The 144,179-nt window shown below is 34.4% G+C and overlaps 1 protein-coding gene across 1 annotated transcript; it reads right to left on the bottom strand.

Annotated features, from left to right (window-relative positions):
- Positions 1-44,803: 44,803 nt before the first annotated feature.
- Positions 44,804-107,519, bottom strand: LOC129228241 (uncharacterized). The gene is made up of 7 exons (XM_054862912.1): positions 107,320-107,519; positions 91,784-91,867; positions 85,948-85,994; positions 74,281-74,382; positions 71,602-71,652; positions 61,339-61,416; positions 44,804-45,149 (listed from the first exon to the last, which is right to left on the bottom strand). The coding sequence occupies exons 1-7, from the start codon at positions 107,372-107,374 to the stop codon at positions 45,096-45,098; spliced, it is 471 nt and encodes a 156-aa protein (XP_054718887.1). The 5' UTR covers positions 107,375-107,519; the 3' UTR covers positions 44,804-45,095.
- Positions 107,520-144,179: the final 36,660 nt, after the last annotated feature.

The raw sequence follows: 144,179 nt of genomic DNA, 5'->3' as shown, positions 1-144,179 counted from the left end.
TTCCAGGAAAAGCAAGGGGGGAGGAGAGGATTTTTTTTTTTTTTTTTTGTGAGCAGCATTAGTTGTAATCAGGGCTAGACTTAGACTTAAAGGGGTCCACAGGGTTACCGACCTTGGAGAAACAATTTGAGGAGATATCTGTGCTGATTTTGGGGAGCAATTTCAAGTTTTGCGGAGAAATTCGGAATTTTGTATAAAAGTCAATAAAATTAACTAGAACCACTTATTTGATTTTTTTAGAGCTTTAATAATTATTTTAAGCACTAGTATGAAAATAATTATTTCTAAATTAATAAAACAGCTTTATACACAATTTCAATCTTTGAGTATGAGCATCTTTAATTTCCCATATTTACATGTTTGTTATGAGGAAATAGCAAAATTTAAGCTGGAAAACTTCGGTAGGGAAATGCGGAGCAAAAGAACTTCTTTGGGGAGCCGCGGAGTTTCGCCAGTTTTGCGCAGGAATTCCGCAAAATGCGTAGCAGTTGGCAACCCTGGGTCTCTATGGTATTTAGGTATGAAGTCCCATTGTAGTCCTAAAGTCACGATTGTATTTAGTCTACAATTGAGGACTTTGATGCAGGAACGAGTTAAGTTCAAACTTTTCCTTTTTTAAAAATAAATTTTTGCGTGTGGAGAGTTGGTTGTTCCGATTGGTGCAACAACGGGTCACAAATGTTAGACCTCTGCTTTGTAGTAAATAATGTGGGAAAGATATTAGCTTTTCGATCGGACACTAATGTTATTTATTGGTCTTACCAAAAATGAGCGAGTCTGGACTTACCTGGTTCTTGGTTTTTGCATCAAGGCCCAAGAAGGAAATTGTGTATTACAGATTTAAGGTGGTCCGGGACATATTTTGAAAAAAAAAAAAAATGTCATTAAACAATTTAGAGTTTTGAAATTTTTTGTACTGATTTACTATCAGTTTGATTCGCAAAATCGTAACATAAATATTAAAAATTTTTTTTAAATTTAGTTACTGTTTTCTAAAAAAAATAGGGTTGCTTTAAATTGCTAAAACTCGAAATATTCTTGGTCAATTTTCAAATTTTTTTCAAAAAAATATGCACAAATATCTAAGTTTTAATTTTTATTCGACGATTTAAAAAACATTAATTCAATAAAAATAGAAAATATTTGCAGGAAAATTGCGAAAAATTCAAAGTTACTTAAAAAAAAATCATATTTTTTGAAGTAATGTTTTTTTTTTAAACTTTACCGTATAAAAATCAATGTAAACTGATTGAAAAAGATATGCTCCGAACTTCATTGCTTTATATTTATCAGTTCTTGACTTAAGAGTTTGAATGCGAAAATTTGGGAAAAATTTCATCATGGAGAGAATCGCGTTTGAAGTTTTAAAGTTAAATATAATATTAGTTAAAAGAATGCAACAAAAATAATTATATCTTTCGTTCTAATTAAGATAGAAACAAGATTCAAACGTCCTTTTAAGCAGAGAAAGACGGAGAAGTTTTTTTTAAAATAATTTAAAAAAAAAAAATGCAAAATCTGAAAGTTTTCCGGACCTCCTTAAGTATCAAAAAATTGCCGCACAAAGTCTTCAAACCTTAGGCATTCCCTTAAAGTCGCTAAAGATAGCTTAGAATTTCACTTATAGAAATTTTCATGGGGGAGCTTCGTAAGGGGCAGTGCGCTTTCAGATAAAAGGAATAAAAGGGTAGAGAAGTTTTGTTGAATAAAAAAGGTGCTTCTATTACTTTTTGGTACGCTAGGTACATACAAAGTTTAAGTTTTCGATAATAAATATTTTGAAATATTAAAAAACTTTTTGATACTTAATTTTAAAAGTACAGTAAAACCCCTCCTAACGGACACCCCTCAAAGGCGGACATCCCTCTTATGCGGACAATTTTTAATTCTCCAGTTCCAATGCAAATAACATTATTAAACCCCTGGTCTGCAGACACCTCCCTATTGCGGACAAAAAAATTTGTCCCATTAGTCTCCTCATTAGAGGGATTTTACTGTAATGCAAAAAACATTCAGATATATTCTAATCAGATTCTTGTGGATAAATGATTGAAACGAAAGAATGACGTTTCAAGGATAGGGGTCGAAGGTTAGCTTAATTGCGGAAGGGCAAGGTGCCCTTCCAAAAAATCTTGGGGGAAACCTTTCTCATTTCCTTTCAATGTTTCTAAACATATTAAAAGATTATATTTTTAAAATTTCAATGTCGGAAAATTTCGAAGGAGAGTCGCCAGATTCCCTATAGTAACGAAATGTAGTTTAAATTTGGGTCAAGTATACTTCAGTTTTTAAATGCTTCCAAATGAGATCACTGACCCTCCTATTCTCTCAAACGTGACCAAAGTTAGTTTTGCGTTTTTTAATTGTTCAAACTCTAAATGTTTTTGTAGAGAGCTCCCTATGCTGTTCCATTAATTTTACTAAGGAGCCTAGAATTGCATTTCTAAAACTTCCCATTTCGGAGAATTTCTGGGAAGAGCACCCGACATTCTATTGTAAACAAAGATAGACTGAAATGGATTTCAATTTTGAAAAAAAAAAAAAAAGTTAAGAAAACAAAATTGTGGGGGAACCTCTAGTTTTCCCTCTCTTTTAACGCTATCAAAAATTGTAAAATTGCGTTTTTTGACAGCAACTTTGAAAATATCGCTTGGAAGGGAACTAGAACCCTGTGTCCCGATTCTTTTCTTAGGCCTATATAGATTAACCAATTTAAAAAAATTTCCGGGGTTATTTACCTGGTTCCTCATCTCTTTCCTCGTGTCCTTCCTATGTTGTCAGTACAGAAGCCTAAAGAAGTGCCTTTTCAGGCTAATAACCATAAGTATCCTTTCAAGGCACATAAAATGTCAGTGTTAGATATATTTTACGTTCCACAATTTTGTATTTTAGAACTTTAAATCTTGATTTAGGATCTTAGAGAAAAATAGGAACTAATGGTAGTTTAATGTCTTTGCTCGACTAATTTACAGAAGTGGGCTAAAATATTATTTTGCCGACTGGGCCAAAGTCAGCCAGTTCGCCCCTGCTTATGTCAATAGATGTTTCCGATCTTTTTGTTTTGATTTGCAAAGAAAAATACTTCTCGCGCAGGCGCTGGAGCCAAAAATTGGCGCCAATGAAGAAAGATCGCCAGATTCCCAACTATCGAAGTATCCCCACTCTCTCACCCCCCTTCCAATTAAAATTTTATCAGCGTAGTCTGCGACATGGACACCCTTGACGGGCTGGAGGGCACCCCAGTAAGATCAAACTTGATTACGGAAAACTAAGGAAGTCTAGATACTGGCCGAGAACTATCGACTCAAACGTCTCGAGATCTCGATTTAAAACATCTCGAGATCTCGATTTAAAACATCTCGAGATCTCGATTTAAAACATCTCGAGATGTCGATTTAAAACATCTCGAGATCTCGATTTAAAACGTCTCGAGATCTCAATTCAAAAGATCTCGAGAAGTCAATCGCTCGAATTCTCGATTATCAATCGCTCGAGTTCTCGCGTTCAAAAGATCTCGATAATCAAACATTTGATCATCAGAAATACTCGATTACCGAGATCCGCATAATGCGAACGTAACCGTTGTGGATTATTCAAACCTATCGGCAGGGACGTAACTAGGTCATTTTCAAGCAGGGGCAAAACCTCGTTTCGGCGCCCCTCCCCCCTCCCCATAAAAAAATATGAAAAAGTTATTATTTTAAAAATGTAAATTTAAATTAGGCAGTGATAAGGAGGCCGCATGTGTTGATAAGCCTATAAATGCGACTTTTACGTAGTTATAAGTTTTTATGCTGTTTTATCACTGGATTCCATTTTTTAAAATTTCGACAGTGGGTAAAAATCATTAAATATTTCATTTATTATTTTACACACGAAGTTTTTCAAGGAAAATATTTTGTATTTCCCCAAGAGAGTAATTAACAACTTGTTGCATTATTTTTTTTTTTATCAGGTGGCTCTGCCCCCTGCTCGCTGACGCATAACCCACGAAGATTGCTTCGCAACCTTATTTGATTCGCGAAGATTTAAATCGTCTATCAAAAAAAAATCCTATTGAAAAACACGTTACGAGTTTTGTTTCGAACAAAATGAAAATTCCTCTCTCCCTCCCATAGAAAATAGAGTTTAAGTGAAGAGCTAAATTTTTGAACATAATCCCACTCCTACCCGAAAATATGAAAATAATTTGATTGAAATATGCATAAATGAGATGATATTTGAAAAAAAAAATAATAGCTTTGAAGGTCATTTTCCCTCGTTCCAAACTAACTTGAATCAACTTCCACAGCTATAGGGGCTCTTGGTAAAGGGGCTCCTGAGCATTGCAAAATAGCAGTTTTGTACTTTTGAAAAACTGCTTTTAAGTTCGTGTTCTCTAATAATATATTTTGCTCTTTAGCTCCGGACTGAACATAGGACTTTTCGCTAAAATAGAAACCCTTATACCTGCTGTTCTAATTTGTTGATAAAATTATTATTTGATGCAGAAAAAATCTTTTTCGAACAACATGAAATATTAAGGGATGTGAGAAATCTTTCATCCCTTGAAAGGCAATTTATGTGAAATTTTAGCTTAAAAAATTAGTTACAGAAAAAAACTAATTAGAAATTTAAAGTAAACAACCCCAGGTTCAAATCCTTGGGGCTCGAAGTAATTTTGTACAAAATTTTAAGGCTAGGTGCTCTAAGGTCTCCTGCACGTAGGCCCCCGCAGGCATCTTTTCACAATTTCTTTGACGTTACTTTTTTTTTTTTAAATGTATCGAGATGAGAATTCAAAATTAACCACTTTAAATGAAAACAATTAAACATAAATTTTTTCAATTATTTATTTTTAAGTATTTATATTATACTACTATGAAGAAATTTGTAAGAAAAATAACAGTATTCAACAATATGTTGCAATAACGTGTGAAATAATTTTTACTCCGATGAAAAATTTAGTGGGCTATTTGTTTTTGTTTCTCACTGTGAAATTATTGAATATTGCTACTACTTAGTACATAGATTTTAATCTGACAACTTACAATAGCTCGAGTTGAACAGATTGTCTTATTTAAACATTACCTTGAAAATTTTATATGCAACACATTTTAAATTGTCGCAATCTGTATAATTAAATATTAATTATTACAAGAGCAAATTTCATAAAGGACGCACGTTCCCCATCTCTGGTATTTAGTTATACATCTGAAAAACATTTTTTAGAAAAGCAGATACCTAATGTGCTTCATATCAGTACTCTTTCTATTAACCTTTTAAAAAAAAAAAACGCACAAATCTTAAACATATTAACATTACATGTTTTCAGTGAGTTTCTTTTCAGATTATTTCTATTTACAGTACAACCTTATTTATCTGGAATAACTTGGACCGAAGGCAATTTGAATAAACGAAAATCCGCATAATATGGATAATATGCAGCAATTAATTCGCAAAAGAGAAGACTTACCTTTTATTAGCAGGGAAAAACGATCTTTTGCAGCAAAATTACATAGAATTGTTGCTTGCAAATACTTGGTCACTAATAATTTAGCTGGCAGTGGTGTCAGACTGACACTGCAAATACGTCACGTAGTTCATTAGATAACTATAATTTATTGCACGACCTATATATGTAGCAGTTGTGTATTTAATCAAAATAAGCGAATATTTGGCACATTTATAGTTTCGTTCTTACTATTATTAATTTAAAATTATCATTTTAGTGAATATATTTTTTAACTCTACAAATTTGATCCGGATAAGCCAGACGTCTGGATAAACAGGAGCCAGATAAATGAGGTTCTACTGTAAATATAAATATGCATCAAAAGTACCAAAGTAAAATTTGAGAGGTGTAAAAAATAGTTGATTTCTAACACATTAATTGAAGTAAATGATTTGAGCATACTTAAAATATTGTATGGGTGGCAAAAATATGTCGAAACTAAGTCTAAAATTTCTCATTTTAGCTGAATTTATCACTAAAAACCTTAGTATTTTCTAAACAAAAATGGGCAGCCTCTCGCACTTTAAATTGAATCTCCATTATTATAGTGCGAGATTTTCCCCCAAGAATGAGAAAAATTGAAAACTAAACTAGGCCAATGAAACAGTGTAACGATTTTCCCTTAGGCCAATGGGGTAGACAAGCTCTCGTCAATGTAAATGAGAGGAAGACATCATGTTGGCATCTTTATGACGTTTAATTGTATAAAAAGGACATTTGAGCATTTCCGCTGTTTTGTACTTCTCAAAGCTTTGCTCCTATATTCCTCCTCCGAGAGGGAGGTTCTTTAATTAAGATATAACAAGTACTAGTCACTCTAAGAAAATACTTTCATGCTATTTACTTCGCCATCCTCGCTCTCTTTCGGTCTATCTTTACCACTCTTTATCCCATTAAACCATGCAAGCTTTCTGCCTGCCCCCGCACTGAGTTTTTTTTTGACTTCTAATAATTTGTTTTCTTTTTTACAAAAATTAATTTGAGCATTTACTTTGTCAGTTTAGTGCCCCTAAAATCTGGCACCCGGGGCACAAGCCCCTGCCTATCGGCTATGCTCTCTTTGCTTGCGTTCGACGAACCTCACCGGTCGACCGGTGAGTAACCGGTTGCTTCCGATGTCGTTTTGTGAGCCTCACCGGTTGATCTACCGGTCGACCGCAACTCTAATTGGTTGATGGAAACACGTGATATTTTAGACCAATTATATGTATTTTTCACCTACGTGTTATTTGTCTGCGTCATGTCTGCGCAAGTAACCGGTGATTAACGGAAAGCGTTAGATAAAGAATTGGTTCGTGAACAGCCGGTTAGTAACCGCTGTCGTCATTGCTGTCACGTGTTTAACTAACCGATCGCTACCGGTCGTGCTCGTCGAACGTAAGCTATCAAGCGAAACTTAAAGGAGAATATTTTTAACTGTAACCAATTCAAAATGTTTACGCTTGCGCGTAGCGCGAAGCTTATGCGGTGTGCGGCACATCGATCGAATGCTTTCGGCCTGCGCGACCTCGTCTGGTTGTATTCTTCGTTTCTGTTAGTACTAGAATTTCTAACACTTGTCACTGGCGTAGTGTTTGTGTTTTGAAATAATCACTTCGTTGGTATGGTTTAGTGTTCCGTGTTAAATGTTTCTGGAAAATGGAACACTCAAACTATCATTCCAATTTTGATCATATAAAATAAAACTTGATATGACCATATAAAATTTCAACTTTTTAAAAAAATCCATGCTTGCTTTAAAATTTCTTACAATACGATGTACCTCTCGATACATCGCGCCACATCATATCGCTCTTTAGGATGTATCCCGCTTTTCCTTTGTCTGTTGTAATGTGTTTTACAATTGACGTCACTGAAAAAAAAGTTACATTTCTTTTTTTCTAAGTCAGAAAAGATGTTTTCTTCTTTTTTAATCAATAAATAAAACTGATACATTTTACATAGACTTAAATGGTTGCAGTTTATGTTGCAACTTTTTATTCCTACTCCACCATAAAACATAACAAATTATTTTAGTTTATTTTTCTCAATTTAAGAGAAAAACTTGTAGACTCATTTTCAGTTGTTTTTAAAAAGAAAATCGTCCTCATGTGATAGCAAACTAGTATCTTTGTAGATGCAATTATGTCATTCATTTTTGCATTAACTGAATTTTTACTTTTTATGACCTTTGTTATATTGTACTCCTCTGTTGTCTTCTGACAAGTGCAATATAGAAAGGGGTCACCGTATAATGTTTATAAAATAATTATGTTTTATTCATTTCGGCAAAAATTGGATTACGGGCAGTTCTCAAAAGGTGGGAGCAAACACAGACTTCAACTTTGAAGCTTCAACACCAAATAACTTTCATTTTAATTACTCTAAAATTTTTGAGGTAAATTATAATGCTGTATAGAGACAAGAATTGACATAAATTATGGAAAAAAAGCTCTTCAAATGCCCTTAAAAAATATTTTCTTTGCTAAATGGCACAATTTTGGACATACCAAAACGTTAACTGAGCAAATTTACCATTAAAATTTTTTTTTTTTAAATTATTTCCATACGTTTCAAAAAAAAAAAAAAATAAATAAAAAAATAAATAAATAAATAAATAAAATTAAGGCATGAATCTTACACTGAATAATTTTTTGTTAATACTAGGGGGCTATCGCCCCCTGCTCGCTATCGCTCGCCAACCCCCGGAACTGCTTACGCAGTTCCCTGTGGATCGCTTCGCGATCCATGCTCGCTTCGCTCGCTCGCTGTATGCCAATACATTAGCCTAGCTAAAATTTTCCGTAAAAATTAAAGTTGGTAATTGCATTTAGGTCACCATCCATTTAACCAATATGAAAATTACGTTCATAATGTTAATTTGTCTGCTTTAGCCAGATTTTCGACAGTTTAACTTTGCTGTATGTAAGATGACTGCCTTGGCAATGTGCACAACTTTACCATTATAGATACAAAAGTGTCTGTCATTGCTTTGGAGAGATTGCACTTCTACCTGTTGGTCCGCGGAAGGTATTTTATTTCCCTTCTACCACCCATTGGAAAACCAATGAAGGCATTCCCCTATCCGCCACCTGGGGACGCGCCCTCTAGGGGTTACAGGCTCCCCCGAGGGATGTATTTACATTACTTACACTCTTATATATTTACATATTTACACTCTTATATATTCTAATCTGAGAAAACTTCCTCATATACACAATTAAAAATGTCCCGTTTGGGAGCCACAACTGACACTGCTTCAAAAGATCTTGTTCTTGATAATGCCACATAGAGCTGGCCATGACTAAAAACAGGCTCAGAGAGCACCAAACATATTTTCTCAAACGTTTGTCCTTCTTGTTGTTATTCTGAATCCTTGCCACGTCACGAACAAAAAATGGTTTAACTAAAAACGCGAAAACTCGCCAAGGCTACTTTGCTTGCACAATACTAAAACTACTATAACCCTAAACAAATTTGGCGAAACCTTTCAGCTGAGAATAAAAGGAATAAAGTAAATTCTTTCTCGGTTATTCATTTTGAACTGAACTGTCGTACTGAAGCAGAGAATAGACGACGCTCAAAGCGCCTACGCGTTCAAAACAACATTGCCGATGAACATGATTGTGGAGCAATGTGTGAAGAATGCGAATTTTGTGGTGCTCTTTATTGGCAGAAAGAGCGTAATACTGCAAATAAATATACTAAATGTTGCCATAACGGAAAGGTGCGGTTACCGGCATTGTGTGACGCACCTGATCTGTTGAAGGAACTGCTGACTGAAAATTCCCCAGCCGCTAAAAATTATCGGCAGCGAATCAGAGAATACAACTCTGGAAATGGCTCGTCTTAAATTGGATTCAAGAACGGTTTCCTGCCTTCTTTGAGCTTTTCTTTGCTGATTAAGGTTGAAATGGGCCACAGCCCGACTCAAACTCATCTCAAAAAAAAAAAAAGTTCGTTGAGTATTCTGTGATTCAAGATTTCAAAACAACGTAGAAGTTTGTTTATATGATTTATCGGTGAAGTGTTGCCAACAGAGGTTTAGAAATTCACCCCTTCATTTGCCGGCACGTAAGAGAATTATATATATAGATTTTACACAAATAACAAAAGTAAAGACAGATTATTTACTTTGTAAATGATTTGAGAAAAAAGTAAGTTTGAAATTTGATGCATGTCCAAAAGTTGCGATCTTTACAATGCTATTATTTGAGAACTAAGTATATGATGTTTTCATTTTAAAGGTATTTATCGATCCTCAGAATCAGTTTTCAATTGTTTAAAAGTGTTTTCATAAGCTTTTATGCAGTATCTTAGAAGAAAAATAATTTTTCTTAAACATATATGTGAGATGTCCAAATCGCGTTACGATCTTGACGCCGATAATTCTGTCCGTTTATTTATAATTTTTTTATAATCCACTGTCTTCTAACATCAATAAAAAAGATTATTATGATGTTATCTTCTGTAATCCATTGGTATTTTGCATAATTAATACGTTACACATTGAACAATACATAAATTACAGTAGAAACATGGCTGGTTATGATCGAACGAAAGCCATTTTGCGCGAAAATCGCCAAGCAAACCTCCGTTGGCGACAACACGGTATACGAAAAGCTAAAGGTTACCAGAGGGGGATTATAGTTTGACAAATGTAGTTAATCGTCAGCTGCACCAGTTTTGGCGCCTTTATCACCTGCGCTAGCAATTTTTTTCCCGCCGCTTTAATTATTTTAGAATTTTTTTTTCTCTTCTTTCTTTTAAACATAATTTAACGATCTCCAAATAGAAATACGAATTTCTTTTTTCAATAATTTTTTTTAGACATCGTTTTAATTCTTATGACATTAGAAAAAATATTCATTATTAAAACTGATGTCATTCTTTACATTCTTTCTTAAAGCATATTTTGTTTATTTTTCCTTTAAAAATATATATGTCGTACTTATTTGTCGCTATTTTTATTCCTTATTTGTCCCAATAAATCAAACTACAAGTTTGTATAATTATTTCCATGAAGCTTTTTTCTACCTTTCATCAACTTCTTCAAAATCATTCCAAAACTTTATTATATGTAAAGAGCAGTATGTATAGCCATTCAAGTACTTCATTAATATCCTCTTTATCAATAAATTGCAAAATTCAAAAAGTAGTAAATAAAATTTTCATTGGAAAAGTTAAAAATCAGATTAACAGTTGTCAAAAATGGAGAAACTTACATTATGATGATGTCCAAAATCCGTTACCTACAGGACAACAATGTCCAAAATCTGTTACCTACAGACTGCTGATTTAATTTGCTAATTAACAATTTTTACAAATACCTGCTGTCTTTTCATGTTCATATATTGTGCTCTAGGTATGCATACTATAGAATAAAAGCAAAATTGATATCAAATTCGAAAAATTTTGAAATTGCTCAAAGTTAACTTTTTTGTTCCCACTTTTTGAGAACTGCCCTTATATGCCTTTCTCTCCTTGTTATTTTTTAATTTTTATAACTATTAAACATTGTCTGCTCTCAAAATTAACCTACAATATCCTAATTTACTCAGTTCTAAATGTCTGAAATTTAAAAGATCGTATTTTCTGAAAAGCGGATTCTGTTAGATTTGTGTCAACAAAATAAAGCAACAAACAAGCTCTTAGTCCAGATAAAGATGTTTTCAGTAGTATTGAGTAACATACTAAGCTGTTTTTGTCATATCTGTGCAGATACCACAAACATGACTTGTCATAAATTGTAATCAACAACGTTTTAACACACAAAATTAGCAGATTACTGCAGACAAGTGTTTCAGAGTTACAGGGAACCCCTTTTTCAATGCAGAGTAGTGAGCTTTTGGATGTAGACATCTGATAAAAACAAAGAGATTAAACAACAGACAGCTTGAATAATAATAACAGATTATTTTAAAAAATACCAAGCACTTTTCATAATGCACACTCAAACCGACAAAACAACTTTTCTGGGTCATAAAGAACAATTTAAGAATTCCTGTAGTTTTCCAAAATTCCAAGAAAATGACACCACAAACGAAGAAAAGTGCGGCTCAAGTCATGAAAAGAATTTCTTATCATTATCTAGCTTTCAATCATAACTTTGAGTGTTGAAACATGCTTATTTTTCTTATTGGGAAAGTTTGGTTTGAAATGACTAGAACCACTTTTCTTTGTTTGTGGTGTCATTTTCTGGGAATTTTCAAAAACTACAGGAATTCTTAAATTGTCCTTTCTGACCCAGAAAAGTTATTTTGTCTTTCAAGTGCATTATGAAAAGTGCTTGGTATTTTTCAAAAAATTCTGTTATGTTATTCTTTTTAGTGTAATTGTATTTTAGAAACAGAAAAATTTTACCCTCAAGAAACTTCACCTTATTTTTTCATACAAATTCTCGGTACTAAAAGGGAAAAAACCTATATACATGTCTAAAACTTTAAGCAGTTGACACTAAAATTTAATCCTTGTTCCTCTCTAGGATTTATGCTTGCTAATTTCATGTTTGCTTCAGAAAAGCCTTGATTCAAAATTTTCATTATGGATTGCTTTTAACATTACTGTTGGCAGCAAAATTTGTAACAATGAGTTTTTTATTTAAACATTTAATAGGGAAATTGCATGAAATTTGTTGTTAACCATTCTAACTGAAATAATAATTTTATCTTTGAATTTTAATTTTTCAGCGCTAAGTTGTACCTTAAGATTAAGCAAATCATTTAGTGAAATCCCAAAGTCTCTTATTGGTCTAGTTGCAGAGATAGATAAAAGCAAAACCAGGCCTCCGATTTCTCCATGACAATCAGGCCAAGAATAATAAAAGTGCTTAAAAATAGCAAATTAATGAAGCAAACTATAAAAATGGAACTGAAAATTTATTCCAACTACATTTATTAATTTTAAATAAAGAATTTTACAAAAATAAGTACTCATGTACGTTTGACCTCTGTTTTTCAAAACCACTACCATGGATTGAGCAATAAGTAAAGTGACACAATTCAAAGATACAAGTTGTGAAATTTTAATCATTAATTGATCAATATCAACTCCACTGCAGAAGATACCCACATTTGTGCGAAGCATAGCAGTATAACTCATGATAATTCAGATAATAATATAATTTAACTTGCTTTTGCTGTGAAGTCATTTAATGTTTTTACTATTGAAATTTAATTAGATTATTATTATCATTAATATTTCAAACCCAAACTTTATAGTGGAAGTGCTACTTTTGGTTTTTTATCAGTTTCGTTTCATCAGTGTATGATGCATTAAATCTATTTTGTTTTCTTAACTTCAGCTTAGCTCTGAAAATTCATAAAGTTATGATTCCGAATTCAAAATTGCTTAACAATCTGATGATGCTTTTGAACACTACTATTTAAAGACTCGGATTTTTACAAACATTTCTCTAAACTTTGGAGACTTAATTAAAAAAAAAAAAAGGAAATTAAAAAAGTATTCAACTAAATTTGTTTGTACATTCAGTTCAGATAAATCTTTAAAGCAATAGTGTGATGATCTTGGTCAGTTTTCAACATGCATATCCTCTACGTTTTGTTATACTTAATGAGAAAGCTTACATTTTTTTTTTAAACTCAAACTAGAAGATTAATCTAAAAATAGAAATTAAGGAATTCTGTCTGTCCACTAAAAACCTCTTTTTTTTAGCTGTCTCTAAGAAGCTCTTATTTTTAATTGTGTCTGAAATCAACTAAAAATCAACTTTCTAAAGATAAGATTTCAAAATTTCCCACAAGAAAGCCTCCCAAACTCCTGTCTATCCTGGGTCCTTCCTCCAGTCTCCCAGTTTTATTATGTCTGTATATTTGTGTCTGTATATGCATGTCTGATGTTGCAGATCAGAACCATTTTGATAAAAAATATATTTCAAGTAAAATTGTTTTCTTATGAATTTCAGGGGCTGTTGTAGTGCACCAGAAATGGTGGGAAGATAGCATTTCAACAAAGGTCAGCAAAACTATTGATAGATGTCTGAAAGGTTGAAGGTGTACAGGTAATTTGTGCTAAATTTTCATGCAAAATCAACAATAGTTTTTAGATAGGTGGTCAACTTACATTGAACATTATGTTCTTTTAACTGCAAATATATATCAAGCTCTGGATGAAAATGCATAATTATTTTTGTTGATCATATTTCCAAACACTGCTATAGTGGGACCTTGATACATCAATCTCGTATCTCTCATCTGTGATTGACCTGTGGCAACTGTGTTCCCTGTTGACCAGCATGCATCATTTTTCCATATTTATCCTTCAAAAGGAGAAAAAATGGTCCCATGAAAAGCAACCAATCAAGGTTCTACTATGTTTTTGCAGGGGTGCCCACTTAGGAGGGGTTATGGTGCCGACTGCAGCAGGGCATATTTTAATGGGGGTTTTTTGGGCAATTGCCCAAACAGTCAAATAAAATTGGCCCCACAGTGAAGTAAAATTGCCTACCTACATTTTCCTAAATTTTTCCATCAATTATGTGTTATGGCTACCCGTCATAAAATTTCTGCAAATTAAAAATCGAAGAGAAGGAAAACCAGAAGCCGAACTTTACAATGAGAGATTTTATATGAAATCTTTTTTTGAAAAAGACAATGTTATTTGAATTTGGTTGTATTAAAATGAAAATGAATGGTTGTATTATAATAAATGAAATTAAAAAAAATTCAAAAACTCAGTGACTGTTTGAACTATTTTAAACGCTGAGTCACAGCTTTTATGTTCTTTACAGTTTTTTCCTATCGAACAAAACGACCATTAGCAATAATTTCCCTATTCCAATTTTCACACCCCAACTCTTTTTTGACGATTAGTCAACTAACTTAAACTGCACATTTACAATCCCCCCCACCTACCCGATAAAGTTGGAGTTGCCCACACAGTCAAATTTCCTTAAAACATGCCCTGGACTGCAGCATTGAAATTTTTAGGGGGATGTTTTGAGGGGTATTTCTTACTTTTTAGGGGAGTCTTCATGATATTTATGGGGGTGCACCATTGATCTGGTGGGGGGGGGGAGGTTAGGGCACCCCTGGTGTTTGCGACTCACATTTTTAGAAATATTTTTATTAATTTTCAAATATCAGAGGTGTGGAAATAACAGATTTTATCATTCAATAATTCAAAATTCTTTTTATTTATTAAGAGGAAAAACTACAAATCTCAGAGATAAAGGAATAGGACATGTAAAAGATGAGTTTAATCTGCTAGAATACTTAACTGCACTCACTAGTGCTTGTACTGGACTGCCTGTTAGAAACTGGGATCGAATGTATCCACTTGTCTCACAGGCAGAGATGGGCAGATTCGTATTTGTAATTTTGAATCCAAATTTGATTCACAGCACCTCAGTGTCAATCCGAATACAAATAAATTTGTATTCACAATTGTGAATTCGAATAGATTCATATTTGCTAGTGTGAATCCAAATACAAAATTTGAATTTATACCTATGAATTTGTATCCTAATCTATTCGGATTCATACCTATGAATCCAAATCATTTCGAATTCACATCTATGAATACAAATCCATTTGGATTCACATGTGAATTCACTGAAAAATTCAATCCAAAAGGCCAATATAAATAAATAAATGTCTGTCTGCACCTCGCTACAGGTTGAGTTTTGGTGTTAGCGTATATATATAGGAGAAAGGGGGCTCATGTTTGAACATGGCGTGTTTTACTAAGATCGCTTCAAACAAAAAAACTGGAAAAATTCTCAGTTAAGGACAGTACCAGTTATACCTTTTGGACAAACATTTAGAGCAATGAGCTGTTTTATGTTTTTGTAGTGGCAACTTCTTTGTTTTCGCAGGCCAGGAAAATTTTTTATCTGTCTTCTTCATGTGATAACATTTTAAAAACTAACTGCTAATCTAAATCTAAACCGTTGTATGAACATTCAAGTAAATTTATGGCAATGTTTAAATTTTTTATTAAATTAAAAATTCTTTATTTTTGCGAATTAGCTCTAAAGTAAACGATGGAGCACTTATGAACACAGCATCTAGAGGCAAAAGTGAACAGTTCCCATAGCTGCTCTCCTTAATATTATTATTAGTGTAGAATATTGTAAGTGTTAAAAATGTGTAACTATTTATAATTATTATTTTCCTATAATCAGTTTGTAAGCTTATTGTCAATTGTTATTAATATTAATAAACATAAATAAATACATATTTAAGATTTTTATTTTTTAAATTTTTTGTTACTAAATATTTGATCCATAATTTAGTATTATATAATACTTAAAGGAAATAAAAAGACACAAAATGTTTTCATTTCATTAAAAACTGAAAAGTTCAAAATCATTTTAAAATACATTTTCAAACAATGTATGAAGCTCAAAAGCAAAATATATATGGAGTAACCCATACAAAAAAAATCTTTGTATTAACTGCAGATGTTTATAAATATACCATAAAGTAAAGAAAAAAGTTTTTAAGAAATCTGAAAAAAATCCATGACACAAAGAAAAGTGTATTCAACCATGAAGACACTTTTGCGTTGAGAAATTGATAATATTTTTTGAAAAATAAAAAAATGACAAAAGTTGTTCACATGTGCCCCCTTTTCCCCTACATATGAAAAAATGTTAAACTTTGAATTTTGCTTCAGAATGTTCTAGAGTGGATTTCCGCATAAATTCTTTTGCAAAATTCCACTTCTAAAATTTTTCGACCCATTGCAATACGGTCATTTATCTTCAGAAATTCGCTAGCACGAAAAACTCCACCTATAGCGAGGTACAAACAGACATTTATTTATTTATATTGGCCTTTTGAATGGAATTATTCAATGAATTTAAGTCTGAATCAAACTGGTTTCATATTCATAGATGTGAATGCAAAAGTATTTGGACTCATAGGTGTGAAGCTGAATAGATTCGGATTCAGATTCATAGGTGTAAATACAAATTTCGTATTCAGATTCACACTTGAAAATATGAATCTATTCAAATTCACACTTGTGAAAATGAATGTATTTGTATTCGGATTGACATGTTAAGATGCTGTGAATCAAATTCAGATTCAAATTTACGAATACGAATTTGCCCATCTCTGCTCACAGGCACAATAAATAGTATCCAAAATATACAGCACTATACACACTGCAAAGTCAAATATGTTATATATATGCAGGGCTGTCCAGTGTCCACCTATAGCGCAATTTGCGCCATTGAATTTTTTTTTGGGGGGGGGAGGCAGGGAGGGTTTGAGGGGTATTTTTTTTCTTTTTTGGGGGACAGGATCTTGCTTCGCGTTATTCAGGGGTGGTGTGTCCTTGCTCTTGGGGGCAGGGGAGTGCACCCCAGATATATGTGTCTATATGTATGCATAATGTTTCCAAATGAAAAGTTCTTCATTGAAACTATATTTTAAAAAATCACTTTTTAATTGTGTGTTTTTTCTTTTTATCAAACTGTAGGTACCACTATGCCGTAGACGAATTAAGGGACTTCGAATATTTCAACAGAAGCAAGGGACGCTCTCCATCAACATTTGAAACTTTGGAAGCATGCAGGTATCTAACATAAACCATATCTGCTACACATTTTTGTACAATATCAACTAAAATTATTTAGACCAAAAATGTTTTGTAATACATAAAATCTTAATTCTAAAAGACTTAAAATTCTAGGATTGTTTTATGTGATACTTCATTTAGACATTTGTTTTGTTTTGACTATGGAGTTTTTTGTTACTCTGATAATTTTAGTTTATCTTTTGTTTCAAATTCATTTCCTATTTGTAGAGTTTTTAGTGAATTTTGCGATACTACACTTACATTGTGCATTATGTATGGCCATAGAAGCTACATGTTTGAGATTTGTGTAATCTGCCCAGCATTCAGAATGATTGGTTGTCCACTGGTCAGGGACCAGTGAAAATTGCTTCAGACTACCATGTAATAGAATTCAGTAGTCCGTGGGACCAGTGGTTGACCAGTTCAATTACGAAATTTCATATTTTCATTTAAAAATATTTTTGAATTTCTAATTATTTTGTTTGAATGAACTTAGGTAAATTTTTCTCATATGAATTTTATATGAAAGCCAATTAGCTACATTATGACAATTTTGTCAAATAAAATGATTATACATTTTAGTAGAATTAATTATATATTTTAATTTATTAACTACATTTTGTATTGAGGTGACCTGTCGTTCTGTTGGTGGACTGGTATACTATATTCATAGTTTTGGAAAAAGAAAATATTTTAAGTATCAAAGTTAACACCGCTCTAATCATCTCTCTAATCTCTAATTGATAAATAATTATGATAAATAATTGATAAATAAGTTTTATGCCTATCAAAACGTAACAACAGAGAGTGCTGAATGGATTTCTAAATTGAAGTAGAGGATATTCCTCCTTAAAATCTGAAACTGAAGTAATTTCCAGTAAAATTAAAACTTCTAAATTACGGAACCATGATAAAATGCATTGAATAAAACTAATATATAGTCTCTACAAAGGTTTTTTTTTCTCCTTTTTTAATTAACATACACATAGTTAAATAAAAGGGGGGAAGGAAAATCGAGTAGTTATGGTCAAGTCGTTACTTTTGGGAACTAAAAAGTGAACCGAAATTATTGTCTACTTGTCTGCAATATATAAATATTACGCACATTGAAATAATATGCAAATAAATGTGCTTAACATATGTTTTATGCATGATAACACAAAGTAGTGGAATTACCACGAGCTAAAAATCACAAAAAGACTATAATTGCAGAAATTATAATGCAAGATGTTTCACCACAAGATTCAAAATGATTAATAGCAAATCTCTCGCACTCCTATGCTCAACCTTGTGTACTATAGAGATATTAAAATAGCATTCACGGCTTCACATTAAGAAAGAAAATACTAATGTATGCATTAATTCAAGTCCCTTGGTTTCAGTGTAAAAGATATCGTTTTTAGCCTACTTTCCCAGTAAAAGTCAGAAAAAGAAGAAAAAAGCATGAAAGAAGGTTTAATGCATCTTAAAAATATCGTGAAAAACAAAAAAAAAGTCAAAAATAAATAAAATAGTTAAATGAATATTGAAAAATTAAAAATTGGAAAGTAGGGTATTGAGATGGGGAAAAATGTCTGTCGGTCTGTCTGTCTGTCTGTCTGTCGGTCTGTCTGTCTGTCTGTCTGTCGGTCTGTCTGTCGGTCTGTCTGTCTGTCCCCCCCTAATAACTTTTGAATGAATAGTCCGATTCGAACAAACTTTTTTTTGTTCGAAAGATCTCGGCGAGGACACCTCATTCCCATATTTCACTTTTTGATTTGAACTATTTTTTGTTCAATTTTGAACAGTTCAAAAAAACTTAACATTAGCGCCTACGGGGAAATTCAAAGCAATTCCGAACTGTGAGGCGAATTTGCTTCAAACAAACTTTGTAGGAAAAAGCTTTTGATAAAAAACTTGTATATAAGATATCTTTTTGATTTGAACAATTTTCCGTTCAATTTTGAACAGTTCAAATCCCTTAACATTAGCGCCTACGGGGAAACTGAAAGTCAATGTAGATTCCGTACTTGAAGGCGGATTTACTTCAAACAAACTTTGTTGAAAATAGCTCTTGACGACCAACTCCCGACTCCGACTCCGAGAATTTAGGGGGACCTGACACTGACTCTGACTCCTGTTCCCGACAATTAATCGGACTCCGACTCCCCGACTTCGACTCTGACTTCGTAGCTTTGGCAAACATTTATACACGGAGGACAAATGACTGACTCCGATTCTTGGATATTCGACTCCGACTCTTTTATCCCAAAATGAGATTGACTCCGACTCCGACTCCGCTGCTGTGGTTTTAACTGTGAAATAATTATTGTTGATATGATTTGTTTTTATTTTCACGCTAAAGTTTTAATTTAGGTATTTAGTTTTCGGTGAATAAACTCGTAAAATATGCGCAGACGATTTTTTTTTTTTTTTTGACAATGAAAATTATTTCTTTAAGTTGACATTTTATTGTTTTTTTTTTATTTTGGTAAGTGCATTAATTCGTTTAAAAAATTATTTTCGGCAACAGGGGAAAAAGAAACGATTTTTTTTATATGATGTATTTATTTTAATGAACTTATTATTATTTTTTCGTTTTGAAAGCTGTTAAAAAATTTTTTTTAATGGAAAGAAGTGTATTAGCTGCTTTGTTTAAAAGGTGCTGCTATTTTATTTGTTCGTTTTTTTGAAGAAAAGTAAGGAATATTTTATTCCTAGAAATCAGCTTAAAATATTAAAAAATATATGTTTGAAAAAATTTGCGATTTTAGCTATTTTTGAGAATATTGATCAGGTACTAGAAAGTAGTATGGGTATACGGGAAAGTAGGCTCGTCTAGTTCTAGACGGAACTTCTTGTTGAATAGCATGTTTAGACACAACAAGTCAAAAATATTTCTTTTTAGATTCTGAGCCAGACAGATTGTTTCAATGAGCAGTATAATTTCACCGCTGCCATTAGATATAATAAAGAGCAATTTTACGTTTTTGGCAAGAGTTTTTTTCCCTTCATTTGGAGCATTTTTGATTGGTAGAGCTTGGACCCTTTTTGGCTCTAGCTCCGTCGTGCGACCTTGCACATAGGGATGGAGCGGTCCTGCCTGTGGGATTGTCTCCTTACAGACCCAAAATCCCGCTGGTCTGAATGAGGTCATTTCCAAAATTTTTAAAGTATTTTTTTCTGAAAGAGCATGCTTAAAAACGTAGGATCTGACTATTTTTTAAATAATTTGTTTAAGTTTAGTACTTTTAAAAAATTACTTAAATCAGCATGCTTTCAATGTTTATGTTTATGTCCGATGACATCACAAATGATGAAGTGCTAATCAGTGTTGCCATTCACAGTGCAGAATATTTAATTTGCATCTTTACTCACGTGTATTGGCAACGATATGGTTGATAGCAAGCATAGAATGCAATTTTAATTCGCTGCTTGATTATCAGAACGTGGAAACGTAGTAGAAAGTTGCAGCAAAGTGCATCATTTGTGACGTCATGAAGACCACACCTTGTTTGAAAAATCGAACATTTAAAAAAATTAATGTAAAAAAAAACTGTTGGGAAAATAAAAGTATTTTCTGGGCCCATGTTATTTTTTTTTTGCTCATTCTATCCGTTTCAATGACTAAAAGTAGTACTTTTGACTGAAGGAAACCACCCCATTCGGTACAGGATTAGAAACCCTAGTATGTACTTATGTATCTATATGCTTATCTCACAAACTTAAAGAAAAAAAGATATGCTAAAGAAGGTTGGCAATATGTATGTAGAGTCTGTATCATAGCACCTCTCTTTTTGGTTGCTACCCAAGGCTTAAAAGGTTACAACATTTACTTGCTTTTTGTGGCAAATCAATGTCTATTTCAGTAGTGTATATGGAAATTTATTATAGGAGGGACCTAAATTAATTATCATCAGAATTTTCCAAATTCAAGTAAAAAAATATAAAATTATTATTCATAATAAATGGCTTAAACTTATTTTGGGGGGGGGGGGGGGACCAGGGACTCTTCAACTCCCCCCTTAAATAGGACCTTAATTTCGTTGCAAACTGTAGTAACATCATAAATTACACTGTTAAAAAAAAAACTGAAAATTCAGGTAGTTTTCTGACTGATTTTAACAGAATATTTCCGTAATGCTTCAAAATGTATTTTTTCCTTACAGAAACGTAAACATCCCGACGAAAACGGAATTTTTCCATTTCTAGGGTTGCCGCTGTGCTGTACTTTGCTCCGATTAGTCTTCAAGTCATGATAAACATCACTTATTGATAGTGCTTATTTATCGCACTGTTACATTTTGCTAATTAAAAGCATATTTAGAAAAACAACTCAGATGCTGTAGACAAAATAGATAGCTTGCTATTTCATGTCTGGAGAGTAATATACTCATATGTCGAAATTGTTTATACGCCTTTGAGCTTTGTAGGTTTGGAAAAATGTTCGCGCCATTTTTAGACTGGCAGATGTGTTTTGATAGCTCTGGTGATTTGATGTGGGTTTTACTGAGTCAGAATATTTTTGTGGTTATAATATTTTGCTCAATACTTTGAACAATTCTATTCGTTAGTCATATTGTGTGCTCTAGCAGTGAGAATAGTTTAAGGATCTCGTGTTATCAATTTAAAATAAAGCCTATTGGATTAGCTGTATCCAGATGCATTTAGTACCGCTGGTCATATGTAAGTGTTGTTGAATATCTTTGTTCATGTTAATATACAAATGTATTTTCCTTGTTAATATGCATTTTATAGAATTCCGATGATAGTTTATTTAGAATTTATACAACTATTATAGAGTTATTTTTTATTGCTCTTACGCATTCTTGAAAGTCATTAATCGTGGTGTGCGAGCAAGATAGGAAAAATCACTCATTTTTTTCGGGGGGGGGGGATTCGCTTCACAGTTTGGAATACTGAAAGTAACTATTTTAAATCTCTAAATAAAGGTGTATTGTTGATCTTTGATATGTACAATGAAAGTTTTGGAAACAATAAGTACTTAATTTAATTTATTCAGATCTTATCCAACAACTTATTTGAGATTATTGCAAGTTTCTTGGAAAAACAGTTCGGGTAAAACGAACTGATTGATATTGATATATGCTTAAGTAATAATGATTATGTACTAAAAATCTATGTTGCGATTCCAATGAGTGAAAAATTTGGATATCATTGGGGGGGAGGGGTTGATGTAGCATCTGAACCAAAAATGCTTCACGTGCATGTCAATGATTCTGTTTTTAAACACAATAGATATGCGGTACTCTCTATCAGGTATATTATTATATGATAACGTCAACCTGTTTTTAATAGCATTTTATTTGACATATTCTGCAAATAAAAATATCATATTTTCATGTATGTTTTTCCATGCCACCCCAGACAATGTACGACGAAGGGAATATCGAACAGTATCAGCAGGGATAATTGGTGTCCTATTCAAATCCATCAATTTTTCTGCTTGTACTATTTGATTAATTTGACTCATCTGAAGTTGATATAAAACGTTTTGGTCAGCAAATGGATGCTTGATTTGTTAGGTAAGTTCTCTCTCCAGATGTTAATTTAAAAAATCTTTGAGTAACAAATGCAAATAAAAAAAAGTAATAATTTTAGAACAGTTAACTATATCTGTATTATATATATATCATTTTAAAGAACTAAATTTTTAATGAAACGAAAAGTCAATACTTGACATAACTTTTTAAATATTTTTTGAAAATAAAATCTTTTTACTTAAATACGGGAAAGTGAGAAATGGAAAAAATATCGCAATGAAAAAGTAAGGAACATAAATTCTGTTAAAACACAGAAAGATCGTAAATGAACGGAAAAATAAGAAATGGAATTTTCGTTTAGTCACGAGAAATTTATAAACGGAAAACTACAACTACGGAGAAATAAGAAATGGAACTTCTGTTAAATCACGGAAAGTCATTGAACGTAAACGTAATATTTACGGCAACTTTGCTGCCGGTACTTTCTCCGTTATTTTCAGGAAATTTTTTTAACAGTGTAGAAACCACTTAGTGATATATATATATCCAAGGATCCAAAAATGAGATACCAAATTTAGTGTCAGTTTTGAGATTGATTTCCATAGAGCAAGTGATAATAATTTTCATATCTCTTTATTGTGGATCTGAGTAAAACCCCTTCTTGCTTTGATTCACAGAATGGGGTTGTTTCCTTTAGTAAAAAAGTACTACTTTTAGTCACCAAAATTGATAGAATAAGCAAAAAAGAAAAAATAACATGGACCCAGAAAATACTTTCATTTTCCCAACAGTTATTTTTTCATTAATTTTTTAAAATGTCCATTTTTTCAAACAAGGTGTGATCTTGATGACGTCACAAATGATGCACTTTGCCGCGTTTTTTACCGTGTTTCCACATTATGATAATTAAGAAGCAAATTTAATACTGCGCTTTACGCTTGTTATCAACCATATCGTTGCCAATACACTTAAGTAAAGATGCGAATTAAATATTTTGCTGTGTGAAATGGCATCAGGGAATGGCATTTCATCATATGTGATGTCATCGGCAGAATGGTAAACAATGAATTCACACTGATTTAAGTAATTTTTTTTAAATATTAAACTTAAATTATTTAAAAAATGGTCAGATCCTATGTTTTTAATACTGTTTTAGAAAAAAATACTTTTAAAATTTTGACAGCAACCCCAGTTTATGAATTGATTTTTTTCCTTTACATTTTTCATTTCGTTATTGATTAAATTTAGTTTAGTTGTTTGTTCTTTCCATCCAAAATCAAAAAAAAAAAAAAAAAAAAAAAAAATGATTCAACTTGCACATTTTCATAAAACTTGGCATGATTACTCTTTTTATGTAATTAAGAAAGCATACAAAATATTTATAGCAAATTCCAAATGGTTTAGGTTTTACAGCCTGTTATTATTATTATTATTATTTGGAATTTTATGGTTATGATTAAAAGACTAAGTTGCAAGGTGTTCTTTTGATCCTGAAACAGTGTTATGAAAATCATTTAACTGAATCTAGAACACTCTAGCATTTCCCTTTAAGTGGAATATCAGTGAAATTGGAAAATCATAACCAATCATTTATTTATTATTTACTTTCAATTCTTGCTATAAAAGTGTTCTACTGCAGCATAAAAAAACTGCTAGATTTTTCACTCTGTTGTAATTCTTTGCTTTACAAACAAACCTAATTTTGAAACCCATGTTTTCATTCTCAACACCATTAAGTTAAATATATTTTTCTCAAACAATATTTAAAATCGGCATTGTGTGATGCAGCCTATAATATGCTATGGCTTTTTCATCCCTTTATTCCGGGGACGAAGGGGTAAGAAATTGATGCCTTTAAGTTCTTTTGCAAAATTTGAATTTTTACAAAAATCAACAAACAATGCATTGCAAGAAATAGAGGAATGCAACAAATTTGTACAAATTGGTATTTATTGATTGTATTAGATGACATAAGTACATTAAACTGTTATAAATACTTTGAAGACGACCTACTATTGTTAATAGCAGTATCCGAATGTAATGCAACCCTAGGTTCCTTAACAAATATCGCTTGTCTTGTTGAGCATAATTAGACAAATCTGATGTTAATAATTATGTTTCCTTTTAGAATTCTCTCAAGAAATGGAAGTACAGAAATCAAGCAGCAAAACGAGTTTGACCCCATCCTGCATTTCAGACCAGATATCTTTCAATAGTGCAGTAAAAATCTCCTGCAGAAACTCTGGAATTCATGAAAGTTTTCATCATAAGAATGCTATGATTTCTTCAAATCAGCAAAGACTTCCTGATCTTCTTTGGTCTTTCCCCACATTTCCACCACCAGAGGGTAAAAAAATATTTAACTGTCCCCATAATGAAAATCAAATTTCTCGTGTACGGAGGAGAAGTAGGAAGTTTTGGCTTGGATTGAGGAACGAAAAAAGGAAATCGTCTAAGAAACGATCCAACACACTTAAAAGTCCAAATTCTGCAGAGTGTGATAATTTTGAAATTTCCAATTTTAAAAAGTTAAGAAATGAACCTCGGAAGCAGAAACGTATTTCAAAGCAAAAAGTGGATGAAACTGTTAGCATTTGCCCTCTAGAAACATTATTCTCCAATAGTACTCCAAGAACAAATAAGGGGATCACTTTAAGTGTGGCTGGTTTCAAAAGAAGACCAAAATTTCCAAAAAAAGCAAATGTATCATGTACTGATAGACCCGTTGTGAGTGATTCGGAAGATAGTTCAACTGATAGCCTTATAGTGAATTCAGTAGCTCAGCTGCTGAATTTTTATTATGATGAAAGTAAACCTCATTCTTACAAATTGCCTCCCTTTTCAAAACTACTTTCTGGGACTAACATTTTAGATGAAGTAGATGAATCTGTGTTTAGTAAACTGGTAAATAGACATTATGTTGAGAAATCGCTTCTAAAACTGTATCTTGTGTCTAAGAGCATTTGTGATCCTTTAACTGAAGTGTTTTCAGCCTTAGTAAGTTGTAGCAAAAAAAAAGAAAGAAAATTCAAGAGTGCAGTCAGCAAAAAAATAATTCTATTTAAAAACCAAGATAAATTAAAAAAAAATTCTTTACATGTTAGTGAATGGGATGGAGAGACTGAAGAAAATGTAATTTCAGGAACACAAACATCTTTTGCAAACCAAGTCAGCCGCCAAACCAATTTGGAAAAGAATAGCACTAATGCTTCTGCCACTGAGATTAAAAATACAGCCAGAAAGACTAGAAGAGAAAGTCAAGCATCAGAAGAAAAAAGTTTCATTTTGTATTTAACTGAATGATGTAAGTGCCAATACACATGCAAAAGTTTTTAAATATGCATCAATATTTGTTTTGTATTTTTTTAATGTACCTTGTTACTTCTGGATAAAGAATAGTTTATTTTTTTATTTTTGTATTTGTTATTTAGGCATTATATAAAAGCAAATGTTTTCACTGAAAAGGGTATGCTTTATTCGTCCATGCCAACACTATAACTTATTTTTAATTACATTTCTAATTGTAATCAAATCTCTTCCATTGTCGAAAATCAAACTCTTCATCCATATTCGTTTTCTGCGAACATATTTACTGGAAAAATTGGAACGACTATTTATAAGAATGATGTCATAGTTTTTCAAATCAAACGATCTCAGTCACTGGAACCCATTGAATGTGTCCTTTGGGAAGAATAAAATATGCTTTTAGTTTTCTTTAAGTGAAAAAAATGAAAAAAAAAAAAACTAGTCAAACACTTAGTAGTAAGTACTTATTTTAAAAATTAGCTGTTTTTATTCAATTATATGCACTACCCTTAAAAGAAGAGGAAAATATGCATATGCACTTATGCATTTACATATAATCCAGGCTCTACTGATAAAGTAAAAAATCGAATGTTTGTGCAGAAACAAACCAAAAGTTATTGGTGTCCAGTGATCCAGTGACATTATTTAGCACTTTTGTCATGTATAGGGAATGCACCTTAATGATAATACTTAGCTAGCATTTTGAGACTTTTGTTCCCCTTTTCCTGTCAATTGATGACTAGATATTTTATTGAAATAAATTATTACTATGTAAACCTGCATTGATGTTTTTTCTTTTCATTTTTCTCTCTTAAAACGCAATGCATTCATACCGTCATTTAGGCGATCCTTTAACAAAACTGAGCAATTTTGTTTTTTGTTGCTTTTCCCCATTAAATGTATTGAACACAACCCTTTGCCCCTTCTTCCTGGAAAATTTTGAAATGATAGACCTGAATGTATTGCATAATCAATCAAGCATTGATCGTCGAATTTATAGTTTTTAAAATATTATAAAAGGAATTTGGTTATGAAAATACATAGACCTTTCTTAAATCTTTTTAAAGTAGTAATGTTTTTAAATTTTATATCATGACTATAATTAGTTATCAAAGTGTGCTTAGCAAAATTAATAAATGTAAGACACTATTTTTAAGTGAAATATAATTTTTAAAGTAATTTTCCTAGTCTGAGTGTTAGAAATTGACAAAAAGATTTTCAAAATAGGATATTAACGTAAATGGTTGAGGCAGCTAGGTTATTTCATATTTGAGACATATGCATTGTAAAATTTTTCCTATGTTAAAACAAACCTACATTTATTATGATTGCTACTAGATGTATTAAAACTAAATTTTAAAACATTCATATGTTCCATAAATGTGTACCCATAATAAAAAAATAAAAAAAAAGCTTTTAGAGCCAATCAATATTTCCCTTAACATTGTGTATGTATGTAATGGATTGATATAAAATTTTTCTTTCAGTGAGAAAAATCGATAAATTTATTTGTTATTGACAAGTTATTTAATTTTTAGTCTGAAATTTTTTAGTTATTAAGGTGGACAAAATGAAATTTTGTATGAGGCGGTTTTCCCCATTTTTTTTCCCTGGGTGGAAGAGAACAGACAACCGTGCTCCAAATGCAGTTTGAAATTCTAAAATCATTGTAAACAGTATTTTAGTTGCCCAACTTTAACATAACCTTATATTTATCTTTATAGTTATATGTGTGTTTATCAAGTGCAGATCCATGGGGTGGGGCAAATAGGCAGTGTTGCCAGATTGGGGGAAATTTCCCCATTTTGGGGAAATCTGGTGCTCTCTGGGAAAATTTTGGGGAAATGGGTTTTGAGGGGAATTCTTCGGGGAAAAATTTTTTCCTTGGGGAAAACCTGGGGAAAAAATATTTTTTTCGTATTTAAATTCGCGTCTTGACCTCTGGTAGTTACATTGTTTGTATCAAACAGCGTTGATTTAGCTTTGCTCAACTTTATGGAATTCGCATTTTGCATTATGTGGAATATTATGCTGCGGAATTCGCATTAATAGTTCTGCGTGAGTAACTAGTTGATACGTGAAACAGGCAAAAATAAGAGTGATGAAGAATGTTCTTAGATAAATATATACAAAAATCATAGTTTAAATGTACATACAGAAGCAGAGTAAGTAAATGCAAGTAGAAAAAAAAAATTGGTTATTTCTTATGTCTCGGTCAATTTATGACTAGTGGCACCCGCACGGCTTTGGCCGTAGTCGAAAATTAAAAGTTATTTTGATTCCTTTATATATTTACAAATAATGCATGATGAATTTCTCGCCAATTGGTTTGCCCACGTCACGGTTCCGCATTATGATAACTTGGTAATTTAGTCGTCCATCTTTTGATAATTTTGCTGGGGAAAATGTTCTTAAAATTGGAATAGAAAAAGAACAAAATCGAATTTTTGAAAAATCGCTTAAAGGTGTACACCCCCATGCTGCAAACTAATTCTTTGCCAAATTTCATGAAAATCGGTCGAACGGACTAGGTGATATGCGCGTCACAGAGATCCTGACAGAGAGACTTTCAGCTTTATTATTAGTAAAAAAAAAAAAGATAAAGAAGACAAAAAAAAAAAAAAAAAAAAAAAGCGAAAATGGGAAGAAAAAAAAGTTGGGGAATTTTATAAGGAAATTTGGCTATTTGGGGAAAATTTTTTTTTTCAAGAGACAAAAGTATCAGAGGAAGTCGACTCATTTTATGAAAATATTAGTGGAAAAATAATTTTTGAATTTGGGGAATTTTGATAGAAAACATCGCTTTTTGGGGAAAAGTTGGAAGGGAATTGGGGAAATCTGGATTTGACCATCTGGCAACATTGCAAATAGGTCATGACCTCTCCTGCCATAAAGTAGCCTAAAACCACATTCTGGGGCCTTCAACTCCAAAAACTTACCAGAAGAGAGATTCTCTGACAACTTGGGCTCCTATTTATACCTGTATTCTGCACTTTACGAACCCTTCTCCCCTTCCAATTTGTAAGCTATTATTTTAACTATCCCTTTCCAAAACTGAAAGCTTTGGACCACCTTTGATGACTATGTGGTCCACTGAAAGGAGAAATGACTACGCTAAAACTGATGCTTCCAGAGTTAGTAACCAATATTGATGCAATGTGCTGACATTACTGTTCTCTCAGCTCCCCCCCCCCCAATGATGAGACTAATATGTCAACTTAAAACAGAAGCAACGTCAATAAATTGGTGGAAAATTGGCGAGAGCTTGCCGAATTTAGTGCCCAAAATGAGAATCCTTCAAAACCCTATGTTAAATGATAGGCGATATTACGCCAATCACCATGAGGAGGCCTTCTAATTTACTCTTTTCTGGGTAGATTTCAATGTTTTTAATTGTTTTGTTGACCTTATTGGGTTCTTATTAAACCAGCTTAGAACATAAGTACAGCACCAATTATCTTCAGCTGCAAATAAATTTTAGTATATTTCTTTCTAAATTATAGCGGACCAGTCCAAAGAGTCGCCATGTTTTTTAAATTCGTCACTGGTGGCTGAAATGGAGGCACTGAGGTTAGTCCAAAACGAAAGTTTTGGACGTGGTGGAAAATTATTGAAATACCTTAAGTTATGCTTCAGGTATGTGAGAAATAGGTGATATAGAACTTCTTTAAGCATTTTGTTTCAGCAGAAGTGATTATTCATGTGGTACACATTCGCTATAAAAAAGAACATTTGTTGCAAATTAAACTTCATTAACTGACAGAATCAAATGTGGAAAAAATATATTTAAAATAGTTTTTTAAGCAAACAGTTTTTCTTATAACATAAAAACACACTTAATATTAAGATATTAATTCCACCTTTTTTTTTTTAAATTTTATTTTATGCTCAGTCAGATTTCTGATAGCGGGACTATTTCAATGAAAAACTGATAGGCAAAGTGGGCATCCGAACAGCAAGATTCGGCTCTGGTCATTCTTTTGGGGCTGAGGCCTTACGATGTAGATACTTACCCACAGGAGAGAGGGTTTAGTGTGACTCCCAACCACGGCCAGGGCCGATCCTAAAGTGTCGGCCGCCCCTCAAGAGCAATTTGCATATTTTGACTAATACTTAACGTTCGTATGAATCTTTCTTCAAATTCCTTTATCAAGTTCTAATTTAAAAGAGGAGGAAAAAAAACAGAAGGAGGATGAACCTATAAAAGGGAAGAGAAGTTTTATAGTAAGAAACTCCTTAGGTACAATTTATATCTTTGAAGAAATTAGATATCGAAATTTATACTAGTCGTAAAAACGCATTTTAACGTCTGTCTTCGGCAACATCAGAAGGACGGAGGAGAGGGAAAAATAGGGGGGATCACCCCCAGAAAAATTTTGAAATTGGCGTATGAAAAATAGTTTTAATTAATCTATTTTTCATACGCCAATTAATCTTTCGCCAATTAATTAATCTTTGGTTGTTCTTGGTTGCAAGGACAAAAGGGTTGTGTATATTCACGGTCCATGGAGAAATTCTCAAAATTGAAGTTGAAAATCGCAATTTTAGGAGAAAGAATTGTTGGAGTTCTTTACTAAAATTCTTTCAAAAATGAAGGCAATTTGAAGCTATTTTTTGTGACCGTAGCTTTGCTTAGGAAGAATCGGCGCTGTTCGCGAAAATTATCCGAAACTGAAGTTTTAAACACGCAATTTTAGGTTATCTTTGTTGACATTGCTGGAGGGAGGGAGATTCGGTCGTCTCCTATCGAAAGTTTTCGAAATTGAAGTTAAAAACTCAAATTTAGGTTGTCTTTGGCGATGTTAGGGGATCTGGCGACTTTCCTTCGGTAATTTATCTGCACTATTGTTTTGAAAACACATTTTTATCTATATTTGGAAACGATAGAGGAAACGTGAAAATATTCTGAACCGAAATATTTTTCGGGACTAAAATCAATTTTAGGGAAGGAAGGGTCTTGAGGCTCCCAAGCGGATATTTCAAAAAGCACAATTTCTATCTCTGGTGATGTTAAGGAAACGAGCAAGTTTCGGCGGATCTTTCTGGATATTTTTCGATATTAATACCTGAAAAATACAACTATAGATTTCTCTTCACCTCTCGACGATTGATGGGGGATGCCCTCGCCGTGAAAAGTTACATATAATAAGCCAAGTTCTCTTTCGGATTTTTTTAGAAATTGGAAATCCCAAAATCTTATTTTAGGCATTTTTCGATATTGATGAGACAAAGAGCGCACAGGTATTCAGCGTACCCTCACGAACTTTTTTTTGAAACAAGTCAATTCCAGGCTAGTTTAGGCAGGAAGGGGTTGGTGGCTCCGCGTAACCGCCTAAAAACGAAATTTTGATCTGTAGTGATTACATTAAAGAAAAAGGGGTAGTCCCCGAAAGTTCTTCGAAACTTATGTTTGAAAAACGCAATTTTATTTTGTTTTTGAATGAGAGGGGGTGGATTTAGGGGCCTCTCTAAAGACGCGAATTCATACTATCTTTGGTAGAAATGTTAGGGAATGGATTTCGGAGCCCTTCCAAAAATTTCGAAAAAAAAAAAAACCGAAAAATGCCATTGATCAATTTTTGATGACGTTAGGAAGGGCTTTCTTCAGAAAACACATTTTGGATTTTGGAGCCATATCATTTTTCGGCTATGTTTGATTAAGTTAAGGTAGATGGGGCGAATAAGAGACTTAATTGGGTCCTTAAGATCGGTGGTTTAACCAGCAAAGTTTCCCGAAATTAAAGTCCTAAAAACGCAATTTTAAGCCTTCTTTTGTCTCGTCAAGGAGGTCATTGCATCATTTTGGAGCTACACTTAAATTTGCTACCCTAGGCAAGGGCCCTGTCCTCCTACCTGATCTGAAACTGGGCAGTTCATTTGTGATTTTAATTAGAAAAAATTGCTGTAAAAGGAGAAAATTACAAAAACTTTAGTTCATTATTCATATTTGATTGGCTCTCAAAGGAGTCACAATTTGCCATTGTCTCCAGTGTTGCCAGATTGGGGGAAATTTCCCCATTTTGGGGAAATCTGGTGCTCTCTGGGGAAATTTTGGGGAAATGGGTTTTGTGGGGAATTTTTTGGGGAAAAAATTTTTTCTTGGGGAAAACCTGGGGAAACCTAAAACCTCGGGGGAAAAATTTTAATTAAATTTGCGTTACACTGTTTGTATCAAACAGCGTTGGTTTAGCTTTGCTCAACTTTATGGAATTCGCATTTCGTATTATGTAGAATTTTATGCTACGGAATTTGCATTAATAGTGTTGCGTGAGTTACTAGTTGATACGTGAAACAGGCAAAAATAAGTGTGATGAAGAATGTTCTTGGATAAATATATACAAAAATCATAGTTTAAATGTACATACAGAGTAGTAAACGCGAGTAGAAAAAAAAATATGTTTGGCTATTTCTTATTTCTCGTCAGACGCTTGTATTTATGACTAGTGGCACCCGCACGGCTTTGCCCGTAGTAGAAAATTAAAAGGTATTTTGGTTCCCTTGTATATTTACAAATAATGCAAGAGGAATTTCTCGCCAATTGGCTTGCCCACGTTACGGTTCCACGTTATGATAACTTGGTGATTTAGTTGTCCATTTTATGATAATTCTGCTTGGGAAAATGTTCTTAAAATTGGAATAGAAAAAGAACGAAATCGAATTTTCGAAAAATCGCTTAAAGGTGCACACCCCATGCTACAAACTAATTCTCTGCCAAATTTCAGGAAAGTCAGTGGAACGGTCTAGGTGCTATGCGCGTCACAGAGATCCTGACAGATAGACTTTCAGCTTTATTATTAGTAAAGAAAGGTAAAGATAAAGACAAGAAAAAAAAGAGAAAATGAGAAGAAAAAAAAAGTTGGGGAATTTGGTAAGAAAATTTGGCTATTTGGGGAAGAAAAAAAATTCCAAGAGACAAAAATATCAGAGGAAGTCGATTCATTTTATGAAAATATTGGTGGAAAAATAATTTTTGAATTTGGGGAATTTTGATAAAAAACATCGCTTTTTGGGGAAAAATGGAAGGGAATTGGGGAAATCTGGATTTGACCATCTGGCAACACTGATTGTCTCTCCAAGCATCCACGATTGTTGGTCACAGAATTTGTTGTTTGAAGTGCTTGCAAGATAATCTGATCAGCATATTTTTATTATTATTATTATTATTTTATGAAATATGTCTTCATTGATTAGGGTCTATAAAAGCTAGGGTGTAATCATTATTGGTCTCATTAGACCATTCAGTCTTTTTTTTTCTTCTATATTTTCATTTTACTATGAATTTAAATGAAACACCTAATATATAAAAATCTCCTTTCACGTGTTTAGTTATTAAACTCTCCAAAACGACTTGTTCGATTTTCATAAATTTTTTTATGTGTATTTGTTAAGTATGAGAATATGACATAAAGTATATTTCATATCGCTAGGTAATCAGCGTGTCCCTATCCAGAAATGTTTTTGAAAACCATTGTAAAATCCTTTGTTGAAAATCATTGAAAAAAACCTTGTTGAAAATCATTGTAAAAACTATTGCTGAAAATAATTGTAAAAGCCTTGCCTAAACTAATTACAAACATTTCATTTGTAGACAAACCGAAGATGGCAACAAAAATTTTTTAAATCTAAAATATAAAAATCTCATGCCACAGTGTTTGTGTTTGAACCGAAACGGCTCGACCGATTTTTATAAAATTCTTGGTAGGTATGAGAATAGGTAGTAAAATATATTTCATACTGTTAGGTAGTTAGGGTGTTGCTATCCGAAATTTGTTTGGTTACCAAATGTCAAAATTACCCCTGGTAAAACAATGAAAACCCTCAGTGATTTAAAATTTTTATTTGTTGCCATCCTCTATTTGTTAACAAAACAAATGTTTGAAATAATTTAAGCGAGGCTTTTACAATCGTTTTCATCTTTAATCTTTGTGAAGCATGATTAAAACATAGGAGAGTGCGGATAGGAGTGTAAAAAATTTGCGAATGCCAAATAAAAAGAAAGGGGGGGGGGGAGATTAAAAAAAAAAAAAAAAAAAAAACTGGATAGAGACATTGTAATTGAAACCCTGGCATATTCGGCAGGACAAAGCATATTCTTTTTTTTATTATTTATTTTTTTAATGTCCCTCCAGGTGGGACAAACAAATCATTTATCATTTCGCTAATTCTCGAGCATCTTTTGGCATTGCAGCAACGTTATTGTATGGCGGTTGAACTATTCATGCAGCATTTAACCTGGCATGACACTTAACATTTAAAACCAGACACAGTGTGCAACAGAAGAAAACATGGCCACAGTACTGAAAGAATGCAAAATTATCACCTGAGATGAATGCACTATAGCTCACAAACATCCTCTTAAAGAACATTGAACAGAAAACTGAAAGATATAAAAAACAGCGACAAACTATTCGGCGGCACTCTGTTACTTCTTTCAGGCGATTTCAGACTAATACTTCCCTTTATTCCATGTTCAACGTACTGTACCGATGCGATTCCTCCACTTGTTTGCTGTTGTGATTCAATGTGTGGGGTCGGTCTAGAAATTCTTTCCCAGACCACACTCATCGAGAGAAAAACATGTTACGCGGGTGTTTTATATCTGTCACCAGTACGGGAGCTGGATAAGTATAAGACCACACGTAAAGACGGTTTTTGCTCCCCTTTTCTGAGAAATGTTCGAAATTAGATCTTCAGAATAGCTGAATTCTATCCGAAGCTGGACATTTGTTGTGCACATAAACTTTCTCCGTTTGGTGTGATATGATGTCTGTGACACTATAGGGAACATTTTTCCACCACCTTGTCAACATCGTCTGACTGTTGTAAACAGGGGTGCATTCCCCGCCAAACGAATCCCCGTATATAAGAGAAAGTAAATAGGTCAAAGGGGGAAACACTCGTAGAGCAGAGATGCTGTTGAGTCGCGGAGTGGCTCACGCAGTTCAAAATATCTTTGTAACATTAAATAATCTGTAATTTGTAATATAGCTGTAAATATTGATGTCATTAAACGTCTCTAAAAGACCATGCATTTTCTTGTCGTCTTTACACAAGAGGTGGATCGGTACAGTACCGTGTTCAGAGAGGATGACTTTTTTTTCGATATTTTTGCGAAATGAAATAGTGAATAATTGTGTGTTTTGAGAAATTTCGAGTTATCATTCATAATGTTACAAACTTATTTCGAATTTTTGTCTTACATAAATGTTTCATATTATGGGTACTGTTTCCTGTGAATAAAAGTGTTTGTGCTATATGAAAAGTGCTTTTCTAATCAGAGTTTTATGGACTTGGAAAGAGCGGTATGAGGATCGAAAAGTGAATGCATAAGAAAAACAGGAGGGGTTGATCTTGGAAGATGATCACCTCAACACCAAAAGTTGAACAGTCTCCTTTTCCTCCCCTTTTCATTTCAGTCCGATTCAGTTCAATGCGCTGTCGTGGACATGCTGAATGAAAACAATAAAGGAATTTCTCATATTAAACCATCATCGGAATTTAGATGAGCGATTAAATCATCTTTTTTTTTTTCTTTTGCAATGCTTTAATGTACTTTTTTCTTGTTATTATTATTTTTTGGAAAAGAAAAAATTGTGTCTGAAACATAGTGAAGTTTTTTTTTTTTTTTTTTTTTCAAATATTTTGAAACATTTTTTTACGATATTGGATTTTTTCTACAGATTTTTTTCTACAAAAACTTATTCCTCATTTTCAATTCTATTTTTTAAAAGGAACGTACTTTTAAAACAGTTGTTGATAATTTTATTTAAAAATATTAAAAGTATCATTATTATGTGCTCAAATATGAAAAAAGAATAGGAATTAATTTTCAAATAAAAACTGTTCCATTAAACATAAAAGGTGTGTCTTGTATATATATATATGAATTAGGACACTGACTCCCAATTTTTTGGAGCCCATCGCCCCCCCCCCCTAGAGATTGTCAGACACACACATTGATTTGAAGGTAAATTTAAAAGAAAAAAATCCTTCGCAATTAATGTATAATCAAATAGGGCCAGTTTCATTCAGCAATGTTTATTCTTCAGAAAACAACTGCTGCTTTTAGATTATTGCTGTAAATGCTTCATATTCGACTACTCCTTGTACCTCAAAAGAGGATCATTTCTTGTAGTTGTACAGCGGTATTTGGCGCAGCTCCATGACACTGATATCTGCATTCCATTGCAAAGCTATCTTAGCTATCTTTATGAAACCTTTATCCATGTTCATTGCTTACAGCTCTATAGCTTTTAAACAAAATATCCTGGAGGAAGTGGAAGAAATAAAGTTTCAGAGACATAGTATAATGCATCAACACCCACATAACTTCTGTAGCAGTTTTTTCGACAACTGTTAATAGTTTTCGTTTCCTCCAGCTGCGTATAAATACTTGTAACACACCCTTAAAAGCTTCCAAAAACTGTTTTATCTCTATTCTTCCCATTTTTTAAAATAAAAAACTCATTTTCATAATTTGGCGTATTTGCAGGGCCGTTAAAATTTCTCCCCTTAACCTTTGCTTCAATATACCTTTAAGGTATTGGAAAACCACCCTTGTTTACAGTTCACACGAAGTTCTTCATTATTCTCCGCTGAATATGCTTTGGTGGAAACAGAAATGGGTGGATCTACTAGTGCTCATTTTGGTCAGTTCTCTCCCCGGAATTTAAATTTCTTGAAATCTATTTGTGTTTTATGTTGTGAGATTTTACATATCGACCAGGGGTCAAAGTTAAAAAGACAGTTAATTCCATTGGAGTTGTTTCTCTCTGCCGAAAAAAAAAGAACATTGGTGAGATTTAACTACCCCAGTTGGCCTCAGATTTAACTACCCATCTTGAAAACAAGATTTAGTCTTTTTTTTTCATGGTGATTTTCATGTTTAACAATTAAAAATCCCAACAAAACATAAATGTGAAAAAGAAGTCAAGTCCGGTTGAAATGAGGTGCGGGAAAGACGGTAGGTGTCACCGACAAAAAAAGTTCAGATCTAAACAGTTACCAAGTTCCATAGCAGTTCCTCATAGAAGTTGGATTTTCCCATGTTCTTCAATTCATTTTGAAAACAATTTTTTACTTGCTTTGATAATGGATTTTAAACTTGCGGCAAGTTTTAGTCATCACTTTTTTTTTTCAAACTTGCCAAGTTTTAAATCTAGTATCAAAGAAAGTAAAAAATTGTTTTCTAAATGAATTGAAGAACATGGGAAAATCCAAATTCTATGAGGAACTGCTATGGAACTTGGTAACTGTTTAGATCTGAACTTTTTATTGTCGATCACACCGACCGTCTTTCCCGCACCTCATTTCAACCGGACTTGGCTTCTTTTTCACATTTATGTTTTGTTGGGAAATCATTACTTTTTGAAAAGCTAAATCAAAGGTTATGTTCTAATTTAGACAGTTATAAATGCAAAAGCGTATATTACAAATATATAATTTCCTTTTTTTCTCCTGCTGTTACGGTGCACTGGTTTGCGGTTTCTTTTTATTAGAAGCTATGAAGATATTTTGATAACTGGGGACTTGGCGCGATCGTCAATTTTGGGCAATAATCATCTGTTTTCCCGTTTATCAGCAAGGCCAACGTACATTAGCTCTTGGTCTTTGGCTTCCTCAAATTTGTCGGCAATTAGGAAAATTGCTAAGACTCATCTCAAAAATCTGAGTTACTTTATTGCTCGGGTATTATAACGTAGATCGTAAAATATGCAAAATTTGCGAAAATATTTCTTAATTGTTGAAATTATTGCTGCCATTTTTGCTCCTCCTGTAAAATTTTGCACTTAATTGAGATCTAAAGTTTTTATAAAATTTTTAAGCCGGTTATTTTTATTTTAAAGGCTTAGCTCTAGATGTGCAATTTTAATTATTTGATGGATCATTTTTCATTTTAGCGGAACATAAAGTATTGTTTCAAGCCCCATTTTGGTTAGAAATTAAATTGCTAATTTAAAACTTCAACAACCTTGTTTTGGCAACGTTTGACGAACCCATTTGTTTTGATTTATTTGGCGAAATATTTTGCAATTGCACGGTGAAGTGATTACGCCGTGACACTCATAAAAAACAGCGTAGTTTTTTGCTATTTTAATGTAGTTTTTTGACTTTTTAGATTTTCCCCTTTACATATGCATGAAAATCTATCTTTATGCCAAATTTCAAGTATGTGAGACACTTGGAAGTTCGGAAACATTTTGATGAGTGAGTGAGTGAGTCAGTGTAAAAAATGACACTTTTCAGATAGTAATAACTCCATAACTATAAGAGGTACGTTCATGAAATTTAGGATTATAGGTCTGCTAGGCAGCTGTATTAGACACACAAAATTTCAAGCACGTAGAGTTAATAGTTTTTGAGAAATGAGTGAGTCAAAAGTAGATTGAAATGGTTCGTGTAAGATACACACTGGCAGATGTGTCGCCGGGGATATTTCGATAATTGGGAATCTGGTGCGGTCGTTTCATTTTTGGCGTAAATAATTTTATTTTGGTAACCCTGTTGATTTATAGTAACCCTATGTGAATAGATGTTTCTTTGTTTTGATTTGCAAAGAAAAATACCTCTCGCGCAGGCGCTGGAGCCAAAAATTGATGCTAATGAAGAAAGATCGCCAGATTCCCAATTATCGAAATATCCCCGTGTCGCCTGATTTCCGAACTTGGCTGACTCACTACCGTGTGTCTAAATGCGGAAATAACTAATTCGAGCCGGATGTAGTTTCAGCGTTGGGTACTGTAATATAAAAATGCATTTAATACTTATTAAGATCTTATTTTCACACTTTTTTAATGTTCAAATTTCTTATAATGGGGCTTTCTTAATGGAAAACTTTTTGCCAAAGCTCGTGTCAGGAGCAGTGGCGTACCTAGGGGTTGACCGGAGTGGCTTTCGCCAGGGTCGCAGCAGCCAGGGGGGCAGTATCATTTTAACTGATTTAGAAGAAAAAAAAAAAGATTTTTTTTGTTAAAATCGTCATGCAAGTAGAAAAATGTTAAAAAAAGCACTCTAAAGAAAAAGAGCTATTTAGAAGAAAATGATATAATCCTTTATTCGCAGGGACAGAAATGGGTGGGGGGGGGGGGGAAACTGTTATTTGAACAAAATATTGAGAGGCAATCACTAGCGAACATATAATACTTTTATTTTGCCTGTATGTAAATGATCGTGTTTTATAAACAAATTTCAGATTAGCAGTACTTTTTGTATTTGCTTTGCTTTTTTAATTATAATAGAATTTTTTTAATGCTTTGATTTTTATCTCTGTGATTTTTATCGCCAACATCCCTGAAATTTTGTACAAAATTACTTCGAGCCCCGGGGAGTGCTCCTGGGATTTTATTTTTTAAATTTTGAATTAGTTTTTTTCTAATTAATTTTTTAAACTAAAATTTCATATAAATTGTCTATTGAAGGAAGAAAAAATTTCCCTATCATTCAATGTCATTCAAAAGATTTTTTTTCTGACCCATATTATGCTTGTTCCAGTTTCCTCAATTAAAAATAGCAGGTATATAAGGGTTTCTATTCCAGCCAAAGTCCTTTAAGCTAAAAATTCAATTCAAGAGCTATAGAGTAAAATGTTTGCCAGTAGAGACTACGAATATACGACTTTTCAAACGTAAAAGCGGCCGTTTTGCTATGCTCCGTAATCCCTTAGCACATTTTGCTGTGAAATGTTGTATAAGTTCGTTTATATAACTTAAGGCCTAAGGCCCCTAATGGATGGGGTTTGATACACTCCTCCGCAATTTTGTAGAAAAGGAAGTCCCTCCCCTTCCCAAAATAACTGAAATGAGACGATCTTTCATGGTGTTTGGAAAGGGGGGGGGCGGAGGTTTGCGAATTTATAAAAGGGTAAGGGTGTGAAATCGATCGCCCCCTCCTTGAATAGTTTCTGTATCCGTCCTTGGCTCTGAATGTAAAATGCGTTATTTTTATCAAGAAACGTTGCTATAGTCAACCTATTCAGTTGTTCAACATATCACACACTGGCAAGGAAACTGACTCAACCACAAGAAAAAAAAAACAGCAATGGAGAAAATTAAGGTTTGACGCAATAGTAATTTTAAGTGATTTAGTCTCAAACATTACAATATGCGCAGTCAACTTATTATGTGATGTTTATTAATTAGTTTTTGAAGTATAGATACATAATGCATGCTTTAAGCTCGAAAAATATTCTTCCAAATTATGAAATTTTAATGATGTGTCATTATTGATGAAATCGTTTCTACGCCCCCCCCCCCCCGCACCATTTAGGTGAGCTAACTTTGCGGTTTTTGTGTCTAGAAAAAGCACTAAATTTAGATTTTAAATCAATGGCCGGTACGGTTTTCCCAGATTTTGAATTGTGTCTCTTTCCTTGCTGGAGTGCGATATGATTCTTTATTAAAAACATACATGATCATAAACAAATTGTGACGAGAGCTATCCAGGAAGGAGGGGGGGGGGGAGCCGGTCTTTTCCCTTAAAACAATTGTTACTGCGATTTTGGTGACTTAGAGCAAGAGCAAACCTAAGGAGTCGTTCACAAATGATATCACGCTTGAAAGGGGTAGGGAGAGAGGCTTCGGGGTTCATGAACTTCGGACAGTTAGTCTCAAGGGGGAAGGAGGGGATTATAAGAAATATGACTTCACATATTTTGGTCCAAATAAAAGCGTTCGTTATAGAAATATGTTCATCGAACATTGCGTGAGATGTGACGAGGGGAGAGGCTAAGGTGAAGTGTAACGTCCTTTATGGACAATCCGTGTTTACGTTAGGCTACTGTGTACTGAAGTGTTATAACTAACTTCGTTTCTGCCTCCCCCCCCCAGAAACGAAGTTGGTTACTTCCCCCCCCCCCCCGCCTTGAAAATACTCGCCCTGGGGGTAGTCGTCATCTCTTAAGCCGGACCCAACCGATGAACCTATAATTTTAAAACAGTATTCAAACCAAAGACACTTTTTATAACGCATCGCAAATTATTACATATTTCTAAACATTAATATTCATGCAATACTTAGAGAAATAGCCTTGACTTTAATAGTCAATTGCTTTAAATATTTCAGATTGATTTTTTATTGTTTTTTCATTTACTTTTATTTCTCACATGTAAATCCTTTCTGGAACAATTGCCCAGTCTCCGCCTTTGGTTCAACCAAGTTTTTTTTTTTTTTTTTTTTGGGGGGGGGGGGTCAACTTTTGTTCGAATAATGTTTTCATGATTTTTCAAAAATAACTGCTACTGTAGATCTACTGACTGTATATCCGCTCTATATGATCTGAAATTTTGTACAATCCATACAGATGCATCAAAAAGACCCAACCCATAAGAGCTACTGAGTCACCCCCCCCCTCAAGAAAAGGGAGAGGGAGATGGAGAGAAATATTAAGTCTTCAAAACGAACGCAACCCTTAAGCATTTCAATGCCACAGTCTGTGTCGGCAGAACAATATTTTGGCCCACCTCTGTAAATTAAAAAAGTTAAATTAAACAGTACCGGATCTCGATTCTTCCGAGACGAGCAAAGACATTAAACTACCGTTTTTTCCTATTTTTTTTAAGTTTCTAAATCAAGTTTTAAAGTTCAAAAAAAAAAAAAAAATGTGAAACGTAAAATAAAGCTAACACTGAAACAATTTTTATGTGCCTTGATAGAAGGATACGAATGTTTATAAGTCTGAAAAGGCACATCTTTAGGCTTCTATACTTGCAACATAGGAAGGACGCGAGGAAAGGGAGGAATCAGATAAATTCCCCCAGAAATTTTTCGAAATTGGTTGCCCTATATCGGCCTCAGGAGAAAAAGAATCGAGAGAAGGGGTTCTAGTTCCCTTCCAAGCGATATTTTTAAAGATGATTTCAAAACCGCAATTTTACAATTTTCGGAACGTTGGAAGAGAGGGAAACTCCACGATTTTGTTTTTTTAACTTATTTTTATCTGTTCAAAATTGAAGTCTATTTTTTGGAAGCATTTAAATACTGAAGTATACTCGACCCAATTTTAAACTACATTTAGTTACTACAGGGAATCCGGCGACTCTCCTTCGGAATTTTTCGACTTTGAAATTTTAAAAACGTAAGCTTATAATATTTGTGTAAACCTTAAAAGGAAAGGGGACAATTTTCCCGAGTATTTCCCCTAAGATTTTTTTAATAGGGCGCCGTGCCCTTCCGCTTTTAAGCTAACTTTTGACCCTAAACTTAATCAACCCTCCTTGTCCCTTTAATGTTGAAACGAAACTTCACAAAAGCGAATTTTTTTCCAAAAGGTAAAGATTCACACAAACCTGTCCTTGAAATGTCATTCTCTCGCATCAATAACTTATTCACAAGAATCTGATTAAAATATATATCTGAATGTTTTTTGCTTTATCTTTAAAACTAAACATCAAAATCTTTTGAATATCCTCATATAAATAACAGCCGATGATCGAGAAACCCGCGTGCTTCAGCAATGAAACTCGCGCCACGGCATGATAATTTGATAATATGTTTTGGTAATGTTTAACATGCAGGAAAAGGTTTTATTATGACAAGGCTGAGCTAGATCCGGTAACTTAACTATTTTACTGGTAACACTGTGTCATTTCAGGTGAATGAAGAAACGAAGAAATGGTCAGCAATGAACGCTTTCTAATGGAGTTTAGGGTTAATCCATTGGAGTTAAGGTTACAATTTCAACTCTCTAAGTATCACCAGATCGGCAATTGCTTCGTTCAAATGTAGAAGAGTAGAAGCAATTTTCACCTGTCATACCTTGACGGGCAACTTTCTAGTTTTAAAAATAATTACTATCGAAAACACTTGAACTTTGTATGTATCTAGAAAACCAAAAAGGAAAAGAGGCACCTTTTGTGTTTTACAAATTTCAACTCTCTAAGTATCACCAGATCGGCAATTGCTTCGTTCAAATGTAGAAGAGTAGAAGCAATTTTCACCTGTCATACCTTGACGGGCAACTTTCTAGTTTTAAAAATAATTACTATCGAAAACACTTGAACTTTGTATGTATCTAGAAAACCAAAAAGGAAAAGAGGCACCTTTTGTGTTTTACAAATCTGCTCTTAAGTCACTAAAGATAGCTTCAAATTTCCTTTTTTGAAATTTTCATGAGAGAGCTCCGTAACCCTTTTAATCTGCACTATAGCCTAAAATAGATTTCAGTTTCAGAAAAAAATGCCCAGAGGGACTAGTGTTACCCTTAGACCAAAAAAGGGGCAGTGCGCTTTCATGTAAAACGGTATTTTTTAAGGGAATGGTGAAGATTTGAAGACTTTGACAATTTTTCGATATTTAAATCAGAAAAACACAAATGAGGACTTTGATGTAAGATTCAAGAACCAGGTAAGTCTAGACTCACTCATTTTTGGTAAGACCTACAAATAACATCAGTGTCCGATAGAAAGGCTAATATCTTTCCCACATTATTTACTACAAAGCAGAGGTCTGATATTACATTTGTGTCTCGTTGTTGCACCAATCGGAACATCTATATTTTCCACACGCAAAAATGAATATTTAAGAAAAAAGGAGAAAGATTGGACGTAACTGGTTCTTGTATCAAAGCTCTCAAGTGTAGACTTAAGATTTGTTGGTGACTTTAGGACTACAAAAGGACCTCGTACCAAAAATGTCTTAGGGACCCCGCTAAGTCTAAATCAGACCCTGATTACAACTAATGTTGGTAAAAAAAAAAAAACCTTGCCGCTGCCCTCCCCCCCGCAGTTCTAAATCCGCCTATGTTCAGGAGCTCTCCCTTCTACGTAGAAATTTTGTCCTGTTTCAGATTCAGTTTATCGTAGTCCAGACTTGCTTTCCCGTATGCGATTCTGAGATGAAAGTATACAATAGATTAATGAAATCTCTTGCCACCTGACAGCACTTAGTTGAATCTGTCACAACCAGTGAATACCTGGGGCGTGCACAGAAATTTTGGGGCCCGTCACAAATGACTTTTACGAGGCCCCTCCATCTTGTTTACCCCTACGTCCCTACATATATTTCACCCCTCATTTAAAAAATCTCGGACCCCCTTCCTGCTCGACACCGGGCCAACAGGTGTCCCTTCTCTCCCCCCCCCCCGTGCTTGCCCCTGCTCATGTTTGTATCAACACCCCAAAGCATGGTCCACGCATTTATGGCAGGGCCAGGGCCGTTTCGTCTAATGGTGCAGGACCCTTCAAATTTTGTTAATAGATGTACAAATATAAGTTTTTAATCCTATATTTTTGAATCAGGCCCTTTTTCAGGCTTCATTCTACCAAAAAAAAAAAAAAAAAAAAAAAAAAAAAAATTCTTACTCTTAGTAAATGTATAAATTATGTTCATGTATATTCTCCTTGCGTTTTGAAACAAATTGTATTTAAATTTAAAGCTATTTTGAAACAAATAATAAATACATCGCTACGGAATCCGAAAAATTGATTCTCATTCGGTTCAAGAACGTACGTGATTTATATTTATTAATGAATTGCAAATATCATTGGTTTTATTGAATTTATGTGAAATGGGGGGGGGGGGGGGAAGGCAGAGATAACTAAACTTTATTGGAAAGGAGAAAATTCTTAATTTGCCGAATGAAATCCCAGCTCTACCGAATGCCTGCACACAATTGTACATACATTACATCCACTGGAAAGAACATTGAGCATCATTGAAAACATTTTAAGAAAAGAAAATAAGAACATTAAAGTTGCAATACTGTCTCCTAATATGTCGAATCAATTATTCAAAACGCCCTCCCCCCAAATGGGGGGGGGGAGGTCACATTGACCTTCAGTGGCTTCCCATCGGGTGGACCTTGGGGAGGGGAGCGCAATTTCTTAAGTTCGGCAGGGGCGCTAGTCCCCATAGGTAAGGTACTGATCAGGAGAGCAAGTTCCAAGAAATTTAAGAAGTATCGGAATATACGGGCTATAAGCACAGAGAGAGTGTTGCGGGGACCTTCTCTAGTCAAGTTGAGCTATTAGGGATAGTAACATAACACAAATTTCGCAAATTAATTTAAGAAATTTATTTTCAAGTTTTTTTTTCTTTTATACATTACTTAACAGAATTTAATTGTTGGTTCGAGCTACTCTCTGGTCTTGTTTTATTAGTTATTTCTTCACAGCAGGAAATGCTATACATAATCCTGTTCAGTAACTTAGTGCAAGTCGGTATTCATCCTGGAGCATGATGTCCTGTGTGTATGTACTTTAAAAACTGTTCAATGCGATTAAAATGGGCTTCTTTTTATAGATTCTACTAAATGTTTCAGTCCATCATTAGACGTGAAGAACCTTCCATTTTCAGCATTCATCGGGATAAACTACGCACCTCGTGAGAAGTTCTGCAATACAAACCTGAAATAAAAAGCATAGAAAATTTAGAGATGGTAAATGTGGCAGTTTGTGGAATAGTTTTGATTGGCACTTTAAGAGCATACAAAAAGATTTGGTACGGTACAATTTAAGCAAGGCTTTTTCAATGATTTTCATCTTCAATCTTAGTGAAATTCACGATTAAAGCATAGGAGAGACGATTAAAACATTGAGTGCGGGTAGGAGGGTAAAAATCTGCGTATGCCAAAAAAAAAAAAAAAAAAAAAAAAAAAAACTGGATTGGGAGATCGTAATTGAACTCCTAGCACTTTCAGTGAGACAAAGCAGATTCTTTTTTTTTTTTTAATGCACTCCAGGTGGAACAAACAAATCATTTATCATTTCGCTAATTCTCGAGCATCTTTTGGCATTACGGCAACTTTATTGCAAGGCGGTAAAACTATTTATGCAGCATTTAACCTGGCATGGCACTTAATATTCAAAACCAGACACAGTGTGCAACAGAAGAAAACATGGCCACAGTACTAAAAGAATGCAAAATTATCACCTGAGATGAATGCACTATAGCTCACAAACATCCTCTTAAAGAACATTGAACAGAAAACTGAAAGATATAAAAAACAGCGACAAACTATTCGGCGGCACTCTGTTACTCCTTTCAGGCGATTTCAGACTAATACTTCCCTTTATTCCATGTTCAACGTACCGTGTTCAGAGAGGAGGACTTTTTTTTTTCGATATTTTTGCGAAATGAAATAGTGAATAATTGTGTGTTTTGAGAAATTTCGAGTTATGATTCATAATGTTACAAACTTATTTCGAATTTTTGTCTTACATAAATGTTTCATATTATGGGTACTGTTTCCTGTGAATAAAAGTGTTTGTGCTATATGAAAAGTGCTTTTCTAATCAGAGTTTTATGGACATGGAGAGAGCGGTATGAAGATCGAAAAGTGAATGCATAAGAAAAACAGGAGGGGTTGATCTTGGAAGATGACCACATCGACACCAAAAGTTGAACAGTCTCCTTCTCCTCTCCTTTTCATTTCAGTCCGAATCAGTTCAATGCGCTGTCATGGATATATTGAATGAAAACAATAAAGTATAATTTCTCATATTAAACCATCATCGGAATTTAGATGAACAATCAAACCATCTTTTTTTTTTCCTTTTGCAATGCTTTAATGTATTTTTTTTTTGTTATTATTAGTATTATTATATTGGAAAAGAGAAAAAATTGTGTCTGAGTGCAATACTGTCTGCTAATTTGTCGAATTCATTATTCAAAATGCCCCCCTCCAGATGGGGGGAGGTCATATTGACCTTCAGTGTTTTTCCATCGGGTTTCTTGGGGAGGGGCGCGCAATTTCTTAAGTTCGGCAGGGGCGCTAGACCCCATAGGTAGCTACTGGTCAGGAGAGCAAGTTCCAAGAAATTTAAGAAGTATCGGAATATACGGGCTATAAGCACAGTGAGAAGTGTTACAGGGACTTTCTGTAGTCAGGTTGAGTTATTAGGGATAGTAACATAAAACAAATTTCGCAAATTAATTTAAGAAATTTATTTTCAAGATTTTTTTTCCTTTATATATTACTTTACAGAATTCAATTGTTGGTCCGAGCTACTCTCTGGTCTTGTTTTATTAGTTATTTCTTCACAGCAGGAAATGCTATACATAATCCTGTTCAGTAACTTAGTGCAAGTCGGTATTCGTCCTGGAGCATGATGCCCTGTGTGTATGTACTTTAAAAACTGTTCAATGCGATTCAAATGGGCTTCTTTTAATTGATTCTACTAAAGTTTTCAGTTCATAATAAGATGCGATGAACCTTATATTTTCAGCATTGATCGGGATAAACTATGCACCTCACGAGAATTTCTGCGACACAATTCTGAAAAAACAAGAAGTTCTGTCTAGAACTAAACGAGCCTACTTTCCCGTATACCAATATCGACTTTCTAGTATCTGATCAGTATTCTCAAAATTAGCTAAAATCGTGAATTATTTCAAACATATTTTTTAATGTTTTAAGCTCATTTCGAGAAATAAAGTATGGTCCTCGCTCATCTAAAGAATTAGATACGTAAAAAATAAATAAAAGTACAAATAAAATAGCAGCACCTTTTAAACAAAGCAGCTAAATACATTTTTTCCATCAAAAAAAAAAAAAAATCGCTTTCAAAAAGGAAAAAAAAAAAAAGAATTCAAATTAAAAGCTCATTAAAATAATCACATCAAAAGAAAAAAAGTTCGTTTTTCTACTGTTGCCTAAAAAATTTTTAAGAATGAATTAATGTACTTTCAAAAATAAATAAAAACAATAAAATGTCAACTTAAAGAAATAATATTCATTGTCGAAAAAAAAAAAAAATCGTCTGCGCATATCTTTATATAGAAACATAAAGGATTTCTCTACCAAAAAATGAATACATAAATTAAAACTTAGCTTGAAAATAAAATCAAAATAAATATAAAACAATTATTTCACAGTAAAAACCATGGCTGTGGAGTCAGAGTCGTAGTCCATCTGATTTTGGGACAAAAGAGTTAGATACGAGAGCCGAAAGTTTTAAATTCAAAGACTCGGAGTTGGAATCGGTCATTTCCCCAAAAAGTCCACAAGTCTGCCAATATTTGCAGAGACGGAGTAGGACTTATTATTTGATACAGGAGTCGGAGTCAGAGTCGAATTTCCAAGAGTCGGAGATAGCCATTTTTCCTCCGTGCATAAATTTTTGCCAAATCTACGAAGTCAGATTCAAAGTCGGGAAGTCAGAGTCCGAGAAATAATGGTAGATCAACTGAAAAGAAAACTACCATCATATATCCGTGAGAATTTTGTTGATGATTTGCATAGCATGAAATAATTAAATCATAACTCAGAAATTTGAAGCATTCGAAACAGAAAAATTTTAAATTAACCGATTTGGCGATTTCAGAAAAATAATTCAGCTACAAATGCAAAACAATTAGCACTAGCCAAGCAAGGCAAAGAAGTATCATCTTCTTTTGATAATAATTCGTAATGTCATATAATCAAATTATCTAGCATTAATTGTTATTCTTGTCAGGCCACAATTATTATTTAGTTTTATCAAAAATTGATAAATATCGAATTTAACATCGTGGAAATGGCTGCTTAGAACTACGAACTACGTAGTTTGCTTTAATATTTGACGTTTAGTAATGCTTCTTGAATTCTCATTTCTTTCTACGTGGACCAGAATATCAACAAGACTTTGAAAATTAATTTAAAAAGAATAAAGTGAAAAAATCATGCATACGATCAAAATTTACTGGGCTTATTAGCATTTTCTTCGTTACCATGTGCGTTTGTTTTACCTTTTTCGTCCGCCATTAGAAAGTGGCTACAGTGCCCCCTATAGTTCGTTGGAGTTGCGAATTAATACATGGAAATGGAATAAAATGAAAGTTTCAAAAGTTTTTTTTTCTTTTTTTCCACTGTCCACTGATAATTTCCACAGGATACACTAGCTGTATCGGCCTCCTATATTGTCCGTCCTGTGTCTTAACTGTGCAGGCACGAATAAGTCCATCACGTCCTTTAAAGAGTTCTGTAACCAGACCTAAAGGCCACAAGAACTTATTTTTGTTACTTCCTTCGAGAAGTACGTCCCCTATCTTGAGGGATGTTCCTTCTTTACTGCAATCCAAGCGATGCCCAGTTCTTAAATCTAGAAGATATTGGGTTTTCCATTTCAGTCAAATGTTCTTTAACAGTTTTGTCTGGTACTCCTTTCTTCTTCTCAATTGGCCAGGAGAAGTTTTGGTGATGAGATCAGAGAAGTGAACTGGATAACTGTAATCATTTTTTGCATAATTTAAAAATGTAAGGGAGTTAATGCTTCAGGTTCATCAAACTCGTTGTAGGTGTAAGATAGTGGTCGCCAGTTCAAAATTGTTTCCACTTCTGTAAGAAGCGCCTCGAACGTCAGAAGGGCTTTTCCTATCACTTTTCTTAAGCATTCCTTAACCGATTTAACAAGGCGTTCGTAGAATCCTCCCCACCATGAGGCTCTTTCGATGATGTATTTCCATTGTGTTCTTTCTTTGGCTATGAAATTTTAGAATGTATCATCTTCCAATATTTTAGAAAACTTTCCTATTTCTTCTTCAGTTTTCTTAAGCGTTTTAACGTCACCGGAATAAATGGTTTTGCAATTACCTCTTCTACTTAAGAATCTTCTAAATGCAAGTAAAAAGGCTTGTGTTGACATGTTTGATACAAGTTAAAGATGTACGGCACGAGTTACTGCGCAGGTGAACAAAACAATATACGACTTCTGCATATCTTTTAAGTCTTTTACATATACAGGTCCTGCGAAATCAATTCCGCAAATGGAAAATGGGGGTGACTCTTAGATTCTATCTTTCGGTAAAGGCGCTGTCATTTGATCTGCTGGTTTGGCGAAATATTTCTGGCAAATCAAGTATTTTTTGATGACCTTTTTAATCAACTGGCACCCCTTGGGGATCCAGAAACGAGATCTAATACTGGCTAGAGTAGCAGATGTACCTCCGTGCATGACTTTTTCATGCTCTTTAAGTACTATTAGTCTTGCTAGCGCAGAGTTTGTAGGCAAGATGACTGGATGTTTATTATCCAAAGAAAATTCTGAGAACTCCAATCATCCTCCTAATCTCATGATTTGCTTTTCATCGATATAGGGGGCGAAATTGTACAACGGAGAATTCTCTTCAACCGAATTACTCTCACTTTAAGATTTAAATTCTTCTCCAAATTGTCTCTTTTGTTCACATGGTATCAATAAATTTTCTGCTTCTTGTAGCTCTTCTATGATTAGAGCTCCTTGTATGTTACTAGATTTTCTCAATTTCGCGATAAAGCGTTTTGTCCATGCTGTGACCATCAACAACTTTTCTAAGTCACTATATTTGGATAAATCAACTGGGTCTTCTCTATTTTCGACTATGCATTCAAGTTCATGTGTCTCCAGGAATTTTTCTCTATATTCTAGCTGAGATTCTTCTACTATTTTCTCAGGGATCAATTTTGGCCAATGGTCTGGCGACAGTCTCAAGCAAGGTGGACCTTGTGTCCAAAGGGATTCATTAATCAACTTTGAGATCTTTGCTCCTCGGCTGACTAAGTTCGCTGGATTATCAGAACTTCTGCAGTGTCCCCAATTACTTGGTGACGTCAACTTCTGAAAATCCTGAACACGATTCTTAACAAAGGGTTTAAATGCATCGGGCTATTTCTTGATCCAAAAATGCGTTATGCTTGAATCGGTCAAAAAATAACAAGGGATATCCAAATTCAAAATTCTCTCTACATTATTTCCCAATTTGGCAGATAGTAATGCCCCCATTAGCTAATTCTTGCATAATAAAAGACTTCATGGAACCGTTGTTCAAAAGAAGACGCGGATAGCTTATGCCTTGTTTTGTTTTGACTTTTACCGTGCAAGTTTGCAAAAGCATCGAATTGGTTTTAGAATGTGATACGGCAGAAATGATTGCCTTATTTTTTTCCAAATTGACTACATTATTTCTCGAAAATAAACTTGCTTCTTTTTTGTCGGTGTCATTAGATTTTAACTTTGATTAAGATTTATAACAAATCGCCTTGGAATGGGTTCCTTTACAAATTTTGCAACCCTTAGTTGCCTTAAAGTGGCAAGTAGAAATTTTATGATTTTTTCCAAGTCATAAGTAACACCTGCCATCCCCCCGCAATACATTTATTTTTCATCCAAGTTGAGATTTACGCATTTTTCCGATTCGTTATCATGTGGGCAAAATAGACACTTGTAAAGATTTATTGACGTTTTACAATGAGCTCATGTGTTGAAAGATATCTGTTTTCTGCAACGTGCTGCGATCTGGAAGGGATCTTTCTGAACTGTTTAATATTCAGAGTACTTGTGTTAATCTGTTCACCGCTATTTGAAGGCGGAAGTTTTATACTAGCGATTTTTTCTCCAGATTCTATCTCCAAACGGAGAAAGTTTAGAAATGCATTGAAATCTATATTGGCTGAATTCTCTCTATTGCGGTGAAATACTTTCATCAAAACAGGAATTTACATATTCGTGTAACTCTCGGCCTCGGGCTGGACATTGAGTGAAAAAAAGGCTTCTTATTTGTACGTTAATTTTATCATATAATTTTCTTAATTTCGTAACTTCATTTGAGCTTTGTACCGGAGTCAAACTCAAGAGACTGGAAATGTGCGTCTTAATTATCAAGTCATTTTGACCAATTCTATTTTTGAGAATGTCAATCGCAGAATCATAATTTGTTTCTGAAATCGAAAAAACTTCTATAGCACTAGCAGCATTTCCGCTCAAATAACTTTTCAAGTTGAATTTTTCGACTTTTGATAGTGTCGTGTTCTTGTGAATAGTTACCTCGAAAGAATTCCAAAAATTTATCCAATCACCGTAATCACCGTTGAATTTTTGGATGGAAGTTTTTGGTAAATGTATTTATTTTACTTTGTTTTTGGTTTCGTGTTTCATCGATAAGAGAGGAAAGATTTGATACGTTATTAACGGGCGTTTTGTTTTCATTTCGGGGCTCTAATTTCTTAAAATAACGATTTATCCGACATTTTGTCAACGTTATTTTATCTTAATAATTCATCAAAGTTTCTATATCATAATCTAGTTTCTTCTCGTCTTCTATCAAAATTTGTGTTTTTTCATCTAAATTATCAAGTTGCTCTTTGCTATTTAACAGTTCTAAACAATTTTCTAGTTCTTCGTCTTGTTTTTCTTCTATGTATTTATCAACATTTTTTTACGATTACCGTGGTAGAAGAGTGAAGAACAGTTCCTTTTTGTATAAATGATTTTGGCTCCATTTCAATAATGTTCAACAGTATAATTCAAAAGATCCTACCTTTTGTAGTTTTCGCATAAAAATGCTATCCAAATGAGATTCACTTACTAAATGTTAACTAGTTCATACTTCCGATGCCGATGCACCTTGTTCAAAAAAAAAAAAAAAAAGGAATTCCTTATAAATTCGGTGGTTTAGTGGTAGATTCAAAACATAACGACTCTAACAAAACTTAACATCTTTATTGAAGACTATCAATGTACATATTTACATATTGGTGATTAAACCAAACCATTTATTCCAAACATAGCGAATTACTCGCTTACACGGAGCTCGCGCTCGTGTTCGAACTATCTGTAAATCTCTCTCAGTGTTGCCACTAAATTTTTATCATAATTTGCTTACGTAATTCAATAAGCGCTTGCAGCGCTCTCTATTGGAATAATAAGTGGGAAGGAGCATAGAGCTTAGGTTTCTCTACAAATACCTTTTTATCAATGGAAAAGTCTTTGTCTTCAATCATACTTATAAACTAACGCAATTACACGATATTAACTGAGAACGCAGTTTAAATTTGACCGCGTACCGAATACTGTGGAGTTCTGACTTGCGCAAGGGATACGTTCCAAAACCTTTTCGCGTAAGTCGAAATTTCGTGTCTTGTAAAAGGGTATGTATTATATAAGACTTTTTGGTTTTACACTATTATTTTAGACATTTGTAAACACTCCCTCAAACTGTCTTGAACCCAACTCTTTACAGCATATTACCTTGCCTTTTCTTGCGTAAAAAATACTAAATTTATTCTACTTTTTAAAATTAAATGCTGCGTTTTTCGGCATAAAATACTGTTACGATACAGAAGATCTTTTTTACTGTAGGACACTTCTTCTTTCTCCCCATCTTCACTAGCTTTAGATGAAGCTTTGCGCTTAGGTGCTATTCTATTTAATTTACTTTCTCATTTAGAACGAGAGAGAGAGAAAAAAATAAGAACGGGAAAATACGAAGTGTTTTTTCGTAAACACTGACAATGCGAGGTTTAGACTGGTACGGTGTGGGAATTCCCGCCTTAATAAATAACGCTAAAAGGACAAAAGTCCGTTCATGAAGCCAATATTTAGCAGTTAATAACGAAGCTGTTGTAACGCCCTGCGCTTCCGAAAAATCTTGCGTTGCAGGCGAGGAGTTCACGTTAGCTCTGAGATACCTTACTCGTGAAAAACTCGCGTTATTTCCATTTGTGTTGGTTATATCACGTTTTAGCGCGAGTTCACTCTGTACTCTATAAATTAGCTAAGTGCCGAGTATTCAGTACGGCACGAATCTTTTCGTCATACATCCCTTTCAACTTGCTGCCATTTCGCCAACTTCAGGCATTCACCAAAATTTAGATTCTTTTGAAGTATCCATCGACTTAGAAGACAAACCACATTACGTATCAGTTCTGTGCGGAAAATCAATGCAGAAGACAGTCAAGAATTGAGTCAATCGGTTGATTTGACCAAATGGTGATTACAAACTGAACTAAATTAAACAAGAACAGGTTTCTTAACCAAACAGAGAATGAATGACTATATTTCCCAATTGGAAGCCTAACATTTTAGGATCACTGAAAGAAAAATACCTGCACTAGGTATGCCTATGCTATTTGATGGATTTCGTGAGAAATAATGCAATGATAGTGGGATTCATATTACCAACCGGTGACTCATTTCAAAAATGATTTCCATCGATATTTAACAACCAAAATCTTTCTATTATAACATTTAAAAACTTTTTTTGACCCGAATTTTATATTGAATGCATTTTTTTCTGCTGCTAATATCACCCTCACAATGATTAAAAAACAGTAATATATATTAATGTAGAAAATAAACTGGCAACGTGATAGTTCATTCCGTGTAACCCTGCCCTCTAGTGGGAAGTACGAGAAATGGGGGAGAAGCTTGTTTTGATCTGTGACGAGCGAACGTAGATGTGTTCCGCATATGCGCAGTATGTGTTTTGTGTTGTGAATAAAAAATGTTCTGTATAAGTTACCTGGTCATAATTCTTTGGTGCAATCTTTCAACAATGAAGAATAACAGTATTTAATACCCCTAGACACCTCCACAAATTAAACATAAATGCGTTTGGAATTTATTTGAAATTATGGCTTAAAAATTAAAAAAAAAAGAAGAAAGGAAGACCCTAATTTGAAATAAAATGAATAAAAAAAAAAAAAAAACCCGCTCCGATGCACCCCCCCCCCCCCGCCCCCCCTCCGGGGTCTTACTACCAAACGGCACGACGTTAAGGGTCACGGATTTGTACAAAATTCTCGATTTAGGGCAATTCTCACTCGATATGAGCCCAGGTAAAGCGTTTTGACTACATTGGCCATACAGTTCAACTGCAATGAGGGTCCTCTTATTTTTTTTTCCACTATTGAATTGCAGTATGTGCGAAGTGCTTGCATTTAAAACAGAACAGGCTTGGAGTTAATTGCGAGAAAATGTAATTTATTAAAATTATAATTACGAGCATGAAAGTAGGGGATTACAATCACGATTATGATTATAATCCAATGACAAAAGCTCAAATGTGTTTTCATACTTGAGCTCATTTCTTTGCATTGAAAAAGGCGTTCTTTGTAACGCCGAAACACGTGTCTGCAGCAATCTTCAATTCGTGCTATTTACAAATACAAATACAAATACAAATGTGACGACCAGCAACAGGCACTGGGCCCAGCTAGGCTGGTCCTAGTCAATTAATTAGTCCCCAATGAAGATCAATGGCTCTCTTAAAGCTATCCACTCCCTTGCTCATTACCGCCTCTTCCGGTAAGCTATTCCAAGTGCCCACAACCCTGCTAAAGTAGTAGTTTTTCCTGATTTCCAAGTTAGCCTGAGATTTAAATAGCTTAAAACAATGACCCCTTGTCCTGCTTTCCCCGCAAAAATTTAATCCATTTACATCTTTCATTTTGATAAATTTAAATAACTGAATCATGTCCCCTCTGACTCTCCTTTGCTCCAGGCTATACATGTTAAGCCTATTAAGTCTGGTATCATAATCTAAATCTGAGAGTCCCCTTACTAATTTAGTTACCCTTCTTTGAACCCTTTCCAATACAAAAATATCTTTCTTCAGATAAGGCGACCAAAACTGAACAGCATACTCCAAATGAGGTCTTACTAAACTCCTATATAAAGGCAGAAGAACTTTCTTAGATTTGTTTGAAATAGATCTATTGATGAACCCAAGCATTTTGTTGGCTTTGTTACTAGCAATACTGCACTGTTGACTAAACTTGAAGTCCTGATTTATAAAGACACCCAGATCCATAACATTTTCTGCCTGATTTATGACTGAACCCTGTAAACGATATCTCATACGCTTATTTCCATGACCTAAGTGTAGCACTTGACATTTCCCTACATTAACTGCCATACCCCATTTATCTGCCCACTTAGTAATATGATCTAAATCCTCTTGCAGCTGTTTTACTTGTTCTTCATTTTCGACAATCCCCATAACTTTTACATCGTCAGCAAAACAATTCATGCTTCCAGAAATATTTTCATTGATGTCATTCATAAATATAATAAACAAAAGAGGCCCTAAAACTGATCCCTGAGGAACCCCACTTAAAACATCACTCCAATTAGAATGATTTCCTCTCACAACTACTCTTTGCTTCCTACCAGTAAGCCAATTTCTAACCCAAAGTAAAGTTTTTCCTCCTATTCCAATGTCAGCTAACTTGCTGAGAAGAGCAACATGCGGTACCTTGTCAAAAGCTTTTTGAAAATCAATATAAACAACATCCACACATTTTTTGTTATCTAAAGCTGAGGTAACCTTGTCGTAGAAATGCAATAAATTAGTAGTACAGGATTTACCTTTCCTGAAACCATACTGCAAACTAGTCAACAGACTATTAGTCTCTAAGAACATCATGATCTTAATTTTGATCAAAGTTTCGAAAATCTTACAAATCACCGAAGTCAAACTTACAGGTCTATAATTCCCAGCAATACCTTTAGACCCCTTCTTGAAGAGTGGCGTTATGTTAGCCAGCTTCCAGTCCTCTGGCACCGTCCCCGAGTTATAAGAAGCATTGAAAATATTCAAAATAACATCCACTAATTCCTCTGCACATTCAACTAAAATTTTTGGATAAATATTATCTGGTCCCGGAGCTTTAGTTGCTTTAATCTTTTTCAAATGAAATAAAACCTCCTCCCTGGAAAATACAAAATCCTCAAGCTGTATAATAGCTTGTGTCTTGTTAGTGTCAACTGTTGAGATACAGTTATCGTTAAACACACTGGAAAAAAAGTTATTTAGAACATTTGCAATATCCCTATCGTTTTGGATTAAATTTCCATGCTCATCAACCAAAGGCCCAATTTGACTGTTTCGAGCTTTCCCAGAATTAGCGTAAGCAAAAAACCTCTTAGGGTTCCCATCAATGTCATCTGCCAGCCTTTGCTCCAATTCCCTTTTCTGAATCCGTACCAAATACTTAAAATTTCGCCTTGCCTTACCATACTGGAGCCTCTCCGCACTCTGACCAGTTTCTTTAAACTTACGAAAAGTGGCTTGCTTATAATTAAGAGCTACTTTAGTCTCCCTGGAGAACCACATGGGCCAAATTTTGGTACTAACACCTTTTCTCCTAAATGGAACATAGTCCCCAACGGTTTTAGCAAGTTTATCCTTAAATTCCGTCCACTGCTGATCTACGTCGTTATTTTCCAACCCTGACGAAAAAACCTCTTTCAAGCTCTGCCTAAGTGCAACAAAATTGGTATTTCTGAAATTGGGCACAAACCTAAAATTATCATCTTTGCACATTTCAAATTTAACCCGGAACCTAATGCTGTTATGATCACTATCTCCAATATGCTCCCCTACACTCAACCCCTGAACAAAACTACCTGTGTCACAAAAAACTAGATCCAAAATGGCCTCCTCTCGAGTTCCCCGAGTTACAACTTGATCTAAGAAAAAGTCACCAATTACTTTTAAAAATTCCTCTTCTTTGCCATTACCAGGATAAAAATTATTCCAATCAATACCCGGAAAATTGAAATCCCCCATTATGATAACGGATCCCTTACTAGACATGTCACTAATAATACGGTACATCTGTTCATCTTGTCCCTGGTTTGAATTAGGTGGCCTATAAATGTTTCCAAAGCGTAGCTTTATGCCCTTACTGCTCATCAACTCCAGCCAAACCATATCAATATCAGTAGGCTTATCATTTATGACCAATTCATTGCAAATAAAATTGTCTCTAACATAAAATAAAACCCCACCACCTCTTTTACCTACTCTATCCTGTCTGAATAAATTATACCCAGCAATATGTAATAACTCTGCATCAGATTCGGTAGCCCATGTCTCTGTAATTCCGATAACATCCAACTTCTCATCCATAACTATGCTTTTCAATTCATCCATCTTGTTCCTAATACTGCGAGCATTGGTATAGAAAACTTTAAGCATGCCTAAGTTGCTTTTATTTAACACCCTGAAATTTCCTAAATTACAATTGTTAACATTACTACTCTTGTTTGTCACTTTATTTCCATTTCTAGCAATACCCAAAAACATTTCATTCTCTCGATACCTGGTGCTTGAACCATGCCCCCCATTCCAACTTAGTTTTTTGACTCCGAAGCCCTTAAAATTAATCCACTAACCATTTTGACCCCTGTAGAGCTCAGATGCAGGCCATCCCTAGCAATCCAATCCCGTTTACAGTGACTCCATACATCAATGAACCTGATACTGCGCTTTTCGCAAATTGACTTCAGTAGCAAGTTCATACACCTCGCACGTTGATTTAGCCAGCTCCTATGCACTCCATACCTGGGAAGCAAACCAACCACTTGGACATTCGTCGAAAAGCTGGTTGCTTTATCCAACAGGGATTCCCATTCCCTAGAAAACTCCTCATTTTTACTGTGGCCTACATCATTTGTTCCCACCCACAAAGTAACCATGTCCTCCTTATTCAATACTCCCTTCTTTTCAGCAACCATATTAATGTCTTTTACCCGAGCCCCTGGTAAACAACACCTAGCCACCTTACGCTTTACTCTCCCAACTGTGTTACCCACCTCCCTTACCATAGAGTCCCCCAAAATTACACCCTTAGTTTCCCAATCGAACTCCTGATTTGAAACTCCCCCCTGAATCTCTGGAACATTTATACCCTCTACAACTGGCTTACACCCTAATGCTAACTGGGCTTCCAAAACTAGCATCTTAAGTCTTAAGTCTGAGAGTTCAGCACATTTAGTGCAAATATAATCCTCTTCAAAAACAGACTCATTTTCCCCCTTATACAGGCAGAACATATGACATAAATCACAAGAGATCCACCTGTCCCCCTTCCCACTCTTTACCTCTTTCATAATGCATATAACACCCATTTCTACTCAGTGAATATGTTCCAAAAGGCAAAACAGTAAGATAAAAATGCAAAAAAACACAGAATAAATACTAAAAACAGCAGTAAATAAACAGAGTTGCTACACCCAATAAAGCACACAAGACCAAAAACCAGGAGATCACCACATGTTAGGCTTAGCTCCAAAAAATGCAGAAACACTTCAAGAATACAATAACAGCAAAAATGAGCCCCCAAAACACAATAAAACTAAATTACATGATAAAGTGAAGTAAAAAACCTAAAACTAGACAGTAATAATGAAAAATTATAGTAAAAAAACACTTATCAAATTAGCAGCAAAAAACACTCCCTGCATCACAGGCGCCCTCTAGTGGCCAAAAAAAAAAAAAAAAAAAAAAAAAAAAAAAAAAAAAAAAAAAAAAAACGAGAATAAGAAATAACAACGTCAAACTATTTGACGTTGTTATTTCTTATTTAACTTATTAGACCGGAAGGTATTAGCCGTACACCCTGAACTACAGCACTGTGAGCACATTTTCGATTACAACAATAAGCAACGTCCACCAATCCGGAGGAAAACATGTAATGTACAGTATGTTCCGTAAGTGGGCGTACATCTTAGTTTTTTTTTTGTTTGACAGTGAAGAATAAAGTATTGAAAATGATGCCGTAGACACTGTTGTCTTACAACTGAATGGAGCGCCGGTGCGTTTCGCGATTCAAGTGCACAACTACTTGAATACTAATCCTAATACCTTTCTAAAAATATTTTATGATTTTGTTAATTTATAAAATCACTCAATCCAACGAAATTTAATTTCGGATTTACCCTTGTATAGAATGCGTATGAGTGAGCACAAATGGCTGAATGTGAAGGTTTTACAAATGGAATCACGTGAAACTGGGCGGACCTTGGCCTTGTTCGACCTAAAGGGTGTTCCAAAAATGACTGATATATTTGAAAAATCAATAAAAACTAAACGAGCAGCGATAGAAATATACCGTTTGTTGCGTTATCCTTGGGACAACAGTAAATTTTCAGACATACAAACTTTCAAAATTAGTTACAATGTTCCTCAACAGATAGCGCTGCTGGTATTTTAAAAGGTATAAAAGAAAACGCAGTCTGTACGATCGCCAAAATGACCGGTATATTTGAAAAATCAATAAAAATTAAAGGCGCAGCTACAGAAATACACTGTTTATCACCAATATGCTAGGAAAAACAGTACATTTTCAGACAAACACATTTTCCAAATCAACTACAATGTCTGAAAATTTACTATTTTTTCCAAGCATATTGCAAATAAACAGTGTATTTCTGTCGCTGCCTGTTTAGTTTTTATTGATTTTTCAAATAGTATATAACTTAACTTATAGTATATAACTAACAATAGTTCTCACTATAGTCAATATCCTGAATAAAATGGCGACTCAAAATGAAAGTTTCGCTATATGACTGAATTAAAAGTGTTCACTTGCTGTGACAATTTTTTTTTTTTTTTGAATTTTCAGGTCTGCCTTTACGTAAAAGTTCGTTAAAAAACCTCATTTTTTCAAATGCCTCTAAAATCTGTTAAACGAAAAAGTGGAAGCTCTCCTTTCCAGGGAATGTAGTGTTCATTGGTACTAATAAACTAAAAAAAAAAAAAAAAATGACAATTTTTGAAATTGACATTTTTGAGGAAAATCAAAAAAAATATTTTAAACTTTTTTTCAAAAGACTGTGGAAAAAAACTAAAGCACACATTTCAAAATGTTGCATATGTTTTTAAGAAAAAAAAATATCCTTTTAAATAAAAGAAATCGCAATAAAATGTGTTCTACCGTTTCTGAGATAATGTAGTTTAAAGATTTTGACGAAAATCCCAAGTGAGAAATTATGACAGAACCGCCATTTTTGTCGGCCTGTAGCCCATTATTTTTTTGGGCAAAAAAACAAACCGTATTTTTAAATTTTTTATGAATTTTAACATACGTTAAATTCAAAAAAAAAAAAAAACCGAGACTATCATGATACAGATCTTGTTGAATTTACATGGATGAATCTACCTTATATTTACCGTCGAATTGGGTGATTTTGTGACTGCAATGGTTAGATTGTGCAGAATAGATTGTGGCATAAAAGTGGTAAGATGCTGTTTTTATAACAGGCGGACTGTAGCGTAGCCATTATTTCATTTCGGAGGAGCTCCAATGAAATTTGCATGAACTCAAATTCGAGTTTTCATATGTATACAAAGAGGAAAATTACAGTTGTCTCTCTGTTTAACGACTTTCATGGGACCAAGAAAAAAAAAAAAAAAAAAAAAATCGCCCTTAAGTAGAAAGCTGCTCGAATGCTTTTAAAACCACGAAAAGCCGTTTTTAAAAAAGGAAAGTCGTTAAATAGAGCGTCGTTAAACATAGATCTATCTGTATATGTGAAAAAAAATCGACATCCTCATTTTTAGATTTTTTTTACTCACTTTGGGGAGGGCCCAGACCCCAAAACCGCTCCCGTCGCTGCGCCACTGTAAGTGCCTTATCGCATTTCAAGTATGAGTAATGGAGGCGAAATAAGGACTGAAAATCGAAACGGGAAAAAGGCGAAAAAGAAAGGAATCGATCTAACAACACGAGACATTGCCCTCTGGGGTTTCATAAAGCAACAAGTAAGAAACACGAAATACCACACAGCGTAGGAATTGCGAGCAGCTGATGAACACGCCTTCATACTCGTGACTTCACCTACGCAAAACATCTGCGTGAACATGACCCAGAATGCAGCTGTGTCGCGACATGAATGGTATTCCATCGATGTTTATGATTCTCTAGACGTGAGGGTAACTGTGTGTAACAAACAATCATCATAACTCACGACTCACGTAGTGTTGAAAATAATACATGGGGGGGGGGGGGGCTTACTCGCACTTTCGGAACACTCTTTATTATTTAAAGAAAACAAATAAGGTTTTACTCACAAAAAAGGAGAAGCTGCGAACTTCGCGTACTCTTTCAGCTTTTGTAAATTCTAACTGAAGAACGTGTCCTACACCTGTCTGAAAAGGGACACAAAATAAAGTTATTCATAAAATAAAGACATTTCACAATGTTTGTTAACAAAACTCAAAGTTATACTTAACCATTTCTTATAAGAAGTTTTCCATATAGCCAACTGGATCACTGCTTTGTGTTTTTTACATACCTGACACATACATTATCTTGGGAGATAGTTTCCAGTGCGCAAACATTTGAAACATTTAATTCATATATTTTGTACAAAACGAAACATATTGTTATTCTGCCCATTTCCCTACATCATTAGCGTATGCTTTTTGTAACTTTGCCGTTTATTATCCAACTTGAAAAATGGAGTTTAAGCATTCGTCTGCGACGTTTTATGTATGTTATCCGATTTCTCAAAGATGCCTGGACCGAGTTGAAAAATTATTTTTTAGTTTGAAAGAATATATGTCTTCCCAGGTGGTTCCATGGTAATTTGGTCTATGTTTGATAAGGGGTTCTGGAGAAATCCAAGAAACTTCAAATTTCCTACGTTGCGGCTGCATAAATGTCTCATGTGAGCGGGCAGAGTTTAACGATGCGTCAGAGGTCACGTGGTTTTGCCGTGAAAGATGCATTTTCAAGGCAGAGGTTTTGTCTTTGCCTTGAACAATATTTGATTCTCCCAGCATTGGGTTAATTTTCAAGGGGCCGCCTGTAAATTTTAATTACATTACTACTAAATATGACTAACAAAGCAGTAGATTAAATGTATTTTGCTACTAAAATAGTTAAATTTATTAGTTTAAATGTTTATTTTACGAATAAATAACTTTATTTAGTCATTAAATTATTAGCTTTTTTTTTTTTCAATATATCAGTTCTTAAACATACACTGCTCGACATTGAAAATGCAACACCAAGAAGGAGTGTTCAGAAATTTATGCAAATTTTAGAGTAGACGTACGTCACTGAGTTATGTAAATGATGTGAAATGCGCAGCTCTCCGACGCACGTGAAGTAAGATATAAGGGAAGGAACTTGCAGAATGGGCAGTATTCGTGTCGTTATTTCTGACTGGAGAATTATCAAAGAAATTTTATTTTTATCTTGGAGGATACGAGAGAATGCCAGGCCGCCGTCAACGAATGCACTTCCAGCAGATAGACAATTTTACGAGGGGTATGGTGATCGGACTGAGAAGGGGAGGTTGGTCTGTACGTCAAATTGCAGCCGATACTCACATGGATGGGAGCACGGTGCATCGGCTGTGCCAAAGATGGTTGGAACAACGAAATATAGCAAGATTGAGGGGTGCAGGGGCAGCCAGAGTGATGTCAGAACGCGTGGATCGACGAATTAATCGACAAACTGTAGCAGACCCACAAGTCACTTGTTTTTCGATTCTGCAGGAGGTGCAAGATACCCTGAATGTTCCCGTGTCAACCAGAACCATTTCCCGTCGTTTGGTTGCAGGTGGTCTGCATTCACGGCGTCCGCTAAGAAGACTGCCATTGACCCCACAACATAGACAGCAACGTTTAGTATGGTGCCGGACTAGAGCGCAGTGGATGACAGAATGGCGAAATGTCATGTTCTCAGATGAATCCCGCTTCTGTTTATCCAGTGATAGTCGCCGCATACGTGTGTGGCGTCGACGTGGAGACAGATCTAATTCGGCAGTAACTGTGGAACGTCCCACCGCACGACAACGTGGCATAATGGTTTGGGGCGCATTTGAGTACAATTCCATACCACCTCTAGTTCGTATTCAGGGCACTATGACGGCCCAACGAAACTTGGATAATGTGCTACGGCTGGTGGCAATCCCCTACCTTCAAGGGCTACCTAATGCAATTTTTCAGCAGGATAACGCCCGACCACACAGTGCTCGCACTGCCAACATGCTCTCCAAGGCACACAGATGCTTCCCTGGCCACCATACTCTCCTGACCTGTCACCAATCGAACATGTGTGGGATGTGATTGGATGCGTTTTGCAGACCCTGTCCCTGTTTCGTTCAGAAGACGAACTGTGGCAAATGGTTGAAAGGGAATGGAGAGCCATCCCTTTGGATACCATCCACACCCTTATAAACTCTATGCCTAGACTTTTTTCTTCGTGTATCGCTGTCCGCGGGCATCATTTTAAAATTAAGATCATTTATTATTCCTTGCTGTCTCTGTCTTTTTTCCAAATTTCATCACTTTCTGACGACTCCTTCTTGGTGTTGCATTTTAAAATGTCGAGCAGTGTATTTAGTGTTCACTTCAAGGAGAATTGTAGACGTAACCACCCTCCCCCCACGACAATTTAATTTTTATTCCTTAATATGTAATTATATTGTAACTGGTGTCTACTTTCTGAAGTTTGATCAGTATTCTATATTTACTACTTCATGATGTCGTCAATTCAATTTCAGAAAGTTCTATAATAGTCCAGTCAATAGGTAGAAAAAAACGGGCTTGCCTTACAAAAAATGGGGCCAAAGATTTTTTTTTTAAATTTGTATATACTAGTGCCAATATGAAAAAACCAAGTTATCCAACACGAAAGACCTCGGGAGAAGTTTTGGGGGCCGAAAAACCCACAAAATTTGTGACTTTTTGTAGTATTTTCAAAATATCTCAAAAATGGTTAAAATTACAAAAAAACTTTCAATACAAATGTTAAAGAAGATTAAATTTCCTTCAACTTTTGTCATTACAATATTTTTGTAGCATGAAAAGCAAGCGAGTTACAGCTTCTTGAAAGTCACACTTTTTCTGAACCCCTCAGCGAAGTGCATGAAAGCGCATCGGATAACGGAGGAAAAAAGGAGAAACGCCGGCAATCTGACCTTGGAAATCATTTGTCTTTCACAGCTGAGGGTAAATGCCTCTGTTCCCTTTAACTTAAACAAAACACCTTCATTCTATCCCGGCCCCCTTTTTTTTTCCCAAATGCGATGTATGGACTCAATAGCTACTCATGTTGGTCACTTCAGAGTTCGAGCGAGAGTATGTTTTATCAATCTTTGTGTTCTGTATTACAATTTTTTTTTCTAGAAATGATTATGCCTGACCAAGGTTTTTTTTTTTTTTTAATTTGCGAAATCAGTTTGAATGAATGCGAAATAAAGATTGTCAAGGAGAAGGGAATAGAAAATCTTCAAAGATGCAGCGCAAAACGTCAAAATGAAGAACATCAGCGTTTTTTGTAGGACTTAAAAGAAGTGACAATTCACACTGCCTGTCACAAATGCTATATCAATGAGCAATCAATCTCTTCCCTTGAAGTAATGGTTGAACCTAACATGTTAACTAAATTCCTCAAGAAAGATTTCTGACAAATTATAACAAGAATCGTCTTATTCAACTTCTTGAGACATATGTATTTCGAAGAGTGAGGCATTGAAGTTAGGCAGACTCAAGAAGATGCCGACTTACTTACTGTTCTTTCAAAGGCAAAGGAAATTGAAAAGGTTGTTATAGTGGGCGAGATTATATAAATCTGTTGGTGCTGATGACAGCTTTAGGACATCTTTTCAGCAACTTGTTCATTTTAAAACCTGGAAGAGAGAATGCTTGTGATTTGTTTTTGTTTTTTTTCCCACTAAATCCTTTAAGTTTGACCCCAGCAATATTCTTTTCATCCATGCATTTAGTCGGTGTGATACGATTTCGGCAATCTTTGGTCAAGGGAAAATTAAGTTGTACAACATGTCAAAAAAACTCCTGAAATTAAGGAAGCTATTGACGTATTTATGAACCCAATCAATCATCATGATGCCGTAGCTGCAGCTGGAGAAAGCATTTTGAAAATATTATACACAGGTGACTTAAAGTATTTGAACCTATCTTTGGATACTTTGCGATTTAATCTTTTTATAAAAATAGTATACAGAGCCAAAATAAATTTTGCAGGGCTACCTCCAACTTTCGAGGGGGGTGGGGGATGCTGGAAGTTATCACTCATATTGGTGCTACCACCAAATTCAAAGTTGGTTGGGCAACATAATTGATCCAGAGAAATGGGGTTGGGAACGCAGAACGCAAGGTCTAATGCCTGTTGACACGATAAGGGATTCAATTCCTCAGACTCTTTTGAAGATTGTACCTTGTACCTGCAAGAAAATTGTACTGGAGCCTGTTCCTGTCGCAAGGCAGGTTTAAAATGCTCCAGCACGTGCAAACACTGCAGTGGCACAAATTGTGAAAATATTGCAGAAATTTCACCTTTGGATGAGACTGCCGAAAAAGATGATTTGTTCCAGGAGCTTTAAGAATCACCGCAACAAGGAGATGAACAATTAAAGGACCACAGCCTCTTTCTACCCCCTACACATTTTGAACCGGGAGAACCTGGTCTTCAAAACGGCTTCGAAGAAGATAAACAGCGTATTTTGTTGTCCTTTTTGTATTTGCTTTAAGGTCAAATGAATCTCCCTGTAATTTAGATGTATGTATTAAGCTTTTACAGTTGGAGTTTCATTTTGAAAGGTAATTCTTTTGGGTTTTTCATGCCTTAAAAAGTCAGTTTCTGCAGAATTTTTTCAAATTGTTCATTACGTATTACTATTGTACCTTCATTTATGCATTATTATGTCTATTGTTTGCTTATTATCACCCTAATATTTATTCATTCATATTTATATTCAAATATCGCATTTTCACTTGAAATAGAATATAGTTATGTGCTTTAAATGAATGTGAAGATTATGTAATTCAATTACAATCTGCAATATAAATCACATGTTATTGGAGTCTGATGAAGACTACCTCTGTCAGACCAGAAATATTAGTTCGTGAGCGGTGGGAGAGGGTTTATTATTATTATTGTATCAGAACATAGGATGCATGATTGTGTTGATTGTGTTTGCTTATTAGCTGCCTAATATTCATTCCTTCAACACATTAATATTTAAAAATCGCATCTTTGTTTTCAGTAATTAGACTAGAATGTACGAATTATGTGCCTCAAATGAATGTATGTATTGTGTAATCTAGTTACAAACTGCAATATATCATCTGTTATTGAAGTCTGATGAAGACTACCTCTGTCAGATCAGAAATGTTAGTCCGTGAGCAGTGGGGAAGTTTTTTTTTTATTATTATTGCATCGTCGTATGTGCTTTAAATGAATGTGTATATATGTATTTCAGTTCCATAATACATAGTCTGTTTTTTGGAGTCTAGTGGGAACTAAGCTGTCTGCCAGAATTGCTACTCTGTGTCCGGTGGGGGGGGGGGGGGGGGAGCAAGAAACAAACTACTCAAACTGTCGATAAACTCTCCTGAAACTAAAAATTCTATTCAAGTTCTAATAATTATGACGCCTTGCTTTCAGTGTGAAAGCTTTATTTTTCGGAGTAGAGGAAAATGGTCTATTTTCAAAGAGCTATAGCAAGCTTGCTATTTGTGCTACAAAAAAGTTGTAAATACAAAAGTTGTAGGAAATTTCATGCTCTTTAAACTTTATATTTAATACTTTTTTCTAAGTTGAACCGTTTCGAAGATATTTTCGAAAAAACCAAAAAAGTCATAAATTTTTGTGGTTTTTCGGCCCCCAAAAGTTTTCCCGGGGTCTTTCGTGTTGGATAACTTGGTTTTTCCAGGTCGGCACCAATATGTGCAAATTAAAAAAAAAATCTTTGACCCCATTTTTTGCAAGGTAAAATGTATCTATTGACTGGACTATAAATTCGTGGGATCTTTTTTATGTATAATTTTTCCCGATTACTTGAAGAAGCCAGAACTGATTTGGAAGTTCTTTCGAAAAAAATTCGATGAATAGTTCTTTTTTTATTCCAATTTAGACCCAATTTTCTCATAAATTCCCGAATGTGGGGGTGAAAAATTACTTGCACACCGGGGAAAAGAGGCGTTTGTTGGAAAATCTTATCTTTAAAAACTTTTTTCTGTTTGGTGACGTTTTCCGCACTATAGGTGTCGTTGCTGTTCTGTGACGCAATGTTTCCGGTTTCCATGTCTATATAATTTGCTTCATTCCATTTTTCGTTCATTTGTCATTTGGTCGACATTGGTGGAATTTTCATTCTTCTTTTATGCACTGGTGAAGGGGCTTGCATTTGACAGCCCCGAAACAGCTGTTTGCTGAGTTTTTAACTCTATTTTAATACTTTATTTGTACTTCATACACGTTGTGTCATTTTTCAATTTATCCCTACAAATGTTCAATAATGTTCAAGTCAGGAGCCTCAGTGAGCCAAGTAGGATGTCCTGTTTACTCTTTATGCTCTTCAAAACCATTTTGGAGGATTTTAGCAGTGTGGATAGACATCAGTACTACTAATATTCACCGAAACGCAGCGTTTTATGACTTATACTACGTTATACTCGTGTTTTTCAAGAGCCATATAGCGGCTTAAAAAATTTGATTTTTTTTCTCAAATTGCTGCATCTTGCTCGTTTTTTTACGTGTCATAGTCATCATGTCATATTTCTTTTTTTTTCAAATAGCGATGAAATGTATATAACTCTGTGTTTTTTTATTTGACTTCAATAATTACTGTAATCGGTATTCTTTTGGTGGGCGATATTTCCTCAACTCATTTTCAGTACGGTCCATTATAATTTTGAAATTGAATATCTTAGTGAATGTTGGTCCTACTAATGTCAAATATTTTGGGTTCGAAATGCTTTTTAATACTTGTGGTTTTCCTGAACATAAAAGGGGGGACATAGGGACTGTATAAAAGGTAAGTTTCGTATATTTTCACTAAATTCTTTATTTGCTCCAAAATTGTAATACCTTAACTCTGTATCTCATTTTGACCATTTTTGCAATTGGATGTATGAATCTAGTAGTCTAAACAAGTTACGCGAAATATACCCAATGGACGCATTGAAAAAATGCAAATGAATTTTACAATGGTTCAAGAAAAATAATGAATAACGCAGAAAGTAAAAATGGTTCGAAATGAATACATTATACTGCATTGAGTAAAAGGAAATTTGCAATTGATTGAGAGTTAAAAATTTGAACCTGATTCTTATGGTAATTTCAAAAATATGTGCATTAATACAATGTTCATAAATGAGGAGCAAACATTCAAATCATGTTTTCTCCTTCGGATACAGTTTTTCAGGAGACACAAAAAACTAATAAATTAAAAAATAACTTGTTTTAGACCCCAATTATCATTTTTTTAGTTGTATTACTGGTTACTAGTAAGATTTGTAGGCGTATTTTACCTAATAAACTTAAAATGAATTAGAAAAATGCATTTGAAATTTGGAGAAATCATGTTTTGACCGAACTCAAAGGAGGAAACATGTTTTGAATGTTTTCAATGTGGATAAAACACTTTTTGAATGAAAAAGATAGTAACTCATTATATTGTTACGATTACATTTTTTAATGGAATAAAACTAATTAATGACATAATAAAACTGATTATGTTATAAAATAAAGCTAGAAATTTATAAGTGAAAAAAAAATTGTCCTGCACATTGTAGGGAATTTTTAAATTCTTAAAGTGATATCCTCATCCAAATAATCGCACACTACTTCCTCCGTTTCATCATTGCGTGCAGGTAAATTATAATGTCTTTGTACCAATTAAAATCAGGTTGATTTTGCCACTCTTCGCCATACATTAACTTTAAAAGTTTGTCTACGTCTCTTTTCTTTTCAACTGATATTCTATGGCTAAGAGGAAGAGAAATTGTAAGACAACACTTTTCACAATGTGAATCTATTATTTCTTCCATCCCTAAATTAATAATAAAAATTTAGGTGAAAGCACACCGCTCTAAAATAAACAAACAAACCCCCCCCCCCCAACATAGTACCAAGCAAACAATAACATAACCTCTGAAACACTAGACACATTGGGAAATAGCTCGGTCACGTGATCAGTAAGAATAGCTCTGATTGGTTGGCTGGAGGAATCACTGTTGGACTGGAAACTGGCTCTGGAGGAATCACTTTTTGAATGAAGCCTGAATTTTATGAAGTTTTATAATGGGAAAAAACATATTTTGGTTGAAAACAATAGTATATTTTTATACCATTTAATGTTGAGTTCAAAGAAAAATCACTAAGTCATTTTTTTTCATTTTTGGAGAAAACACGGTTTGAATGTTTGCTCTTCAAATGTTCATCGTTCAAAAGAACGGTCGGTCATTTTAGATCGTTCTTACTCGTTCCTTTTACGGATGCGTTCTTCTAGACCCGTTCGTTCATGAACGACGCATCCCTAATGTAAATGGACCAACTCATAATTGCTCACACTATCCTGTATCATGTATCTGTGTTTAAAAGAAAGAATCGCTGTCTGTGTGAGGACCGATATCTACTTAAGGCCAGAGATTAGCAAATAGCATTTTGAGCCAAAAAGCCTTGAGGGTATTTCATGCTTGAATTAAAAAAAAAAAAAAAAAGAAAATTGAGGCACATGTTTTTTTTTTTAATGTAAAAACAACATAAGGGAGTTCTATACAGCACAATTTTAAATATTGCAGAGTTTCACATGAGTTTTATTAGTGACACCAACGTACCTATCAAGCCAAAATTCAATTGCACGTCAAGTGTTGTTATGCAGAAATTCAGCAAGTACTCCTATAATAACTTAAAAGGTTCATTTTTTTTAAATTTTTCGATATCCAAAACTGAAGCTGGTACAGTGAAACCTGTAAACTTGAACACCTAAATCGACTGCTTTTGTAAGGTACAGAATTAGTCCTATACAGTAAGCTCCCGATTATCCGCAGGGCGATTTATCCGCGAGTGAATCAACAATCAGGAATATGTATTTTCCCGGCAAAAAGCAAATACCAAAGGCTTTTTTTTTTGTAGAAAAATTGAAAATTTAAACTCAGTTGTTTTTGTTTTACTTATTTATTTATTTATTGCGCTTTTTTCATCGCACATACACTTGTTCTATATTGATGTTAAGTTCTGTTGTTCAAAAATACAAAACATTTTTACTGTACTGTATACAGTTTCATAGCTTTGCCTTCAATTCACGAGTCGAACAGCACCATGCTGCGGACGCTCGCTGATGAGACAGATTCACTCTATCTATCAGTTTGTTGGCACTCTCAGCTTCAGTGAGATGACATCTGCCTCCGGCTCGGTCATTCACTATGCTAGACTGAAGAATTCTAACAAGAACAAAACTGGAGTCTCTAGCTGTGATAACCGGGCTGTCTGATATATTGCAAGTAGTTCTGGGCTAACTGGCTTTAGGGCGGCAATTTAATGCTAAATAGTTTCATTGTTTGTAGAGTATTACACATCAGTACAACTAAGTGTTTGAGGAGGAACAATTTGTACCTTATCTGTCCCTCATTTCAGTCTTTTTGCGGTTTATCCACGATTTTTATTATCCGCGCTACTCGTGCCACCCAAATTCGCGGATAATCGGGAGTTAACTGTATTATATTTATCAACTTCTGTTAGTTGAGTGCTTGTCTAAGTTGACCACTTAAGTACTGCACCGCGCATGGTCCACTCACACAGGTTTCACTGTACACACGATTACAACAGATTTGCTCTCATGGAACCAAGGCTTAATTGACATATGAACCCAGCTCCAACACCAGTTTTCAATTTTAAGGGCGCTTTCATATATATGGCGAAATTTAGACTATTTAAGCAATAAAATAAGTCTTCAAGTCCTAATTCCTCAGAAATTAAGCCCTATATCGAACCACAATACACGATTTGCTTTTCTCTGTACTTGTTTATCGACTGAGTCAGTCAGTTTTTCCCGAGAAGTACACTTAAAAAGCTAAGTTAATTGATGAATGCAGAATATTGTTTTGTAGGTCTCAGCTCTACCACGCAGCGAAAATATCTAAAACACTTTTGCGGCGTTAAAGCAACCATAACAAAACATTTTCAATTGAAAGTCTTTAATATTAATATACACACTGCCGTGAGCAGGTAAAGGGCAGTAACTGCAAATTTTTAATTTTAATTTTTTTTTTTTTTCAATTTTTGTCATCCATTGCACTTTAGCTTTATTGTACAAGCTTGTTTATTTGGATTCCGTTGAAAACAAAGCGAAAAACAAAATCGTCCAAATCTAACATCTCCTTATTGTTACTACTGAATAGAAAACGCGTGTCCTCAAATATTTCGAAAACTCATTTCTGCAGATACTGCCGTTTACCAGCCCACGGCAGCATATTTGTTGCATCACTGGTGTGAATGCACTCAAGTTATGTGCGTTTCAGTTTTCTTTCAGAATTCCAACATAAAAAATTTAATGAGTTTTAATTTTTACTTACTGCGAAGTCCGGACTGAGCAAGTTGTTAAATATTTGCTCTCCACATTGTCGCTGAAACGAAAGGATTTGTTAGAAGCAACATAATCTCAGAAAAATATAGCATCAAAATAGTTACATAAAATAGGCTTAGTGCATTCGTGAAGCGACAGTTGAATTTCAAACTCTGCTATAGCAAAGTTGTTTATAAAAATGTGTATGGGGAAAGTGGCCATACATCAAATAAATGGCTGTATCTTGAGAATGAATGTTTGTATGAGTTTAAAGTTTTTATTTAAGAGCTTAGCAATTAGGAATTACATTCCGAATTCAAAATTTTATTACTGGCAGTATTTTATTTAGTGGGAAAAAAATCGTTTTGTTTGCATATGTAATATGTAAAAATCCGAACACTTTTTTCAGTTTCGCTGGGAAATTTTGCTTATTTGAATTTTGAATAGATTGATGGCATAGGAAGCTTCTTACAGATCTCAAGAAAGCCTGCTCATTGGTAGCTACACCGCAAAAAAATTAAATTGGGTAAGGTTACCAGTATTAATGGGTGGAATTTTTCACTAATTCCGGAGTGTGTAGTATGATTGTTTTAAAAACTGAAATTGTTGGAGGAACCCTGCGTTACGGTTTGTGAAGCCCATGCGTAAAGAGCAGCATCGGCACAGAGCTGGTTAACTCTTATTATCGAAACGAAGACCGACCTTTATGGCCGAACGGTAAAAAACTCTTGCTTTGGGACCTGTCTGTGAGTTCGCGTTGTGATGTTCTGACACCACTCAGGTTATTCCCTCTCTTAGTGCAATAAAAGTGTCCTGTTTGTGTATTAAAATAAATAAGTAATTGGTTTATCTTGGTTGTGAAGGAGCACGAAATTGATAAATATTGAATAGGCCAGAGTTTCCCAAACTGTGGTCGGCGGACCCCCGGGGGTCCGCGAGTCCATGCCAGGAGATCCGCGGCGCTATCCAGCTTAAACGTTAAGTATTATTGAGACTGAAGAACGGGTAACGATATTTCAGTTCAAAAAGAACTTATGAGGAATTAAAAAAGTTCTTGCTTAAGTACATGCAGGACGTTGCAGTCCCCCTCCCCTCGGAACTCTCGGAAGTAAATATACTACACATTAATTAATTTCGTGTATATGACGAAGTTCATATTGTATTAAGTAAAATGCAAACATTGAGGCTCATTTATACAGCTGGGATATGAAAGAAACTTGCAGCTTCCGGGGATTGGTGACTGATAGCAAGCAGAGGGCGGTGGTGCAGGCAGCATTGCGGAGACTACGCAGATCCTAACCACAGAATTACGACTCTGCTAGGGTAGGTTTGCCCGAACCACAGTTAATAATTAAAATCCTAATGCGCCATAAAAATACAACTCATATGAAAAATTAACACACTTAAACTAGGCTAACGGTGTTTTGTTCACTAACTTCAAAAGTTCATTTTTGTTAGTAAACTTGTTGTAGAAATTTGGTGATAACATTTTTATTCCTAATTGAATTTCAAACAGAATTTTACTTCCTTAACACAAAATAATAATGTAAGAAATGAAAACCAGACAAGAGAACTATACACAACAATGAAGGAAAAAAAGCGTAAAAATAGTATGCTAGAAAAAAAATAGATTTAACTGCGTCAAACCATTTTTTTTTGCTCGAGTCAAAGTGCGGGGGGGGGGGGGGGGGGGGGCGAAGGAAAATTTTACTTTCTGATTTAATGTCAATTTACTTTGGAAATTTTTTTATTGAGGGGAAAAATACTACTTTACTTGCTTTTTAAATAATGTTCAAAAAGTAAGTCATTATTATCTAATTCTAAATAAACCAATCATTATCACTACTGAAATCTGAATAATTCAGTCATTAAAGGTTTTGCAGAAATTTGAAAAAAAATCGCTAGTTTTCTGATGATAGAGTCATTATAAGTTTCAGAAGAATTGCTAAAAACCTAAAACAGATTGATATAATCTTTAACATTCTTTATAGAACCGTAAAAACGGACAAATTTTCGTAAAAATTACGAAAACTCGAACAAAAAGGAGCAAGATTGAATTGCAACTAATGTTGCTTAAAAAAAAAAAATGATCCCCTAGGATTTCAGTCTTAAATCCGCCTATGGATGTACCGAGTTCTTTATTAATGTAATGTTAAATAACAACAAGAAAACTTTAAGTGTTTAAAGAATTTCTCTTATTTATTATCCAACTAAACTGAAAAACCTGGATTGAATGACCACTTTACCCCACCAGACCCTATTCGATACCAATACCATCTAATTTAAGTAGAAAATAGAACATATTGTAATAACTTGTTTTTATTGCTAGTATTGATATTCTAAATTACCACTTGGAGAACCTGAGCCCCTGCGCGCATAACGATTAGTTGTTTAAGGCAAAAAGAAGCTGCTGATGTGAGAGTAAGGCTCCCAAAATGGGGATCAGTCCGATTTAGCCTTGATAAATGGCAGCACAGCCTCCACAGTTCAGGCATAGTTCTGAATGGGAGACGGGAAGGCTCTAGAAATTTTGCACCCATGGTAAGTGCTAAGACGGACCAAAGAACTTTCAGACCTCGGACCTGTGGATTCAAGGGGCTCGTACTCCTCATAAATTAGTGTTGAATAATTGAAAATTCTTTCTTAAATTTATGATCCACAATTTTCAGACAAAACCACTTTTTCTTACCTCGTATGATGATGCATCGTCACAAATCCAACTCATGCCTTTCGCAGTTCTGTCTTCAATTCCAACACAGATCTCCGTATTGTTTAGGATAAAACGAAATGTCTAAGTGGGTAAAAATAAGAATTAATTTCAATTTCATACACAATCAATCATTTTCCTAAGTTAGGTTAGTGTGCCCTTGTGATGTTGCTTGCACTGATTGACTTGAACATTTAACAAGAGGGCGCTGCATGAGTTTTAATTTTGATTCACAAGTTTTTCAAGTATTAAAACGATAGTTTAGCGATATTTCTAGATTTACCTTTCCAAGAAAAATTGAATTTAGTGCGTAAATTGCAATTTTACTTTAATTGTTTGAGTAAACATACACGGTCATAATGTACCAGGTTAAATTATAAATACAGAACTTGTTTAAAATCTCACCATTCCATGCGTCATGGATACTATTTCGCAAAAGCAGATTTTCATTAAAGTAATAATCCGAAAATGCTAGTGAATAATTCTCCATCACGCAGTAAATTCGGAAAAACCACTTTTCCGAAATAGTTTTTTTTTTTTCCAGTGGGGGTCACCCGAAAGAATCCGGGCGGGATTTTTTCAGGTTTGAGCCCACTTTGGCGAACCCTGGTTCATGGTAGCTACTGGTGGTTGACTCTTAAAATAGAAATTATAAGTGAAATAACAAGAGAAACTCTTGCGCCAAAAGATGAGCTAAGAATCACCTAAGAGGGAAGCATTGCAAATTTAAACACCACTTCATAACTTGCAATTCTGTACAATTTTAGAATTTCGCTTGTCAATTTATTTTTTCTTTATACATGTCGACAGTTAGTTTACTGTCAATCACTGGTGGCTTTAACGTTTTTCGACTTTTCATAACACCTTTATAATTAACATAGTTGCCCTGCAAAAAGTACTGCAACTTTCTCGATTTCAATTAACATTGTGAAAAAATAAATAATAGCTATTCTTAGTGTGATCTTCAAATGCACTGACGCATTAGGTTCGATACAGTTTTGAATTTTTTTTTGTTATAAACATTAAAATTTTTATAGGATTCCTTACAAGGAACTGCCTAACCAGATGACTATTCGTGACTTAATTTGCTTAGACTTTAATTCTAAAAACTTCTTGTCAAGTCACCGCTTTTCTCATGAATTTACCTTTATAAACCATTCTGTAATTTCTTTTCTAAAAATAAATTATCTAAAAAATCTTGATTTTACTCTCTCAAATACTCAGTTTTAAGTCAAAATGGCATAAATATTTATTTAAGCTATTTTAAGTGTTTGTAAAAATGTTTTTCTCATGATTGTTACTTTGTTTCCTAAATAAAGGGTAAAATTTTTTATAAAAACATTTTAAATTAAATAAATGTTTTCATTGAATACCATGAATAGCTAAAAAAGTTCAATATTGAAACCAATTTTTAAAGATTCACGAAAAAGTTTGTTGATACAAACGCTAAATTTTACCTATAGTAACTCATTAGAGATGGACTCATTGAATTATTTATTGTTTAGTTTTGGCAGTAATTCTTCTGAAATATGTAGTTACTTGAATACCATATCTTGAGGTATAGAGTCTTTCCTAAAGAACGCATACAAATTTAATTTTGGAAACATTAGCTTTGTGTCAGTGTTCACTCTTCAAATTTTAATCAGAGTGAATTTATCACGCGCGCACACACACACATACATATATATATATATATATATATATATATATATATATATATATATATATATATATATATATATATATATATATATATATATATATATATATATATATATATATATATATACAGGGGCGGATTGACCAGGTCGGCTAGTCGGGGATCTCCGACTGGGCCAACCGCCAAGTGGGTCACTTCAAGCCATTTTGTTTTTATTGAACTCAATATATTTAAATTCACACCTAACATTTTTTAAAGTGTCATTCAAAAAATAAATAAAAACATGTAATTTTTTTAATCTATGTGAGAAAAGGATTTGGAAACAGGTTTATCTTTTTTCCACCCTAAGCCAGGGACCAAAGTAAATAGCCGTAGTTCACCGCGTGCGAATGCTTTCCTATCATCAACTTTCAAGCAGGGACATACACGGGGGGGGGGGGGAGAAGGGACAGCTTTTGGCCCGGTTCCGAGCCTGAAGATTTTTAAAATGAGGGGTGAAATATATGTTGGGACGTATGGGGTAAACAAGATAGAGGAGGGCCCATGAAAGTCATTTGTGACGTGACCTAAAATTTCTGTGCACGCCCCTGGTATTCACTGGTTGCGACAGATTCAACTAAATGCTGTCAGTTGGCAAGATATTTCATTGGTCTATTGTAAATTATCGCTGCACGAGTATTTTGATCTCCGAATCACATACGGGAAAGCTGAAGCAAGTCTGGACTACGTTAAACTGAATCTGAAACAGGACAAAATTTCGACTTCGAGAGAACTCCTGAACACAGGCGGATTTAGGACTGAGTTTCGGGAAGCTGGGGAGGGCAAGGTTTCTTTCTTTCTTTCTTTCTTTTTTCTTTGAGCTACATTTGTTGAGGAAGTTTATCAAAAAGGAACGTGTCCAATTTTTAGAAATATTCATTTTATGATATTTTCTAAATCTTTCAGACGACCTTTATCAAATCACTTACTCTCAAGAAGTCCAAACGTGGAAAATTTTATTTAAGGGTAAAGAGTGGCTTTTTGATCAAAAGGTAACAAATCCGTCTTCTGCTCGTTTTGTTTTGAACAAATCATGAAAGAATCTGCAGTACGAAGACTTTTAGATAGAAAGGAACACATGTTCAAAATCAAATTATAATCTATTACTTTTAGGCTCATGTACTTCGATAAGAGAATATAAGAAGGTGAAATATTAGAGTTTTGGTGAAATTGGAATTTTTAACAAAAAGGCACATATCCTAAATTAAGTTGACGATATATTCAGTAAATTACCGCCCATTAGCCAGGGCTAAAGCAGAAATACGTGAAATACACCGCCAGCTCAGTCATTTCCAGCCGAGGACTGCAGTTTCGTGCTTATTAACACTCATCAGCCCGGCATAGGAAAGTGACTGAGCTGGAGATGGAAAACCTCTTCAGGAAGCCAAGAGTGCGAAATAAACTGGTAGCTAATATAGACTTAGCAGACCAGACGAGTGACCGAAGCAATGGTTCGGTTCAACTCGAAGATTGAACGCGAGGAACGCTAAGGTTGCTAATAAGCACGAAACTGCAGTCCTCGGTTGGAAATGACTGAGCTGGCGGTGTATTTCACGTATTTTTGCTTCAGCCCTGGCTAATGGGCGGTAATTTACTGAATATGCCTTGCCTTGCGTTCAATCTTCGAGTTGAACCGAACCATTGCTTCGGTCACTCGTCTGGTCTGCTAATTCTATATTAGCTATAAGTTTGTTTCGCACTCTTGGCTTCCTTAAGAGGTTTTCCATCTCCAGCTCAGTCACTTTCCTATGCCGGGCTGATGAGTGCTAATAAGCACAAAACTGCAGTCCTCGGCTGGAAATGACTGATCTGGCGGTGTATTTCACGTAAGATGACGATACCCCTTGTTATTTTTACACAAACATTTTTTACTCTGGCCCATGATTTAGTGCTCAATTCTGTACCCATAGAAGTTGATAAAACTATTTTGATCTTACTTTAATTCGTTTTTCTCACCTCCTGAACATTTTTGGAAAATGGATATGTTTCCTTTTGATAAATTAGTCCTCAGGGCCAGATTTATACTTAACGGGCACCTAAAGTACTTCAGATATGGGGTCCCTTTGTAGTCTAAAAGTCACCAACGATACTGATCTTAAGTCTACAATTAAGGACTTTGATGCAAGAACCAGAGTTCAGTCCAAACTTTTTTTTTTTTTTTGAAATTCATTTTTGCGTGTGGCCGCTAGTATATAAGTTCCGATTGGTGCTACAACGGGACACAAATGTAAGATCACACCTCTGCTTCCTAGTAAATAATGTGGGAAAGATTACTAGAAAGATTCCTTTTTACCGGACACTGAGTTATTTGTTGGTCTTACCAAAAATAAGTGAGTTTGGACTTACTTAGTTCTTGGTTCTTGCATCAAGGCCCTCAATTGCCTTTTTCAGATTTAAATATCGAAAAATTGTCGAAGTCTTTGAACCTTCGCCATTCCCTTAAAATCACTAAAGATAGCCTAAAATTTCACTTTTTGAAATTTTCATAGGAGAGCTTCGTAATCTTTTTATAAGCAATATAGCCAAAAATTGAATTCAGTTTCAAAAAAAAAAAAAAAAAAAAAAAGCTCTGAGGGAACCAGTGTTTCTCCCAGACCAAAAAAGAGGCAGTGCGCTTTCAGATAAAAGAGTACTGTTTAGAGAAGTTTTGTAAAACACAAATGGTGCTTCTTTTACTTTTTGGTTTTCTAGGTGCATACGATGTTCTAGTGTTTTCGATAGTAATTATTTTTAAAATATTGAAAAGCTTTTTGATGTTTAGTTTTAAAGGTAATCCAAAAAATATTCAGACATATTCTAACCAGATTCTTGTGAATAAGTTATTGAAACGAAAGAGTGACGTTTCAAGGACAGGCTTGTTTGAATTTTTATCTTTTGAAAAAAAAAATTAGCTTTTGTGCAGTTTTGTCTAAACTTTTAAGGAGCAAGGAGGGTTGATCAAGTTAAGGCTCAAAAGCAGAAGGGCACAGCGTCCTCCTAAAAAAAAAATTGCGGGGGTGGGGGAAACTCTTAGGAAAGCTGTCCCTTTTCTTTTTAATGTTTTCAAACACATTATAAGATTATGTTTTTAAAATTTCAATGTCGAAAAACTGTAACTAAATGCAATTTAAAATTGAGTCGAGTATCTTCAGTTTATCCACAGTCCAGTCACATTAATGTGACCATATGTCAAAAGCCAGAATAACCACCTTTCGCAGAGCGGACTGCTGCGAGACGTGCAGGAAGAGAGTAACTTAGGTTCCTGAAGGTGTACTTTGAGATGTTGAGCCATGCCGACTCTAATGCCGTGGCCAGCTGCGCTAGATTACGCGGTTGAGGATCCATGGCGCGAACAACTCGATCGAGATGGTCCCACAGATGCTCGATTGGGTTTAAGTCAGGTGAGTTTGCTGGCCAGGGGAGGACGGTAAACTCATCCTGGTGCTCTTCGAACCACGTACGTACACTGGCAGCTGTATGGCACCTCGCATTGTCCTGCTGGAAGATGCCATCACCCTGAGGAAAAACAATGCGCATGTAGGGGTGGACATGGTCCGCAAGGACAGATGCGTACTTGTATTGATCCATCGTACCTTCCACAATGATCAGTGAACCCAGAGAATGCCAGGAAAATATTCCCTAGACCATAATGCTCCCGCCTCCAGCTTGGACCGTTCCGGCAGTGGTTGCAAGGTGGTTCCTTTCAGAGGTTTCACGCCTTATACGCCAACGTCCATCTGTCCGATGGAGCATAAAACGCGATTCATCTGAAAACGCTACCTGTCGCCACTCAGGGGACGTCCAGCTGCTGTACTGTGTTTAATGTCTTTGCTTGGCTCGGAAGAATCGAGATCCGGTACTGGTTAATTCAACTTTTTTAATTTACAGAGGTGGGCCAAAATTCTCTTTTGCCTACTGAGCCAAAGTCAGTCAGTCCGCCCCTGTATAAATTAAAGGTAATACAATTTCTATAACTATGTAGCTTCTCATTATTTGGGGTTTCTTTAATCATGAGTGTTACTCCCTTCTCATAAATGTTACCTGTTAAATGTATTTCATGAGATTTATAGACAAATTCTTCGCTGAAATAAATTCTATCGGTGTTTTTGGAAATTTAATTAGGTCTCTTGTTTCCTTAAAAAAAAAAAACCTTACTGTCTAATTGTATATTTCTATGCTAAAAAACAAATTACAAAATAAATGGGCAACACTCATGAGAGATGATTAAAGTACTCTTCACATTGAATTGTACGAGGTCTTCGAAAAGTTTCAGGACTTTTGAAATTGCGCGGGAACAGAGAGTGCCAGAGACTTACGGTTGTCAGCATTGTTTAGAGTAAGTCTTCCCGAGCACAGCTGTTGTTTCATAATATTGATAACCTTCTCCAAACGGAAGTTACAGCTGTTTTACTGAAGCCACTTCTTTGTTTCTAGCTTTTTCGTAATGGACAGGAAAGTAGAGCAGCGCGTTTGCGTCAAATTTTGCGTGAAATTGGGCAAATCATTCGTGGAAACTTTCCAAATGCTTCAGGACGCTTTCGGTGATGAAGTGATGAGTCGTTCACGGTGTCATGAGTGGTTCAAACGGTTCAAGGAAGGCAGAACTTCAACGACAGATGACCCTCGTTCAGGAAGGCCTTCAACTTCAACTGACGATGCTCAAGTGGCCAAAGTGAATGCCCTAGTGCATTCCAATCGACGTTTAACGATTCGAGAGATGGCAGAGGAGTGCCACATCTCATTTGGGTCATGTCAGGAGATCCTGACTGAAAAATTGGAGATGAGAAGGGTTGCAGCCAAATTCGTTCCAAGTCTGATGACAGAGGATCAAAAAGCGCACCGCCTGGAGGTTTGTCAGGAGCTCTTGCAAATGGCCAGTTCCGACCAAAACTTCTTGAAAACCATCATCACAGGTGACGAGAGTTGGGTTTATGGCTACGACGTGGAAACGAAGGTGCCGTCGTCCCAGTGGAAGTCAAAAGGCTCACCAAGACCCAAAAAAGCTCGTCAGGTGAGATCGAACGTCAAAGTGATGATCACTGTTTTCTTTGATTCGAAAGGTGTGATCCATCATGAATTCCTCGCACAAGGTGAAACAGTCAACAGATTTCGCTACCTTGACACCCTGAGAACTTTGCGTCAAAAAATTAGGCAGAAGAGGCCGGAATTGTGGGAGACAGGCAAGTGGTTTCTCCACCATGACAACGCGCCCTGTCACACAGCCCTCCTCATCCGCGATTTTTTGGCCAAAAACAACATGACAACCCTTCCCCAGCCCCCCTATTCACCTGATCTGGCCCCCTGCGACTTCTGGCTGTTCCCCAAGCTGAAGTACCCGATGAAAGGACAGCGATTTCAGACGATAGAAGAGATTAAAGAAAAAGCGCGGGAGCAGCTCAACAGCATCCCCGAAGAAGAGTTTTCCAGGTGCATGGGACAGTGGAAACACCGGTGGGAGAAGTGTATTTCCTCCAGAGGGGAGTACTTTGAAGGTGATAAGTTAGAATTATTGTTAAAAAATTTTAATAAAGAATTATTGAGAAAGTCCTAGAACTTTTTGATCAGACCTCGTACATTTCAATATACAGCATATAAGGAATAACTATATCTTATTTTATACTTACACATTCTAAGGAGAAACAAATATGGCTACCCTAACTTTGCTGCTTACTACGATAAAGAAATACTTTGCACGTAAAAAAATATTTAATGCCCTGAGGTAACACTCAGTAGTTACACATAAGGACACAAAATGTATTGAAATTTTAAAATGTTAGATGAGCAGTTCAGTAGAATATTTCAATTGTGTGTAACTAATAAATATTACTTTCTTCTTCCGTGCACCAAAAGTAAACATGTTGCTTGAAAGGATACAGAAACGATTTTGGAAATGTGAATTTTCTAGTCAGGACAAGGACGTTTCCGTTATTAGCTAACTAAAGTTACAGATAAGGTTTATTAATACACGATTATAAAAAAAAAGCACTGAGTTCAATGAATTAAATGTAAAACAACGCATTACTACATACTTTTGCAATGCCAAAAAAATAGTTTTATCAACATAAAAATGAACGGATAAAGTCAGGACACCAAACTGTCAATCGTTTGTTTTCGTTCAACCCCCTTTTCTTTATTTGAGTGTCACCCCACAGGCTACTTAAACATTTCCCTGATTAAAAAGTCTAAATTTTACGCTTAAGAAAATAACTATACATGGAAAAATTTTGGAGCGATATCCTCAATTATTTTGTTATGTAAGTCAACAATGCGGTTGTTTCCAACATTCATTCATTTCATTAGCGATGAAATGCCATTAGCACAAATTATCATAACCTGGTATCGCGGATGACAGCAAAGAGTAAACATTTAGCTCGGCAATGGAGTAGCGAGTCAAAGTACATCACTTGTGATGCCACAAAGACCACACCTTGTTTCAAAAATGAGACATTTAATAAAATTATATTAAAATAACTGTTGGGAAATAAAAAGTTTTTTCTGGCTCCATATTATTTATTTCGCTTATTCTATCAATTTCAGTGACTAAAAATAGAACTTTTCACTGAAGTACTTTCACTATATAACTCCCATAATTAAAAAAATGCCGTTTTTTAAACACAATATGAAGTACATTTCCTTTCATAAACAAGGCATTAGTAAATGTAACCAGAAAATAAATAGTTCTGTGTAATTGGGTTGTTTTCGAAATTTTAAAAGTATTTTTTATCTGAAAAATCATACTTAAAAACATGGGTTTTAACCATTTTTTAAATGATTTGACAAAGTTAATTATTTTTTTTAAACTACTTTAATCGGTGCGCAGATTCAGTTTCATTTTTTACGCTTCTGCTCATGACATCAAAAGTGCTGAAATGCCATTCACTGATGCCATCAGCGCAGAGCGCAATATTTGAACAATAAATAAAGATAAAATATTATAGCGTAATAATACTAGTGAATTTCTTGTTTGCTTCAGAATTTTTTTTATTCAAAATTATCATTATGATTTCCATTAGTATTTCTGTTTTTATGGCAACCTTTAAAAATGCGTAAACATTCAGGCGCCAGTGGAGTAGAGTGCCAAAGTACATCACTTGTGACGGCAGGAAGACCAAGCCTTCTTTCCAAAATCGGACATACAAAAAAATTACATTAAAATACTGCTGGGGAAAATAGAAGTTTTTTCTGGCTCCATGTTATTTTTATTTATCCATTATTTATTTATTTTCTGCTCTTTCTATCAATTTCAGTGACTAAAAGTAGTACTTTTGACAGAAGGAAACAACCCCATTGTGCTATTCTCATTTATGAGTGAATTATAACAGTGCAAATCACTGATATGAAACACTTTTTTTTCTGTCAATTAACATGTTTAAATTTTCGATGAGCTCATAGCCCTGTTCGTTTTTATCACTCCCCCTAGGCGCGCTCTTCTTATCAACAAACCATACGATGGTGTAACAATGAAAAAACTAAATAAGTAGCAATTAAAAGACTGTAAAACATAATTTTGGGCGCATAAATTATGTCCCCGTTATCGAAATATAAGGTCTTTATGTCTGCTAAAATTTTAAGATAAGTCGCCAAATTTAGCGAATTCCCGTGAGTAATGGAAGACATCTTTCACACGCTTTGCAGATGAATGTCCTGCCCATTGAGCTATAACACTTAAAGAAGAGAGAACTTCCCATTCTTCTACACTGAGGCTCATGGTCTGAATTTCGAGCGAGTATGGCAAAACCAATTGCAGGATAAAACATCTTGTTTAATGGCGAAAGACCGCTTCTTTTGCCATAACGATTTGAACATATTAAGGATATGAAAATTGCATGGCAAAAGTCTTTACAGGATAAAACTCGAGTTTAAATTTTAAAAGTGCGATTCTTTTGCCATACTCGCTTGGGCAAAAACACGGACCGATTAGTTCGCTGTCCTCTTAGTGTTACAGCTCAGTGGTCCTGGCCCCACTCAGACTTTGAAATCGCATATTAGTACCTCCAATTTCTCGCCAAGCGCCTTAAATTTCGTGCTTTTCTTTGATCTTCGATAGGCTTCAAGACCTTATATTTCGATAACGAGGGCATGGGGGCGAATAGTTTTTGCGTGAAAAGATGTCTGAATATGCTCTTTTGATTGCTACATATTTATTTATTTATTTATTTTTGCAACACAGCGGTTTTTTAATATTACACTATTTCCTTGCGTTCGACGAAACTCACCGATCGACCGGTAAGTAACCGGTTACTAACCGCAGCGTTCTATGATCGAACGGTTACCTCACCGGTTACCATTCTAAGCAGTTGATTGGTTGATTGGAGCACGTGATCATTAGCTGTCACGTGATTAACTAACCGGTCGCTACCGGACGTGCTCGTCGAACGTAAGCTTTGTGTGGTTCTCTGGTTGGATTGAAATTAGGGTTTTTCAATCCCGCAATCCCGATCCCAGCGGGATTCCACATATTTAGCAGGATTAATCCCTTTTCGATTACCCAAAGATTTTGCATGCAAACGTTTCACAATTTTAGCCGTCCATAAAACGAATATTTTTACAAGTATCATCTGAATTTTTAATCACCTTCCTGTCTACCTGCAAGGAGAGTAAGAGAGACTTTAAATCACATATATATGATGAACTGTAGACTTACCATTCAAGAAAACAACAAAAACAGAGTAAATTTTTCTGAGAATGAATTGGTACGCATTCGATGTTTCCGTGTTCATACGTTCAGCAATTGCGAAAATGCGTAAAAATTATAAGTCTTTTCCAAAATTATCACTAAATATTTAAGTCCCGAAAATTGGGCTTTAGAAGAAATTGAGAAAGTGTATTACTCTGCGAAATCCACTGGAGTAGCCTGAATGTAATGTTGGAACGCTTCTGTAAACTTAAGGAGCGTACTCAAAACCTTTAACTTACTAAAAGTGCACAATATATTTTTTTTTCCGAAGAAGAAAGCAATGAAAAACCTGACATTTTAAATTTTTGCTCTCTAAACTGCAGGAAGAGAATGTTGGTGTCTTTGCCACCGTGTATCTAATAATATAAATGTGGGTGGTACCTTGAAAGTTTTGTTGAATTAATTAGCTGCGCAACCTTCAATATTCGGCACGACTCTAAAAGAGGTGAGAGAAACTTGGATGAAACACTAAATGACTCGCATGACAGTGTAGTACGTTAAGCTGCTCAAGTTTTTAATAGTATCTCTAAAGTGAGATGTAAAATTAGCGAAATGATTCAAACACTTTTATTGAGGCTGCGCCCCAGTTAGCGTCCCCCCCCCCTGCTGTAGCGAATCAAGTGCACTGATGTAATAACCAATGTTAATAAAGCAACAAGACAAGGTAAATTGAACAGAGTAATACACAAATCAAACAGACATCGTTTTTGTCCGAAGTTTGAAATTCAGCAGCAAAAACTCTTGTCAGTCATAAGAAAAGAAAAATCTATTTTAGAAGGTGGTAAAGTTTATGGGGATCTTTTGCTAAATGTCCGCAATTATTTAATTTCAGTAAAACCAATTGCAGTGGAGCCACATCGCGTGTTTTCATGAAGTCCATTATTTTTTGCGCAAAAATCTTTTTCCATGCCATACGTATTGAATTTCTTTAAAATACTACACTCTTGCGAACCGAACGATATAGTCGCTAATTGAGATGTGAATTTGTTGTACCTTACGGTGTACGGAATTCGAGATAAAGACTAATTCATGTAACAAAAGCAGTCCTTTCGAAAAAACACAACCTTTTCTTTTAAACATAAAAATTCAACTTTTTGAAGAATTAAGTCAATCCCGCTTGATTGATTCCTTAGAATCCCGAAATTCCGCGGAACTGAGATTTCGGGATTCTAATGGCGCGGTATTGGAAACCCTAATTGAAATCAAGACTGATTAATTGGAAACCATTGACTGTGTGTAGATAAATTTAGTGGGACTGAAAAAAAAAGAAAAAAGAAAAAACTGTGTCGCATACCGAATCTTCTATTAAGTCTGTACATTTCTTGACCTCATTTTCTTCACCTGAAACGAAGATTAAAATTCACTTCATGTATTTTGCCTTGATGCCAATTAGAAAACTAAGTTTTAAAAACATTTCATACAAAACACATGCTTTTTTTTTTCACAAAACTTAAGAGTGCTAACACTTTTTTTTTTCTTTATGAAATACTTGAATTCTTATAGTTGAAATTCTTACCAGAATGCGGGTAATTCTCTCCAAATAGGCCAAATCAGAGTATAAAAAAATATTTTATCAACTTTGTTAAAAACACATGATTTATTTTTTATGACTTAAGCCAGGCGTTGAAGACGGCTAGTTTTCCATATAAAAAACTGAGTACTTTGTATGTATGAATGTACGTATATCATTGCTACTCCTGGTGATCGACGAAAAAACTTAGCGTCGAACCACGTATCAATGGATTCGTAATTTTCTTAGATACATGTTTAGTTATGTGGCATAACTGTGCGACTTTAATTAGCGAAGATACATATTAAAAACGATTAAAAAACTAACATTTCTCGTTCCTTTTCTTCTCTTGAAATACTTTTCCGAATAATTTTCCCTGTCATTCTGGCAGGGCACTAAGCGGAACTGACTCGCAGACTGGTTTTTCTTTCTCAAGGCCACGCAAGTTATTCTGCACGTTCGTAAATTCTTTCTTTTTTTTTCTGTACAAAACAGAAGATCTGCGCCGAGGGAAAAAAAAGGTTGATTAATTAATGTATTGACGCAGGCAATGTGTTTTTTGATGCGATAATTTTTTCATCTTTTCCTTTGCAGGAATGTAATTTACGTTCCGAAAATATCGTTTAAATTTCTTTCGCTTTGCGAAGACAAAGGAAGTAAAGCGCCGAAGGACCTAGTACTTCGAAAGAGACCAGTTGTACACCAACTGGACGGAGGCGGGTGGTTCGAGCCTCCGTAGGCGGCGAGACCTTGACTGGATCCGGAAGGGGCTAATTTAAATTATAAAAACTACCAAAAAAACTCCTAAACATAGCTTTATACCAAGTGTCTAAAATGTATTTTAAAAACAATGATAAACTAATGAAATACAGGCTTGGGACATTAATTTGTCCTATTAGGAGAGAATCATCCATGCGAAAAGTTTAAATTGTTTTAACAGCATTAAACGAAATCTTACTGTCTAAAACTAAACGAGCTTTCTTTCCCGACTAACACCTATTTTCTACTATTATGTCAATGCTGCGAGGCGTTAAAGATAATTCTGACATTACTACTGCTGATTCTTTTACAAATTGACTTCCTAAATCCAAATATGATTCCCGTTTTTTCCCCATCACTCATTTTCCTCATCCTTTTCACCTGCAGACCCGACCCTCTTTGTTTTTCACTTTTTGCTATTTTTACGGCAATAATTTTGTTTTGGAGGAGGAGGAGAGCATTTCTTTAACGTTTTATTCCTTCTGAAAGTCTACAGAGCTGTAAGGTTAAACTATACCGGGGGTTCCGTTTTAACCTGCAAGACCTTTATTTTCGCAACCGTTAGTTCTAGATGTATACTTCCATCTGCGAAAATGTTCAAAATCAGATGCAGAGTTAAGACATTGAAAGTTTGAAGTAAAAATAAAAATAAGTCAAAAAATACAAAATCTAACTTTTTATACGGGCCCCATGTTCCTTAACCTATATTCAGGGAAATAATCTCCATTAAAAAACAATTCCAACACAAAAAGTTTTAAATTAGTACGACCAATATTCACCGAGGTATGAAACGTAGCGTTTTGTGACTAATACCACTTTTCACTCGCCGTCAATAACTCCTTTTGGGGGAAAATATAGCAGTAAACATGTGTTTAAAATAATAGGTGTGCATAGATTGTGGTTTTTCAAATTGTTCGAGGTTTTGTCGTGTGTTTTTGCTTATCACGACATAACATTTGTATTTATTTTTGAATAGCAATCAAAAATATATATACCATGTTTTTCTTTGATGACCTGCCATTCTTCTGAAAGGGCGATACGTTCTAATCTCTTCCGTATGGTCCCTTAAAAGTTTGAAGTAGAATATCTTGAATTTTGGTCGCACAAATGTCAAATTTCTTGTGTCAGTAATGTTTTTCAATCTAAATTATTTCTTTAAATGTTAGTTAGGGGACCTAAGACCCGTATAAAAAGTTAAATTTTGTATTTTTTGGCTCATTTTTATTTTTGCTTCAAACGTTCGATATCTTAATTCTGCATCTGATTTTAAACATTTTTGCAACTGGAAGCATACCTCTAGAACTAACGGTTGCGAAAATAAAGGTCTTGCAGGTTGAAACGGAACACTCTGTATACAGTAGAACTTCGGTAACTCGACACGCGGATAACTCGACTAACCTGGTAACTCAACATTTATTTTTCTTATGGTTCGCTCAATGCTAATATCATTTGGCGAAAACCTCTCTGTATTGATACACAATATCAGAAACCCCTATAAATTGACATCCAATAGCTATTCTAGTCCAATTTTCGCTACCAACATTCTTTCATTCATATTGACCGCTTCTTAGAATTTTACGCTGGTCCAGTGAATCATTTTCTGGAATGCACTTTCAGAGAATTCCATCCTTTATCCAGGGTAGTCAGCCACCGCACTCTGTTCTGTTAGAGCAGTTTCAAAAGGCTATAGGAAAGGGTAGGACAATTGCACCCATGGTACCAGTGGCGCAACGAAGGGGATGTTTTGGGGGTTAACCCCCCCAGACCCTTTGTGTTTAACATAAATGCCAATTCTAATACAGTAGTTTATGCATATGAAAGGGCTGATTTGATTAAAAAACCATTTTCAGAAGATATTTTTGATCAAAAAATCTACTTCAGAAGGTATTTTTCGTCAAAAAAAAAAAAAAAAAAAAACAACCCAGAAGGTATTTTTCACTAAAAAAAAAAAACCCTACAGAAGGTATTTCCGGCTGCGCTAGTGCATGGTACATTTCTCATTATCATGGTTCATGTAAGTCCTCTAGAGAAAGAAGGCACCATGACATGCACATGCTGCTCACATATTTCGAGCAGGACATTTTATCTTTAACAGATCTGACTGACCAGAAGCTTTTTCACCTATTTTAAAAAATTATGGATTTATTCCTCACGAGGTATTCAAATAATATTACTGATTTTACTGTGTACTTTAAAAAAAAAAAGAAAATGGAAAGAAAATTTATTTACCGAAATTTTCATAATGTGAAAGTTATCATTAGTAAGTAGATGATACAGAAGTTTTCTAGGATTTAAAACAATGGAAGCAGAATACGTTGACATCTGCTATAATCGATATGTTTTCATGTTCCCTTGGGGTGTCGAGTTATCGAGGTTCCACTGCATATTCGTTTTCTTTTTTTTTCTTTCTTTCTCTTCCTTTTTTGCAGCGCAGTGTAATTTTTTCAAAAAGAATATTCGTTTTAATTTTAGATGAATCTGTTTTTCGGTTTAATTTTGGATTAAGACAAATACAATTATTACCCATATTATATACATACATATTATTAAGGGTGTTCCGTTTTAACCTGCAAAAACCTCTATTTTCGCAACTGTTGGTCCTAGATGCATTTTTCCACTTGCAAAAATTTCACAATCAGATGCAGAGTTAAGATATTGGAAGTTTGAAGCGAAAATAAAAATGAGTTTAACTTTTTATACAAGCCCCAGGTCCCCTAACTTATATGTAGGGAAATAATCTCCATTGAAAAATATTGCCAACACATAGAACTTGACATTTGTGCGACCAAAATTCAAGGAGATATTCGAATTCAAAGTTTTAAGGGACCATACAGAAGATGAGCTTAGAACTTATAGCCCTTTCAGAGGAATGACAGATTGTCGAAGTATTAAAAAAAAGTGTTTTTATTTTTCATTGCTATTCAAAAATAAATGCAAATGGTATGCCATGATACGCAAAAACAAACTACAAAACCGTGAACACTTTGGAAAATCACACTTTAACCACACATATTATTTGATACCCTTGTTAACCGCTATATTCCCCCCCCCCCAAAAAAAAAGGTTTAAGGTTTTATTGACGGCGAGTACAAAATGGTGTAAGTCACAAAACGCTGCGTTCCACATATCGGCGAATATTGGTCGTACTAATGTCAAACTTCTTGTATTGGCTTTATTTTTCAATGGAGATTATTTCTCTAAGCATAAGTTAGGGGACCTAGGCCCGTATAAAAAGTTACATTGTGTATTTTTTGACTCATTTTTATTTTTGCTTCAAACTTTCAACATCTTTACCCTGCATCTGATTTTGAACATTTCTGCAACTGGAAGTATGCATCTAGGACTAACGGTTGCGAAAATAGAGGTCTTGCAGGTTAAAACGGAACACCCTGTATAAATGCAATAGTTTACATTATAAATCATTGTCAATGAACTCTTTATGGTAGAATCCATGTCAATTAAGCCAGGTCACTACCTCTAGGACTACCTTCTAGGAGGTTTTTGAATGCAACATATCTTAAACTCATGAAAAAGTAAGATCAGGGTTTTGGTCTTGTCTAAAAAAGAATCCTGGACTGAGATACAGGCCGCCAAAGATGGTGTTCCGAGCATTATTTCTCACTTGCTATTTTTGATAAATCTTTAAGGTTCTTTACTTCAGAAGAGGAAGGGCACTTTTTATTGTGTTTTTTTTATTTAAAAGATTTTTTCTGTTTAAAAAGGTATGCATCATTTTGAAATATGTGTTTCAGTTTTTTTCTCAGTCTTCTGAAAGAAATTTAAATAATTTTCTTTTTAAAATAATTTTTAAAATGCCAATTTCAAAAATTTTCATTTTTTTTTACTGTTGATTAGTACGACTGAGCATTACATTCCCTGATAATTAGAGCACCCACTTTTTCGTTTATCAGGTTTTAGATACATTTGGAAAAATGAGTTTTTTGGAAGTTTTTATGTAAAGGTGAACAAAAATTCAAAATTTTATTTAATAGCGAGTGAGCAAAACACATTTTTAATTTAGTTATATAACCCTATTTTCATTTCTATTTGCCGCTTAATTGAGAAAATTAATTTTTTAGGAATACAAAGAACGCAGTCTCTAGCCGATTTGTTGGAACGTAACGGTTTTTCGCAAGCAATCTTTAAGCGTAGTGCCAAAAGATTCGTTTAGCTCAATGTCATCTTGTCTTCACTAAAATAGGATAATCTTGGATAAGGTGGTGACTCAAAATGATAATTCCACTATGTAACTAAGTTAAAGTGTTTTCTGGCCACTTGCTGCGAAGTAAAATTTTGAATTTTAGTTCTACCCCTTTACGTATAGAGTTCCTGTAAAACCCTCAATTTTTAAAAAAACCTCTGAAACCGATTAAACGAAAACGTGGAAGTCCTCCTTTTCAGGGAATGCAGCGCTCAGTGGCACTACTCAAAGGTAAAAAATAATTTGTTTTGAAACGGATATTTTATTTATTTTTTCAAAATACTGGGAAAAAAACTTAAACACATATTTCAGAATGTTGCATATCGTTCTAAACTTTTTGTATAAAATAAACCACAACAACATACATTGTATCGTTCCTGTGATAAAGAATTTTAAAGGTTTTGTTGAAAATCGCAAGTGAGAAATGATGCCCGAGTGGTGGATATTGATGAATGATCTTTGGTGGCCTGTATGTCGGCCCAGGAATTTGCTACGTTCAAAAAAATTAAAACGCCCTGGCCGAATTGACATAGATTCTGCCTTATAAAATTTAGGACGCATGAAATACTTGCACGACACTTAAATGAAGTTCCTATTGGATCCTACGAATCAATGGTTTAATAAAGATATTGATTTTAACATTGCGTAAAGAGTGCTTACCACATTCGCAGAATTTTCTTCTGACACATTGCCACAATGGTGTTTCGCTTAAGGTTGGATTCATGTCGAAAATATTTTGTCCGTCTGCAAAGATAAAAGGAAACATGTTTTAAAACAGCAAAACGCTCAAAAAGTGATTCCCAGAACCAAATGAGATAGCTGAGAACTCCAATAATCCGAACTCCGATTATACCAATCGCTTTCAGAATTCTAAACAGAAAAAAATTGAGACGAAAACGTATTGGTGTTCGCAAAATAATGATTCCGTCTGAGTGCTTTTTTTTTTCACGAAGCTAGGCAAACAGCTTACTTTGATCGAGACATTCCCAAAGCAATGACTTTCTTTTAGAGAGTACGGTATTGTCCGTTTTTCAAGAAAAGGCACTTCGCCACGCCTCCTCGAACGCAGAGTTCCATTTTACGCAGGGGTGATCGGTACGCAATCCACGCGGAGACAACCAGACAGCTTTAATTTGGGCGTTCATTTTAATGTGCAAAAAGTGTTGGTTTCTTTTACATCACTTGCTTCACTTGTCTGTTGTTATTTTAGTTATTCTTACATTTTTAAAACTGCTGCTTTTACAACAAAATGCTATGATCCGAATATACCATCTGCCGAAAACAGCGAAATAGAATCATCGGATACCACGTGACGAGGCAGGAGTCAAGTGTCTTCTTGTGAAAAACGGACAATATGCACATGGCTCATTATGAAAGTAACGCGTATGATTTTATTGTTTCGCAACGATCGATGGCAGCACGGTAAAACAGGGTGGAAATGTGGGGGGGGGGGATTTGTTCTTTGAACGCAGCTGGTCGTCAGGTTGCCGTGAGGAGTGTGAACGGAAAGACGTGCCTCTGCGTGGCGTGTGTGTTCGACTGTTGTAACACCGCGCGCGATGGAGCGTTCGCTTGAGGTACGATACGCCATAAAGTTTTGCATGAGGGTTGGGAGGAGGTCGCCGACGAATCCCGTTCTGGACGCCCAACAACGGCCGGAACAGACGAGAACGTGGATCGTGTGCGCGAAGTTTTGTGCTCCGACCGTCGATCGAGCATCCAGCAGCCCTTGCTGACACCCTACACATGTCCCAATTCACGCTACAGGAAATAGTGTAGTGATCAAGGATCTGCAAATGCACAAAGTCTGCCCGAAGATTGCGCCGAAAGTGTTGACGGAAAATCGACTTCCTGACCCGGATGAACACCCCGTTGATCCCCCAACCGCAACCCCTTTTCAGTACCGACTTGGCTCTATGCGACTTTTTTTTCTGTTTCCCATACTCAAGAGAGTGCTGAAAGGAAAATATTGGGATACCGTGGAAAACATCCAAATCCATCTTCCAACGTTTCAGAGAGACATTCCTGTCGAAGAGTTCCAGGGTACCTTTGAGGCGTGGAAAACACGTCTCCGCAAGGATGTTGATGCAGGAGGACGGTATTTTCAAGAATATTAAACATTTGTACAAGTCAGTGGCGGCAAATAGGGGGGTCAAGAGGGGGCGGTCGCACCCCCAAATTTTTTTGAGAGGAATGATAAAAAAACGAGCAAATTCAATTTACGTAAATTGCAAACCAATGATCATGAAAAAAGAATGTTGCTGGTTCTTCGTAATGGTTGAAGAAACTCGACATACGTATTTTTAGACATGAGCAAGTAGGCCTTTTCAGAACAGAAAAGACTGACGAAGAATCATAGTTAATTTTAACTAAAGACGGAAACCTCATATAGGCTAAATATTTCATTCTTGTGTGCTCTGTGTAACAACCCTTGTGAGAGGCCCGGGCAGTGGAGTGGCTGCATGATTTTTACTAAATTCCTTGATATTTTACATTCATTTTTACGCTCACCTTTTAAGTGTGTCTATTAAATGAGTGTTCATCACTTTCTTCTGCTAGAAACACATTTCAACTGCTCAACTCTTTTAATAGATACGTCTTAAAAATTCATACTATTTAAGAAAAAAATATCTCATATCAACAAATATCTTTTCTGTGGGCTCTTTAACAGTGCAATCTCAGGGTGACACAAGAGGGCTTTCAAGTGGCAACACAAGATGGTGTTTTAAACCATAAAAACCCTTCTCGATAATTCCCAAGCATTGGTTTTGGAAAACTGCTCTTTCAATAATGAAGAAGCTAATGTCCTTTAACATGTCTTCCTCTTCATATGAATTTTTACTCGTTTTGTTTGTATTGCGGAGAGTTTTTGAACAATGCTTTACTCTATCAAAACATCTTCAATCAGCTAACCTTAATTTTTGGACTGTTCAAGCTTCAGTTTAAGCTACAATTGAAACTATCAATAAATTTCACATGGATGTATATTTCAACCAAGCGTGAATCTTTTTAAAAAAATTCTTGCTCCAGAGAATTTTAAAAAGGTGCAAAGAATATTCAAATGAATTTAGAAGAGGTGACCAAAATGCACATGATGATGTAAAGTCAAACCTTGATTTAACATATTGTATAAAAGAATAGATTCAGTTTCTAATGAAATTAACACAAGATTTGATGATAAATATTTTCCTGTATTGTTGGCTCTTTATTATCTGGATTGGATGCTGAAAACGAAAATAAATTGATTCAATTATGAGTAAAATTTATAGCATGAGGCAAGAAAAAATTGTTTAGAGACTAGCCAAGAATAGAAAATTCAATAATGAAAAATGAAGATTATCACATTTTTTAAAGTTACCTGGGTGATTTTGAAGAGCAAGATGTGAAAGGTGTGTTTTCATACGTAACTTTGTTACTTCAATTATTTTTCAACTATTTCACTCAGTTCAGCTAATAGAGAAAATCGTTTTCGTGTTTCAGGAGGTTAGAGAATTGTTTTCGAAGCACAATGGGGGGGGGGGAACTTAGCTGAAGAAAGAGCATGACATTGGGCATTGCTGGATTAGTAATAAGATTTCCTCTTCTTCCGTATTTTAAAAATCAAGCATCAAAACTTCATCAAAAGGTGAAAACTGTAGCATCAAAACACTTGGTGTGATAACATATTCTAAAACGAACTACAAATTTTGTCATAAAAATTTAAATTGTTTTAGAACACTTATTTTTATTAACTCTAAACTCATACTATGATTACTTACTTGCTGTTAGCCAATATGTGTTTTGGTTCCATACTGTGGTAATTCATATATAAGAAACTCGATCCCCCAAATGAAATGCTGAAATGCCGCCCCTGGTACAAGTACGATCAATAAATCGATTTTTCTCAGAAAAAAATGCGCATTGCTTTATAATGAACCGTGTACATACTTTACTAATGCACGCAACAAGTGTTTAATGGTTCCCGAGTCAAAAGTTTTTCCTTTTTCTTGTATTTTTTTTCCGCAAGAAAAGGAAAAAGAAAAAAAAGGGAGTGGGGAGGGGGGCACCGGTCTGCAAAAATGATTCACAGGTTTTTAACGGTTCGTGAACACGCAAGAGAGAGAGATAGAAAAAAAAGAGAAAAAAGTTACAGGTCCGCAATTTTTTTTTTTTGAAAAGTTTTTTCTGATCCGTTAGTTAAAAAGGGTTGAGAAATGCCGGTTTAGAGTTCGGTACTTACATACTGTACAGAACTTGTAAGTACGCTTAACATGTAAAAGCCTTGCTTTTTCAAAACATTGCCATTTTTAACATTCATAAAAGTTATTGATGAAGGAAGAAAGCTTTTTTGGAGAAAATAAAATTATCTGAATCTTTGATTATCTGAATGAGTCCGGTCCTTATTGATTTGGTAAATTGAAGTTCTGTTGCATTCCCATTTTTAGCAAAGCTTTTTTCTTAAGAATCATTTTTTTTAAAGCCGGACACTTTTGATAGTTGATGTCTTCAATTTTCTTTAAAATTTTGAGTATGTGTTAGTGGTACTATGATAAAAAAAAAAAAAAGAAAAAAAAAAGCAGTTTCTTTTTTTAAAAAACGGATTTTTGTTTCACCTCGATAGGGGTCAAAGTTTAAGGCCCTGAAAAAAAAACAAGAAGTTCCGTCTGGAACTATACTAGCCTACTTTCCCGTATACCCATACTACTTTCTAGTACCTGATCAATATTCTCAAAAGTAGCTAAAATCGCAAATTGCTTCAAACATAATTTTTTATTACTTTAAGCTAATTTATAGGAATAAAATATTCCTCATTCATCTATAAAAAAAACGAACAAATAAAATAGCAGCATCTTTTAAACAAAGCAGCTAATACACTTTTTTCGATTAAAAAAAAATTCTTTAACAGCTTTCAAAACGCAAAAATAATAATTAAAATTAATGAGCTTATTAAAATAAATACATCATATCAAAAGAAAAAAAAATCGTTTTTTTCCCCTGTTGCCAAAAATAATTTTTAAAATGAATTAAAGCACTTACCAAAATAAATAAAGACAATAAAATGTCAACTTAAATACTTTTATCGTCAAAAAAAAAAAAAAAAACTGTACTTTGAATTCCGAAACTTTGAATTCAAATTATGTTTTTCGCAATCACGAGTTGCGACAATACTCTACTGGTTAGAGTTATTGTTTCTAGAAATGGCTCCCCCGCCCAAGCATGTCCCTCTCCTGGGTGCTTACGTGTTTATAGTTGTGTGCGTGTGTGTGTAGGCTTACGTGTGTGCACGTAGGCGTGTGTATGTGTGTAAAGGCGTGCGCGCATAGGCGACTGTGTATGAGCATGCGTGTGTAGGACATGGACGTCACCGCCCAGCAAAAGTGGATTCTGGGGGACAGTGCTCAGGACCAGCCGCGCCGCCGCCGGTGGTGCTGCAGGCCTGGTCCAAGCTGAAAAAGGAACCGGAACATCAAGGACTGTCAAGTGAGAACAATAAGCAATCGTGATTGCTCAAAAAAATCGTCTGCGCATATCTTTATGTAGAAACATAAATGACTTCGAGTTTATTCGCCGAAAACTGAACACCTAAATTAAAACTTTAGCGTGAAAATAAAAACAAATCATATCAACAATAATTATTTCACAGTTAGCACCATAGCTGCGGAGTCGGAGTCAATCTCATTTTGAGGTAAAGGAGTCGGAGACGAATATCCAACAATCGGAGCCAGTCATTTGTCCTCCGTGTATAAATTTTTGCCAAAGCTAAGAAGTCAGAGTCAAAGTCGGGGAGCCGGAGTCCGATTAATTGTCGGGCACAGGAGTCGGATTCGGAGTCAGGTGCCCCTAAATTCTTGGAGTCGGAGTCTGGAGTTGGCGTCAAGAGCTATTTCCAACAAAATTTGTTTGAAATAAATCCGCCTTCAAATACGGAATCAACACTGACTTTCAGTTTCCTCGTAGACGCTAATGTTAAGGGATTTGAACTGTTCAAAATTGAACGGAAAATTGTTCAGATCAAAAAGATATTTTATATACAAGTTTTTCATCAAAAGCTTTTTCCTACAAAGTTTGTTTGAAGTAAATACGCCTCACAGTTCGGAATTGCCTTGAATTTCCCCGTAGATGCTAATGTTAAGTTTTTTTGAACTGTTCAAAATTGAACAAAAAATTGTTCAAATCAAAAAATGAATTATGGGAATGAGGTGTCGTCGCCGCGATCTTTCGAACAAAAAAAAAGTTTATTCGAATCGGACTATTCGTTCAAAAGTTATTGGGGGGGGGGGGGAGACAGACAGACCGACAGACATTTTTCCCATCTCAATACCCTACTTTCCAATCTTTAATTTTTCAATATTTATCTAATTATTTTATTTATTTTTGACTTTTTTTTTTGTTTTTCCGGATATTTTTAAGATGCATTAAGCCTTCTTTCATGCTTTTTTCTTCTTTTTCTGACTTTTACTGGGAAATTAGGCTAAAAAGAGCTAAGTATATGATTGCTTTACTTCAAAAGCTATGAGAGAACCAAGCCAATTCTTTTGAATGTGGATACTATTTGATACTAAGTACATGCTAGCATAAATATTTTGGTGGCTACCTCATGGTTTTGAGGGCAAAGGTCAATTGAAACTGCTACATTTTTTTTACTTTTTTTGCCTTGCTTGAACCCGGATATCTGCTAAAGCCGTGAGTAACCCTCGGAAATAAGTATATGATTTACTCACCACAGTATAGTACTAAGAAAAGTATAAAATAGCTTTTATTTCTCTTGGCTTTAGTAGTTAAACGGTCACAAAGTCGATGGTTTTTTAAAAATGGCCAAGTTTTGAGGTCAATAACTTCGTGCGCGACGGGTCGACAACTTTGAGACACAGCTGTAGTTAAGGTTCGAGTGGGGTAGTTTAAGGTCCAGGTAAAAAACCCATGGCAACTTATCAACTTTTTTAATGACGCGGTCTCAAAGTTGATAATTTGAAACAAAAAGATTCAAAGTTTTAGGTCAATTATTCTAAAACGCCTGTCAATAACTTTGAGCAAGATCTGTAATTATGCTCCGCGTATTGTAGTTTTAGACTAATGTCAGAAAACTATGAGATCTAATCATCTTACTTCATTAAACGGTCTCAAAAATGATGATTTCAGTGTAAAAGAGCATTTTTCCACTAGTTTATATGCATGCTACTCAAAATCTTATAAGCTCAAACTTACATAAATACCCGAACGAATCAACGGCCAAATTTACTTCATGCTCCCAAAATTTCATGCTTTCAGTGTAATAAAATTCTCTACAACCTTTATCACAACGTGGCAATTCGTCTCACAAAGCTGATTCATCATTTTGAGCAATATTTTTCGGAGATCCTAGATCCTCAGGATTTGGATCTTGGAAGCTAAAAGTTTTCAACAGGTTAGTTTCAAAGACATCTCTACGACTCTATAAAAATTCATCTCATTCGGAGATGACAGAGTGGGGGAATTTGAAAAATCAGGTCAGTTGACGTGGAATTACTGTGATGTAAACGTTATGCACATTTCACCCGCATCTTTTGATATTGTCTGACAAATCTGTGTGTGTGCGTGTGTGTGTTTGACGTTATATTTATATTTTTACTTTTGAACCTTAATCAATAAATTATTCTAGTATTTATGTAAGTTTGAGCTCAAAAGATTTTGAGTAGCACTCATATAAACTTGTGAAAAAACGCTCTTTTATACTGAAATCATCATTTTTGAGACCGTTTAATTAAGTAAGATAATTAGATATCATGGTTTTTTTTACATGATTCTAAAACTACCCCACGTAGAGTATAATTACAGTTCTTGCTCAAAGTTATTGACTTAGACGTTTTAGAGTAATTGACCTAAAACATTGATTCTTTTTGTTTCAAATTATCAACTTTGAGACCGCGTGGTTAAAAAAATTAATTAGTTACCATGGGTTTCTAACCTGGACATAAAACTCGACAACTCGGACTATATCTACAACTGTGTCCCAAAGTTGTTGACCCGTCGCGCACGAAGTTGTTGACCTCTACTTGCCTACTGAACTTGGCCATTTTAAAAAAATTATCGACTTTGAGACCGTTCAACTATTTAAGCCAAGAGAAACCAATGCTACTTTATGTGTTTCTTATTACTATACTGTGGTGAGTAGTTAATCATATACTTATTTTCGAGGGTTATTCACGCATTAGCAGATATCCAGGTCCAAACAGGGCTTAAAAAGTAAAAAAAAATGTAGCAGTTTCAATTGACCTTTGCCCTCAAAGCCATGGGTGAGCAACCAAAATATTTATGCTACTATGTACGTAGTATCAAGTAGTATCTACATTTAAAAGAATTGGCTTGGTTCACTCATTGCTTTTGAAGCAAAGCAATCATGTTACCGAAATGTTACCGAACAAATTATCATTTCGTGGACGAGCGCAAATTACCATTACGTGGTGGACGAGAAAATTATCATAACGTGGAACATGGGCGAGCAAATAAACATAGCAAATTGGCGAGAAATTCACCATCCATTATTTGTAAACATACAAAATAACCAAACGATCTCTTCATTTTCTATTACGGGCAAAGCCGTGCGGGTACCGCTAGTTACTAAATAAAAATTTAAACACATCTTCATGACATTTTGAAGTATTTATGTTAGGGGCAGTATTGACATTTTTCCATGAAATTTAAAATTAAAAAAGTCATTAAATTTAAATTTTGATTTTTTAAATTGTGTACTTAAATGTCTGGCCTTTAAATAAAAATTAACAACTGTCAACTAATAATGAAATGAATTTGAATTTTTTATATTTGCATTGGCAAAAGTTAACGAACTGACAAAATCGCCCATACATCTATTTGAACACGCCACATTTTAAGAAAAAAATTTTATTAGGAAAAAAAAAAAAGGATTTTACATCCATTATACTATGACGCGTGGTTTTCCAGCTGTGTGAAAGACTTACAGTGGCTCCCAAAAGTGTTCGTACACCTACGATTTTCAATGAAATAGGCCCATATCCATTGGTTGAATTAATATTTCGGAATAGGTATTTAATTATAAGACCAATGATCCATTTTTAACAAAACTACATAAAAAACTTTAAAAAAAATTAAATCTTAATTTTTTAAAAATCAAAAATCAAAAAGTGGCGGAAATTTTATCTCACAAAAGTCTTCGTACACTTTAAAAAATGTCTATACATTATTGAATAATCTAACTTTTTACTACGTTTTTATTTATTAGAATACTATCATGCAGTATCAACAATACCTATTAACCATCTGGGAATAGATTTAATTCTTTTTTTCTTTCTTTTTTTGAGTAATTTCTCAGTAAGTGTTCAACCACACTTCGAGTCTTGCTGTTTCTTGATTTGAACAATTTTCCGTTCAATTTTGAACAGTTCAAATCCCTTAACATTCGCGCCTTCGGGGAAACTGAAAGTCAATGTAGATTCCGTACTTGAAGGCGGATTTACTTCAAACAAATTTTGTTGGAAATAGCTCTTGACGCGAAACTCCAGACTCCGAGAATTTAGGGGCACCTGACTCCGAATCTGACTCCTGTGCCCGACAATTAGTTGGACTCCGACTCCCCGACTTCGACTCTGACTTCGTAACTTTGGCAAAAATTTATACACGGAGGACAAATGACTGACTCCGATTCTTGGATATTCGTCTCCGACTCCTTTATCTCAAAATGAGATTCACTCCGACTCCGCAGCTATGAAATGATTATTTTTGATATGACTTGTTTTTATTTTCACGCTAAAGTTTTAATTTAGGTATTCAATTTTCGGCGAATAAACTCGAAGTCATTTATGTTTCTACATAAAAATATGCGCAGACGATTTTTTTTTTTTGACAATGAAAAGTATTTCTTTAAGTTGACATTTTATTGTTTTATTTATTTTGGTAAGTGCATTAATTCATTAAAAAAATTTTTTTTTAGCAACATTGGAAAAAGAATCGATTTCTTTATATGATGTATTTATTTTAATGAGCTTATTAATTTTAAATTATTATTTTGTCGTTTTGAAAGCTGGTAAGGAATTTTTTTTTAATGGAAAAAAGTGTATTAGCTGCTTTGTTTAATGTATAAGCTTCCAAGTTTGTGCTTGTTTTTAAGGGGTGCGTTTTGGATCCTGAAATTAATAACGGCTTTTATTATTGATTGAAAGGCAACATGTAATACTAAGGTTGGGATTGTTCTAAAATTGCAAACTAATTGCTTCAAAATAGAAATGATTTGTGTATGAAAAATCATTGGTGCAAATATTGTGTGGCCGTTTCGGTTCTTAAGACGTGACTGGTTGAGTACTCTTTTTAGCTTCCATCGTAAGGCATTTAATCTCCAGATGGCTACTAAATGCCATACATTCAGGTCTAACTCAATCAGACAGTTAATATCAAGTTCATTAACTAATGCAGCTAAATTTAAAAAACGCATTGGATTTATGTTTCAAACTTACGCACATAACACTGAACTGAGTTTATAAAACTTATCTAGTCATTAAACACAATATGTTTAAAATGAATTTATTTTAGTTCATGTATACACATTAAAAAATTACGTAACAATGCTTGAAACTATCATTCTTCTACAACCAGGTAAACCCTAAAAAAATAAGAAAAAGCCTTTTTTTTTCTTTTTTTACAAACATACGCTTAATTACGAGAACACAAGCAATACGTTATACATGTATTTGTAGGCTGTAGGGGAATGTGGGGCAAAGTGAAATGGTGAAATAATTACTTTTATTGCCAACAATCTCGTAATATATAGTAGCACATGTACTCTATTCCAGTCAGGAAAAAGATACATCTGGAGCTTAAAATTAATGATAGTAATGGCAATTTTTTAAAAAGAACACTCATATTGTAATATTTTGATGTAAGTCAAAAATTATTTTTGTAGGAATAAAATGAAAAAAATATTGTTACTAACATTTTAAATATTAATTGAGACCTTCAAATATTTAATGCGGTATTTTTTACTTTTTTCAGTTAATTTTAAGCTTACTTGTATTTCTAATATTGGCAAGGTGAATGGGATAAAGTGAAATAGTTTATTTCGTTTACTCACTCTCAATTACACTGTTCGGCAAAAAAAAAAAAAAAAAAAGAAAAAAAGAAAACCTTCAAAAAGTTTCTGACATTTCGTCGGCTGATTCTTATGTAAAATGACCCCCTGAATCCGAATATGACCTCCGTTTTCTCCCTATACGTACCAATTTTTTTTTTAAGGCCCCCCAAGTTTTTTTCAATTTTCCTTAGTTTTAGAGTTTTTTTTTTTTTTTTTGGAGGTGAAAGGAGCTTTATAGTAACTGCTAACATAGTTTTGGTGAGCAAGTGAGGTTCAAAGTTCAAGATCATGGACACCCATCGCAAAAAAGAGGAACTTGGGTGTATACCCCCCCCCCCCCAAATATTAGAAAAATCACGAAAAAACGATCTTTTTATTTTGTTTTTTTAAAAAAGATGTTTGTAAAAAACATTTCGATGTAGAATGAGAGTATAAAACTCCCTTCTATGGCTCCTATGTCCAAAAAAGTTTTCGCGATGTAAAAAAAATTAAAAAAAAAAAAAACTGTCTTATGAATGTCGCACGTTGCATACGAGTTGAATCGCAGGTCTTCATTCAAATAGATATTCTTCTGGCTGATATAAAATGACTCTTTGTTTCCAAATACGACCAACTTTCCTCCCACCACGGCCCCTTTTTAGAACCTCCCCCCTCCCCTGATTCAGAGCCATTTATTGTTTTAAATTTGGAGGGGAAAATGAGCATTACAATAACCGTAAACATTATTCTGAATGACTAGAGATGTGCAAAGTTCTAAATCTTGTGCATATATAGCAAAAATAAAAAATAAAAATAAATAAAAACTTGCCTCCCCCTAACCAAATAAAAAGTGGGGCGGGAGTTCTACAAAAATCGGTACATGTAGGAGGAAAACGGAGATCATATTTGGATTCAGGGGGTAAATTTGCAGAAGAATCAGGCAAAATAGCCTCAGAAGCATTTGAGAGTAATTTTTGCTGCACACTGTGTTTGGAGGGGTGCCACCCCTGTTTTCCTTTTTGCTATATATGCATAAGATTTTGAGCTTTGCACATCTCTAGTCATTCAGAATTATGTTTACGGTTATTGTAATGCTCTTTTCCCCCTCCAAATAAAAAAATGGCGGGGGAAAGGAGGGGGTAGGTTCTAAAAAGGGGGCGTGATAGGGAGATAGATGGTTGTATTTGGAAACAAGGGGTCATAGGGGTCATTTTACATAGAAATCAGCCAGAGGAATGCCTTTTTGAATGAAGACCTGCGATTCAACTCGTATGCAACATGCGACATTCACATGATAATTTTTTTTTTTACTTCGCGAAAATTTTTTTGGATATAGGAGTCATAGAAGCGAGTTTTATACTCTCATTATGCTCCAAAATTTTTTTTACAAACATCTTTTTTAAAAAATTAGAATAAAAAAAATCGTTTTTCGTGATTTTTCTTTTATTTTGAGAGGTTATACCCCCCCCCCAAGTCCCCCTTTTTGCCATCGGTGTCCATGATCTTGAACTTTGAACCTCTCTTGCCCACCAAAACAATGTTAGCAGTTAATATAAAGCTCCTTTCACCTAAAAAAAAAAAAAAAAAAAGAAGGTAGGTAGGGGGAAAACGGAGGTCATATTCAGATTCAGGGGATCATTCTATATAAGAATCAGCCGATGAAATGTCAGAAGCATTTTGAAGGTTTTTTTTTTTTTTTTGCCGCGCAGTGTTATTTACAAAATCACTTACGGATTCATTTATTAATTTATTTACATTCCTTCATTCATTAATTCACTTATTTATTCATGCCTTCACCCATTTTCTTATTCATTCACTATTTTATACGGTCATTTATTTTTCTTCATGTATTAAGTATTTTATTTAAGTACTCGTTCATTGTTTCATTATCTTTTTATTATTCATTCTACCCTTCTTTTACTCATTCATTTGAGCAAATACATTTTTATACGTGAATAGAACATTTTTCATTCAGAAAAATATTTTATTTTTCACTCTTTCTATAAAAAAATAAATAAAAGGGAAAAATTTCCACTTTTTTTTAACTATGTCCTTTCTTTGTAAAGTGTAATTTTCAAAAGAAATTTCCAATTTGTTCAATTAAAAAAAAACCTTAGCCAGCTTAGCAATTTCACTTTACCCCACATTCCCCTACTATTTTTTCTATAATAATAATAATTTTTCCGAAGAAAGCTCCTATATACTTGTCTTCCTCCTTTCCTCTTTACATCATCAAAGATAGCTAAAATGTTTTAGACGCATCAGTTTTTACTATTTTACGGAGACCAATCCCCCTCCCTTCCAACCAGAGTTTCCTTCCTCTAACATCACCAAAGATAGCTTTGAACTATACTTAAAAAAAAAAAAAAATTCAAAATATTGTGGTTAATAATACCCTTATTCCTCAAGTTACCTTACAAAAATGTTTTTAACACTTTAGCTTCAAAATATTTTCAGCTGTAATGAACGCCGGAACATAGAACCCAAAGTTCCTTAAAAATGCCCTACATGTATAGTTTTAAAACTGCATTCTTACATTTTTTCCTAGAGGTATCCTTCCCCCCTGTCCATACTTTCCCCCATCTTTACATAACCAAAGACAGCTTAAACATATTTTAGACTAGATAAATCTCCGAAGGAGATCTCCCTACGCCCTTTCCAGAACTGTAAAAATGGCTTAAACTTGCGTTACTAATATTGAATTCTACATTTTTCTCAGAAAAAGGTCTGATATTTCATGTTTCCTGAGTCTGTGGTCACCCTTAATCTATCTCTCAATGTGATAGAACATAAACCCACTAAATAACAATTGAAATAGTTTTTAAATTGCAACAGACATCACGTTTAGTTATCCAATAACTTTTATTAAGTCTTTCATAGAACTTTTCATGGTTCAAAAAAAAAAAAATGTTTTTGCGTTTACGTTATCAGGTTGTACCTGTTTTACAAAGAACTGAAGTTTGTTTTTTTTCCTTCAAGGAAATTAAGGGTGAAATTTTTTATTCACGTGTTTTTTATCACACGGCAAATTAAAAAGTGGGGTTAGGAAAAAAACTATTAAGCATTTTTTTCTGAACTAGAGGTTCTAACTATTTTTGTGTCATGACCCCCATTTTTAAGAACACGAGACCCGATACTGTATTGTACGTACTCAAAACACACATTTATATAAGGCACCCTGTTTGCTCTAATTGCTTTAATGATTTCAAAAACATTTGACTAAGATACTTAATAAGATTTTTAGCTAATGTTTTGAACTCAGATTATTCATTCGAACAATAATTTGCTTGGCATTTCTGCAAAACATCGATCATGAAACTCAAATTTCATGATTTTTTTAACTGCAACAGATAATAAAATTAATTATCCATAAATAAGATGCTAAATGGTACGCAATATTTTATCCTCAAAATTAAAGAAAAAATGAATTGATATGAAATATTAGACAATATATTTTGTCAAACATCATTACTTAGAAGAATCTTGATCTCTGGACCTAGGTTCGAATCTCATTCATACTATTGTGGTAGATTTTGATCATATTCAAGTTTAACCTTATCTAAGCCGCAGAACCTCCAGCGATTCATTCTTTTTCGGTTTGTTAAACCAAAAAGTTGTGCACAAGATGATCGATCTTATGGGATGTTTACAAGCAAAAATACTAACGCATAAAAAAATTGCTAACCAGAAAAATAAAATTGCCTGAACTATTTGTAAAAGCAAAAAGTTGATGACATAACTTATAAAAAGCATTTAGATGAAAGGGATGCTTTTTTTTTAAGATTGAAATTAAACAGCGTAAAAAATGCCCTTCGACCTTCATTAGAAATGTTTTTGGGTCATAACCTGTAGTTTAGATGCCCTTGTTTAAACCTCTAATTCCGATGTTCTTAAAAAATTCTAAATCTAAAGATAAGGACAAGAGCCCGAAATCAATCGTCAAGTTTCAAAATTAGAATCGTAACATGTTAGTCTTAACGTAACCACACAGTTTTAAAACACAGGATTTCATTTTATTTCAAAACTTAAGCGGTATGGTAAATTATTAGTTCATTTAAAACAAAGGTATGAAGCTTAGTAAATGTACAAATACAAAAATTATCTGTAAAAAACATGAATATAAGTAAGTGGTGTACCTTTTGAGCATTCAAAAGCATGACGAAAATGATTGCGGCCGATCCAGATTGTTTACAAACATGGCGTAGCAAAGAAAGCAGTGATTTCACAAGCACTCTTAAATCTGCGCGCGATGTGTTCTCAAGTGTATTCCCAAACTTCGGCTGAATAAAGATTCCCAGTAAAACACATTCGGTGCACTTTTGGAACGTTTTCTTTATAACGGAACGGATTAATAAAACATTTCAGCTTCATTTCTTTGTACATAACACATTCGAAATACATTTTAGCACATATTCAGGCAACTGGAACACTTAAAGAGTTTCACATGTGTACCGATAATTTGCCAGTGTATTATTATTTTTTGTGTTTTGTTATTTTATTCATTTTTAATAAAGTTACATGGAAAATTGTTTGCCTAGTAAGAATATTGTTTTTTTTTTTTGCAAAAAGTAGTTTCTTGATCTATATGCAAATTATATTATCATACAACAACTTGCATTATCAAAGTTAGGCTGTATTTTAACATACAAGGAGGGGATGGCATCAGTATTTAAGTATGAGAAATTTATAATCACTTTTTGCGGAAAATTGCAATTAAAACTTCCTGAAAAGTTGAAAAATTCATTTTTTCAGTTTTTCCGGAGTGGAAATTATTCCCTTTAGAAAAAAAAGGTTTTTTTCCGTTTTTTTCGGAAATTTTCCGGCTTTTTTCCGACTGTTTTCATCTCTAACCCTGACATAATTTATGTTTTCTAATTATGCCCAACTTCGTAAAATTGTGGAATTTTGAAAATTTCTTACAATTTTCGATTGGGTGTCAGCTAATTCCAGTCATGTTTCATTTACGAGTGTATAGTCAAGAAGACCAGCGACAGTGAACAAAAGATCGATATTGAAATGCAGACGCCACTGTTCTTCAAGTCTTTAAAACACATCTTTGAAATATATTGCATAGCACGGCATGATTTAGCACAACACAATATTATTTAAAATTATTATTGAAATAAATGCCAAAAAACGGCAACTCGACACAACTTACCTGCTTTTAAGACGTGGAGCAGGAAAACGACTGCAACAAGCACAAAACTTTTCATTGTTAACTTGTAGCGATTTTATTGCGTGATGGCTTAGGAAGATATTGATTGATTCCTATGACTTAAAAGGTTAAAAATCTCTTCTACAGTCAATCTTGGAATGGCTGAGCGTCAGTATGCCAGCAAGATTTTGAAACCATTTACCGTTTATACAGCTTCCAGGGTGCGTGTGTATAAATTATACAGTTTTAAGAACAAAACCACGATCCATGTTATTGAAAACAATATTTCATCAAAACGTGAGAAACAGCTTTTGATTCCTGAAATATCATTTAAAAAAACAGCCTCAAGCTGAAAACACATGTTTTCTGCCGTAACATGTCATCTGTTTTTCGCTTCTAGGATCTAATTCATTTGAGTATAAATTCTCTGGAATAGTGTTAGAATTATTCTCAGACTAGCAGTAAACACACGGCCATGCCCGCTAAGAATTTAAAGGAAGTGCGTTGATTAAAAACAATCCACGCCCCCTCTCCCTTCTGATGTGAAATGATCAGTTTTCTTCAACTAAATGCTTACACACCTTTTCAAAAACCTAAAGTCTATTTGGAATTTAAAACTCTTCGTCGAACACAGAAAAATATTAGCAGTAGCTTTAAAACTCAAAATAATCGTTAACTGTACAGTTCTTTGCTTAACGTGCCAAGCAACCACGCTACCGTAACCCTGCCCTTTAGCGAGTGAAGCGGTCTTTTTTCTGAAATTTAAAATGTTTCACAAACTAAACAATATTATAATAAAAACGTTATAAAGAACTATCACAATTGAATAATACGACAAATGAAATTATTTTTACTTAGATAAGTAACTCTCTTCAACTATAAGAAAAAAAAAAAAAAAAAAAAAAAACGCTGTAGAAATAAGGAAAACAAAACCCAAAATAAAAATCCTAAAAAACCAAATTAAGTACTTGAATATCGAAAAAAAAAACCGCATTCAAAAATCAGTTGGCTGACCCAACAGATCCACAATAGCGTAGCTATCAACACTGTCGGCCAAAGCCCTCTCGAGTTAACTTACTCAGCCATCTATTAGGAATTCATAGAACTAAAATTACCCGCCATCTATTAGGAATTCATAGAACTAAACTTACCCGCCATCTATTAGGAATTCATAGAATTAAACATTTAATTTGCAATTACAAATATTTCGGAAGCGCGGTCGGATGGGATAAAAAAAAAGTATCCTGTGTCGGTCTCCTGGCTCTAAGCCACCTCCCCACCAATTTTCAGCCAAATCGGTTCAGCCTTTCTTTAGTGTAACTAACACGGACATTTAACAGTAAAACTTCGGTAAGTCGAACTTCGATGAGTCGAAAATTTCGATTAGCCGAAGTGAATATTTATTCCCGCCTAACTGAATGGAGAACTAATATTATTTATTTTCGCTAAAACAAATTTGGTTGAGTCGAATTATTCGATAAGTCGAACTTTATTTCTTGACTTTTGTCAAAGTTTCCTTGTTAACGTAAAATCTTTCCTTTTTTTTTCTTCTTCCGAAAATGTATGATAAAAAAAAAGAAAAAAAAAAAGAAAGAAATCGGCGCCATTGCGTTGCATCAAAAATGCATCAGTAAATCTCTTGTCAATCTTGATCAAAGTGGATCAATAAATCTCTGAATTCAATTATTAGCAAATAATTTGGCAAGGGTTTTTTTTTTTCGAATAATGGTTTACTTTATTTCCTTCCATAGAAAAGAAAAACCTGCTCATGGGGGAAACCAAGGCTTTGGTTAAGGACAGCCCGAAAATGGGACTTAAAAAGTGACAGAAAGGGTTGCGTATGTTTGGGATTATATAATTATTCCACTTTTAGTGAAAATGGGAGAGGGAGGGTTATGGACAATTTTGAGATTTTGCGGTATTCTACGAAGCGGCTGGTCTTTCCGAGACTGACTTTTTTTCTTTCATTTTTATAAAAAGCTAATTTTTGTTGTGCCGTTTCCTTGATTTCTGAGCGTTTGGAATTGAACATTAAAATTGACTAATGGAATAATTAAACTTTTAATCTACCAAAAAAAGTTGAATTTATTCGAGTGTAGCGTAGCAAAGAAGAGAGAAATTTCGTTAAAGTTTTATGTGCCTCTAAGTTTTCAACAATTTTAAATAATAATTTTAAAAAATGTTTCGATTGGCGGTGCTCTCTCGTTGATGCTTTTAAAAGTATCCAAGGAGTATTTAAAGGAATGCTTGATAACACATTTTTTTAAAAATGTTTTTTCCCTAGTTAGTAAAAATTTTTATGTCTAACATAAAGTTATAAATTTGTTTTCTAACCTATTTTAACGCATCATATTATACATTCATAGCATCATATTATACCTTGACTGGGTCAGGTATATATTGTCTCCTCAGAACTGCAGTAAAACATCTAATCCCAGGAATAGCAGTAAAATATCCTACTGGTGATCACTTTTTTGCCCATATTATAAATTTAATGGTTGTCGGTGGTAGTATTTTATATTATTCTACAGTTTCTTTTTCGAATCCTACAATGCAAAATTTCGATAACTCGAATTTTTTCGCATTCTCTGCAACTTTGACTTATCGAAATTTTACTGTATATATGAAGAAATGTCTTATGCACTTGGTAAAAAAAAGGTTAATTGAAAAACCTCACTATGGGTTTTAAAAGAAATAATTATTTGCATTGCTCTGTGCACTAATTCAAAAATATGAAAAAGAAAAAAAAAGGAAAGGGGACATTAATTTTAGTATTTAGAAAAATTAAATCCATATGTTATTATATTTGAGCCTTTAATTCAAAACTAAGAAAACATACAGCTCTGTTTTTTTCACTTCATCATCTCAAATATATGTGGAACGTATTTCCATGACATAAGAAAATGAAGCTATATTCCTTATTTTTACTTTAATTTTGTTCACAGAAGTGGTCGTCATTAAACTGTCAGCAAGCACCCAAAATTTCGACAAATAATTTTATTTCTGTGATAGAACTGGGTGAGGTGTCATTTCTTCAGGTTTTTGCAAAGATTATGAATATGCTAAAGTGGAAATCGAAATCGGTAACTTTTGTGCAGTAATTGTCAAAAAAAAAAAAAAAAAAAAAAAAAATCATCAAAGTTTTCTGCTTTTTGTTAATGGGAGTGATTTTTACCTGAAAAATAAATCCAAATGAAAGCTAGTCAGCTATTAATTATGTACTGGGGGCTCAGCCCCCGCTCGCTTCCCTCACCAACTCCCGTTCGCCACTTGCGGTGACTCAATGCTGCCAGCAGCGGCTGGCAATCGTTGACTTCAATGTTCTTTTTATCCCCGGGTGTACGGTCTCTTATCTCCGGTTCCTTGAGTTTTAGAGGGGGAAGACAGGTTGGAATGGCTTCCCCTGAATGTCCTGCATCCAATGGTACCAATATTGACCTGATAGACATTGCGCAGCAATTGTCAAATAGACACTTAAAAATGATCAATTTTTAAAGTTTTACACTGCAAATAATCAAACACTTTTTGAACACTTTTTTCACACGGACAATTGTCTCCTTTTTTAGAACACTTATTTCGGAACATTTATTAGAACCGTTGTAAGAACACTTTTAAAAACATTTTTTGAACACGTACACTTGTCCTCTTTTTTAGAACACTTTTTTGGGTCAGTTTCCAAAACACTTCTAGAAACACAGTTCGGAACATATATTTAGTTAAGCATTCTTTCAAAAAGATACATCTGGAGTTTAAAATTAATGATAGTAATGGCAATTTTCAAAAAAGACATTCATATTGTAATATTTTGATCAGGGGCGGCATTTCAGCATTTCATTTGGGGGGTCGAGTTTCTTAAATATGAATTACCTCGGTATGGAACCAAAACACATATTGGCTAACAGCAAGTAATCATGATATGGGTTTAGAATTAATAAAAAAAAGTGTGGTAAAAAGCAATTTAAATTTTTATGACAAAATTTGTAGTTCGTTTTATAATATGTTATCATACCAAATATTTAGTACTACAGTTTTCACCTTTTAATAAAGTTTTGACACTTTATTTTTAAAATGTGGAAGAACAGGAAATCTTGTTACATATCCAGCAATGCCCATTGTCATGCTCTTTTTTCAGCTAAGTCAACAAGAATTCTCTAACCTCCTGAAAAACGAAAATGATTTTTCTCTACTAACTGAACTAATTAGTATGGTTGAAAAAAACATTGAAATAACTAAGTCACGTATGAAAACACAACTTTCACATCTTGCTGTTCAAAATCACCCAGGTGACTTTAAAAATTGTGATGATCTTCATTTTTCATCGTTGAAGAGTCTATTCTAGGCTAGTCTCTAAACAATTCTTCTTGCCTCATGCTAAAAATTTTACTCATAATTGAAACACTTTATTTTTTGTTTTCTACATCCAATCCAGATAATATAGAGCCAACAATACTGGAAAACATTTATCATCAAGTCTTGTGTTAATTTCATTAGAAACTGAATCTATTATTTTATACAATATGTTAAATCAAGGTTTGACTTTACATCATCATGTGCATTTTGGTCACCTCTTCTAAATTCATTTGAATATTCTTTGCACCTTTTTAAAATTCTCTTGGAGTACGAATTTTTTTGAAAAAATCCACGCTTGCCTGAAATATACATCCAAGTGAAATTCATTAATAGTTTCACTTGTAGCTTAAACTGAAGCTTGAATAGTCCAAAAATTAAGGTTAGCTGATTGAAGATGCTTTAATAGAGTAAAGTATGTTCAAAAACTCTCTGCAATACAAACAAAACGAATAAAAATTCATGTGAAGAAATGTTAAAGGATATTAGCTTCTTCATTATTGAAAAAGTTGTTTTCTAAAATCACTGCTTTGAAATTATCTAGAAGGGTTTTAATGGTTTAAAAGACCATCTTGTGTTGTTTCTTGAAGACCCTCTTGTATCACGCTGATATTGCATTGTTATAGAGCCCACAGAAAAAATATTTGTTGATGTGAGATTTTTTTTTTTTTTTTTCAAAAATAGATGTATGTATTTTTAAGACGTATCTATGAAAGTATACTATGTATTGAGCAGTTGAAATGTGTTTCTAGCAGAAAAAAGTGATGAACACTTATTAAATAGACACACTTAAAATATGAGCGTAACAATGAATGTAAAACACCAAGGCATTTAGTGAAAATCATGCAGTCACACCACTGCACGGACCTCTCATAACCGTCGTTACACAGAGCACACAAGAATGGAATATTTAGCCTATATGAAGTTTACGTCTTTAGGTAAAATTAACCATGATTCGTCATCAGTTTTTTCTGTTCCGAAAAGGCCGGTAAAGGCTTGATGAATTTCTAATTATGAAAAAAAAAAGAAAAAAAAAAAAAAAAAAACGGAAAACACTTGCTCATATCTGAAAAAATGTCGAGTTTCTTCAACCATTACAGAGAACCAGCAAGATTCTTTTTTCATGAACATTGGTTTGCAATTTACGTAAATTGAATTTGCTCGTTTTTTAACATTCCTCTTGAAAAATTTGGGGGTGCGACCGCCCCCTCTTGACCCCCCTATTTGCCGCCCCTGATTTTGATGTAAGTCAAAAATTATTTTTGTAAGAATAAAATGATAAAATCATTGTTACTAACATTTTAAATATTAATTGAGACCTTCTAATATTTGATGCAGTATTTTTTACTTTTTTCAGTTAATTTAGGGCTTACTTGTATTTCTAATATTGGCAAGGTGAATGGGACAAAGTGAAATAGTTTATTTCGTTTACTCACTCAATTACACTGTTCGGCGAAAAAAAAAAAAAAAAAAAAAAAAAAAAAAAAAAAAAAAACTTCAAAATGTTTCTGACATTTCGTCGGCTTATTCTTATGTAAAATGACCCCTTGAATCCGAATATGACCTCCGTTTTCCCTCTATACGTACCAATTTTTTTAAAGGTCCCCTAAGTTTTTTACAATTTTTCTTAGTTTTAGTTTAGTCTCAGTTTTTTTTTTGTTTTTTTTTGAGGAGAAAGGAGCTTTATATTAACTGCTAACATACTTTTGGTGAGCAAGAGAGGTTCAAAGGTCAAGATCATGGTCACCCATCGCAAAAAGAAAGACTTGGGAGGCATACCCCCCCCCCAAATATTAGAAAAATCACGAAAAACGATCTTTTTATTCTGCTTTTTTAAAAAAGTTGTTTGTAAAAAAAATTTCGGTGTAGAATGAGAGTATAAGACTCCCTTCTATGACTTCTCTGTCCAAAAAAATTTTCGCTATGTAAAAAAAAATTTAAAAAAAAAAACTGTTTTATGAATGTCGCACGTTGCATACGAGTTGAATCGCAGGTCTTCATTCAAATAGATATTCTTCTAACTTATTCTTATATAAAATGACTCCTTGTTCCCAAATACGAGCCCCTTCCCCCCCCCCATCACGCCTCCTTTTTTAGAATCTCCTCCCCTCCCCTCATTCAGAGCCATTTAATGTTTTTAATTTGGAGGGGAAAATGAGCATTACAATATCAGTAAACATTATTCTGAATGACTAGAGATGTGCAAAGTTCTAAATATTGTGCATATATAGCAAAAAAAAAAAAAAAACTTGCCCCCCCCAAATAAAAAGGGGGGGGAGGGTGATTTTCTACGAAAATCGGTACATGTAGGAGGAAAACGGAGATCATATTTGGATTCAGGGGGTAACTTTGCAGAAGAATCAGCCGGAATAGCCTCAGAAGCATTTGAGAGTAATTTTTGCTGCACAGTGTTTGTGGAGGGATGCCCCTCCCCCTGTTTTCCTTTTCGCTACATATGCACAAGATTTTGATCCCTGCACATCTCTAATCATTCAGAATAATGTTTACGGTTACTGTAATGCTCTTTTCCTCCTACAAATAAAAAATGGCGGGGTAGAGGAGGGGGGTAGGTTCTAAAAAGGAGGGCGTGATAGGGGAAAGATGTTCGTGTTTGGAAACAAGGGGACATTTTACATCGGAATCAGCCAGAGGAATGCCTTTTTGAATGAAGACCTGCGATTCAACTCGTATGCAACGTGCGACATTCACATATTTTTTTTTATATTATTTTTTTTTTACATCGCGAAAATTTTTTTGGACATATGATTCATAGAAGCGAGTCTCATACTTTCATTCTGCACCAAAAATTTTTTTACAAACGTCTTTTTTAAAAAATCAGAATAAAAAGATCGTTTTTCGTGATTTTTCTTTTATTTTGAAAGGGTATACTCCCCCCTACAAGTTCCCATTTTGCGATCGGTGTCCATGATCTTGAACTTTGAACCTCTCTTGCCCACCAAAACAATGTTAGCAGTTAATATAAAGCTTCTTTCAACTCCAAAAAAAAAAAAAAAAACTCTAAAACTAAGGAAAATTGAAAAACACTTGAGGGTCCTTTAAAAAATTGGTACGTATAGGGAGAAAACGGAGGTCATATTCGGATACAGGGGGTCATTGAAGAATTTTGAAGGTTTTTTTTTTTTTTTGCCGCGCAGTGTTATTTACAAAATCACTTACGGATTCATTTATTAATTTATTTACATTCCTTCATTATTTAAGTATTCGTTTATTATTTCATTATCTTTTTATCATTCATTCTACCCTTCTTTTACTCATTCATTTGAACAAATACATTTTTATGAGATAATAGAATATTTTTCAATCATAAAAACATTTTATTTTTCACTTTTTCTATGAAAAAAATGAAGGGAAAAATTTCCACTTTTTTTTTAGGGCGTAAATTTACTATCAAGAATTTTAAAAAAAGTTCCATTGCAAGTCTTGTTATAAAATACAATGTTCTTTCTTTTTAAAGTGTAATTTACAAAAGGAATTTCTAATTTGTTCACTGAAAAAAAGAAAAAAAAAAAAACTTAACCTGTTTAGCAATTTCACTTTACCCCACATTCCCCTACTATTTTTTCTATAATAATATTTTTTCCGAAAAAAGCCCTATACACCTGTTCTCCTCCTTTTTTCTTTACATCATCAAAGATAGATAAAATAATTTAGACGCATCAGTTTTTACAATTTTCCGGAGACTAACTCCTCCCCCCCTAAAACCAGAGTTTCCTTCCTCTAACATCACCAAAGATAGCTTTGTACTACACTTTAAAAAAAATAATTCAAAATAATGTGGTTAATAATACCCTTATTCCTTAAGTTACCTTACAAATTTTTTTTAAACACTTTAGCTTCTTAATATTTTCAGCTGAAATGATTCCCGGAAAACACAAAGTTCCTTAAAAATGCCCGAAATGTAGTTTTAAAACTGCATTCTTACATTTTTTCCTAGAAGTATCCTTCCCCCCCTCTCCATACTTTTTCCCATCTTTACATAATCGAGGACAGCTTAAACATATTTTATACCTAGATAAATCTCCGAGGGAGTTTTCCTTACGCCCTTTCCAGAACTGTAAAAGTGGCTTAAACTTGCGTTACTAATATTGAATTCGGCATTTTTCTCAGAAAAAGGTCTGATATTTTCTGTTTCCTTAGTCTGTGGTCACCCTTAATCTATCTCTCAATGTGATAGAGCATATAACTACTAAATTACAACTGAAATAGTTTTTACACTGCAACAGACATCACGTTTAGTTATCCAACAATTTTTGCTAAGTCTTTCGTGGCATTAAAAAAAAAAAATATTTTTGTGTTTACGTTATCAGGTTGTACCTGTTTTACAAAGAAATAAAGGTTTTTTTTTCAAAGAAATAAAGGGTGAAATTTTTTATTCACATGTTTTTTATCAAAGGCAAATTAAAAAGTGGGATTAAAGAAAACACTATAAAGCATTTTTTTCTGAACTAGCGTTTTCTACTGTTTTTGTGTCATGACCCCATTTTTAGGAACACGAGATGCGATACACGTATTGTACGTACGCAAAACACACATTTATATAAGGCACCCTGTTTGCTATAATTACTTTAATGATTTCAGAAATTTGACTAAGATACTTAATAAGATTTTTAGCTAATATTTTGAACTCAGATTATTCATTCGAACAATACTTTGCTGGACATTTCTGCAAAACATCGATCATGAATCTCAAATTTCATGATTTTTTTAATGCAACAGATAATAAAATTAATTACCCATAAATAAGATACTAAATGGTACGCAATATTTTATCCTCAAAATTAAAGATAAAATTAATTGATATGAAACATTAGACAATAGATTTTGTCAAACATCATTACTTAAAAGAATCTTCATCCCTGGACCTAGGTTCGAATCTCATTCATACTATTGTGGTAAATTTTGATCATATTCAAGTTTAACCTAATCTAAGCCGCAGAACCTCCAGCTATTCATTCTTTTTCGGTTTGTTAAACCAAAAAGTTGTGCACAAGATGATCGATCTTATGGGACGTTTACAAGCAAAAGTACTAATGAATCAAAAAATTACTAACCAGAAAAATAAAATTACCTGAAATACTTGTAAAAACAAAAAGTAGATGACAGAACTTATAAAAAGCATTTAGATGAAAGAGATGCGTTTTTTAAAAGCTGGAAATTGAATAGCATAAGAAATGCCCTTCGACCTTCATTAGAAATGTTTTGGGGTCATAACATGTAGTTCAGGAGCCTTTGTTTAAACCTCTAATTCTGATGTTCTTAAAAAATTCTAAATCTTAAGATAATTACAAGAGCCCGAAATCAATCGTCAAGTTTCAAAATTAGAATCGTAGCACGTTAATCTTAACGTTACCACACAGCTTTAAAACACAGGATTTTATTTTATTTCAAAACTTAAGCTGTTTGGTAAATTATTAGTTTATTTAAAACAAATGTATGAAGCAATGTACAAATAGAAAAATTATCTGTAAAGAACATAAAAAAAGAAAGTGGCGTACCTTTTGAGCAATCACGATTGCTTATTGTTCTCATTTGACCGTCCTTGATGGTTTGGTTCCTTTTTCAGCTTGGACCAAGGTGCCTCTGCAGCACCACCGCCCGCCGTCCTCTGTAGGCGCGGCTTTCCCCCGGTCCTGAGCTATCCGCTTCTCCTGGTCGGAGGCGTCCATGTCCTACACACACACCACTTCACACACATACACTCAAACACGCCTACGTGCATACACACAGGTCTACGCACACACAAGCCTACACACACAAACATAAACCTACACACACACACACACACACACAACTATGCACACGTAACCGCCCAGGAGGAGGGGCAGGCTTGGGGGGACAGGAGTCGTTTATAGAAATAATAATTCCAATGAGTAGGGTCCTCTCGAAGTTCGTGATCGCGAAAAACATAATTTGAATTTAAAATTTCAGAATTCAAATTAATTTTCATTCTTTTTTCTTTCTTTTTTAACACGTTTTTATTAGCCTCACCTGTATGTATGTATGTATTTATGTATGTATGTATCTTGTAAAGCAGTGTTTTTCAACCTGTGGGTCGCGACCCCCCAGGGGGTCGCGAAGCCTTTGTAGGGGGGTCGCGAGAACTCAGTAAAAAATCAATAAATTTTAAAAAGGTAGATATATTAAGAAAAAAGTCGCGAGAACTCAGTAAAAAATCAATAAATTTTAAAAAGGTAGATATATTAAGAAAAAAGTTTACAAAATGATACTCGTTATGTTATTTATACACATTACACATTAACATACTACACATATCACACATTACCAAAAAATAAAATCTTCGAGTACTCGTTCATTTTAATGTGAAGGTTGCGCTTGATTTTGTTCAATCAATTTCTCCCATCGTGGATCCGTTTTTGCAACATTAAGTATTAAATCGTTTTCCAAATTTAAGCGATTCCTTAGTTTACTTTTTATTTGGGCCATTGATGAAAATGTCAACTCGCACAAGTACGAGGTAGCAAATGGAATCAAACACTTCAAAGCCTCGTTTGTTAATTCTGGGTATTCTGTTTTTCTTTTTAACCAAAAGGTATCCAAATTTTCAGACTTGAATTCCAATTGTAACATCCCATCGGCAGATAATTCTAGCAGATTCTCTTTGAGCTTAGTTGCTAAATTCGCCTCATTTATAGCTGCATTTAAAAACGGATTTAAGATCCATCTTTGCCCAGTGCTATCCGATATCTCTTGCACTGAGAAGTAATGACATAATTCTTTCTTCAAATTATCTAACACCATTTTCATACCAGATATATATGAATTGATGTTTATCTCGCTTCCGACTTCTTCAATGAAAGACTGTGTCGACGAAAATGAATCAAAGTTGTTTTGATTTATAGATGATGACCAGAATTCAATTTTTTTGATAAAGGCATGGAGTTTGTCTTTTGCTGTAATGACATTTTCATCCCGCCCTTGAAGACTTTTATTCAAGTTATTTAAATGCTCAAATAAGTCCGAAAGAAAAGCCAGTTTCAAAAGGAATTCCGGGTCAGAAATGAATTCAGAGTAATGTGACTTGGCTTGCTGTAAATATACTAATAGTTCAGCGCGAAGTTCCATAACTCTGGTCAGTACTTTGCCTTTCGATAACCACCTAACCTCTGTATGGTAAAGCAAATTTCGGTGGAGAGCCCCCATATCATCACAAATGAGTCGAAACAATCGAGTCTGCAACGCTTTTCCTTTAATAGAATTTACAATACTAATAATAATATGTAGAACTTGACTGTATTCTTGTGGCAAGGTTTTGGCTGCAAGAGCTTGGCGATGGAGAAAGCAGTGCATCCAACAAGCGTTTGGCATCTGTTCTTTCAGTCTAGCAATAAATCCACTCTTCGCACCAGTCATGGCTTTTGCTCCGTCACTACAAATAGCAATGCATTTTTGTGCCCAATCGATATTCATATCTTGCGTAGCTTCAATGAATATGTCATGCAAGCATTGACCTGTAGTATTTGTGGGAAGTGTCTTGCAAAATAGTATTTCTTCAATTAATTTTTCATTGGATTCAAAACGCACAAAAGCTACAAACTGCGCACAACCCGCAATATCCGTTGATTCATCAAATTGCAAGGACACAAAAGAACTTTTCTTTATTTTTTCTATGACTTGATCACGAACATCAGTCGCCATATTGCTTATCCGGCGTTGAATAGTATTGTCAGAGAGAGGTATACTTTTGAGCTTTTCGATCTCTTGCTTGCCAAACATAATCTCTGCTATATCTAAAGCCGCTGGTAAAATCAAATTTTCGGCGATAGTGTGAGGTTTTCCTGCTTTAGCCACACGAAAAGCTACTCGATAACTAGCAAGCAACGCTTTCTCATTTAGGTTGGACATTTGTCCTATAGCAGTTTTTTGATGTTCAAGAGCTTTTAATTTTCGCTCAAAAAATTCCACGGGTTTATTTTTTTCATTAGGATGTTTTGTGTTTAGGTGGCGTACCAACTTCGATGGCTTCATGCTTTCTCTTGACAAAATTTCAAAGCAAATTACGCACTGCGGTTTATTGTCAATCACAGTAAACCCAAATTTCAAATAATTCTCGTCATAAAGACGTTTTTTCTTTATTCCACTACTCCCGCTAGACGTTGATAGTTCTGATGATCTTTTCAGAAATTTATCCATTTTCAATGAAAACAAACAACACAAATAAATACGTAAAACAAGTGTTTGATATCTTACACACAGTCCGTATAACACCGTAGTTTCACTTCCGAATCGTTTTCACGTATCGCGGTCTTGCTTCCGATTTCACTTGCTTTGCGCTCATGCACTCAACTGCAACTGCCGTAGCCGACCGCCCCTTTTATAGGCCTGCGCATTCTAGCGAGAATCATCTCGAAGCGTAACGAAACGTCTCGAAACCTGTGGACCTTTCGCGCGGGGGACTACCAGTGCCATCTGTCGGTAGCACTCGGAACCTGTACTGTTTTACGTACTTAATTATATATTTATATTCGAATCCTAATAACGCAAACGCCTAAAACTTTTGTATGGATTAAATATTTTTAACATACATAAAATAAAAAAGGTCGGGGGGGGGGGGGGGGGTCGCGAAATATTTTTTGATACTAGGGGGGTCGTGTCATGAAAAAGGTTGAAAAACACTGTTGTAAAGGAATCTTGCAGCTCAAATTTCGCCCACTTCCTGCGATCGGATGCTTTTGAAATTTGGCACGTGACCTCAGAGCCGATGACAATGCAATATCCTATAATCACATTAATTAATTAACTCTTTTAGTTGTTAGTTTCCTCCAATTTTAATCAATATTTTGGCATAAATCCAAAAATGTGAAAAATGAAAAATTTAAAAAAATACATTAAAAAATGCTCGTAAAAATTATTTAAAAATATCTACAAAACTTTAATTTTTCTGCATCAGACAAAATTTGTTCCAATGTTCCAAGGTAATTAGAACATGAAATATAATTGTTTTTAACTAATTTCTTGCCAAAATTTAGGTGAGCCTTCAATTGGAAATTCATTGCTGATCAGACCATTGTTGAACAAAACTTTTATTCAAATGCATCTCAAATTTTCAAAGTAATATAAATATGATTTCCGCAAACATACATCGATGACTCACAGTAGCTTCCCATCGGGGTCCTTTTGTCTTACTACCTCGCACTCGTTTTATAAATAATTTCGTCGCCTGATAATTCTCCAACGCAAGACTAAAAAACAGAAAAATGAAATAATAGTTTAAAAAACTAAAATAACACGCTTTCGAAGCAAACTGAACTAAAAAGTGAAAATTAATCTTTGGATGATAGTAGTTGACCAATCACTTAATTTTAATGTAATACAAAAAAGCGTGAGGGGCTTCTTATCAGTTGTCTTGAATTTCTTCCATCTGTTGTCCAAGCGAAAATGTAAATAGACAGCACCCCACGCTTTTTTGTATTGCATTAAAATAAAGTGATTGGTCAACTACTATCATCCAAAGATTAATTTTCACTTTTTAGTTCATTTTGCTTCGAAAGCGTGTTTTTTTAGTTTTTTAAACTATTATTTTATTTTTTATTTTTCCTTTTTGGGCGATTAAGAATAACGTTATTCGGAACTCCAGCGCTCGAATACGCTACCTTGCGGTGATTTATAAAACTGCGAATGCAACTAAAACATTACCACGTTGCGCTCCACGTGTATCTGTTGACGTAAACGCGGTCAGTTTGTTCTGAGTAACGCATTCAACATGTCTAAGAACGCCTTCAACAACAGAAATTAATTCGTCCCTTAGTAGTATTCGCGAGCTTCTCAAAATAATGTTAGTTTTCCTTATTTCTTTCAAAAAAGTATTAAATGGTGGAAGCGTAAACAAGAAAACTCTGGATTAACAAAATTGGATAACGTTATACCAGGTAAATTTTTTTATTGTTTTGCATGAATTTTTAAGAATATGAGTTTTTTTTAATCTTAAATTAATTTAACTAATCATATTTTACAGCAGCATTTAGTTGGAATGGACAGTATGCAAAATATTTTCTTGAATTTATTATCGTAGAACAAAATGAAAAATGTTTAACCAAGAAAGAATTTACTTTATTCCTTTTATTCTCAGCTGAAAGGTTTCGCCAAATTTGTTTAGGGTTATAGTTTTGGAATTGTGCGAGCAAAGTAGCCTTGGCGAGATTTCGCGTTTTTACTTAAACCATTTTTAATTTTTATCATGAGTGGAATAAAATGATAGTAAGATTACAGAATTCGATAAGTAAAAAGAAATAATGGTCAATCAACTGAAAAGAAAACTACCACCATATATAAACTGTGAGTACACATTTTATTTATTTTGTTCTGAGTGAATTTGAATAAATATCAGTTTTTCAATTCGATGAAAAAAAAAAAAAAAAAGAACTTAACAACATTGACTGGACACTTTTCCTTAACCTAATTCCACATAAATGATTTAAATAACCTTTGTTACTACAGTATCCTACTGAAATAGACAGTATGCAAATAAATTTTCTTGAAAATATTTATCGCAGAACCGATTGAAAAATCCAGAAAGAACGTTAAGAATTTGAACAATAAAAAATAAAAGTTCGCCAAAAATCTGTTTATAGGGTTATGGTTTTAAAATTGTGTGAAAGAATAATGTATCTTGACAAGATTTCGCATATCAGGTAAATCATTTCCATGACGAATGAATTAAATGCATGATTTCTTTAGATATCCAATCATATAGTCATAGAAATAAATTATCTAGTGTTAAACGTTACTCTTGACAGTCTGCCACGTATGTGCACTATGTGACAAAAATGTCAACAAATGCCGGAAATGTCACGAAACTGAACTTAATATGTACTAATGTAAAGAAAAAACGGTACAAAATGAAAATGCCGTTCGAAGCGAACCAAAAATTTATGAATTCCGAATTCAACATCGTGAAAATGGCTGCTTCAGAACAACTTCCTGTGTGTTCTGCATTAATTGTTTACTTTTGTAATACTTTTTGGTTTCTAATCTCTTTCTATATGGGTCAGAATAACCAAAAGACTTTGAAAAATCTTTTCAAATGAATAAAGTGAAAAAATCATACATAGCAACAAAAATCACAACACTTATAGCATTTTCTTCGTTACCACATGCGTTTGTTTTAGTTTTTAATTCCGCCATTAGACAGTGACTGCAGTGCCCCCTATAGTTCGCTGGAGTTGCGAATTAATGCAACAAAAAGAAAGATAAATCGTAATCGACTGTCGTCTGCGTATTTCGCGTGATTTTAATTGTTGAGAAATGATCGGAAATATTATTCGCAACTCCAACGAACTATAGGGGGCACTGAAGTCACTGTCTAATGGCGGACTTAAAAACCAAAACAAACGCACATGGTAACGAAGAAAATGCTAAAAGTGTTGTGATTTTTGTTCGTACGTATTATTTTTTCGCTTTATTCTTTTTAAATTAATTTTCAAAGTCTTGTGGATATTCTGGCCCACGTAGAAAGAAATGAGAATTCAAGAAGCATTACTAAACGTCAAAGATTAATGCAAACTACGTAGTTCGTAGTTCTAAGCAGCTATTTCCACGATATTGAATTCGATATTTATCAATTCTTGATAAAACTAAATAATAATTGTGGCCTGACAAGAAGAACAATTAATGCTTGAAAATTCAGTATGACATTACAAATTGTTATCGAAAGAAGATGATACTTTTTTGCCTTGCTTGGCTAGCGCTTATTGTTTTCCATTTGTAGCCGAGTTATTTCTCTCGAATTCCCGAATCGGTTCATTTAAAAATTTTCTGTTTCGATTTTTCTAATTTCTGAATTACGATTTAATTGTGTCATGTTATGCAAATCATCAACAAAATTCTCACGGATATATGGTGGTAGTTTTCTTTTCAGTTGATTGACCATTATTTCCTTTCACTTATCGAATTCTGTAATCTTACTACCATTTTATTCCACTCATGATAAAAATTAAAAATGGTTTAACTAAAAACGCGAAATCTCGCCAAGGCTACTTTGCTCGCACAATACCAAAACTATAACCCTAAACAAATTTGGCGAAACCTTTCAGCTGAGAATAAAAGGAATAAAGTAAATTCTTTCTCGGTTATTCATTTTGTTCTACGATAATATATTCAAGAAAATATTTTGCATATTGTCCATTCCAACTAAATGCTGCTGTAAAATATGGTAAGTTTAATTAATTTAAGATTAAAAAAACTCCCGTATTCTTACAAATTCATACAAAACAATAAAATTTTTTACCTTGTATAACGTTATCCAAGTTTGTTAATCCAGAATTTTCGCTTTCACCTATTATTAAGGAAATAATGAAAACTAACATTATTTTGAGGAGCTCGAGAATACTACTAAGGGACGAATTAATTTCTGTAGCTGAAAGCAAACTAAGACACATCGATTGCGTTAATAAATACTCAGAACAAACTGCCTGTGTTTACGTCAACAGACACACATGGAACGCAACGTGGCAAAGTTTTAGTTTCATTTGCAGTTTTGTAAATCACCGCAAGGTAGCGTATTCGAGCGCTGGAGTTCCGAATCAATGAATGGCCCCACTAAATTCGCAAACTTTAGAGCTCGATACTAAAGAAAAAAGTAAAGCATTCCATTCCACGTGTTTTCTTTGATGTAAATTACAGGCTTCAGACAGTTAATGGTGTAATGTAATTTCAGAAGAATAGAAAAGAAAGCTTCCCACAAACACGATGAAAAATTACTGCCATTCACGAAGCGTAGATGCAATTTATAAGTTACGTCATTTGTTTGTTTTTTCTTTTTCATCCGCCATTAGACTGTCTGCAGCGCCCCCTATAGTTTATTGGAGTTGCGAATACGCTCAAGAATCAAGTGGGGCCATGCTCAATGATTTAAAATTTTTAACTGTTGCCATCTTATGTTTGTTAACAAATAAAATATTTGTAATTAATTTAAGCAAGGTTTAAAAAATAATTTCAATTTTCGCTCTTTGCTTTGCTTTTAAGATAATGGGGTTGTTTCCTTCAATCAAAAGTACTACTTGACTGAGTCATTAAAATGGATAGAATAAGCAAAAAAAAAAAAAAAATAATTTGAATTTTGTCACCTTGAATTCAAATTATGTTTTTCGCAATCACGAGTGTGTGTTTGTGTGTGTGTGTGGGGGGGGGGGGGCATGTGTATGTGTATAGGCATGTGTGTTTGTGTCTGTGTGCAGTCATGAGTGTGTGGGTAGTTGTGTGTATGAGTGTTTGTGTGCGTGGGGGCAGGGTATGTGTATGTATGTGTAAGCATATATGTATGTATGTGTAAGCATATGTGTGTGTCTGTGTGCAGACATGAATGTGTGGGCAGTTGTGTGTATGTGTAGGTGTCTGTATGCATGCGTGTGTGTATGTGTTTGTGTATGTGTGTGTATGGTGGTGTTTGTGTATGTGTTTGTGTGTGCGTGTGTGTTGGTGCGTTTATGTATGCGTGTGTGTGTAGGATATGGACGCAACCTGGAGACGGTTTTCGCTAGAGGAGCAGCATCGTGAGGCTGGCCGACGCAACGGGTGGTACTGGCAGAGGGTGGCGCTTCGCCGGTGGGAAAAATGATAGCACGCCAAAAACAGTCAAATGAAAGCAATAAGCAATCGTGATTGCTCAAAAAAAAAAAAAAAAAAAATTAATTTGAATTCTGAAATTTTGAATTCAAGTTAGTTTTTCACGAACTGAGACAGGACCCTACTCATTTGAGTTATTTCTAGAAACAGCTCCTGTCCCCCCCCCCCCAAGCCTGCCTCTCCTCCTGGGCGGTTACGTGTGCATAGTTGTGTGCGTAAGTGTATAGGCTTGTGTGTGTGCGTAGACCTGTGTGTATGCACATAGGCATGTGTATGTGTGTGAGCGTGCGCGTGTGTAGGACATGAACGCCTCCGACCAGGAGAAGCAGATAGCTCAGGACCGGAGCAACCGCGCCACGCCACCTGCAGAGGACGGTGGGCGGTGGTGCTGCAGAGGCTTCTGGTCTAAGCTGAAAAAGGCACGGACCTCAAAAACGGTCAAATGAGAACAATAAGCAATCGTGATTGCTCAAAAAAAAAAAAAAAAAAAAAAAAAATAATAATAGCATGGACCCAAAAAATATTTTCATTTTCCTAACAGTTTTTTTTTTAATTTTTTTTAAATGCCTGATTGTTCAAATAAGGCGTGGCTTTTGATGACGTCACAAATGATGCACTTTGTCGCATCTTTCTACTACGTTTCCACGTTATGATAATCAAGCAGCTAATTAAAATTGCGCTCTACGCTTGCTACTAAACATATTGTTGCCAATACACGTGAGTAAAGATGCGAATTAAATATTTTGCACAGTGAATGGCATTTCATGATTTGTGATGTCATCGGCAAAAGCCGCAAACAATGAAAGCGCTCCGATTTAAGTAATTTTTTAAAAATATTAAACGTAAACAAATTTATTAAAAAATGGTCAAATCCTATGTTTTTAAGCATGCTCTTTCAAAAAAAAAAAAAAAATTGAAATTTTGGAAACGACCAAATTCGGACATTGCGATGGTCGTCAAGTTGTTTCGTGTGTAATTTTGCTTTTATTGGGAGTATTGCTTCCTCGTCAAGCATGGGGAGGGATTCGAATTCATAAGAAAGATATAGAAGAAAGTTTCGTGATGATCACAACATGCTAGTTTCTACTTGGGGTAGTATTAACACAAAACCTGGGGACACGTACAAAACAATGTGTTTTTCTAAATCTATACTAACATTATAAAGAGAGAGGACGGATTTTTGTGTGTTTATATGTTCAAAGTGATCTCCGGAACCATTGCACCTCTTTCAAAAATTCCTTCACTATATGAAAGGAGCTTTCTTACTGAGTGACATAGGTAATAATTCGAAAAAACCCTGATAATTAGTTCTTTTCTTTATTTCAACTTAGGCCTAAATTTCACATAAATTCCCGAATATGGGAGCGAAAAGTTACTGCACATATTAATATTATATATCGTTGAAAAGGGTAGACTTTTCCGCATTCTAAACAATTTGTTTCAAAGCTCTAACTTAATAATGGCGGGAGTAATTTGCGTTTTTAGCTCGAACTTTTTTAGGCTAAGCTGAAATTTAGGCACTACTTTCTTCATTATATCTATCAATAAAAAGTGAAGGAATGGTCCCACAGTTTTCTTTTTGATACCATTGGAAAAAGCGACATTTGTTATTCCAGATCTCTCTCTTAGGTTCTATCTTCAAAGGAAAAAAAGTTACAAGCGTTTTTTAAATTATATTCGAAAAATGTCATTTTGATTCAGGTTGTCAACCATTTTATCTTCGCGTTTCCATGGTTACGCTTTTTGAATCCATTATTTCTTTCCTTATTTTGCATTTAATTTCTTAAACTTATTTTATTTCGTGTTTCCATGGTTACGCTTTAAAAATCCATCTTTCGAATTTTAATTTCTTAAAAGTATTTTAATATCTGTCGTCATTGTTTGGAAGGGTAATTTTGCTTAGTGTTTTTTTCTTTTATTTAAGCCTGATTGTTGAATATATGTCACTTGACACAATTTTTATTCTCATGGTAGACCAGGCAACGCAGCTTTTAATATATAAAGATTTGAAAGCTACTGTTAATGTGATTTTATACTTTTTTGTTTGTTTGGCGAAACATTTATTATTGCCAAAGAAAAAACATCCGCTTCACTCACAAAAGAGCAGGGTTCCGGCAGCGTGGTCACTTGGCGCGTTAGGCTATGAGTAGTTTAGTCTAAGATCATTGTTTTAAAGCAACCGTAAATGTAATTCATTGTTTTGGCGATTTGTTTTGAAAGAAAATAAACTTTTGATTTGTTTTTATCCCAGTGAAATGTACGACATTTTCTTCTTTTTTTCTGACGATGATTTTTGAATGTTTCACTGGATGTTTTTTTTTTTTTTTTTCATTTGACGGATGGATTATGATAGCGTGGTTGCTGGGCGAGTTTGGCGACAACAACAGAGTTGCGGAGCTATTTTTACATTTGAAAGATATTATCTTTTACTTTAGATACTTTTTTGTATATTTGGTGAAGTATTTTAAACTGCAGTAAAAACCGCTTCACTCGCTAAATAGAGTTTTAAAGCAACTGTAAATCTAATTTGATGATTTGACAAAAAGTTTTAAATTCCAAAGAAACTTTAATAGAGTGTTTTTTTTTTTTTTTTTTGAAAAGGTGTGTATGCATTTTATGAAAAGAAAATGATCATTTCACATCAGAGGGGGAGGGGGCGGAAACTTATTTATTCAACGGACTTCCATTAAATTTGAGCACAGGCATCACTCTGTGGGTACTGCTAGTAAGGTACCCACAGAACCACCAGTAGTTCATGCTACTCTGGCAATTGATAATTATGAAGGAAACGTGAAATAACGAGAAATGCTTGCTCCAAAATATCAGCTAAGAATGAACTGAAAGGAAAGAATTGCAAATTTAAAAATCATTTTAAAATTGCTAATTTTGTACTACTTTATAATTTTTCTTGTTAATTATTTTTTTCTTTCGAAGCGGCAACTACTAGTGCAGTGTCAACTAATAGTGGCTTTACCTTAATTCTACTTTTCTTATAATCTTTATCAGTAACAAGTACTAAAAATCTTTCGATTTTAAATTAACCCCTTGGGTCCCTTTAAAGTTGGAATTTAAACAAAAAATTTATAGGCAGTCTATTTAGACCCTAAGAAGTGCACAAATAAAATTTGGTAAAAATTGCCCTTGTCGTTTTGATTTTATAGGTGTTACACCTACGGTAACACTGCGCCAATAGAGCTGTAACGTGCGTTAAAGCGAATATTGCAACAAAGCGCATAAATGAGCCGTCAATTTGAGAATAAATAGAAAAATCACAAATTTACGTCTGTGTAGCATATTTAGCATAACCCAGGGTGCTCCAAGTAGAGGATGGGGTCAACTGAATGGAAAAAATCTCCTGGAACACTGCAATATAGCGATTTTCTCAGGTAAATCCCAAAACCTTTCAAAAGGCCCACTATAAGAAGAGAAATCCGGCAGTCTTCTAAACTCTTTGTTTTGTAATCCAAGTGGGAGCTTAGGGCTGCTTAGAGGGACCTGGTTGAGCAAGCTCAATGAAATCATTATCATCATTGTCCACTGACGTAGCACCATCAGCCTGGTTAGCACTATCATGTGGAGAGTTTAATTCTGGGAAGTATCGCTCGGTATCTCTACCACTACTAATGTCCCAAGAGAGTATACAGCTCGACATGGAAAGAGGGGCAAGCCCAAGGGAGCCCTGATAGGAGGTCTCGGGAGGTCACTGTGACCTCCAAAAATTTTAGCAGACGCCTCTGCCTCTCCAAGCTTTTAAAACCACATCTTTAAACCGTGTTACATAGCACGGCATGATTTAACATAACACGGCATTATTTAACATTATCTTTTAAATGAATACGAAAAACCAGAAACTCAGCCCAACTTATCTGATTGTAAGACGTGGAATAGGAAAACGATTGCAACAAGCACAACACTTTTCATTGTTGGCGTGTACTGGTTTTATTGTGTGGCAGCAAGAGCCACGGTATGTACTTATGGCTTAGGAAGACATTGAGTGATACCTATTGACTCGAAAAGTTAAAAATGTCTTTTACAGTCAATCTGGAAATGGCTAAGTGTCTGCATTATAATAAGATTTTGAAACCATTTACTGTTTATACAGCTTCGAGGGTGTGTGTGTGTGTAAATTATATAGTTTTAAGAACAAAATCACGATCCATGTTATTGAAATTAATATTTCATCAAAACGTGAGAAACAGCTTTTGTTTCTTTTAAAATCATTAAAAAAAAAAAAAAAAAAAAAAAGCTATCTCAAACTGAAAACCCATATTCTGCGATTGCATGTTTTTCGCTCTCAGAATGTAGTTCACTGAGGTTTAAATTCTCTGGAATAGTATTAGAATAATTTTCAGACGAAAGAAAGTCTCATGTACTTGGCTAAAAAAGGCTAATTGAACAAACTCACTGCAAGTGTTTAAAAGAGATGTCAACATTTATTTTCACTCATTTCACTGTGCTCAGTTCAAAAATATGAAAAAAAAAAAAAAAAAAAAGATAAGGCCTAATTTCAATGTTTAGAAGAATTAAATCGATATGTCATAATATTTGGGTCCTTAATTTGAGATTAGGAAGACTTTGAAAGCACACATTTTTTTCATCCTCTTAAATATATTTAGACCTTCTTTTCACGAAAAAAAAAAAAAAAAAGCTATATTCGATCAATTCCATGTGAGATTAATCACCTTTTTGACCTCACCATTTCCGATTTGAATAAAAACTGGGATGAGGACACATGATGTGACACGATAAATAATCTTGCCAACTTTTAGATTTTTATTTTGAAAATTGTTTAAAATATAAGCCTGTAAAAAGACTCAAAGTGTGTTCCTACAAATAGCTAAATGGTAGTTTTTTTTAACTTCCTCTAAACAGTAATATAAGAAAAGTAATCTATGTACATAAAAACATCAATTTGAATTCTTTTGTTAACTTAAGCTATCTTAAAGGGCAAGTACGGGGCGGAGACTCAATGGTATCCCTTCGGCCCTTCCAGGAAACGGAGTTGAGCACAAACTCACTGCATGCAGGTTGGGCGTAACCGATGCTGCGTCGTAGACGGTGGTAAGAAAGGGGCGAAACCTCCGAAGTGCATCTCCGAGGGCCGTGTACACCAACCCACCGCAAGCGGTTTATTCTTGTGAACCTTACGACATAACGGATTAAAAGTATCTCCATTTATGATTACTTTCTTTTTTCACTGTTATTTTTAGTTTTTTTTATATTAAAATAATAAAAGTTTCAATAGTCAGTAGGGGTTCACAAACTTTTCCAAGTCGTAGCACCTTTTAAAAGGTGAATTTTCTCTCCGCACATTTAGTTTGTTTTGTGCGTATGTTTGCTAGATTTAGAGATAGATAAATAAGTTTCATACTTGCTTATTTGTTACTTTTTTGAAAAAAAAAAATCAGTTAATATGTCGGTACAGAGTTCTCACTTACTATTTGCTTATTGAAAAAAAAGTCCTTTTAGTACTCTCAATGTAGAGAAATGCTGTCACTCTCATTTGTTATTGAACTAAAATACCTGAAATCGGCTAAGACTTTATGAGTTGAGGAAAATGTGTAAGTATGGGCATCCTCTATTGTTTTTGAAGTTACTTTTAATTCTAAGATTTAATTGTTTCTTTAACAGCTAAAACAAGTATTCTAAATGCGAGAAGGCGACAACCATTAATATCAGTTGTTCATTTCAAAAACAGCGATATACAAAAAGTTTTTTTTGAAAAAAAGGGGTTTAAAAATGGGGTGTAAATATGGGCCCTTTTCAAAAAAAGTCACCAAAATAGTTTTAAAACAATATAAAACTATACAAAATAATACAGAGTTTATTTATTACAGGAAAAAAATATTTACAGAAATCGTAAACATAACTAGCTCTTTCAGCCCCAGCACAATCAAAGTATGACCACATTTGGCACACTTAGATTTTGCCGGATGTGGGGCACACATTTCATTCACACCTCTTCCCGAGTGTCTTCAAGAGACTTTTCATCTCGAAAGTTGTAAGTTGCATCGCTTGAGAAATAATTTCTGGTGTTTAAAAAAAAAAAGAACTGGTATAATTATGGGAGCCCTTTAATTGGGGGCCCATATTTATACCAACTACAGTCGGACCTCCATATATCGAAGTAGCAAATTGCCGGAAAAAAAATTCGATATATAGTAATTTCGATACATAGAAACGATCTTTTTTTGTCAAAAAAATCTCCTAAAACATTAAAATTAAAACTAATTTTCGTGCATGAAACCCAATTTCTAATTTATACGAGCATAGGATTAAACGAAAGTTAATAACTGAAAAATTAACAGAAATTACATTTTTGTGCCTTCATACATCTTCATTCTTTGGCTTCATACATCTTCATTCTTTTTCAATATGAGGGGATTTTCGTTTTGACAATGTAATCGAGAGACAAGTAAAAAATCAATCTACTTAACTTGAATGATTTTTACTGAAGCTAAAAAGACTAGAAATGATAATCAATAGACAAAAAGGATGACTTGAAACTGGTTTTACAGTCTTACTGGTTACAACTAAGATTTGAAATAAACTTGAGGGAATTTAAGATATCCAGAACGGAACAACGACCTATCTACACACCCCTCAACCTCAGATTCCTTATGAGTTTGCTAGCAAATTTGAGTGAACATAATGTTCTCCCCTAATCTTCATTTTTTATCAGATAAACAGTCTAAAGCGGAAAAAAACTTCGAATATTTCGAAAAATAATTTCGATATATAGAGATTTTTTCGATGTATAGAAACAGTTTTTCTATGTAATGAACATTGAAATTTGCTGGGATTTCGATATATAGAAAATTTCGATATGTGGAAGTTCGATATATGGAGGCAGACTGTACACCTAAGAAAGATGGCCACTATCCCATGCCACGCGAAAGTGTGCTTGACTAAAGTTGTGCTTCAAAAAGTAACTTAAAATCGTCGCTTTCGGAATATTACTTTGAAACTTTTTGACTAAACATAAGAACATGAAAAGAGAACGCTTCACATATCTTTTAAAAACTTTCTGTCCAGAAAAAACGCTAATTTGCACAATAACTCACGCTGCATTTACACTACTTGAAAGAATGTCTCTAACTGGTTTCTGCTATCGTATATTAAAGGTAGCTTTTGGAAAACACTACCACGAGAGAGCCTCCGAACCCGTCCTTCCCGATGAGTAGCCTAAAACTGATTTCAGTTTCAAAAAAATTCTGGAGGGAATCTCCTCCCATTTCTACTATCGTTACGAAAGATAACCTAAAATTGCGTTTTTAGGAATTCAATATCGAAATTTTTTTTGGAGAGTCACCGAATCCCTTAACGCCATCAAATATAGTAAAGTTGCGCTTTAAATCCTACAATTTTGAAAGTTTTCCGCAGATCACCAAATTCCCTTCCCTCTCCATTTTTATCAGGCATCGCATCTCCCAATTGGGACAACAACTTCGGAAAAAATTTCTAAGAGAAGCATAATATCCCTCAGTTGAAAAAAAAAATGCCCAAATTAACAATTTGAGGCGTCAGTTTTGAAACTTCTTTCGGGAACAACGAGTAGCTTAACTGACATCATCCCCCCTCCCCCTCAACCTCATCACCGTACAAAAACTACTTTTTTAAATTTCAGTTTCGAAAAATTTCCATAACTTTGCAAATTTTGATGCATACTTTTTCGTCAAAGCGATAAATTGCTTATAAAGAATCTCATAGCAACTTATCTTACGTTATCAAAATTCAATCTTATTTTTGTGGGCATTTATTCGTACATTTCTCTGAAAAAAATAAAATAATAAAAAAAATCAAACGTGTTGTAGAAACTTGAAGAAAGGCGTATAATTTCTGCAGTTTCAAATCCTTGTAAACCACGTAAAAATCGACAATCAGGCACTTCTCAAATTTGTACAACATTCTTTAAAGAGCCCGGGCAGTTCTCCGATCGGAGCCCGTATTTGCTAAAGCCGGCTCTGCGGAAAAGCATTTGAACTTGAATGAGTTCAGCATTTTCTGGGGAAAGATATAATTGGAAGTTTTATTGCTGCAATATTAGATCCAACAATTTACCTTTTTAACTTCGTGTTTGGTCCTAAAATAACAACGTCCCGCGCAAAATGGAGTGTTAAATAAGATACAAGTACTGTACTGGCCATTATAGTTGTTACACCAATAAGGAGCAACGCACTTGAAATTTACACAACAAATGCTGTGATATGCAAGTGATTAGATTTTTAACACATTCATGTAAAATAGGGTGTCAGCGGTGCCACCTGCAATGCGTTTAATTTAATTGTCGTATATCTGTCGTATTTAGGCATACACAGTAAAAGGAAATAATTTTTTACCGACTTCAAAAAAGAAGATTATGATTTCGGCTTGCGGCTTTTTATGTGTGTTTTCGTATTACTTCAAGAATAACGGACCGATTTGAAAAATTCTTTTTTTGTTTGGAAGGGTATGCTTTCCAGATGGTCCCATGTTAATTTTGCCTGGATCTGTTGAGGGTTCTCGGATAAATCTAAGAAATTTTAAATTTCACACTTGTGGCTACGTAGATTAAGCTTTCGTCATGCGCGATACGTCACAGGAGGTCACGTGGTTTTGGCGTGAACAGTGCATTTTTCGACTTGGGTATCTTGCCTCGCATCGGGATTTGATTTTCACGGCGCCGCCGGCTAATTTAAATTTTGTCTTACTAATGTATTTCTTACTTATGTAGGAAGTCAGTAAATTAAAAGCATTTTGCTGCAATAATAGTTGAATTAATTATTTTTTTTTTGCTAATAAATAACTTCATTTGGTCATTTTTTTCTTTAATATTTCAGTTTTGAAATATATTTAGTGTTAAATTCAAGGGGAATTTAAGATAAAAATCCCCCCGCCGCTCCCTCCGAAGATTAAATTTATGTTCCTTAATAAATATATCGTAACTGGCGTCCGATTTCTGAAGTTTGACTAGTATTCTAGATTTAATATTTCATGACGCCGTCAGCTTAATTTACAGTTAGGGTAATATTAATTTACAGACTTAGTTGGAATTTTTTTATTAACCGACTTCAAAAAAGGAGGTTATGATTTCGCATTGCGGCTTTTTATGTGTGTTCTCGAATAATTCCAACACAAGTGGACCGATTTGAATTTTTTTTTTTTTGTTTGGAAGAGTATACTTCACAGATGGTCCCATTGTAATTTGCTCTGGGTCCCAGAGAAATCCAAGAAACTTTTAATTTCATACGTCATGGTCACGTGGTGTTGCTGTGATCGGTGTATTTTCACACCTAAGGTTTTGGCTTTCTCTTGAACGATATTTAATTCTCGCGGCACATGGATGATTCTCAACGCTGCGCCGCATGGTAATTTTTTATTATAGGTGTTACTAATGTATTTATTACTGCGTAGCAAAGCAGTAAATTAAATATATTTTCCTACTTTAATAGTTGAATCAATTACCTTAATATTTTATTTACTAATAAACAACTTTATTTAGGCACTAAAATATAAAGTTCTTTATTTAATATTCCAATTTTTACATAGATTAAGTGTTCAATTGAGGGGTTAATTGAATACAGAACACTCCCCCTCAAGATTTAATTTATATTCTTTAATAACATACATTATAACTGTGTTTGATTTCTAAAGTTTGACCAATATTCTGGATTTACTATTTCACGATGCCGCCAGTTCAATTTGAAATTAGGGTTATATTAATTAGCAAGCTTCAAAAAAAGGAGGAGGTTCTGAACTCGTCGGATTTGTTTTTTCTTTGTACAATGTTCCATAAATACTCGAAGACACCTGTATCCAGGGGCGTGCACAGGGAGGGGGGAGGGACACCTGTTGGCCCGGGCACGAGCCAGGAGGGGGACCAATATTTTTGTAACTAACGGTGAAATATAGGGGTAAACAATATAGAGATGGGCCCGAAAAAGTCATTTGTGATGGGCTCCAAAATTTCTGTGCACGCCCCTGCCTGTACCGATAAGGAAAAGTCTTTTTTTGTTTGAAACAGCATAGTTCCTCGGCGGTCTAATGTTAATAAAGTTCAGGTTTGATGAAATTGAGGGAACTCTTCAAATACCATATACTCACATTTAAATCGATTTGTACTTTATTAACTTTGTATATCGTCTCACTTAGTGAACCGGTTTTTATGCTTTTTTTTTGTTTAATAGTGGTTTTATTCAGGGGTGGTCTAACTTAGGTTCCAAATCTTTTATTTCCCCTATTTGTTCTTTAGGGAAAAGTTATGGGTAAAACAATAAATTTCATGCAATTTCCCTCACAAACGATTAAATATAAAACCCATTGATAAACAAAGGTCCTAAAACAAAGGTTTATACTTCTTTACCTACAGTTAAAGAAAGTACTAAAAATGTATATTATTAAGAGTAATGATAGTGAAAATTTTGAATTAAGGATTCTCTGAAGGAAACACAAAATTCATTCTAGTGGAATTTTAAATCTTCATCTATAGTGGGATCATGTGAAGAAACATGCGACTTTTATCACGAGTTACATGACACTAATTGCGAAACAAATTACAATTTACAATATTACAATTCTAAAATTTACGATTTTTAAACTTAAAGCGATTTTTTTTTTAGTGACTCGTGCATTTGCTTTCGGAAAGCAAACTTTGATAAAAGTTGAACAATTGATGAAGACATTTTTTTTTGTACATAGTTATGCATTTGAAAAAGCCTTTCTTCACAGTCGTCGGAAGTCTTCGAGACGCTCGCCGTGTTATTTACACCACTAAAAAATCAAAAAATAAATTACTTTTAAATAAAAAAAAACTGCCTTCAAAAAATGCCCAGGAACTAAAAAGCAAAAAATAACTGATTACACTTACATACTATATCCTACACAAACATAGAAATGAAATTTATTTTACAATTCCAGTACAAAAACCAACTAAACTAAACACCGATTTATAAAATAAACACTAATTTAAATTACTATACGATGAATTATTTTAAATACCTAACTAATTATATACGATCTCTTAATTTTTAATAAAATTTTGAAGTCGGGGCCTCCTATAAACTACTACCTAACGTAACTGAGTAGGTTTAGTTTTAAAGACTAATTTCGCGTATAGTTAAATTAGTGTTTAATTCAGGATTCGGTGGGTTTTCAGTTACGTTATGTAGTTGTTTATAGGAGGCACCGACTTCAAAAGGTTATTAAAAATTAAGAGATCGTATATAATTAGTTAGGTATTTAAAATAATTCACCGTATAGTAATTTATATCAGTGTTTATTTTATAATTAGTTTAGTTGGTTTTTGTACTGGAATTGTAAAATAAATTTCATTTCTATGTTTGGGTAGGACATAGAATGTATGTGTAATCAGTTATTTTTTGCTTTTTAGTTCCTGGGTATGGTAGAATTACGGTAACCGGGTCGCGGCGATAAATGTTTCATTCTGGCAACCAGCTACTTCCATTAGCGACAGAGCAATATTAGCAACCCTACAACAAAGCTGATTTGCTATTCGTTTGGTCAATCGGCGATACACAAAATTGTAATTGATTTGTCTCATAAATCTTTTTTTTTTAACTAGCTGCGTGCCCGGCGTTGCACGGGCTACGTAAAAAACGAAAGAGATGTCCAATTGATGTTTTTGCATTACTCTGACATCAGTTTCTAAAGCGCTAAGGAGCAAATAAATACGCGTAATGCAAGGTTTGCAAAACACCAGTAGAGCATATTTTTGGCAAAAATCTCTTTAAAGTTAATCATAGTTATCGATAATGCAAGTTATGCGTATTTTTAATTAGCACAAAAGATAAAAATACATGCATTATCAATTATAATCTGTGCTCACTTTAAACTGAATTAAATCTGATAGACTATATCTGACACATACTTCTTGGTTGCTTACGTGAAAATAAAGCACCAAGACTTAATAAATACCAATTAGCATTAATTTAATACCAAGTCATCAGATTCGAATTAAGCTTTAGTTAAAATCCTTAAAAACAATATTTTTGTTCAACTCTGTTTCACTTAAAGAAATTCAAACAATCTTAATTTAACATGTTCTTTTAACGATACAAACTGTATTTCAAAAATAGAAACAGGAAGGAAAAAGAGAGTTATTACAATTCGAAAACTCACCCATGTGACGGGAAAAAGTCCAACAAAATAAACATAATTAGTCGCACATCCTAAATGTACCAAAATATGAGATCGGTGAATAATAAACTTACACTACAATCAATAAACATAGCTAAAGAAACAACTTTCATATGCTGAAAAGCGTTAAGAACGTTGAATGTAAAAAATAAAAAAAAGACAGACGATAAAATAAAGGCTATGTCAGAGTAGGGCAACCAATTTTAAACTAATTTAAAATGAAATTCTAGATGGAAACGTTGTTTTAAGATTTGGACAGCAGCCAAAAAATCTCTTTTAAAACAATTATTAGAATTTTACTTGCTCGCGCATATGCAAAATGGTAACAGGAAAGAAATAAAAATTCCTTAATAACGTTATGTTAATCAACGTTTTAATTAATATCTCTGCTATTTAAAGTCGCACAATTACGAGATTGGTCCTATTGTTTTCTTTGGAAAATTTCGAATTGATCGGTATCTCGTTTGACTCCCGATTCGCAATGGTTCTAGAGAAGATAGATCTTCAGACAGACAGACAGACGCGAACAGATTTTAATATTATAGTGGACTAGCCTGCGTGCCCGGCGTTGCACGGGCTACTTAAAAAATGAAAGAGATGTCCAATTGATGTTTTTGTATTACTCTGACATCAGTTTCTAAAGCGCTAAGGAGTAAATAAATACGCTTAATGCAAGGTTTGTAAAGCACCAGTAGAGCATATTTTTGTCAAAATTCTCTTTAACGTTAATCATAGTTATGAATGATACAAGTTATGAGTATTTTCAATTAGCACAAAAGATGAAAATATATGCATTATCAACTATAATCTCTGGTCACTTTAAACTGAATTAAATCTGATAGACTATATCTGAAATATTTATGTACAATTACGATCATCTTTTTACATAAAATGACACACGCATTTTGATTGATTATGTGAAACTAAAGCACCGAGACTAAATAGATACCAATAAGCATTAATTTAATGCCAAGTCATCAGATTCCAAGCTAGCTTTAGTTAAAATCCTTAAAAACAATTTTTTTGTTCAACTCTGTTTCACTTAAAGAAATCCAAACAATCTTAATTTAACATGTTCTTTTAACGATACAAACTGTATTTCAAAAATAGAAACAGGAAAGAAAAAGAAAGTTATTGCAATTCGAAAACTCACCCATGTAACGGGAAAAAGTTCAACAGAATAAACATAATTAGTCGCACATCCTAAATGTATCAAAATATGAGACCGGTGAACGATAAACTTACACTACAATCAATAAACATATCTAAAGAAACAACTTTCCTATGCTGAAAGGAGTTAAGAACGTCGAGTGTAAAAAAATAAAAAAAGGACAGACGATAAAATAAAGGCTATATCCGAATAGAGCAACCAATTTTAAACTAATTTGAAATGAAATTCTAGATGGAAACGTTGTTTTAAGATTTGGACATCAGCCAAAAAAATCTCTTTTAAAACAATTATTAGAATTTTATTTGCTCATACGCAAAATGGCAACAGGAAAGAAATAAAAATTCCAGAATAACGTTATGTTAATTAACGTTTTAATTAATATCTCCGCTAATTAAAGTCGTACAATTACGAGATTGGTTCTATTGTTTTCTTTGGAAAATTTCGAATTGATCGGTATCTCGTTCGACTCTAGATTCGCAGCGGTTCTCGAGGAGATCGATCTTCAGACAGACAGACCGACAGACAGACAGACGGACGCGAACAGATTTTAATATTATAGTGGATTTTATAGAATTATATTTTTAAATTTCTGAAAGTTGATTTTTTTTTCTGAAAATTGGCAACGTAAACTGTATCTTTTCAATTTTTAGATCGACGAAGCATTTTATAAAATTTTACATCGTGGAATGTTTTTCACTTTTAACTATTTTAAGTTGTTGATTTAATAATTAGTCATTCATATCTTTTAGATGCTTTTTTTTTTAGATTTTGCTCGCCGTAAGTACTTTCCTTCATGTTTTATTGTTCCATCTTTAATTTAAAATTTATTAATTATTGTAATTATTCAGTAAGGTAAAATTAAAATTTGCAGTTATATGGTAACGTTCTCTGACTGGATCTTTTCGTGTAGTTTAATTTATTATCTAATAGATTATTTTCGTTTTACTGTTACACTTTAACTGTACTTAATGGCGTTTTCTGTTTTCTTGACGATTTATTTCATAATTTAATGCCGTTTTCGATCCAATTTTTACTGTTGTTAAATTTTGTTAGAATTTATTTTACATTTTTTTGTTCCTTAGAATTTGTTTCAAGGTGTTTTGGTAGAGTAATTTAAACTTTAACGGATTTGTTGAATCATTTAATTAGAATGTTATTTTACATTTTAACAGAGTTTTAACGTCATTTTGTAGTAATTTTAATTTATTTAGCAATTTTTTTGAATTTTAATACACTGTTAATGTTACATAATGTTTCGTTTCCTTTTTGCCCATTTCGCTCATTGCTAGTTATGTATTTTGTTCGAATAAAATGTGCACGATAGCAAAAAACAGCTTAAGTTATTTATTTATTTATTTTATTTATTTATTTATTTTTTTTTTGCATTAAATGTTTTTGAAAACTATCAATTATCTGTTCCAAATATCCACTCCCCTACCCTTTTTTTTTCTTTTAAGTATTTAATTGTTTTCTCTCTTGAAAAAATGCTAGCTATACTCTATGATTTCCTGAATTAGGTTTTATAATACGTTTCTTTGTATACATTGTTACATTATCATTATTTAAAAGAGGAAAAATAATTTTAATATTTTTTTCCTTTGCGGTTACGATCAGAGAAAGAAGAAAGTTAACAGACTCTTTGTTACCAAGGTGATAGTTTGAGTCATCGAGAGCTCCGCCCATTTTTTTTGGGGGGGGGGGAGTCCATTCTTATTGGTGGATTTCCTTTGTTTACATTGAAGTACTTTGTTTACCTTGAGTCGTTAGGTGCCAACTTTGGCTGTTTTTGCAAAAATCCGCCAACGCGACCCGGTTACCGTAATTCTACTCTGTGTATTTTTTGAAGGCGGTTTTTTTTTATTTCAAAGTAATTTTTATTGCCTGTTAACGTTTAACGTGACGAGATGCGTATGTATTATAATTTTTCGTTACTCTAAAGCATAAACACAGAAAAACGAAACGAGTTGAGTTGTCTCGTTTCTAGCCCCACCAGCAGTTATTCTTTCGTCGTCTCAAGGTCGAGATCAATCTTCACATCCTCCCCACCCTGGTCTATTTCCAGAGGGATGACCAGTTGTATTGGTCTTCTGATTTTTCGACGACCACTTCTTAAGACACATGATCGAATTTTTTCGTCTCGTTCCGGAATGAGTTCTTTCACTACTGCCTTCTTCCATAAATGTCGTGGTTGAACGTCTTCTTGTAAAAGAACCACGTCTCCAACTCGAATCAGCGGTTTCATTCTACGGTGTTTCACTTCATAAAAATTTCTTAAATCTAGGAGATATTCTTTGCTCCACTGTTCCAGAAATGGTCCTGGATTTTCTGTTGTTGCCGCCATCTCTTCGTTAAATTGCTGTCAATCAGTTTGGGGGAAGATGGAATAGAAGTGATTTTATGTCCGATGAGAAAATGAGCGGGTATCAGCGTTTCATCAAATTCCTCTTCGCTGTTCTCTTGTATAATAAGTCGGCTGTTGAGAGCGGCTTCTATACCTATTATTACTGTTCGTAAGCTTTCTTCATCCAAACAAATTCTTCCGAGTATTTTCCTCAAACATCGTTTCACAGATCCTACCATCCTCCCCACCAAGCTACTCGTGGTACAATAAATTTCCTATTTATGCCGTTGTGAGCGTAAAATTGTTGAACCTTGGAGGAGATGAGGACGTTCCAGAGATTTGTAAGCTCCTTGTTGGTAGCATGAAAGGTGGCTGCGTTATCAGAGTAAATTGTATGAGGAATCCCACGTCGGGAAACGAATCGTTGAAGTACCATAGAGGAATCGATCAGTCGAAAGATCTGAAACGGTTTCTAAGTATAGTGCTCGGGTTGTAGCACAAGTAAAGAGTGCAATATATGCCTTTTGTGTTGTTAAATGGTGACGAACATACAGAGGGCCAGCGAAATTGATTCCAGTGACAGAGAACGGTGAGGATGGACGAATCCTGTCTGCTGGCAAAGGTGCTTTCAATTTGTAATGCACAAGATAATCTTGAAATTTTGCAGGGTAAGCAGTTTCGCAAAACTTTCTTGATGGCCTGTCTACCTCGTAATATCCAATACTTGTCAAGATTTTCAGAAAGATCTATACGAACTCCAAAGTGGTGCAGACGAATATGTGTGTGCTGGATCAATAAGGAGGTAAAGCGATGAGAACCATCAAGTAACAACGGATGTCGTTGAGTCCGACAGTTGAGCAAATTGTAATCGTCCTCCAAGTCGTATAAGCCCATTTTTGAGGAAGGGATTAAATTTAGCAATTTTTGAAGTATCCGGTATAGACTCTCCACGTTTTAACAGTTCAAGTTCTTGAGGGAAAGATTCCTGCTGAACTATAGAAATATATCCAATACTGTTGAGCTTTTTCCAATCTTGAGCATTTAGTTCATCTTTCTTTTTTCATCGATGATTTACAGTTTGTTATGAAGCGCATTATCCAAGCAGCATTCTCCATACAACTTAAAATACTTGCTAAAACGTGAAATATCAATTATAGGGTTAACAGTAGAAATGTGAAGTACTTCGAAAGTTTGTTTTCGTACTTCAGGTTTATGAGAGGTGTCCTTTACGTTAATGGAGCAATCATTCGGCCATGATTCTGGTGGACCTGCGAGCCAAGGTGGACCATTCCACCAAATGTGCGACGAATTCAACAGCGATGCCGTTACACCTCGTGACAAATAGTCTGCTGAATTTTCTTTTCCAGGGCAATGCCGTCATTGTGCGAGATTAGTGTGGCTTTGAATTTCCGTAACCTTATTGCAGACAAATGTTTTCCATTTGTTTGGGTCACTACGTATCCAACCCAAAGTTACGGTTGAATCAGTCCATAACATAGCTGACGATGAGTTCAAATTCATTTCACGACAAAAATAAATAAGTAATCTTGCCCCTGTCAAAGCTGAGAAAAGTTCTAGCCAAAGTAAGGTCACCTTTTTAATCGGAGCAAGTCGATTACGAATGCACGTGATGTGAATTGCTTGAGCTGTGCGTAAGTAAAGAACACTTCCATAGGCACGTTCGGAAGCATCGCAGAAGACATGAATCGTATATTGACCTTCCGAAGTGTATCCAATCCAGCGAGGAACTTGAATAGAAGGAATAAGAGACAGTTCATCAAACCATTTGCGCCATTTAATAACTGTATCGGGAGGCAATAGTTCATCCCACTGAATACCGCGTAACCATGTATCTTAAAAAAGCAATTTACTGTGCAAAATAATTGGAGCAAGGATGCCCAGGGGGTTGTAACAACTTGCCGTTGAACGTAAAAGTAGACGTTTTGTGAGTGATGTTTCAAGTCAACTACGTCTGATGCTGGAAAAATCGTGTGAAAGTGTATCAGCGTGAGAGTTCCACGATACACCTAAAACTTGCGTATTAGTGTTTTACTGAATACCTGTATCCTTCCAAACACTGAGAAATAGTGGTGAGCCCATTTACCCATAGGCAATTTATAATATACCTATGGGTATATTATATATTACCTATGGGTACATAGTTATATACAAATTGAAGCTCTCACAACTTTTGATAAGAGTCGCGAGAGCTTGAATTTGATGATATAATGCTACAATGTCCTCTTCATTTTGCGTACTGGAAAGAATGTCGTCCATGTAGAAATTTTTGTATACTTCTGCTGCTGCAAGAGGGAATTCTGACTTATGACGCGTTGCTAGTTTTCGTAAAGTAGCAGAGAGCAAAAAAGGACTGCAACCGAGACCGAACGGAAGACGTTAGAAACGATAAGTTACAATTTCATCTTCTGAAAATTCTAGACCTTGAGGTGTAGTGACCGTTTGAAACCAAAAGAAACGAGTGGCATCTCTGTCACGTTCATCCAGGGAGAGCTGTAAAAATGCTTGTGTACCATCGCCGGTTAAAGTTTGTTCGTGTAGCCTAGAACGTAACAGAACAAACAAAATGTCTGGTAATAAATTAGGTCCTACTTCCAACGCGTCATTTAATGAAGGTGAATTGGGCATTCGTGAAGAAGCATCAAATACAACACGCCATTTTGTGGATTCTTGTTTAATTTTCTTAACAGCATGGTGAGGTAAATAAAACTCTTTTCCGTTATTTACATTTGAAGGGCGATTTCGACTTGATCGTTCTCAATATAATTCTGTATGCAGTCTTAATAATTACATTTGAAAGATTGGTTCGAGGCGAGACGTTTGGTCAATGCATGAAATCGATTTCCAGAAATGTCAATATTGTTGCAAGTCAAGTCAACGTCCTTTTTCCTGTTCACGGAAGTCTTACAATTCTGCGTCTATATGAATCATGAAATTCTTGTAATATTTTAGAGTCCAATGCATTCATGTCAGTGTGACGAGTTTCTTCTTTAATGCCAATTGTCTCTAAGTCCCAAAAACGGCGGATATCATTATCTAAACACGTTGATACATTTTCCACAGCAACATGATTAACTGAGGCATTATTTTTCAAAATAACATTGGAATGTGTGCCAAAGAGTACAAAACCAAAAATAGTTGGAATAAGAGGAAGAGATTCAGTTACTTTAATAGGAGATTCAGCTTTCATTACATTCCAATAAAAATCTCCACCAATAAGCAACTCTATTGGTAAATCTAGTTCATCGT

The sequence above is a fragment of the Uloborus diversus genome, chromosome 1, assembly GCF_026930045.1.
Source record: "Uloborus diversus isolate 005 chromosome 1, Udiv.v.3.1, whole genome shotgun sequence".
NCBI classification, from domain to species: domain Eukaryota; kingdom Metazoa; phylum Arthropoda; class Arachnida; order Araneae; family Uloboridae; genus Uloborus; species Uloborus diversus.
This window is presented reverse-complemented; position numbering and strand designations above follow the sequence as displayed.

Bases quoted from the DNA above. Each gene is read 5' to 3' on its own strand.
- LOC129228241 (XM_054862912.1), bottom strand. From the start codon at position 107,374: ATGAAAAGTTTTGTGCTTGTTGCAGTCGTTTTCCTGCTCCACGTCTTA. The intron at 74,383-85,947 runs GTATGCGACACA...TTACCCACTTAG, and splicing joins CAGACTTAATAGAAGATTCG to ACATTTCGTTTTATCCTAAA. The intron at 71,653-74,280 runs GTAAGAAAAAGT...CTTTCGTTTCAG, and splicing joins ACGATGCATCATCATACGAG to CGACAATGTGGAGAGCAAAT.